Below are 142,550 nucleotides of genomic sequence, written 5' to 3'. Positions count from 1 at the left end.
ATAGAAGAGAACAATAGAATAGGGTGGACCAGAGATCTTTTCAAGAAAATTGGAGAGATGAAAGGAATGTTTCATGCAAAAATGGGCATAATAAAGGACCAAAATGGCAGGGACCTAACAGAGGCAGAAGAGATTAAGAAGAGGTGGCAAAATTACACAGAAGAACTATACAAGAATGAGCTTAACGCCCCTGATAATCACAATGAGGTGGTCACTGACCTCGAGTCAGACATCCTAGAATGTGAAGTGAAGTGGGCCTTAGAAAAGCTGAGCAACAACAAAGCTAGTGGAGGTGACAGTATTCCAGCTGAGCTATTCAAAATCTTAAAAGACGATGCAGTAAAAGTGCTACACTCAATTTGCCAGCAAATTTGGAAAACTCAACAGTGGCCACAGGATTGGAAAAGATCAGTTTACATTCCAATTCCAAACAAAGGCAGTGCCAAAGAATGTTCAAACTATCGCACCATTGCACTCATTTCTCATGCTAGTAAAGTTATGCTTAAAATTCTACAAGCTAGACTCCAGCAGTATGTGGATCGAGAACTACCAGAAGTACAGGCAGGATTTCGAAGAGGCAGAGGAACTAGAGATCAAATTGCTAACATACGCTGGATCATGGAGAAAGCTAGAGAGTTTCAGAAAAACATCTACTTCTGCTTCATTGACTATGCTAAAGCCTTTGATTGTGTGGATCATAACAAACTGTGGCAAGTCCTTAAAGAGATGGGCATACCAGACCATCTTATTTGTCTCTTGAGAAACCGATCTGCGGGCCAAGAAGCAACAGTGAGAACTGGACACGGAACCACTGATTGGTTAAAATTGGGAAAGGAGTCCGGCAAGGCTGTATACTGTCGCCTTGCCTATTTAACTTATATGCAGAGCACATCATGAGAAAGGCAGGGCTAGATGAATCAAAAGTTGGAATTAAGATTGCCGGAAGAAACATCAACAACCTAAGATATGCAGATGATACCACTCTAATGGCAGAAAGTGAAGAGGAACTAAAGAGCCTCTTGTTGCGAGTGAAGAAGGAGAGTGCAAAAGTTGGGTTGAAACTAAACATTAAGAAAACCAAGATCATGGCATCCGGCCCTCTCAATTCCTGGCAAATAGATGGGGAAGAAATGGAGGTAGTGACAGATTTTATTTTCCTGGGCTCCAAGATCACTGTAGATGGGGACTGTAGCCAAGAAATTAAAAGACGCTTGCTCCTCGGGAGGAAAGCCATGGCAAATCTAGACAGCACACTAAAAAGCAGAGACATCACCCTGTCAACAAAAGTGCATATAGTCAAGCCTATGGTCTTCCCAGTTGCAATGTATGGCAGTGAAATCTGGACCATAAGAAAGGCTGAGCACCAAAGAATTGAAGCCTTTGAACTATGGTGCTGGAGAAGACTCCTGCGAGTTCCTTGGACTGCAAGGCAATCAAACCAGTCAGTCCTAGAGGAGATCAACCCTGACTGCTCTTTAGAAGGCCAGATCCTGAAGCTAAAACTCAAATACTTTGGCCACCTAATGAGAAGGAAGGACTCATTGGAGAAGAGCCTAATGCTGAGAAAGATTGAGGGCAAGAGAAGAAGGGGACAACAGAGAATGAGGTGGCTGGATGGAGTCACTGAAGCAGTAGGCGTGAGCTTAAATGGACTCCAGAAGATGGTAGAGGACAGGAAGGCCTGGAGGAACATTGTCCATAGGGTCGCGATGGGTCGGACACGACTTCGCAACTAACAACAACAACCCTCTAATGGAAAGATGTTTATATCTTGTAGCTCTCAGTTTATTTATTTGTTTATTTTTATTTTAATTCCATTTATATCCCACCCTTCTCCGAAGACTCAGGGCGGCTTACAAGCTTAGCATTAGCCTTCATTCTATGTATAAAGGTCAACCTCTCTATAGGCAATAAACACCCCATATCTAATGCCTTCCTGTTCTGATGAACAATTTCCCTCCCTCTCTAACCAACATAGCTAATGACCAGCAGTAACAATGTTGACTAGGAATATGGGAGTTGGTAGCCAATCCAGCTAGAGAACACTGGATAGAAGACCACAAAGCCAAAGAAGATGAAAGGATAATTATATATGCACTCTTCATGCCATAAAATTTTAAGTTACAAAACTCTGGCCATGTTTACCATAAAGAACTGGCTCAAACCATATACAGATTTATGTATACACTCCCTAGTATTCTTAACTGGAGCCAATAAGTAAAAGGTTAGAAGCAGCAGCACATTGCATAAATCAAAGCTCCTTCAGGTCTACCCTGTCTAAGCAAAGATAACTTTATCACAGTTTATTAATGGAAATAGAGGTGTGCTTTTAAATGTGGAAATTTAAGATATGGTATGATGGAAGCATTCTACTACACAAAATAAATACAGTCTTCTAGGATGCCTTATTAATGACTGCATTAAGCAGCATAACCCAATTAGGTTATACCAAGTCACCACCATCCAAGATCCTGTATCTCTGTCCAGTGCTCACCTGACACCCTTAGAGCAAGTGTCGGTGGATTCCTACTGGTTAAGAGCCATGGCTGTTTCTTATCACAGAGTTTCAGGGCCAGGGTTGGTAGGGCCTTGACTCAAAATTAGTGGGTTTGAGGATATCTAGAATTTTAAAACAAAAACGTATCCACATGCATACACAATCGTAAATTGACCATTATCTATTGAAACAATATTAAAATAATTGTTTTAGAGTTAAATGATAGTTTGGCACTGGAAACTACCAGCAACGTGAGGACAAACCAATAAACCAGGGGTCTTCAAACTTGACCCTTTTATGACTTGTGGACTTCAACTCCCAGAATTCCTCAGCCAGTGTGCCTGGCTGAGGAATTCTGGGAGTTGAAGTCCACAAGTCATAAAAGGGTCAAGTTTGAAGACCCCCTGCAATAAGCCACAGGCAATCATCCCAGAATTTCTGCGACTCACAGGATGTCCTGCCTTAAAGAAGCAGTTGTCACTTTTATTACAGTTAGGCTTAAGAGATCAAAAGCATAAGCACAGAATAAGGAAGTATTCATTAGATCTTATTCATTTATTAAATTTATATACTGCCCATCTGGCCAAAGGTGATTCTAGGCACCTAGATCTTCCAGGTCAAAATGCATTAGGAGAAGCTTCTGCTGTGGTGGTGGTTTGTATCCAAGAGAATCCAAAAAAGGAACTAATTTGTCTGAAGTAATAACCCTGTGATTCAAGTAACCTCATTATCAACCACACGAATCATGATCGTGTAACCTGTATTAAAACCTTTAAGAATCATTCAGTATTGAGTAAACGGTGCACATATCACCTTTTAATCTTTTCAGAAAGAGGTGGAATTTCCTGGTATTAGATTGCATCTCTGTGACTCACAGCATATGGGCATTGCTTGGCCTTTATTTATATATAATATTTCTTACAGGAAATACCTGAAATGTACTTAATTTAAAACTGGTCATCCACATTCTGCTTACGTACATGGGGTGGCTGAAATTTCACAATATTTCCCTTTAGGCACCAAAATTCAAGCACGTAATTTATAGACATAAATTTTTGCAGGCTCAGAATCTCTATGAATCTTGTGCTCAACTTTGAACTTGAAATTTTTTTCACTTTCCCTTTTTCAAAGAATGTGGATCCATTTATCTCAGTTCTCTTTATGACTGGTGAAAGCAAAAGAACATTCTCCTGTAATGTAGAAAACCAAAAGTACTATTTTGAAAATAATTTCAACAGTAGTGATAAGCTTCCATTCCCCAGCTACATGTGAAAGTAATAATTTTGTTTAGGAGACATGTGGGACAGGCTTCACAATACACACCAATTTGCTTCTAGTGACCTTGTACTAGTTCCATCTCCAGCATGTTCCATCTGAGTATTTTATCCTTCACTATTACTCTGGTGAGTCAGTATTTTTGGGGTCAGGTCTCACAACTTTAGGAACATATTCATAGAGCATGTATTTACCATGCATGGAAAAAATCCATAATTTCATAAACTCCTGCACAGATGGAGGCTTGGATTGCACGTATTATACAAAGCACTTTCCATTTCCATGAGAATTACTTCAATGTAAATAATCAACACAAGTTCAACTAGTCATTTCATGACAAGAACCATTTTTTTTCTAAGACTTCCTAATACAGGTAAATCCTGATATGTAGATATATACATAATGCTATGTAAATAAGTGTATATTCCAGACAATGGTTAAAGGAGGAGTGGTGGCCTTTAACTATTCTGTAAACTTAGACAGCTTGGCTCCCAAAGCATGGGTGCAATTGGCAACTTTTTCTATTAACAGGTCTTAAGAAAATTCTGCTTGAGAAAGCAATAGCACTTAGACTTGTATACCGCTTCAGATTGCTTTACAGCCCTCTCTAAGCGGTTTACAGAGTCAGTATATTGCCCCCAACAATCTGGGTCCTCATTTTTCTGACCTCGGAAGGATGGAATGGTGGCCTTTCTGACTGCACACAAAATTCACTGATCTGAGGGAGAAAATAAACCATTATAAAGGTAGACTAAGCTTTTAAAGCAGAGATTTGTAAATTTAGTGTTTTATGACTATCAGGAATTAGTGTTTGATATGCTTAACTTCCATACCATTGTAATTTGTACATGCCACATATCCTATTTTTTATTTCCTGTAGAGATTTTGAACAATAACCGTTAATCAAAGTTTGCAGAACTATTGTAGCAGTGTAGACACAAAGTCTGATTATGTTTCCAAACTGGCATGGCTAGCAAGAAATTCAAGTATTGAGCATATTTTGAGCACATACTCACTTGACTCAGAACTATTCAGACTTATAAGGATAATCATAGTTTCAACACATGCAAACATTAAAGTAAGCAATAGTTGATCTAGCTGCCATTTAATTGCATTGGGCCAAGGTAGCATTCCAGGCCCCATCAAACATAATCACAATTAAACTTCTTTTGCATTATCCCTCATTGGTTTTTACTGGAAGATAGAGACTAAAAAGGAAACAATTTTTGGGGTGAACTGCATTGAAAAGAAATATTGCAACTCCAAACAGGACTTCAGGATGGGACTTCTGGTTGCTTAAAAAAGTAAAAGAAGGGAGGCATATTATTGTGTAGCGGTAGTGGGTTCTGACCGCATGGCAATACAATGGACAAAGGTTCAGCATAACAGCTCTTTATTGGTGGAAGCACAGACTGGGCAATAGGGGCTACCTGTACCCCCTTATATACCTGGCTAGGTACACAGGTAGCCAATCCCTTTATGTGATTTTCCCGCCGGGCACTTATCAGCCAATCCTGTCTCAGTACAGCGCCACCTGATGGAATAGTGAGCTGCTGCTTGTATTTATTAATCCCCATACATAACACCCTTTCCCCATAAAAAAATAAACAATTTTTATTTTTTATAACACATGCTTCCTGGTGCTGAAATGACACGTTGCGACCTTCTTACATCCTTACATAGTCCTCCAAATAGGCAGGTGGCCTATGAGCCCTGGATGACCTTCTCAGGGTTTGCTCACTGTTCTGAGCAGCCTCGTCAAGAGCTGAGGCCTGGCTCTGTGCCCCTTCGACCGCATTGTCCTGGTGGGCCAGGGCTTGATGTTCCAGTTGTTGTTCAGTCCTGCCAAAACTTCCTGGTACTAGTTCAGTGTCCATGAGGTCCTCCTCCATCTCAGGACCCGTTGCGAGGGTAGGCCCATCAACCCGAGGCTTTTCAGGAACCCGCTTCCTGATTTGGTCAATGTGTCGCCTGACCTGACAGCCCCCCTCCACCTCTACAATGTAGGACAATGGTCCCGTTCTGTCAATCACCATCTCCTGAATCCACACATGACCTGGCCCATAGTTCCTGACCCAAACCAGGTTGCCTGTGTGTAGCTCTCTGGTGAGGATGGGTTGTTCCATCTCTGAGGCCACTCTGTCAGGGTGGAGTCTGTCCAACTTAGTGATGAGCCATCTGCCCCAACGCAGCTCTGCAGGGCTCTTGCCAGTAGTCGTACATGGTGTAGTATGTTGTGCAAGAAGGAATTGGGCCAACCTTTGGTGCCAGTCTCCACTGATGATGCGTCTCAATGCGTCCTTGGTCGTCCTCACCATCCGTTCTGCTTGCCCGTTGGACGACGGGTGGAAGGGTGCGGAGGTAACGTGTCTAATCAAGTTGGCCCTCGTGAAACCCTGGAAATCAGCAGATGTGAATTGTGGGCCATTATCCGAGACTATCACATCAGGCAGGCCATGCGTAGCGAAAAGTCCCCTGAGCACCTGGACTGTCTTGGCTGTGGTCATGCTAGTAACTGGTACCACCTCAAGCCATTTGGAGTAGCTGTCAACTACTACTAGGAATATTTGACCCTGAAAAGGGCCTGCATAATCAATGTGGACTCTAGACCATGGTTTGTGCATCTCCTCCCACTTGTGTACCAGTGCGTGCAGCTGTTCAGGCCTTGACCTTTGGCACGTGTAACATCCTGCAACTTGTTCCTCTATAGCCTTATCAAGGCCCGGCCACCACGTAACTCCTGGATAACGCCTTTATCCTGACTATGCTGGGGTGTCCCTCATGTAGTGACTGTAAAACCCTATCTCTGAGTTTCTCAGGAATGATGACCCTGCTACCCCACAATAGGCATCCCTTATGAGAAGATAGCTCATGTCTCCTCATGAAGAATGCCTGAAATTCCGGGCCTTGTCTCTTTTCCTGCCACCCTGAGGCTACCCATGCCTGTACCCTGCTCATGACCTTGTCAGCTTTGGTACCAGCAGCAATGTCCTTAGCGTGGAGCGGGCATTCTGGTAGATCCTGGATGGCCATTATCTGCTCAGCAGGTGCCGGATCCGGTTCAGCAGTGGTTAATGGTAACCTGCTTAAATCCATCGACATGGCCCATGTCCTTTCCTGGTTTGTGCACCAGTTTACACGTGTATGCAGATAAGAATATGGACTACCTCAGCATCCTGGGTGATAGGATCTGTGGGGTTTTTCTGTCAGTCGTGAACAACCCTAACAGAGGCTTATGGTCCATGAAAATAGTGAATTCCCTGCCACATAAGTAGTCATGAAATTTTTTGACTCCCGTCACACTATTGCCAGGGCTTCCTTATCTATTTGGGCGTAGTTCCTTTCTGCCCTTGACAGTGTTCAGGAGTAATAAGCAATGGGTCTCTGCTCCCCATTGTCCTCTATGTGACTTAGGACAGTGCCCACCCCATAGGGGGATGCATCACAAGTGATGCAGATGGGTTTGTTTTGTATAAAATGTGTGACAGTTGAGTTACAGGACAATAGGTCTTTTAAATTCCGGAAACTGTGCTCGTGGACCTTGGTCCAACTCCAAGGAATTTTTTTTGTCTAAGAGCCTGTGTAAGGGCTCAGCAATTGCTGCTTTGTGGGGCAAGAAAGCATGATAAAAATTTAGTAACCCCAGGAAAGCTTGCAATTCAGCTTTGTTTTTAGGGGTTGGAGCCATCTTAATTGCTCTTACCTTGGAATCAGTGGGGTGAATTCCTTTGGCATCAATTCTGAACCCCAGGAATTCAGTAGATGCCACTCCAATGCTGCATTTGTCCTTTTTTAGTTTTAATCCTGCAGAGCGGAATCTGCTCAAAACAGCCTGCAGCCTGTCAGCCAAGACCTCTTCAGAATCTCCAGTGATAAGGACATCATCAAAGTAAGGGCATACTCCAGGTATGCCCTTCATAGTCCTCTCCATCACCTCCTGAAAGATTCCAGGAGCTACAGAGACACCGAACTGCAAACAGTTAACTCTGAAAGCCCCTCTGTGTGTAACAATTGTCTGAGCATCAGCCGTCTCCCTGGTAAAAGGAAGCTGGTGATACGCTTGCGCCAAATCAAGCTTAGCAAAGATGGTGCCGCCCTGGAGTGAGGAGAGGACATGTCTTACCGTCAGAACTGGGTAAGCATGCGGATTTAGGGCCCGGTTCACCGTGGCCTTATAATCTGCACAAATTCTCCCCATTCACTTTAAGTGGGGTGACTATTGGAGTCTCCCATTCTCCCCCTTCTACTGGTTCTAACACCCCTTGATTTACTAATTTGTCCAATTCGCTCTCAATCTTGTGCTTGAGAGTGAAGGGGACTCTTCGGGCCTTAATTCTCACAGGCAGGATATTGGGGTTTAACTTAAATTTTATTGGGGGGCCTGTGTATTTGTCGAGCTTGTCGTCGAATACGTCTGCAAATGTTTTGCAGACGGATTCAAAGCTTTTGGACTGGGTGTTATGGATCCCTGAGATCCCTATTCCAAACCAATTCAGCCCCACTAAACTGGTCCTCCGGCCCTTGGCTACCAGAATGTTCAAGGAACCCTGGAAATCCTTGAACCCCACTAACATAGAGGCCTCCCCCTTAACCTTAATAGGGGCATGCTGAAAATCGGCTAACTGAATGCTGGTGGGTTTCAATTGAGCCCACCACTTACTCTGGCTGCAAACCACTTTAAAAGTCTCATAAGAAATTATGGAGACTGCAGAGCCAGAGTCAACTTCCATTTTAATTTTAATTAATTTAATTTATTGAGATTTTTATACCGCCCTTCTCCCAAAGGGACTCAGGGCGGTTCACAGGGCATAAATATAAACACCAATACAAACATTAAAAAATAATTAAATTAATGCCCAAGTTAAAACCAGAATACTAAAACAAACCAATAAAAAACCCAAGTACCCCCATCAGGCCAGACCCGCTAGTTCAAATAAATGGGTCTTCAACCCGCGACGGAAGGATCGGAGGTCTGATGCCATCCGGAGCTCGACCGGCAGTTGATTCCATAACGCCGGAGCACCCACAGAGAAGGCCCTCCCCCTGGGGGCCACCAGTCGACATTCCTTGACAGGAGGCACCCTGAGGAGGCCCTCTCTGTGGGCGCGCACAGGGCGGAGGGGAGTCGACGCCGGCAGCAGGTGGTCCTCGAGGTATCGCGGACCCATGCCATGTAGGGACTTAAAGATCATAACCAAAACCTTGAACCTTACCCGGAAGACAACTGGCAACCAATGCAGCTCACGGAGCAAAGGTGTAACATGGGAGTACCGGGAAACTCCCAAGACAACTCTCGCGGCCGCATTCTGTACCAGTTGGAGCCTCCGAGTAGTCTTCAAGGGAAGTCCCATGTAGAGAGCGTTACAGTAGTCTAGGCGAGAGGTCACGAGCGCATGAGTGACCGTACACAAGGCCTCCCGATCCAGATAGGGCCGCAACTGGCGCACCAGGCGAACCTGGGCAAAAGCCCCCCTAGTCACGGTCACTATGTGATCCTCCAAAGTGAGTCGTGAATCTAGGAGGACTCCCAAGTTGCGAGCCCTATCCACAGGGGGTAAAAGCTCATCCCCCATAGAAAGAGGTGGAACATCCCAGGTGTCTCGGGAAGCCGGAATGTACAGCCACTCAGTCTTGTCCGGGTTGAGTTGAAGTCTGTTCCTCCCCATCCAGACCCGAACCGCCTCCAGGCAACGGGACATCACAGCGAGGGCATCACTGGGGTGGTTTGGGGTTGAAATAAAAAGTTGGGTATCATCAGCATATTGATGATACCCAACTCCAAAACCACGAATGATCTCACCCAGCGGCTTCATATAGATGTTGAACAGGAGAGGTGAGAGGACCGACCCCTGAGGAACTCCACAAGCGAGAGTCCTAGGGGACGACCTCTGCCCCCCTGCCAACACCGACTGCGAGCGTCCCAGGAGATAGGAGGAGAACCACCGAAAAACCGTGCCTCCCACTCCCAATCCCCTGAGACGCTGCAGCAAGATACCATGGTCGATGGTATCAAAAGCCGCCGAGAGGTCTAATAGGACTAGGACAGAGGAACACCCCCTATCCCGAGCCCTCCAGAGATCATTCACCAGAGCGACCAATGCCGTCTCCGTGCTGTGCCCGGGCCTGAAACCCGATTGGTAAGGGTCCAGATAATCCGCTTCATCCAGGACCAGAGGGAGCTGATGCGCCACCACACTCTCAACACCTTGCAAACGGACCTCCAGTTTGATTTTTAGTGTGAGTAACTGGTGGACCTCCATGTGAGACATGGTTCCCCTCTTCTCACAACTTTTGGAACAGGTGGGCTGAGGGGACTCAGTACCTTTAGGCCACGCGTCCATCGATTGGAGCTCATACAGGCTGTCTTGTGTGCGATTCTGGCAGATGGCTGCGATGTGTCCCATCTTGCCACAGGACCGACACTTTGCAGTTCTGAATTTGAAGGTCACTCTCGGGTGATTTCCTCTGCAACCGGCACACTTCTGGCGGTTTCTCGGTTGGTGCAGTTGGCACATTTGGTGCATTTGTTGGCCGTTGTGGGCTTCCGCTGGCTTCCATTGTCGCGCCGCGTTAGATGTCTTCCTGGCTTTTGTTGTAAGGCTTCAATCTCCGCCTCCTCCAACGCGTCCCCGCTCCCACTGTTCGCAGCCTCTCCAAAATGAATAGAACCACCTGGGCTGCTGGGTTGGATTTGATGGGTCGCGTTGACTGCCCCACTGGTGGCTTCACTGGCCAAGATCTCATCCTGAGCATCTTGGATTGTGATAGTAGGCCGGGCATATAGACGCTGCTGCAGCCGTTTGTCCCAGAGCCCACACACCATGCGATCTCACAGTCTTTCTTCTAGGTTGCTAAAATTACACAGTCAAGTGGCTTCTCGCAGAGCTGCGATAAATTCGGAAGCCGACTCACCTGGCCATTGGCACCGCTGGTCGAACTGACCTCACCAAGCCAATTCAGATATTCGCGGCTTAAAATGGTTGTTCAGCTTCTCTACGATGTCCTTGTACGACACGGTCTCGATCGCCGTCAGCACGCACAGGTTAACTGCCAGGTCGTGGATTGCTGGGCCACTCAAACAGGTCAGAGCTGCAGCTTTTTGAACATCGTCGGTGATGTGGTTAGCCCGCAGGAACACTTCTACCTGGCTGAGGTGAAACGCCCATCTCTCAGGGCGGCGGGTGTCGAACGGCAGAACCTGTCCGAATTTCACCATGGTGTGTCCTGTTTCTCCGGGGTTTTTTTTTCTCTGACCGCAAGTGCTCACTTACCGGCCGTAGATGGTTCGGGGAAAGATGCTTCTTTCCTCCGATCCTTAGTGACTTCAGCTCCTCAGGAGAAACAAGATCCCACCTTCATCGCCACTATTGTGTAGTGGGTTCTGACCGCATGCCAATACGATGGACAAAGGTTCAGCATAACAGCTCTTTATTGGTGGAAGCACAGACTGGACAATAGGGGCTACCTGTACCCCCTTATATACCTGGCTAGGTACACAGGTAGCTAATCCCTTTATGTGATTTTCCCTCTGGGCGCTTATCAGCCAATCCTGTCTCAGTACAGCGCCACCTGATGGAACAGCGAGCCGCTGCTTGTATTTATTAATCCCCATACATAACACATAAGTTTTCTGCTTTACGTATACAGTAGCTGAAAAATGTACTTTTGGACAGAACTTTGATTTTCCAGATATTGTTCCATAAAGCAAGAACTATACTGAAATTATTCTTGAAGTTTATATTTAATTGATTAACTTTATTGTCTTGGATGAAAAGTATAAATTAATTTGATTTCAAATACAGAACTGGAACCTTCCTTGTGTAAAGCTTGTACAACTATCCTATTGGTTCCCCAAAGGCCCTCACTCCTGTTGATTCTGTATACTTTCATTTTAATGCCCATGTTATGTCCACTCATTTCATTATATACTATACAAGCTACCCAAAGCAGCATTTCACAATCTCAGGAATTTAGGGTGTATGGACTTTAACCCCCAGAATTCTCCAGCCAGCATGAGTTCTGGGAGTTGAAATGCACCCATTTTAAAGTTGTTGAGGTTAAGAAACACTGGTCTAGACCATATAACATTAACTTGAGATAACCAATATGGGCAGTGTATAAAGCAAGTGGTTAATCCTGTATGGTATATAGGTCCAATTCTATTGTTACTACCATTAAAACAAAAAAGAAAAAACCCAGCTCTTTCAACAGAGACTGAAACAGGTTTGGTTCAAGTCCCTGCATTCTTTATCTTTATTGCTGCTGATAACCAACAATTTAATACACAAGCTTTAAGACTGAGCCAAAATAAGTATTCTTAATGCTTATTTGAAAAGTTCCAACTTTGCTAAGAACTGATTAAAAATTATTTCCATCTATTGGTGGGATTCAGCTGGTTCGCACCACTTCGGCAGAACTGGTAGCTAATTTTTTGTTGCCCAGGCCCAGAATGGACTTTCGGAACCGGTTGTTCACATATTTAAATCCCACCACTGTTTCCATCATACATGTTTTAATGACTAAAAATAGTCCTTGACTTACAACAACAATTGGCACCAGAATTACTGTTGTTAAGCAAGGCAGTTAAGTGAGTCACACCCAATTTGGCAACCATTTTTACCGTGATTGTTAAGAGAATCACTGCAGCTGTTAAGTGAATACAGATTCCCCCACTGACTTTGGTTGTTGGAAGCCGGCTGGGAAGGGGGAAAATAGTGAATGTGTGACCCTGGGACACTGCAACCATCATAAATCAAGCTAGTTGTCAAGTACCCAATTTGAAACGTGTAATTGTGATGATGTTCCAATGGTTATAAGCGTGAGGATAGGTTGTAAATTATTTTTTCCCAGTGCCATTATGACTTTGAACAGCTACTAAATGAATGGTTGTAAATCAAGAACTAATCTATTTGAGATTAGAAGTTGGATAGATGCAGTATCCAGTTCCCCCCAGTGGAGCTACTAATAAAAAAATATATAAGTTTCAAGATCAGGTAATTGAATAGAAATATTTTCTTTCTCAAAATATGCCAAACCAAAGGGAAAAAGAAAAAAGAAATAGATTTTCACATGGGTTACTATTTTTTCATCTGTGACATTATCAAAAACTTCATACTTGATTAAACATACAATTCAGTTTTATGTATGCATGTACCATGTTTTCCTGAAAATAAGACCCACCCCGAAAATAAGCCCTAGCCTGATTTTTTTGCAGTGGGCCTAATATAAGCCCTATCACAAAAATAAGTCCCAGGGGCTGTGTGGCCTGTACAAACAGCAGTGAGCATGCAAGGGCCAAAGGAGTGCGGTAGCAACTGCAGCCCGCCAGCCCCTTGATGCAGAGCAGGTAAGTACACACACGGAGGCAAAGACGGGGGGGGTAGTGTTTGGGTGCCTATGGGGTGCTTGGAAACTGAGTGATTTGCTTGGTTTCTAAGTGCCCCATAGGCGCTCAAACACTTTTCCCCCAAATGGAGATATGATGGAGACTGGAAGCTCCATCTGCTTGCAAATGGGGTGCTTGGAGATGGAGCTAATCACTTTGTTTCAAAGCACCCCATTTGCAAGCAGACGAAGCTTTCAGTGTCCATCAGATCTCCATTCAGGGGAAAAGTGTTTGGGTGCCTATGGGATGCTTGGGGCAGCTCCACCCCCTCCCCACTTGCTTCATCTCATAGCAGCGACGTGGCACAGCAGGCCACGTGGCTTCCTGCCATGAGTGGCCACAAGCAGTTGAAGTGGGCCAGCAACCATGTGGCCTCCTGCTGGATGGGGCTGTCAGTTCTGCCGCCACAAAGCGAGGCATGTGTTGGGGGAAAAATAAGACATCCCCTGAAAATAAGACCTACTGCCTCTTTTGGGGGCAAAAATATATAAGATGGGGTCTTATTTTCAGGGAAACACGGTAAGTATTTATGTATGTATGTATGTATGTATGTATGTATGTATGTATTTACGGTAATCAATTTATTTGCCGTCCATCTTGCCACAAGGTGACTCTGGGAAATTTATAAAATTAAAAGCAATAAACAATGCAAATATATATATAGCAATAAAATTATATATTAAGCTAAAAAGATGGAGAGGAAGTGCAGAGGGTGAAGTGGGAATCTGCTATTAGTTCATCAACCAGCTCCAGCATGGCACTCCCCATTGGGGCCCAAACCTGGTTTTCAGGCCCTTATGGCAGGTCAGGTGGGTGGGTGCAGATCTCACCTTGGGGGATGAAATGTTCCAAAGGACAAGAGTTACAGCAGAGAAAGCTCTTCTCCTGAGCCCTGCCAACAAAATTCCTTGACTGATGGGATCTGCAGCATCTCCTCCTTTGCCAGCATGGATGGGAAGGACCATCACATTGGATTATATGGAAATATATTGCACTGCATTCACTGCATCTTATTTTCAAGTAAAAATTTATAGAATAGTAATCTTTGCAATGCAGAAGTGGTAGCAAGTTTACTCGGAACAATTTGATAATGTTAAAATTGAGTGAAGCCATTACAATATCTTATTTACCACATTTCATTATACAAGCTTGAAATTCCACCAATTCCACCTGGCTCCATAATGGATAAAGATAAATAATGCTCCACATGGAATTTTGCCAGGTTGAAGAAAAGGCAAATTCAAATAAATGTTTCCCTCATCTTGGCTTCCTGGATTAAATAGTAAAAGCAAGATTAGCGACGCCTCAAATTTAATATCACTTAGTCTCCCATTTCCCATATGCTCTCATAAAAGATGTTTATAGCAGTTTGTACATGTGCCAGAAGTTGTGATGGGTGGCAGCTAAGTACAATATACTATCCTTCTATATTGTTATAAGTTTCCCTTTATGAATGATGTATGCAAATAACCACAGCAAACAACTTTCCAACAAGCGTCATTTTGATATATCTAGCTCCAATGTGTACTCTTACTAAACTCAAATATTACTCCCTCCTTTTCCCCCCAAACTAAAGCTAAAGAATCATATGAATGGTGATATTAAAACCTTTACATATGCCTCTGAAAGGTTAAGTGATTCTGTTAACAGTACTAAAACTAGGTAGAATCAGACCCAAATTAGATGCTTTTTCAAAAGACGACTGGGTTGCTTTTTCCTCGAGGGAATAAAAAGCAGTCCACTTGCCTTTTGAAAAAGCACCCTTGAAACAATTATGACCTGGATGACTGACAGTCTCCACAGACATACAGTCCCTAGTTAGCTTGTTCCTTGTTTAGGATTCTGTTCACAAGAATACTAACAGTATTCTGTTAGCAATACAGAGATTTCATCTACATTTTTAATTCTCTGCGTTTTCAGTGAAATTTGATCTTCACAAAAATGACTAAATGGAGGTGGAATAAGTCCCTCCTGCAGTAAGGATAATTTTTAACATGATACTTCTCTAATCAGCTTTTGAAAACAACCAGATAATTTCACGTTTTTTTTTAACTACTTGACTCTCTACAAATGAAATTGGACATAGATACGTCTATTAGGTTATAAATCTGATTAAACTAATTGTTGCATGTACCAAGATGTTTTCTTCACCATAGGAGTAATGAAGAATAGAATGTACCATCAACACTTGGAGTTTATCATCTGAAATCAATTGTTAAAACAGAAGTTCTTATTTTGGATGCATTGCTGAGTACAGGGAAAGGAGTTAAAATTTGCAGAGGTCATCTACTCTATTGCCACAATCACTTTCTCACAAATTAGTACTTGCTGACCCTCTCCATGGAGACGAAGGAGCGTTCAGGATAGTCTGCTGCTGAGGGATTCCTGAATGCCTGGGGAATTGCATTATGGTGTAGTGCAGGGGTAGGCAACCTCGGCTCTTTTATGACTCATGGACTTCAACTCCCAGAATTCCTCAGTCAGCATAGCTGACTGAGGAATTCTGGGAGTTGAAGTCCATGAGTCATAAAAGAGCCGAGGTTGCCTACCCCTGGTGTAGTGAGATAGCAATACAATTATTCCTAGGCATTCTCTTTGGTTTTATGGATCCCAAAACCCTCTCTAGATTTAGCAACTTTTTCAGGCGCCCAACAATCCATTAAAAGACTTGAGGGCAAGTGACATAAGCCTAATGGCAAATCCAAATGTATACATGTGAAAACATTATGTTGTGCCTACTATATGGCACTAAGGCAGATCCAAAAATTCTGTCTTGCTTTCTCTTTACGTCTTCGAGGTGCCGCCTAGCAAAGTTATTTCATATGGGGAAGGGGCTTCTCACCAGTAGTCCTGGTATTACAACAATTTGCCACGAATAATTTGCAAAGCACTTCAAAAGTCAAATGATGTGGGACTTGACACATCACAATCATGCAGAAGTTCTGGAGCACTACACGGTCATGTTTTTAGGAATTTCATTTCAGTTTCTGAAGCCTAAGACTGGAGGCAAGATGCTTACATCTACCTAACCCCACCACGTGTAAGGCTGGCCATTGCCAATCTTTACTATTAAGTTCATAGAGTAGGTGGTTTGTGGGAATGGCCAGAGTTTGGTCTCCCAAGAATTTGGTTTCTCACCCTTCAGCCTTTCCAGACCCCCCTAATGGGCCTCTCTGTTGGTTTCAGTGAGAGCACACTCTCCTGGCTTGCGGGAAGGCTGGCATGTGGGAGGTTTGGGAAACCCTATGATAAAGCCTTCACATACATCTTATGGTACCTTGTTTTTGTGTGATCTCATAGGCACTTGAGTAATCCAATTATTTCTATGCATCCTATGTTGTATGAGATTGATGTAGTTTTTGTAATCCCCTGGAGCAACCACAAGTGCTATATGAGGAGCTGCCCGAGCCAACCTGGAAGGGACCAGCTGAATTGATTACTTGGGGAAGGGGTTATGCATCTATTCTTACTCCTATAGGACCGGTGTGGGTGCCTGCCAGGTGTGTGAAACCAAATTCTTGGGAGACCAAACTCTGGCCGTTCCCACAGTGGTTGATAGGATAGATGCAGGAAATTGTAACCTCCTCTCTTCATCAGGAGGGATCACCCACTTTTGGATAAATCAATAATATGGCCTCTTCTGCAGAAGGCTTAACTGATCCCAGAGTAATTTACCAGTGTGAACTAGCAAACAGCAAACTCTTATTCAGAAGTTCTGTTAAAAAAAAGAATTTAGTTTGAAATGGATTGGGCTTCATAAGCATCCCTCATCTACTCTTTCAGCAACCAGACCCCATGGCCTCTCACTTTATTTCCCTCCACAGTGAGGTTGAAGCTGCATGAGTGTAATTCAGAGAGGGAATCCCTCAAATCACAATCAAAGGGACACACAGCTTCTGTGGCCACAACTTTAAGAGAAAGATTATTGAGAAGGGGAGGGCAAAAGGAGTAGGGAAGTAAGGTACCTTCCTACATGCTGCCCCACTATATCCAGAGCAGTAGTAGTAATGGGGGTCTAAATATTAATCACAACAGGATTTTTTTCTCACAGAAAGAGTGGTTGTCAGCAGACAACAACAATATACTCTAAGAGATTAAAAAAAGAGAATTGTGTTTCTTTTCTCATTCTTATAGCTGTATACATACAGAACAAGTGTCGTTGGGTAAATCATTTAGACATTAATTTTATTCCAGAAAAGTCATAAGTAAAGAATTTATGAATTAATGGGTGGTGGGGGTGAAGGGGCTAGAGGTGGGGGAGATTTACATTCAAAGGCTCTTCTAAGCAGAGCAAGCCTAACCGGCATCCTCAATATCACATAAGCCACCCTGTAAGTAAATAGGCTTCAGGGAGCACACACTCTTTTGTGTAGATCCAAGCTTCAAGTGAGCATATGATCACTGCTATATTTTTTGTGGAAACCAAAATAACAACTTGCAACCTACAGAGAAAAGGTGCACTCTGGGGAAATTATCCTGAGAAATCATTTTGGCCATGCAGTAATCGTAATCTGAAACTGTTTACTGGAATCAAAATTAATTACTCTGGAACAGACATCTAAATCTCATCTAAATGGGACAAAGTAAGAGTTTCCTCTTTTCTTCTATGTTATGCTAATGTTATTTTCTTCTGATAACATGAAGCAGACAGACACGAGGCATCTAACTAAATACATGCGGTGGATTTTCATTCCTGGGTTTATTCTTTTCCACCTCCCATATGACCTGTGTTACACACAGTACAGCCTGCTCCTGTTCACACCACTTCAGGTGTAGACCGTTCTTCTCCAGTTGTTCCCAAATAGCCACACCCAGCCAAGTGAACCCTGCAGTGACAAGTCGGAAGGAAGTAATGTTGTCTTTTCACACAGCAGCCAATATAGTGTGTCATTGTGACAGAGCCTGAGCAATTAAAGCTTTAGTTCCCACAAAAGCTGTCTTAGAGAAATGCAAATTCCAGCCAGCATGCAAATCTATTTTTGTTGAGATTTTTGTGTAGTCACAGAGAATACAATGTTATGTATGCTCAGATGTCATTGCTCCACTTATAGCTTTCCTGTATTTCTGTTTGTTCTTCTCTATTTTAATTTCCAAGGAGAGGAATATTTGTTTTCCTGCAGAAAGGTGGGAGGAAAATGCAATTTGGAGTAACTGCAAAATGTCAGGTCTAGGAATACTGAGAGGAGACAAGACAAAAAGAAAAGGAATGGAGGCTGGGTATAAAATCACAGATGATAAATATTTTCATAGATTCCATTGACCAAAACTTCATACCTAGTTATAGTTATATTAAGATTATCTTGACTTCAGGTATTAAGAACTTTTCTCTTTCTTTCTTTCTTTCTTTCTTTCTTTCTTTCTTTCTTTCTTTCTTTCTTTCTTTCTTTCTTTCTTTCTTTCCTTCCTTCCTTCCTTCCTTCCTTCCTTCCTTCCTTCCTTCCTTCCTTCCTTCCTTCCTTTCTTTCTTTCTTTCTTTCTTTCTTTCTTTTTCTCTCTCCTTCCCTCCCTTTCTCTCTCTCTCGCTTTCTCTCTCTCATCATTGTTGACTCCTGATGACTACCTGGGCGAACTCTGCAGTTTTTTGGCAAGATTTCAGAGGAGTCTTACCACTGACTCCTTCCTAGGGCTCAGAGAGATGTATGGCTTGATCTGACTTTACTTTTTATTTATGAATGCATGCCTGAGAATTGTTTCTGCAATCATTTGCATACAGTAAATAAAAAGCTCCTTTTTTGTCTAGTTGTTAATTGGCATCAGTTGTTCATTAAATTAAAAAAAATCATGTGGAATTATATCTGTATTACAAGCAGAGAAAGAAACATTTGCCAATGGTGTAACGATGTTTTCAAGAAATTGGGGCAGCTTATGGTATTCTAGGAGCACAGTGTTAATGGTTCATTATAATAACCTTCTCAGAAATTATTTTCTATCAGTAATGTTTAGGATCAAACACAGTAGCTTCTTTGATGCTGCTTCTTTTGGATGCAGCTTTTTCACACCCAGGTGGTGATTACGGTAGTTCTAACTGAAAAGTTATCTACTGTATTTGATTCCATCATAATTCTTGATACTGGATCATGCCCTATCTTAGGAAACAGTTCCGCTTTCTCTGTCATTCAATCTAAAGAAGGATATTTCCTTACCTAAACAGAGAGACAAAATGACTGCAGGTGGGGGGGGAAATTAGTAGGAGTAACTCCTGACTTCCTGTTGGCTTCCCCATTGAGATTCCTTGTGAGACGCTGATGATGTCAGAAATCTTCCTTCCTTCCTTCCTTCCTTCCTTCCTTCCTTCCTTCCTTCCTTCCTTCCTTCCTTCCTTTCTTCCTTTCTTCCTTTCTTCCTTTCTTCCTGTAATGTATTGGGCTTTGTCTTGTTAAGGGAACTGCTGGAAGGTTGCTTAAGCAGGGAAGCTGGCTAACAGCTCCCAGCTCCTCAGACAACCCGTCTCCAGCACCACCATTGGCTGCCTCTAGGGCAGCAATAGGTTGCTTTAAACCTATTGGCCGCCGCCTAGAGGCCAGGGTATAAATTGTTGCATTCGCAGCCCTGTTTCTCAGTTCAGGTCCTGCAAGCAATAAACAATGATCTTTGCTGAACTCACTCGCCTCATCTGGTCATTGAAGCGACAAACCCAGTATCTAACACTTCCTTCCTTCCTTCCTTTCCTCCCTCCCTCCCTGTTACTTTCTGCCCTCCTTCTTCCCTCCCTCATTTCTCCCTCTCTGTTCCTCCCTTCCTTAACTCAGGATGTAGGGAAGGCAACATGCATATATAGCTCTGTACTACAATAGCATACTGCTGTCTAGCACCACTCATGTGAGCTATCTGCTTCAGTCTGCCTAACAGTAGAGCCAGGACTAAGGGCTTGGCAAAAGATGTCCATGTCTTACTCAAAGGCAAATACCACAATGTTACCAAGCTTTAAGTGACACCAATGTCAAACAGTGATGCATTCTCCTCCCGCTTCTTCACTTCCTATTGACTTAGGACCCTGCTTGGAGAACTTATTTCTTTGTCCAAGATAGTACATTTAATCCTATGCAGTGTAATTACATGCTACCCCATGTTACAGTGCTCTGAGAAAGAGAAGGGCAGTGATGTAACAAAGAAAAAAATGTATTGTTCTTTTAAACTGATTCTTAAATAAAGGAACATAAGGGTAACATTCAGTGAAGTTTATTTTTTTCACCCTGGCCCTTCATTTTATAGTATATATGGTTCTACCTCAAGTTCCATTTTATCTTTATAATTAATTTGTGAGGCAACTTAGATGATATGTGCTGATCATGTCATTCTACTCCAATAAACCATAATGGTGGATTAACCCATCACGCCCAACCTAAATCAAATAGTGTTATCAGTTAATAAACCCAAATATACCCAAGGTCATTCAGAAAAAAATTCAGCTGGGAGGAGATTGGAACTCTCTGAGATATCTGAGACAAGTCCAGCATCCTTTTTACACATGATTTTTATTGAAAGTTGTTTTTTTTAAAAAGATAAAAACTAAAACAAACTAATATAGAGTAAGGAAGGAAAAAAGAAAGCGAAGAGAAAGTAAGAAGTGGAAAAAAGTTGAGGAAAAATAGAGAAAGAAAAAAGATACAAAGAAGCAGCTTTCAATATTATTCACAGCAGTATAATTATATTATAATCTATGTCTCTAAAGCTACATCGTATTGTTATTAGTATAATCTATTCTGTCCAATCATCAAAGCCATAAATCACAAATTCAATTTTTTTCATTTTTTTTGCAAATATTCCTTAAGAGGTTTCCAATCACCAATAAATACAGTGCCTTTTCTCTAATCAAAACCGATAATCTATGCATCTCAGCAAGATTCACCAACCACCCCTCCATAGCAGGTAATGTCCAATGAAGGCTTTAGTATCCTAACCATTAGCTAGGGGATTTAGGGATTTGGGGTTTGTGGAGTTGTTTTTTTCCCCCTGCGCTTATAAGACAAACACATCTGTAAATCTTATCGCAGGGGAAGATAATTTGCTTACCTGACGTCTTAAATCGGGCTTCCTGAGCATTCTTTGCTTTCTTGTGTACCAAGGAATCCATGAATATCCTATGGCACCTGCAGCATTTATTCTAAGCAGATATATCATTTAATCACAATGCACACTTGTAAATCTAGTACTCAGGTTTTCAAATACACAGAGCAGGTACAATTTACTTTTAAGATGATTCCATTTTCTAACCAACTCTCATGATAATTCCAGTCAAAAACATTGGCTTCATCAGTTTTTGAGTTAATGTTTCAAAGCAAAGGTGCTGTAAGGATTCTAACTTTCTTTCTTAACAGTTCATTGGAGGCCAGTAAAATGTTTGCTCTGTCAATATAAACTTAATCCCAAGTCTACAAACTCTATGAAAATAGAAAGAAGGATGGGAATATGGTGCCCTTTATATGGTTTTCAACTTCTTACAAAGAATTCTCTTTGAACCAGCAACTCCTCCCCACCCCCCATTTTATGCTTTGTTTCAGTATAATGTGGACCTGATGGAATCTGTTGGGTTTCTGCGTTTTCTAGGATTCATTCAAATTTTAGAATATAAAACCTCAAATTTGATATACGGTAATTAAGAATTCTTTTTTTATTCTTTTTAAATTAGTTTTCCAATATTACAATAGTATCTTTAAAAAGCAATGTGGTGTCTGGGTTACAATAATTCCATTTCAGACAAACATATTATTACAAATTTCCAAATTGTTGTAACCAATACTTCCTCTCTCTTGTTTCCTTTAATACAAGTTATCTCTTATCTAAATTAACATACTTCTTATTGCTATCCCATCAGTCATTTAATAGTTTTCTTATATTTGTCAATACTTTAGTATATTTTATATTTTAACATTCCATCTTTAAAACATCAAACACCTTATATATTTTTCCAGCTTTAATTTTACATTGATATTAAAATTAAACGTTTAAAATTTCTCATCTTCATATTGCCAAATAACCTTCTTTCCCTTTACACAATTTTCTCTAATACCTAGTAATGTAAATACACTTCTTATTTATCTCATTTCCATATCAATGTTAGTAGTACAATATTAAAATGTTAGTCATTAGGATACCAATTGCAAGGAGGAGAAAGAGGAGGAGGACAATATAATATTCTTATTTCTTCTTTATAGTTTCCACATATTAAAAATTAACCAAAATTTCTTCCATTTCAACATTTAATACATCCTTTCATGTCACTACATCCTAGTATATTAATTACATTCTATCATTCTTAACATATATACATCTTAATCTATGTCATTTAAAAAGCTCAATATTTCAATGTTAGTATTCATACATCTGTGTTTTATTTATTTTTTAATTAATCAGCATTTTTATCTACTCATCTAAATAATCTCTCGTAATCCAAGTACAATCTTGTCTATTTTGGTATTATCTATTTCAGGCCTCTTAAGAATGTCCATATTTCTTCAATCTTATTCTTGCTTTCTTCCTTTGCCATGTCATTTTTCGCTTCTTTGCCTCAGGATCATCAAAACATTCTGGTGTTGTTATATCATATTGAAGTAGCTCTCCAGTCTCCAAATCTTCTCATTATTTTCACCTCTTGATATAATTGTCCTGGACTGAATATTTTTTTCCATCTGTTTCCCATTATGATCTTCAAAAGTCTGTATTTGTTGAATATTTAATTCTTCTGCCAATGTATTTGATTGTTCAATTTCTTCTGTTAAGTTTTGTCCCAATAAAATATTAGTTGTAGTCACAATTTGAGTTTGTTTCTTCGAGATGCTTTCTAATTATTTTCCAAAAGCTCTTATTTCATTGCCAGCTGTAGAAAGGAACTGATAAGTTTGGTAAGACATTTCCCACATAGCATAGATTTGTTTTTGAAACTCTTCCATGTTGAAGTTTCACATCTGGTGTTCAAGGTTAATCTTATCTTGTTTTTCTTAAATATTTTCATGATTTTTTTAAAGAGAAAGTCAGATTGCAATTTCAGGTTTAGCCACTAGGTGTCCCCCAAGTACTTTGAAAGTTCTTTTCTTTTAGTCTGTTTCTTTTTTCAACGTTTTTTTAAAAAACACCCCTGAGCTTACTCACCGCTTATTTGAAGGGAGGGTTGAATTCTCCCCTCCCTCTCCACAGGGGGGGAAGGTACTTAGCAGCTTATTTAAGTGAAAAGAAGAAGATTAAGGTATAAGAGAGGAATCTTACCCCCGTCTCTTCCACGCTGCTTTAATGTTGCCTGATGGTAAGTTTGACTTCTGCTGTCTGCAGCCTAGTAACTGGCCATACCAGTCTTTCGTCCGCTGGTACAAAGAAAATGCAGGCACCAACGGGGGGGGGGGGGTTTCAGCTCCCTCGCATTTCTACAAAAGCCCCTTCTATCTGGTCGCCCCTCCAAGGCAGCTCTTTGGCCCTTTTAGGACCCCCCAGCAATGCAAAAACTAGACGTGGAAGACGAGAGCCATCCTCCAGGCATCCATGTTGGCTGGCTTGGCAAACCGGAAGTCTTATAATTCTATATGTGTATTAAGTAATAAACCAGAAAGAGCAAGGGATTAAGAAGCTATTTTTGCTAGATTATTTTATCTTGAGAATTGTTAATATGCTTCACTAGGAGTTCAGAAAAATATATGCCTGAGAATTAATGTCAAAACAAACAGAATTCTATTATAATAAAAATGCAGAAATAAAAGTGTAATTTCTTTTTTAAAATTAATTTTGTTGATTATTATATTACATTATACAAATAAAATAATACAATTATATATGTGTATGGGTGATTTTAAAAATATATTTTTAAATTAAAAATATTTTTTTAAAAAATATTTTTCATGAAAGCACAATTCCTGACTCAGTGTTAAACTACAGCAAAGATAGTTTTCATATAAACAATGATTCCTCTACTAGTTTATCATGATTGTAATGTTAGAGAAATCTGTTCCAATATCCCACAAGGGGTAAATAAAATCAAACATTATTTTTTAAATGTAGGAAAAGAGAAAATATGAAAACATTTAAGTTTTTACTAGCTAAAACATTCAGTATTAAAGAAAATAAAAAATATAGCCTTTTCTATTTCTCTAAAAAAATAGGTTTCTTTGAATCTTTCTCTTTTTTATTCAATTTTTACCTAGAAATGCCCTTTTTCCTGGAAATTTCACTTTAATTACAGGCTAAAAAGAATGCTTCTACTCCTCTCTTCCCCATCTCGTCCCTCAGCTTCAGATTCCATTTCCACTAAGTTTATTCTGCTACCTTGGAAAGAAGGAAGCTTTTTTCTCCTAAAGGAGGATGAGTTGGGATAGATCTACCAATTTCTTAGATCCCCAACCTATGCCTGGATGAAAGTTATGTATTAAGACTGTCTAATCCTCTCTGGCATAAAGCCTGGAGTGAGGCTATTTTCACAAAATGAGTTAGCAATAGAGCATATAAAACTAGTTTTCTATCCTTTGAGAGTAAAACTCTCACAAAACCTCTGCTATAATCTTCTTAGTTGGTTTAAGGGTTTTAAGGGGATTACAAAAATATTGCAATCTTTTAAAGATAGGAAGTGTATATATTGTATGACTAAGTAAAGGTAAAGGTTCCCTCGCACATACGTGCTAGTCGTTTCGAACTCTAGGGGCCAGTGCTCATCTCTGTTTCAAAGCCAAAGAGCCAGCGCTTGTCTGAGGACATCTCCGTGGTCATGTGGCCGGCATGAATAGACGCCAAAGGCGCACAGAATGCTGTTACCTTCCCACCATAGTGGTCCCTATTTTTCTACTTGCATTTTTACATGCTTTCAAACTGCTAGGTTGGCAGAAGCTGGGACGCGTAACAGGCGCTCACTCTGTTATGCAGCACTCAGGACTCGACCCGCCAAACTGCCGACCTTCTGATCGACAAGCTCAGCGTCCTAACCCACTGAGCCACCACGTCCCTTTATTGTATGACTATAAAATCGTAAATATGGCTATAGGCCATCTTGTGTTGGATTTCCTTCTATTAATATAGATCTTGGAGTTGAAGAGAAGCTAAGAGAATTACATTCCCCTTTTTAGCCAAACATAGTGCTGAGGCAGCTAACAACAGACAAAGAAAAGCATATAACCCAATCAAGACTACCTAAGCTGACCTATCCATTTAAATACTGAAACTCTTTCTAAATGTTCCCTTCCCATAGAAGGGCATTAGAGCAGCAAGTAACTGACCTTTCATGGTAGAGCTCTCCACCACTGAGGATGGACTGTTCCTCAGTACTTCTGAGAATGGCAAGAATCAGTAAAGGACCTCTCTTAAAGCTCAGATAGTTTCACATGGAAGAATGAGGTCTTTTACAAGTTCACTTCCACTTTATTCATGACTGTATATTATTATTAAAAACTCTTGGAAGTTTGCTCAGAAACAAATAATACCCCATGAAATAGTTACAATAAGGGAGACAGAATTTCATTTCATTAAACATGATCAGAGGTTGGTGACATTATTATGGACTGGAGTCAGCTGCTGTTTCTGAATTCTTTTTGGCAGTGGAGTAAACTTCACTAATCCAAAGAATATGTAACTAAGCTGCATGTCACTGTGGAATGGGACAACTCAGTGTGGCCAACTCACTGTAAGACAATTCAACAAGTACAAAAGTTAAATTAATTTCAACAGACCTATGGCCAACAATAAAATAAAGTCAATTCAGAAATACAAGAGTTATAATAATTTTGATGAAAATGTGATCATCAATAATAAAAGTAACTGAATGAAATGATTAATACAGTGTTTATGTCCCACTGTAAGTTGTCCTGTGGTGAGTTGGCCACGATGAGTTGGCTGCATTGAGTTGTCCTAGACCCAAATCTGACAACAATATGATCCAATTTGGAATGGGAGAACTTATACAATAGCCTTAGCCACAGACAACTACTGAAACATGACATCTAGGTTCAGAAATGAATCCAGGAATATGCCTAAACTATGATTCTCAGCCTTCAAGTAAACATAGCCCCCTCTAAATCCAGGTTGCCTTTCAACCAACAAGAGCATATCTGCATTTAAGGGATTAAATCCTTTGAGATTTATCCCCACAGGGATGGACCACAGATTCATTGATCCTTATCTAAGATCACCACATTTACTACAAATGGTGACCTAACATTGCATCATAGTATGCACTTTTCTGCTCATTCAATCCCTAGAAAAAGTCCTGCAAACAACCATCGTTAGAGCTGATCCAAAATAGGAATGGATTAATAACCAAGAGATAGCTAGAGAAGCAATAAGATAATGGATAGTTAACTCATATGCCGCTTCAGAAAAAGTTGATCACACCAGAAAGGTATGAGGAGGTATAAGAAGAATATATTAATAAGATGAAGGAAGATCAGCAAGAGAGGAAGGGAGAAGAATATACAATGGAAAAAAGGAGAAAAATAAAGAGGAAAAAGTATAAATTCATGCAGAAAGAGCAGGGAATGCATCTGCCCATTGCTAACAAGATTGCAATTTTTATATCAAAGGCCATTTTGAAGAGTATAGAGTAGCTAGAACGGATTGAGGCTGACTGCAGAACTATTTAATTATGAATATGTCTTGCTGTTTTCTCTGACCTGGTTTAATAGTTTTTTGATATGGTCACACAACTAATCAATAAAATTTACTGTTGTATTGTGCTGTTCATGCAGAAAGAAGCTGAGGAAGGCAGCAGGGTTGCAGGAACATAGAAAAGCACATTACCAGTATTATAAGAGAAGGAGAAATTCAGGATTCAAATGCAACAGGGTCAAATTAACCAATATTGACATATCTTGGCTATTGTAAGAAAATATAAATAATTGATTAGAACGTATTTTTAAAGGAAGTTAAAATGACAAACATGTGGAAGTCTTTTGTATGGAGGCCTTCTTCATAAGAATTGCTGAAAAAATATTGCATATTTGTTTCATATTTGAATTGAATTGTAAATTGTGACAAGCAGCTGATTAGCTTTCATTGGAAGTCAGCTTGAACTTAATTATTTTAAGACTGACGTCACAGCACAGCCTGCAGCTGTTGAGATTATTGAGGAAATCATGCCATAATAAACACCATAGGAAATAGTGCTGATTAGATAGCCAGGAAATGTTTTATTGCTGCACTTGAAGAAGCATTACACTTACACATTTTCTGGGCAGGGAAGGAGAAATGTAGTTGTTATAGGCCAAATCTTGCATTTCAGATGCAGCAAGGGGGAGGAAACGTGTTTATTTTTTTAACCCAGGGAATTCCTTGCTATATACAGCAGTACTTAAAAAAAATTGTGAACCTTTTTGAATTTTCAGTATTTCTCCTTAAATAGGACTAAAAATATTATCTGTTCCCCACATGTCCTAAAATTAGATAAAGCAAAAAGAATTAAACGAATGAGTCAAAAACATTAACTTGTTCATTGATTTACTGAGAAAAATGATTCGAAAATGATTCAAAGCTATATATTAGTGTGTGGCAAAAGTATGTGAACCCTCAATTTCAAAATCTCATGTATCTCCTTGGGGAGCAGTAACTTCAACTAAAGATTTCCAGGAACTGTTGAACAGTCCCGCACATCAGTTGGAGGCATTTTAGCCCATCCTTCCTTATTGAATGGCTTCAACTCTGCGATGTTGATGGATCCATTTTTTGGTTGTACTCTTTTTATTTTGTTTGGGCTCATTGTCTTACTATACAGTATAACTGGAGCTTCAGTTCACAGACAGGCATTTTGCGGTAGAATTTGCTGGTGCAATTCAAAATTCATAATCCATCAATGATGCAAGCCATCCTGGTCCAGAGGCAGAAAAGCAGGCCCAAACCATCGTGTTTCACAGATGGGATAAGGGTCTTAGGCTGGAATACGATGATTCCCTTCTGCCAAATATAATGCCATTATATTCTATTTTGGTCTCATCCATCTGCAGTACATTCTTCCAATAGCCTTCTGGCTTATCTTAATAGTCTTTTGCAAACTGGAGATGGGCAGCAGCTTTCTTTTTTGGATAGTCATGACCAGTGCTTTTTTTGTAAAAGAAAAAGGTGCCGGAACTCACACACGTCATAGAACCTGTCTTGCCTACCCTACAAGGGTCCATCCAAAAAAGGTGCCGGAACTCCGTTCTGAGCATTCTATGAGAAAAAAAGCCCTGGTCATGACATTCACCGATTCAAAAGAGGCCTTTGAGAAGCTCAGAGTGCTTCTTTCAGACCTCACATCTTCCTCTTGATGTGATCAGGGCTGGTTGACCACTCCTGGGGAAGGTAATATTTCTCCACTTCAAATCATGCAAACCTCAATTTCCACAGACTTTTGATCAGTTGAGGTAACTGAAGGACTTTGTTTACAATCTTTTCACTAGCTGATGCAAATAAAAAGCAACATGTGCTGCATCAGTTTTATTTTTATTGTAACAGGCAAATTTCATTTGCAGCTTTTAGTACATCCATTGCCCACAATAGATACCCTATGCGAGAAATGGAATTGCTGGCAACTGCTGCAAACTGGAATCAAAGTACAAGCATTTGTTGCTTAACTGGCCAAGCAACAGAAAGCTTGATTTGGCAAGTCAATGTAATGTGGGATTAGTTTCTAAAATGCTATCATCAATTCAGACCTTTATGAGAGATGTATGAGAGGGGGGGGGGAAAAACAACCAAATGATCTAAGTACACCAGGTTCCCAACACATTGTGGAAGATAGCCAGAACTGTCTTGGCAATGTCATGGTGCTAAATTCTATTAATATTGAATTAAAAAATACCAAGGATTAATCCATATATAGTTGCAAGTAGATTTATAGAAATGTTTCAATTGTCTATAACTTTTGGAAGAGAGAGACTATTTATACAAGGGGGTTAATGGAAAAGTAATGAAGTAATGCCTTCAAGCATAAGTCACCAATGCCAGTGCTGATGCATTAAAGCTCTGGTGTGTTCTATAGCCATGGTGGCGAACCTATGGCACACATGCCACAGGTGGCACGCAGAGCCCTGTCTGTGGTCATGCATGCCGTCGCCCCAGTCTTAGGCCTTCAGCTGGGTTTTATAAAACCTTTTCACTTTAGGCCTCCGCCACCATGTGCAAAAAAAAAGGTTCAATCAATCAATCAATTTCAACTTCTTGCGTGGAAAAAAAGATCTTGCAAAGTTGAAATTGATTGATTGAACTCTTTAATTCCAACTCTTTAATTCTAAAATTCCAACTGAGCATGCCCAAGATGGCGGACGTGCTCGGCTGAACTCCGTGCGGAGCTTCGGCAGTTCGGCGACCCTTGGGAGCCTCACAGGAATATTTTATCTCTGTGAAGGATTTGGGACGAGGACGAGGACGAGGTGAGCTTCTGTGGCTGTTTGGAACGCCTGTACTGTTTACTTTTGGCTCCGTGAGCCCTGGACTCCCCGAGGTCTTTCAGCTGAGCCCGGAGGAGTTTTCGGAGGGCTTGGTGGACGCGGAAGAGCTGAGCGGAGCCCCGTGCTGTGTGGCGCCGACCAGCTGATTGTCGGTGCCGCGGGGGCTCGGCGAACTCCAATGGAGGCTGTTGGATGTGGAAGAGCTGAGCAGGGCCCCATGCTGTGCGGCGCCGACCAGTTGTTTGTCGGTGCCGCAGGGGCTCGGCGAACTCCGATGGAGGCTGCTGGAATGCCCAGGAAGACCCGGATGAACTCGGTAGAGCTCTGCTCTATGCGGCGCTGACCAGCTGACCGTCGGTGCCGCGGGAGTGTTGAGAGCTTGGTGAAGCTTGGCGAGGCCCGTTGGAGCTGGGTGGAAAATCTCGGAGGCCTGCGTTCCGCCAACCAGCTGACTGTTGGCGCTGTTATGGTGCTGCGGGGGGCCTGGTGGAGTCTGCAAAGCCTGGCGGCGCCTCCGGAACTTGCGGAGCCCGGGACAACTTTGTGGAGCTTGGCAGCGTTTGGGAGAGCCTTCCAGCTGCTTGGAGGAGCCGCGTGCTGGCTGATTGATGGTCGATACTATGAATCGCGGCTTGGAGCAGCGTCAGCATTGAAGTGCTGGAGTGGTGGAGATGTTCTCTGGTTGACGTCTGAGATGGCTGGCGGCGAGAGGAGTTGGAGTACCGTGCCCTCTCTGGTATGGTGACCTTGGCCTGGTGGTGGAATGCGGACGCTGATGCCTCGGACGTTTGTGAGGCACAACCCAACTTCTGCACCGCCAGAAATTGACTAGACCATGTTTTGTGGTTCTGTTGAAATACTATGGTCTTGGTTTCCCTTCTTGGCTGACTATCATCTGGTCCTTTCCACAATATGAAAACGAACTGTGTAACCGGAGCTCTCCTACCATTTTGTGACTCTACAGGCTTTTCAGCCTTGATTTATCTCACTGACTCTTTTGCCCTAACTCCCCCCCTTCCTCCTCTCCCCTATGGTTTTATAGTTATAGTTATAGTTATAGTTATAGTTATAGTTTATTTGATTTATATACCGCCCTTCTCCTTGGTAGGACTCAGGGCGGTTCACAGGGCATATATAAAAAACAAAAAACACTATACAAAAATTAAAAAAGAATTAAACCCTTGCCCAATAAAACAGTAGTACAGATTAAAAACAATTAAAAGCCCATAATCCCCATCAGGCCAGACCAGCTAATTCGAACAGATGGGTCTTCAGGCCCCGACGGAAAGTTTTGGAAGGCCCGGGTTACAACCACTGTGGGAGAGTGGTTGAGACTTTCCATCTGCTACCTCCTAGAGGTGAAAGCTCCAGGCGGTATTGCCATCCCCGGTTTTTATGTTCCAGGCTGTTCCCCGGTTCTGACCGTCGTGAGAGGACGGGAATCGATCTGTTCTGGGGTTACCCAGCTCTAGTGGCAGTGGAGCTAGGTTTGCACTCTGGACATTCTCCTTCTATCTTGAGATCCTCCCGTTTCGATCTGGGTCTGCCTTTTTTGCCGGATTTGTCTAATAACTACCATGCGTCTTACTTATCCAAGCACAGTTTTGTTCGCCCTCAGGGGGGCCCCCATCCTAGGTGCGACCCGCCTCACTCTTTACGCTTCCTCTTGATGAAGGGCCCGATTGCTGGGACCCTGAGAGATGGTTGGGCAGGGACAGGGGCCTCCGGTATAAATTTAATAAGAGGCCCCTGATTACCTTTTTAATCAAATTTTTTGTGGGGTTAGGGAGGGGGAGGGTCGTGGTTGGTTGGAAATGGGGGGTAATCCACCAACCGTTGTTCAGGCCAGGCCTGAGACAGATCGTGGGGGGGAGGAGCAGGGGTCTGCTGCCTCTGGAGCTCGGGAGCGGGTCGTGGGACTTTCTATTCCCACGATGTTAGGGAATGGCAGCAGGTGTATGAACAGAGGGCCGTATCGATATCCGGGAGGGCATCCCTGCTATCTACAAGCGGTGAGGCACTCTGACCCTCTGCCTTCACCCCAAGGCCCCGGGAGCGAGGATGTGCAGCCACCTGAGCTCCGGCTGGTGTACCTGAACGCCAGGTCCATTGTTAATAAGGCTCCCCTCGTCCAGGATCTGGTCGAGGGTGAGCATGCGGACCTGGCTTGCATCACGGAGACCTGGTTGGGCCCAGAGGGTGGTATCCCCCTGGTGGATCTTTGCCCACCAGGCTTCTGGGTGCTACACCGGCTTCGGACTCAGGGTAGGGGTGGGGGAGTGGCTGTGGTTATGAGGGAGACCTTATGTCCGCAGGAGGCCACCGTTCCTCAGAAAGTCGGGTGTGAATCTCTCTTACTGAGGTGTGGTCCTAGGGCGCAGTTGGGCTTGCTGCTGGTGTACCTTTCGCCTAGTCGCGCAGCAGCAGCCCTGCCTGAGCTTCTCGATATCCTCTCGGGGCTGGTGATTGAGTTCCCCAAACTCATGGTTTTGGGTGACTTCAATCTACCATCCATGGGAGGATCATCTGAGTTAGCTCGGGAGTTCATGGCTTCCATGACGGCCATGGACCTGACACAAGTAATTCATGGACCGACTCATGTGGGAGGTCACACCCTGGATTTGGTTTTTCTATCTGGACAGTGGTTAGATGATCCCCAATTGTTATGTCCCTGTCATGGACCGATCATCATCTCCTGCGGTTGGTCTTCCGTTTTGCCACTCCCCACCGTGGGTGTGTTGAGCCAACTAGATGGTTCTGCCCCAGGCGCTTAATGGACCCTGAGAGGTTCCAGGCAGCGCTGGGGTCCCCACCTGCCTCCTCTGCTCACAGCTCGGCAGAGGCCTTAGTGGAAGCCTGGGAAAGGATGGCCACGGAGACACTTGACCGAGTTGTACCCTTGCGGCCCCTGACCCGGCGCAGATCCCAGTGGGCTCCATGGTTCTCTGCGGAGCTCCGGGATATGAAGCGTCGGAAACGGGGCCTAGAGAGCGGTTGGAGATCCAGCCGATCTGAATCTGACCGATTGCGACTAAGAACCCATATTAGGTCTTATCTCGCTGCGATAAGGGTGGCGAGGTCTAATTACTTTGCTACCCTTATCGCGTCCGCAGATAACCGCCTGGCCGCCCTGTTTAGGGTGACCCGCTCCCTCCTTAATCAGGAGGTGAGTGAGGAACCCTTGCAGGGGCGTGCCGAGGAGTTTAGTCAACATCTGTTGGACAAAATCGCTCAGATTCGGACCGGTTTGGACTCCGACTGGGCAGAGTCTGACGATCAGGACACGGGTGGTCTTGTCAATGTTATCTGGGAGGAGTTTGACCCTGTAACTCCAGAAGAAGTGGACAGGATTATGGGGAGGCTGAGCTCCACCACATGTTTATTGGACCCGTGCCCTTCCTGGCTGGTTTATGCAGCCCGGGAGGGGACACGAGGCTGGTTCCAGGCGGTTATATCTGCCTCTTTGAGTGAGGGTAGATTCCCCGCCGCCTTGAAGGAGGCGGTGGTGAGACCTCTCCTCAAGAAGCCTGTCTTGGACCCAGCTGTGTTAAATAACTTTCGTCCGGTCTCCAACCTTCGCTTTCTTGCGAAGGTTGTTGAGAGTGTGGTGGCGCATCAGCTCCCTCTGGTTCTGGATGAAGCGGATTACCTAGACCCGTACCAATTGGGCTTCAGGCCTGGGTACAGCACGGAGACGGCATTGGTCGCTCTGGTGAATGATCTCTGGAGGGCTCGGGACAGGGGATGTTCCTCTGTCCTAGTCCTATTAGACCTCTCAGCGGCTTTCGATACCATCGACCATGGTATCTTGCTGCGGTGTCTCAGGGGATTGGGAGTGGGAGGCATGGTTCTTCAGTGGTTCTCCTCCTATCTCCTGGGATGTTTGCAGTCGGTGTTGGCAGGGGGGCAGAGGTCGACCTCGAGGCCTCTCGCTTGTGGAGTCCCTCAGGGGTCGGTCCTCTCGCCTCTCCTGTTCAACATCTACATGAAACCGCTGGGTGAGATCATTCGTGGTTTTGGAGTTGGGTATCATCAGTATGCTGATGATACCCAGCTTTTCATTTCGACCCCAAACCACCCCAGTGATGCCCTCGACGTGATGTCCTGCTGCCTGGAGGCGGTTCAGGTCTGGATGGGGAGGAACAGGCTTCGACTCAACCCTGACAAGACTGAGTGGCTGTGCGTATCGGCATCTCGGGATATTCATGATATCCCATCTCTCTCTATGGGGGGTGAGTTATTACCCCCCGTAGATAGGGCTTGCAACTTTGGAGTCCTCCTAGATTCACAGCTTTCTTTAGAAGACCATATAGTAGCTGTGACTAGGGGGGCCTTCGCCCAGGTCCGCCTGGTGCACCAGTTGCGGCCCTATTTAGACCGGGATGCCCCATGTATGGTCACTCACGCGCTCGTGACCTCTCGTTTGGACTACTGCAATGCTCTCTACATGGGGCTGCCCTTGAAGACCACTCGGAGGCTCCAACTGGTACAGAATGCAGCCGCGAGAGTTGTGTTGGGAGTTTCCCGATACTCCCATGTTACACCTCTGCTCCGCGAGATGCATTGGCTTCCAGTTGTCTTCCGGGTGAGATCCAAGGTGTTGGTAATGACCTACAAAGCCCTACATGGCATGGGTCCGGAATACCTTAGGGAGCACCTGCGGCCGGCGTCAACTTCCCTCCGCCCAGTACGCTCCCACAGAGGGCCTCCTCAGGGTGCCACCGGTCAAAGAATGCCGACTGGTGGCCCCCAGGGGGAGGGCATTCTCTATGGGCGCGCCGGATTTATGGAGCCATCTTCCGATCGAGCTCCGGATGACACCCGACCTCCGCTCCTTCCGGCGCGATCTAAAAACTTACCTCTTCGAACAAGCTGGCCTGGCCTGATGGGATGGGGTTGGGTTTTGTTAATGGGTTTTAACCTACTTTTTAATGTGTTTTAAATTATTGTAAGAGTTGTGGGCATTCTGTTTAATTTCTTTTAATTTTTGTATTTTGTCTTTTAACATGTACTGCCCTGTTCACCGCCCTGAGTCCTTCGGGAGAAGGGCGGTATACAAATAAAATTAATAATAATAATAATAATTCCCACCCCGTCTGCTGTTACCACCACAGCCATGCCCACCCAATAGTCCACGCCCACCCAATAGTCCACTCTCACCCAATGGGCCACACCCACCCAATGGGCCATGCCCACTCAGCACCCGACGATACATAAGTGGATTTTGGGTTGCAGTTTGGGCACTTGGTCTCTAAAAGGTTTGCCATCACTGTTCTATAGTGTCTATTCACTTCAGTTGATAAGAAGTTAAGAAAATACATGTTCTTGTGAAAAAAGCTTGTGTTGCTATTATTCATGAAAGGAAGCCTGCAGTGAATATACATTAGGCATTTTAAGCAACTGCCCAAAGTAGTCCCTCCAGATGAAATTCACCACTGAATGCAGGTTGCTTACTGTGACCACTGTCTTGAATTGAGTACTGTGTATCACTGGGTCAAAAATATAAAGGTGGTGATCCAGGAAGAGCTGATTTGTGTGACCAAGAATGAAGTAGAGAGCAACCTGTGAGTTTCACATGAGATGATGAAGTAGTTTGATGGATCACTCAAGGTTGACATTTCAAAGAAATGGGTGGGTCACATTATTGATATTCTACAGTGTCAGAAATTTTTTTCAAAATGGTTCCTCATTTTCATGCTGATGGCAGCAAAGAAAGCTTCAAGAGAAATGAAATTTTCAAGCAGTGTTACTTCATTTGCATTACTGGAAAATTGGTGTTATACAACAGCTAGCCTTAGTTCCTATAATGGTGCAGAATCGTTTGGAAAATGCAACCAATCACTAGCCAAAGGTAGACCAACAAGAAATTGCATTCAGTAGATATCTGCAGTTACTGAAGCACAGTTGGTTCAGGAGAAGAAGTAGCATCCTCTACTCATGTTTTCCTTCAGTTGAACAGCATAGGGAAGATATGGCCAGACAGATCCAGGGACCTCTCTTGCCTTAGAAAAATCTGTTGAATGTTGAAAAGGAATCCACTTTCTTTCATCAGAAATTAAAACAGCCAGATCAGTTACAATTACACCTTCAGAGAAAATATGAATGTAAAATCCTAGCACTGCTAATACTTACTTAGTTTGGTTTTTCCATCCTCACCCCTGGTCAGGCCAGCTATTCACCCTAGTTATAATCACAGAACTTTTACAACAATGTATCTTGTATCAAAATGGTACCTAGCATTAAAGTATCTCACAGATAAACATTAGCTGTAGATAGTTAGGGGAGGAGACATATATTAGCTGAAACCAAAAGGCTGTCCAGAATTATGAAGATGAATAGTGAAAGGCATAATCAGTAATCCTGAACTATATCCAGATGAAGGCATCTATGAATGATCATGGTCATCAAATAAGAGGACCAAGCAGTTGAAGTAATTGCTTATACAGTAAGGGTATTTTCGCATATTAATTGTGCATAGTATTAATTCTGATTGGTAGTTGCTTCCTCAATAATCCCATGAATGATCAAAAGACGAGCGTAATTTTAGGTTGCATCAATTATACTTCAAATATTATAGGGTAATTGTTCCATTTTATTCTATATTGGTCAGATTCCACTTCAGGTTTTATGTTCTGGGACTCATGCTTTACAAATTCTATCAAAGTGAAGCAGGAATCAAGAAGAAAAAGAAGGATGATCACAGGATTAGAAAATGCAGAAACTAATGACTTAGAATTATTGTAGAATATGCATTAAATATGTAATAATGTACATCTTTGGGCAATAGAATACCTGGCCAATTTTCCTGTAATAAAAGAACTGGTGTTTTTTTCAATTCAATATGAAATATGCAGAATTAAGATGATGTCTATTTCTATTTAGATTTTTTAAAAAAATTCTACCACTGTATTTCTTTCCTTGGGGAGATCACCATTCCATAACCATTGCTCTTCAAAATGTATATGTCTCCCTCTAGTGGCTATATTAATATCTGTTTGTAGAGGCATGCCTCCTTTACCTTCCTCAATCTTTTAAAACTGAAATTTTCTCCTTCAGTCACAGTCAACAGTAACTAAAATTACTGTCATGTCTGTGCATTTGAATTACATACAGTGGTGCTTACAAGTTGCTAAACACTTTTGAATTTTCAAACATTTTCCATAAACATGACCAAAAATGTGATATGTTCTCCAAACAAGTCTTAAAACTAGACGAAGAGAACCCAATTAAAGAAACAAATCATAAACATTACACTTGTCCATTGATTTATTGAGGAAAATGATCCAAAGCTATATATTTGTGTGAAAAAAAAGTATATAAACCTTTGCTTTCAGTAGCTGGTGTGCCCCTCTTGGGTAACTACAGTAAATGTTTCCCATAACTGCTGATTGGTCCTCTACATCAGGGCTTTTCAACCTTTTCAACCATTGTACCACTTTTAGGATATGGCAACATTCGAATACCACCAGTCTCCTAGCAAGGTGTCAAAAACTTGATGACCAAAAAAAAAAGGAAAAAAGTGATGAAGTACAGGTAGTCCTCGACTTACAACAGTTTGCTTAGTGACTGAAAAAAGTGACCCCCAAGCCACAGCCGAGCAAGACACCTGCCTTCTGGGCTCAGAAGCGCCAGGATCAGTACCAAGCTCCAGCTGGAGCCTGGCGCTGATCATGGCGCTTCCACTGAGCCCTGACAGCCCTGCAGCTCCAGCCATCTCTCGCTCAGGCTTGTGCGGTGCTGCCACTGGTTCAGCTCATTCCCCTCCCCCACTACCACTTTTCTAGGATGGTCGCGTAACACCTGCCAGGTGCCAATGTACCACAGGTGGTATCCGTACCACTGGTTGAAAAGCCCTGTCTACGTTGGCTAGGAGGCATTTTAACCTGTTCCGCCTTACAATATAGCTTCAACTGAGCGAATGTTAGTGGGCTTTTTGTGTGAACTGTTCACTTCAGTTCTGTAAGATTAAGGTCAGGGACTTTGACTTGGACATCCAAAACTTTACCTTTCTTCTGAATTAACCATTTTCTATTTTTGGTTGTACAACTTCTATATTTTTGATCATTCTCTTTCTGCATGATGCACTCTCTCTTGATCTTCAGTTCATGGACAGATAGTCTGACATTTTGTTGTAAAATTTGCTGGTACAATACAGAATTCATCTATCCATCAGTGATGCAAGCCATCCTAGTCTAGAAGCGGAAACTATGATTCTGCCGCCACCATGCTTCACAGATGGGATAAGGTTCTGCTTCTGGAATGCAGTGTTTGCCTTTTGCCAAACCTGACACTTTTCACTCAAGCTAAAAAGTTATATTTGATTCCCATCTATCCAGAGAACATTCTTTCAATATCTTTCTGGATTATCACAAAATGTAGACAGGCAGAAGTGTTCTTTTTAGAAAGCAGTAACTTTCTCCTTGCAACCCTGCCATGCATGGTCTTATTGTTCAGTTGTTGTTGAGCTGTTCATTATTACAGGCCTTGCTCTTGGTGTGATATTGGTTGTTTGACTACTCCTGGGAAAGGTAAGAGTAGTGTTGAATTGCCTCCATTTGTACACAATCTGCCTGACAGTGAATGGGTGGAATTCAAACTCTTTGGACATAGTTTTGTAACTATTTTTCAGCCTGGTAAACATCAACAGAAATCCTTGTTTGAGGTATGCCACACCTCCACACACTTGTGTTGTGAAGATCAGACTTGATTGTGAATACTCAGAATTCTGTCCTTTGAATAAACAGGACTTCTCACAATCATACATTATTTTCAACCCATTGATTGAAACACCTAAGTCTAATTTCCTGTTGAAATGAACTGATAATCCTAGAGCAGGGATCTCCAACCCCTGCGCCATGGATCGGTACCAGTCCATGGCCTGTTAGGAATTAGGCCTCACAGTGGGAGGTGAGCAGCGGGCAAGTGAGTGAAGCTAAGAAAAAGGAGAAGAAAGTAATACATCTGAATGAAGATAGTCTGTTTATGGGCAGAGGAGCTGATGAATATATACAAGGGAGTGAAGATAAAAAATAACTATGAATTATGAATAAAATGTATATCAGAAAATATGAATTGTGTCATCTAAGTTGTATGTATGAAAGTCAGAATCTGTAGTTCGGTTATACAGTATATTTCAATAAATGGCAATAATGGAAGAACAGAGAAGAATTGTATAATATTCTGAATTAAAATAATCTAGTGTTCATTTGTTACATGTTATAACGGGATGAGTGGAAACAAGATGAGACAGCCCAGAAAGTGCTTGTGCCATTCATACCTAACAATGAATGTGAACAATGATTAGTGATGATGACCAATAACGACAAATAGATAAATATACATTTAAAAGCATTAGGTTGAATGACTAATAACAAGGGAGAGAAAATATTTTGAATGTTGGATAGATCATTTCTTAATAGTGTCAAAAGTGGCTCTTGGAAAAAATGACAGAAGAAATGTAAAAATAAAACAAAAACAAAGGAGTAGGATTACTACTAGATAAAAAGTATTAAAAGCTAGATTAACCTACCGTCAGAATGAATGAAAAGTGTATGTAACGACAGGGAACATGTCAACAGATGGAAACAGAGTTGAATTATGGTTCATGTTGCCACAGAACTATGTGGAGTTTATGTTAATGGAAAATATGAAAAAGGTTCCTTGTTTAAACAGACTGTAATGGTGAGCAAAATCCAGAAGAAAATAAATATTACAAAAAAATGAAAATGAGATAAAGATATAATGACCTATAAAGCACTAAATGGCTTGGGTCCGGGATATCTGAGGGAACACCTGCTGCCGGCATCAAGCTCCCTTTGTCCTGTGCGCTCCCACAGGGAGGGCCTTCTCAGGGTGCCGCCGGCAAAAGATTGCCGGCAGGTAACACCCAGGGGGAGGGCCTTCTCTGTGGGTGCGCCTGCCCTTTGGAACCAGCTGCCCATAGAGCTGAGGACTGCCCCTGACCTTCGTTCATTCCACCGGGACCTGAAGACCTGGCTCTTTGAGCTTTCCGGCCAGGACTGAGAATTTTAATTTTATTTTAATTGGGTTTTAATTGGAGTTTAACAGGGGTTTTATACTTTATTCAAGGACTAAATTTAATTATTTTAATTGTTCTTAACTTTTGTAATTTGTATTGTTATTTTAAATACCTTGTGAACCGCCCTGAGTCCTACGAGAGAAGGGCGGTATATAAGTCCAATAAACATCTCTATTTGCAGCTACTCGCCAGCACTAGTATCATCCCCTCAGCTCCACTTCTGATGATCAGGCATTAAATTCTCATAGGAGTGTGACCCCTACTGAGCATGCAAGGAATCTAAGTTGCACGCTCCTCCTCCTGCCCTTCCCATCCATGGAAAAATTGTCTTCTACAAAACTGGCCCCTGGTGCCAAAAAGGTTGGGGACTGCTTTCCTAAAGATTCATATACAGTTCTCCACAAAATCTATGTAGCTTTGGATCATTTTCCTTAATAAATCAATGAACAAGTATAATGTTTTTGGTTTATTTGCTTAATTGGTGTCTTTATCTACTTTTAGGCTGCAGAACAGATCACCTTTTAGGTCATATGCAGAAATATTTAAAATGCTAAAGGATTCACAAACATTTAAGCACCAATATGCATGTATGCAAGTACACAATATATCTGATAGCCAAGATGTTTTTTTAAGTAGTAGACATGGCACCTTCATAGTCATTTTTTATATCTATAGTGTTTAACAATGAACAGTCATAGATCAGAAAGGTAGACTTTAATAGAGCCATAAAGTTTGGTTTTTAATTGGGGTCAGTTTTTGACAAAAATATTAACAATGGAAATTATACCATTGTAGGAGTAACAAAGAGGAGAATAAGGCTAGATAATGACTCCTTATTGGGATTCAACAAACAGATCAGACATTCAGTCATCTACATATGAATTATATATGCATGCTATCCTTATACTGGATCTCCTAAGCAACCCTCTACGGCTTACCTCTTTTCACCATCATTTTCTCTTCCACAATATACAAAAATATACTTTTTACTAGATTTTTTAAATCAGATTTACAATTGTTACAGATGCATGCAAGACCAGGCTTCTGTCTCATTTGGTGTCTACCAGCTGTGCTTATGAAAGCATGCATCATGATAATTCTGTTGCATAGAAAAGCCTGTTTTTCCTACAAACCTCATATTATGCTAACTTTCATAAAGCAGGCTGGCAACTGGAGGTTTGACAGGATTTCTGTATAACAGCCATAGGTGGGCTTGAGAAGCAATGTAATGTTTGCTTAGAATGATCCAACAAACAAAAGCTAACAATAAAAATGAAAGTGCACCGAAGATAAAGATCTTTGAGAACAAAGCGATTCACATTTGCAAAAAGAGGCAGTTCAGAAGAAATGGTTAATCTGAGATTTTTGAAGAAGTAAGTTTTTTATGACAAAAACCAAAACCCTTATAGGCAAGCTCACTCCAGTGGGAGTTTGGTTATTTCTGGTCCTGGGTGTGAACTGAAAATGCTGTTGGACTCACCTTCACATTCCTATATTGCAGCAGGAGTGTGCCCTAGGAACCATTTGTATGTGATATATTTTTACAATATTGCATATGTTTCTTTCTCAGTCCATCGCTAAATGCAATAGTTAACATTTTTAGTCTTAAGGGAGCATTTTCTTTATCCTCTCAACATTATTTTTGCTCTAAACAAAATCTAGCATGATTCACTGACGATACGGTTGAAGACATGAAATTGGTCTCTATTTAAGGCTGTGGTCAATCTATATATAAAAATGGGTCTGCCATTCTTTGGAAAGAGGGTTACACTCATATTCAAAAGTAGCCCAGTTGATTCATCATAAGCATGGAAGAAGGTCATTTCATTCCATACTTCCACACCTGTAACTTGTTAGTTGGTCAACTTAACAGGTAGCTAAACTTTCCTTTAAGATTATCTGCCTACAGTTCTTTCCTTCACTTGTCCCATATTAAAACTGCAAGGACAGAATCACCTGCTACAATAGGCTGTTAGAGCACCAAGATAACATATACAGTGTGACATATATTTCTGCTGATTTAAGGACTAAGAGGACAATTGGCTGTACTCCTAGTGTTCATAAATAAACAAAAACAGCACTATGTTATACATTTGTTGCTATAGTATTTATCAAATGGAAGAATGGCCTGATACATAAATTAAGCAAGGCTAGAATCCAAAGAACTATTTAATATAATGGGGAAGATTTTGCTGGTCTAGGTCAGTTATGATCTATAAAGTATATAAACTTTTAGAATTATGATATTTTGAATAGTTTTAATGGATGAGGCAATGGTGTTTTTTTTCTCCTGGTACTCTGTTTCTTTTCTTGGAATGATGCCTTTTAATATAAACTAATTATATAGAAACTCTTAACATTATGAATATGCATACTTTTGGATTTCATGACCAACTTAACTTAATGGTTTAGTTCTGACTTTTGCTTATTGTGCTTGGATCAATTATGGAAAAAATAAAGCCTACACAATATAAGATATAATAATCATTATTACGATGTTTTGGAAGACTATTAGTACAATTTATTAGTACAATGCATAAAGCTAGCAAGCGTAACATTTTCCATACAGAAGAATGCTATCAGATTGGAGGCAATTTGAATTCTTACTTGGACATAATGTTAAGTAAACAGACAAGACACTTTATTTCAGACTAGCTTATTTAATAGATCAGAAATGGCACATATCAAATAGTATAATGTCAAGATTTGCCTTAATCAAAAAACAAGTCAGGATCAAGAGAAGAAAAAAGTGATCCTGACTTGCTCATAGATTGTTCTTTTCATTGCTGCCAATGCCTAGAATGAATGGAACATAAACCAGCACTAAAATAAGACTCTGCATTCAGATATAGCCATAACTGAATGAATTGAATGAATTTTCAAATGAACAAATTATGGTTTCAAACTACTGGTAGTCCTTGATGCACGATCACAACTGAGCTCAACATTTACATTGCTAAGCAAGACAGTCATTGAGTTTTGCCCCACTTTACGTTCTGTCTTGCCACAGTTGTTAAATGAATCACTGCAGGTGTCAAGTTAGTAACACAGTTATTAAGCGAATCTGCCTTCCTCATTGACTTTGCTTGGCAGAAGGTCACGGAAGGTGATCCCGTGTCCCTAAGACACTGTAAGCGACACAAATACCTGCCAGTGGCCAAATGTTTGATCACGTGACCATGGGGATGCTGCAATGGTTGTTAACTGTGGAAAATGGTCTTTTTCAGTGCCGTTGTAAATGAATGGTTGCAAGCCAAGGACTACCTGTATAGTTCTTGTCCCAAATGACCATACATTTTTTCTGACTTAGAAAAAAAAGATTTAATATCACTCTTCAGCCAAAAATAAACCACTTGTGAATTACCTTGGATTTAGTACATGCACCGTGCCACTGCAAATCATTTTGTACATCACCCTGGCATATTTGTGTGTTGTAACCCAAAAGTAAGGATTGAAAAGCCATAGAGTATTTGAATGCTGTGGTTATATGTAGTTTTTGCATTAAAGCATTTCAGGACACATCTGAAATCATTAAATTGCTCTACTCAGGAATGTTTCTGATTGCTGTTCATTTATCCTTTGTCACAGGAGCCTAGAAATCCTAGATCCTAGATCTAATCCTAAATCCTAGAAAATATCCCAATTGCGTGTGGTAAAGCAGGCATGAAGGCTTTGGGAAAAATATTTAAATGCTGTGATATATCTATGCCTACAAAGATCAGAATAGCACAAGCAATGGTATCCTATATGATACTCTATGCGATGGAAGCAAAAGACACAGGATAGGAAGAATATTGACACCTTTGAACTATGACGTTGGAGAAGACTCCTGGGAATATTGTGGACAACCAAGAAAACAAACCAATGAATCACTGAATAAATCAACCCAGAGTTCACTTGAGGTACAAATGACCAGGCTGAAATCCTACTTTGGACATATTATATGGAAAATGCTCTAATGCCCAAAAAGATAGAAGGAAAGATTATTCCCAATATATGTTCATGATCTGAATGCTCTTATATGAATAATACAAATACAAACAATACAAAGTTTTCCCCCAAATGTAAGGATTTTCTATGTACATATTTCATATAGCTGAAAATGATGTGGAACATCTAATATGCATCATCTTCACCTATCTATATATCCTGAAATAACACAACAATACACCTTATATTTTCAGAAAATCTAGGGTTGTCTTCTGGAACAAAGTCATTCAGAAGAATGGGGTTTTTTTAATGATTCAAGTTTCCTTTTATCTGGCTTACAGAACAGGGGCTCTAGGCATTAGCAATTGGGAAAGACCCTGATATATAGTTCTCCGAGCAGAAAAAGTTGCCATTTGAGTGGAAACAGGAATTTAGTTTCTTGTTTCTCCTGCAAACAATATGCACTGCACTTTTTAATAAAACTTATGACAAACTAGCTTTTGTAAAGTAATAAACATTTATTATAGGAGTTGGAGAAGGATGGTGTTATTAGTAACTTCATGATCTGGGCTCTTGCACACCAGGAAAAAAATGTAACTAAACTATAAGAAAGATTTTCCTCTCTGTGGGTGGCATTAATCATTACATTGCCTACAGTGGAAAACTAAATGATTTTTTTCATATTTAAATTCAGTTCTTTGCACTGTTCTACTTGGTAGTTATTTGTTTTAGCTTTTTCCTGCTGCACCACACCCATGATACAAACTATGTAAAAGTCATGGCCATTGCTTCATTTAAAACAAGAGGAATCATAATGATAGCACAATTTATTTGCCTGATCGAAAGACTGTATGATAATGAAGGTGTGCTTTGATTGCCTGGCTTTGACCTCCTGACAGGTTGCAACCCTAAATGCAAACAATTTTGAAAGCAAACAAATGTGAAGAAGAGAAAAGGAAAATGTCACATAATCCATTCACCACACATTTTAAAGCACAGCTAGGAATTTTGTGTTCTCTAAAGCTATACTTGTTCTGATAAAATACAAAAGCAAGTATTTCCAATAAGATATCCATGAACTATGAGTTCTCTTTTGTCAACCTTTTAATTTTTAAACAGGAGTTTTCATTCGATTTATAGAGAAATATGCAAACCATATAAAATTCTCACCTATCTGAGTTTTTAGGCACAGTTATTTTCTTTATGAAACAATTCATCTTGTACTTGCCTGCCATGTAGTTGTTAGAGATGAAACACCTGTTAGGGAAATGAAGTGGAAATTTAATGAACAACAAATAAGGTTGAATGTACAGACCCAGATTACTTAGGGATTGAAATTCTGATCCCAATTCCCTGTACATGGATCTGGGTCTGTATATTCAAGACAGTCATAAATACAAGACAGTTGCCAAATGGCCAAACTGCAATCATATGACTGAGGGGGTAGAGTGACGATTGTAACTTAGAGCATGGGTTGTAAGTAACTTTTTCTACAGCCATTGCAACTCTGAATCATTGTTAAATGCATAGTTGTTAAGTCGAGGACTACTTGTATTAAGAAACATTTAAACATCCTATGCAGGATAAACCCATGAGTTGGCATTACCCTACTTTTAATTTTTTTTAAAAAAATGTCAACTTCTTGTAGTATTTTAAAACAAATTCGTGCCCTCTTCTAATTCCTGGACCTACCCAAGACTCAAGATCAGTCCATTGTGTTTCATTATATCCAATATACACTACAGAATCTATCTGCCTTTGTGCAAAATTTGAAATTGAATTAAGAGTAGACAATGAAAAAAAATGAGACGAATCTTTTCCTTCACCACAAATTCATCTTGTTCTGATCAGAGTTCACATTTGTAGGTAGTCTCGATCATCAACATTCATATTCATACTTTAAAACTGTTGATTTTAAATATATGCTGAGCAGGACAACTATTCTAAAAAATTATGCTAATACAAGAGGGATGTGTTTGGCTTGTGTACCATCAATGTTAAAATCTGTAAAGCACTCTATAAGCAGGAAAACATATAGTAATATAACTGAAGGCTGATTTTTTAAAGAAAAGGGTTAACAAGAAAATTGATCACTCTTCTGGAAATTCAACCTTTAATTTTGATGTGAGAGGTGAATCTTTTATTTACAATATGAAAATGGAAGCTAATCAACAGAGACCAGAGATGGAAGGTTTGGGGCCTTAAGCTTTCAGAAGCCCTACACACTGGCCCTACTCCTGTTTTGCAGGAGTAGCTTAGTAGTTCATATTGATGCTACCTATCTTCCAGGTAGCACCTCACCTAGTATATTTTCCATCATCCCAGTAGGAGAGAAAGAGTTGTCACGAAAATTGTGCTGCAATTAAGGTAAGAAAATGCAAAATAATAAAACTTCTTGATCATGTATTGCAGAGATGTATGACTAATTATAATAATAATAATATAGTTGAAAGGAACCTTGGAGGTCTTCTAGTCCAATTTTAGTCAATTTTTAGTCAATCCTTTTTACCCCTTTTGAAACACAGACCAATCTCGTAATTACAAAGAAAACATGTACTGTAAAACCCCTTTTTAATTTTAAACAGTAAAAAGCAAATAGTACTGGCAAAGATAAATTATAAGGCTAACAAATTGAAAGGAAATTTTCAAAAGAAAATACAGTGCTCTAGGCAGGCCATAAAGTAGTGCTGGTCTTGCTACAAATGGCATTCTTGTCAAACGGGAAAAGTTGTAATTTAATGCCAGTCTACAGTATTATTATATTGTAGTGTCTCCATTCTTAAGAAATGAGTAAATGCTGAAATCACACACAATCCTCTAGCTTATGCATAAAAAATAAAGTAGCACTACATAGAGAAACAGAAATTAAATCTAGCACAATTCACAACTGTTTTTACCTATTAAGACAGGACTTTTGAAATAGTTGTTTTTCTTGCTTCAGTTACCTACATTATTCCAGCTTCCTGGAATTCCCAAATTTTAATCTGGAATTGTGGGAACCAATCTTAAACCTCATTCTTTTACAGCTTCAGTCCAGCAAACTCTTATTTTTTTTCCAGTCAAGAGAGAGGCTGGAACATTGGACTTTCTGTATATGTACAAAGAACATCTTTTACTTGTCTCTCCCATATGAGGATGTGCATTATGTGTATGGAGGAAGTTTGCAGTACTGCAAATATCTGGAGAGCAAGCATATTCACAAGTCAGGAAAAAAAACCCAAAAGGTAAATTGGAAAATGGCATGAGCCATCTCTGGAGAAATGAAACATAAATCAGCTTAGCTGCTCTGTGGAAGTTAAGCAATATATCTATCATATAGCAGGAAATAGGAATGTTTTAAAGATACTGGGGTCTTTTCTCTAAACGTTTAAAGGATGATTTTGTAAGAGTACATGCAATGTTTACTTACAAATGTGTAACATATGGAATGCAGCAAATGGGCTTTCAAATATTGTCACACAGGCATGTATGTACAGTTGGTACTGACTCTACTGAATTGTGCAAGTGGCAATAAATACATATTATTTAATAACTTTCATACTCAACAGTACAAAGATTGATTTCTGCCCTGCAGCTGGTTAGACCTTAGGTGTGCTGCTCTTGCTAATTGCCATTAGTTAGTCAATCCTGAAGATACTATTCAAGACATAAGAAAGAATAGTTGAACCAATGAGAAATCATAATAAACAGAATACAGAAATGTAGGACAAGAAATTGTACCAATGAGAAAAGAAAAGTGATAGTTTACCTTGCTTTGTATAGTTTATCTTGCTTTGTATCTCTTCCAGAATAAATTATCATCTCTGGTTTGTGGCAAATAAAGTTCAATATGATAAATAAGTAGACCAATTACTTAATGCAATTACTGAGCTCATAGAGCTTACAGTATTAAAACCTGGTCATTGATTGTAGGTCAGCGTACTAGATTCTGAATCTCTATCAGGAGCCAGAAAAATCCAGAAACTATACATTTATTGTGTTGTACAAGTTATTAGAAATATTGGAAATATCCAGTATATAATCGTGTAGTTTATGCATTCTTGCCAAGAATAAGCAAACTCGGTGGTTTTACTGGTATATTGTCCCATTTCACTGGTTTAAATAGTGTAACATCCATTATTTTTATTATAAAAAATAATAATCTACTACTCCACTCTCCTTTCCCACATTTCTCCCCCTTTTGTCCAGGCAGGTGAATATATTTCCAATAAAACACAGTGATGTGATTACATACTAGTTTTATTTTCTAACATCTCTGGGGCGAAAGACATTCATAAAAATAAGGCTATGCTAAAATAATGGGTTTCGCTTTGTAGCATGCTAGTTATCATTTTATTATTTACAATTTGATTTTAAAAAAAGGCTAGTGGGTGCAAAGCGAATATCCTGAAGCATATTGATACAAATCTGCACTACAATTTTCCATAAGAACAATGAATTTTCAAGTTAGTTCTGGTTTGTCTGTAACTCAAGAAATGAAAAGAAGAACGAAAAGTAATCACTTAAATAATGAACAGATGCTACAGCAGCAACTTCACCACCAATAAAAACTCAACAACTATACAATTGTTTTGTGTTAATTTAATCATACAAATATTCATTTATACATTAAGGAAAAAGCATTTTTTGTTTTTCCCACAATGTGCTATTACAGGATTCTTCCCAGACTCAATAAAGCAACACACCATCCTGCTCTACACATGCACTCCCCCCAGAGAGAATAAAGACAGGCTGCAGTATCAATCATTCACACAAGAGAAAAAAAATGGAAACCTGGACATGGGACAGCGTGCATTTCTTATCCCAGTGAACGTCAGCTATTTTTGCCCCTAGAAAGTTTCAAGACGGGGTTCATTTGCAACAGGGAAGGATAAGTAGTACACACTTCCAAATCTCTGGATCCACCTTACTTTGCACTTATTATTTTCTCCATATAATGGCAATAACCTAGGCCAGTCTGCTGGTACTTGCTTGATACCCACCCCAGAGGACACAGCTTATTTTCAATCAGAGGGTTTGAAACGTGTCCAATTTTCCAGTGAAGAGTCTGGGTATTTTCCATTCCAGGCTGGAGTCATATTTCCAGGTACAAAAGTTGGTTATCAACATATTCAAATTCAATAGTTTGGGCTATAGTTAAGCTTGCATTTTAAAAAAAAGTTTAAATGTTGAAAACAACTTACTATATTATAATTACTGGCATTTATTCTTTGCAGGAATCCATCATAATTTCTTCTAATCACACAAGAGAAATGAAGTGCAAGTGAACACAGACACGGATCAAGCAGGTTCAAGCTTCCTTCATGACCAAATACTATTATCACTTCAGTAGAACGGCATTAACAACTATTTCATGAACATTCTCCTACAGATGCTATAAGAAATAAGGAGATGTGTGTACACTGTAACATTTGAAGATGATGGGAGTGTTTGCTTTGCTTTAGTTAACAACATTCTGAGAGTCATTACAACTTTCAAATGTATACGGATTGCATTCTAAACACTCATGCCAATTTCAAATTTGACAGTGTGCAGAGATAAACGGAAAACTGTACAGGAGCGGTGTCTGGAGTGAGGTCGACATGAAGTGAGGTCGACATGAAAAACTTCAATCCTAACACTATCACATTTTTCTGATAAAAGATCTCTGCCTTTATTGCATATCATGCAGCAATTCTAGAAGAACAGCTTTCTTATGTTACTGAATTATAATGCTTTGTCAAGCTGAACCTTTTTAGTTCCTGTTGACATGCAACTGTTAAAAGCTACAGCCCTTTCATTCACTGAGAATGGAAAAATGTAACACACAGCATAAATTTCCTTGTTGGTTCAGGGATATAAATATTACACGGTTCTGAAAATAAGCCTTGATGTCAAGATAGATATATGTCCTTAACAGTTTAAACATGAAAGTCTGCCTCTAACCTAATCAACATGATTTTGTCATAAGCCCAATATCATCATAAGGGGCTTTATAACTCAGGAAGTATACGCTGAGCCCTAAGATCTTACTATTTGATAAATCAGACAGGGAAATCTAAGGAAGAATAGTAAACAATTTAAACATCTTCCCATTGCCATCCCTGAAAGGGCCGTCCCCTTATACAAAATACTCACAGATTTAATTTCATAGCTGAAGGGAGTTCATGCCTGAAAAGAATTTTGGAAACTCAAAAGTAGTGTATACTGTAGCTCAACACTATTGCTGTCTTTTGCCTTTTTTATATTAGAGATTTGTTCAATTCATATGTCACTAGCACTTGAGAAAAGAGAAAATATTTGAAATTACCAAAGAGAAAGGGCAGCCAACAAGTAAGCTGTTGGCTGATCATTATCAATTTTCCTTCTGCACAGTGTTAAAAACGGCACACAATCTTTACAATAAAAGCTGGATGTTTATGTGGGTGAAATATGTGGGTACCTGTTTTAAACAAAAAGCTAAAAATGTTTGGATTTGATTAGCTACTACTTAAAGATTTCCCTCATTGCTGCCAAAGAACACACACAATCACACTCATTAACATACACACAAATATATTCCATCTGGTCACTCAGTCCTTTGCTGGCCTATCTAGAAAGGTGCTTGCCTACAACAAGGGAGAAATTAAAACAAAACAGGAGTAATGCTGTACATAATCAGTTTATCCTTTTTTGAATTTGGAAAATATATTGCTTGAAGTGATTAAGATAAATATTTAGAGATCCATGTTAGAAAAATGGCTGAGGATTAATGGAAAACCCATACTCCATCCTTTACCTTTTCAAGGTAAGGGCTTTTGTGTTTTTGCACTGATATCTCCCGGTGTTTATGGCTGATAAATAAAATTAGGTGACAAGAAAAAATATATACATATCCCTCAAAAGAGCAGTCTTTGATGGCTGACCAGTCCTAGGAAACTGCATCTCTCAATACCTGCTTCTTCAGATCTCAGTCAGTTAGACTCTGCAGGAGCTATCTATATGTTCTGGCAGGAAACAAGATTGTAGTCAAGAGTATCATACATTTAAACGGCTCTTTACACCAACTTATGAAAAAAAGTTAATTTAGAATACTTTGGGTCCAGCAATAGTCTCCCATTACATCCTCATCAGAATATGTTTTTACATCATTCCCTCAAACACAAAATAGGCAGTTTGGTCTTTTGAGTGAAATCAAAGAAAGGGGTATTGCATATTTTTCTCTCTTTGGCAGATGGCTGCTGGGTTCAAGTTTCTGAATTACACAGATTCCCCACCCACTTTTTAAAGTCTTGCAAACCTCAAGAATTTCAAGAGACCATGCTCTTGTTAACTGGACAGCTTGGTCTCAGTTATATATGGCTATCATTCTCCATGGGTTGCACATAGGTAGACTTTAAACAACACTAGCTTTTCATATACAAACTAGAAAACCAGGTTTTAAAGTAGAAATTTGATAAAATAAATTACTCGAATGGCAGCTGCTGATTCCTTCTCCTACATATTCTAAGTTACTAAGTCGCTCTCAAGAAAGGAAAAAAATCAATTATCAGTCTATAGAAGAGAAGATGTGATACTCCTATATCTAAACATGCCAGGAAACAGTAATAATATGTGCTCTAACATTGTAGAAATCAAAATTCTTCTTGGCACAAAATGGACAGACATATAGATGTTTCAACAACAGTCACGGCATATTTAAGAAAATGGGAATATGGCAACTTTCTAACCTATTTAGGAAAAACTTTTAAAATCTAGTATAAGCATGTACATACTCAAATCTCCACTGTTATTATAATCCTTTCTACTTTCTCATCTATCTGTGAATGGTGAAACCGGACTTGCACAACTTTATTAAATGGAAAAGAACAAGCAGATGACTATTGCATAGTGCCAACAGCAAATTAAAAAGCAACTAAAAAAACATTACAATTCATGGACCTGGTTATGAATCCAGCTAGAAATTAATATCACCTGACATACAAATAGCAGCTGCACCAACCAAGAAAAAGCTAAGCAAAACATCTATTTCATAGCAAGCACATCTCTATAAAAATGCACGCTGTCCCTTTTAAAAGTTGTGAAAAAAATAACATTTGCTCAGTCTACAACTGCTCTGTAGGCAAAATAACTTCTTTTAAAAAGAGATGGCTTCTCCATTTTAATCTTTTTAAAAAAATTCTTTTAGACTACCTAATTAACTGTGACAGTAACTTCTAAACAAAACATTGGTGTATTTTTCTCTCTCATAGCACTGAACAGCACTCCTGAACTTCAGCATTCACACATGCATACTTTAGGGTGTTTTTTTTTCTGGAAACAACTAGTCTTAAGTTATTGTTTGTTTTCTTCTTATCCCAGGATATGGAGAGCAAGAAGGAAGTTCATGATGTATCTTCTATGAGCCACAAGAATTTCCCCTCCCTCCAAAGTTTGTTCTTTGTCAAATTCTCTTCTTGAAGATACCCGTTTTTGTTTTTAAGACTGTCCAAAGGGATAAGGACCATGAAAACCCTGAAAAAGAACAAGAAAAAAATTAATTTTAGTTTGGGGAATATATTAGGCAGTCTACTTTATTATGTTTGAAAAATTAAATCTTAAAATTTAAAAGTCTTTCACTACTTTTCAAATTTGTATGCAATTGTTTAATCCAGATTTCTGCAACTAGATGTGCTAGGACCAAAATTCCCAAAACTCCCAGCATGTATGTCCCTTGCTTAGTTATTTTATTCATATTTCAGTAACAAATCCTAAGACTGCCAAAATATTTGATTGCTATCATTTCCTTTCTAATTATAATAATCTGGTAAGTGGTCCACGGATATAGCCAAAAAAATCTGTTGCATCACACTTCATATTTGGAATGTTTACTATTTACATGCTTCTGAAAATCAAGCTTGTGTTCATAATGTCAAAAAGTCTAAATTTTTAATCATTTACACTTTTCAAAGCTGCTCGCCTAAATATTATTTATGTTTTATGGCACTAAAATATTGGTAATATTAGCATAAAAAACTTGATTTTATTCCAAAAGCAGCATACAATGCCCATTAGTTTTATTTGCAATGAGCCAATTTCCTTTAATATAAGTCAAAAGAAAAATATTTGCTGGATGATAAATCCTGCAAAATGTCGTTAGGCTGACCAGTAGCTACAAACGCCATGAGTAAAATTGCAGATTAGTCTCAGTATGCCACAATTTTCTACCCAGGATCTTTTCATCATCAGCCATTAATAGTCTGATAGATCATGATGCTAAAATTGTTTACTAACTTTCTGTAATAGAATAATATATATTTAGGGATTAGCTCACTCTGGCTGAAAACTAAATTAATAAATTCTTTTTAATTATTGGTTCCACAATCCATTTTTATTTATGTGCCAACAAATCAGTGTTGGCTCTTAGCAACCACACTGATAAGATTTTCTCCTTAACAATCTATCCTTAACCTGATCTTCCAGGTCTTAGGATCAATTTACGGGGGCATATAATACTGAATATTTCAAATCCTCAAAGCTTTCAAATGATCAAATGCTGAGAATGTATCTCTCTCCTGACAGTATTCTAATAGTACTGAATCTTTTTTTAAAAAGGGCTTTTCTTTAGCTATAATTCAATTCTTTGAAGAAATGTGTTTTAATTGCTTAAATGTTCAAATAATATCTAACATATATTAGAACAATGCAATAAAATATAACATATATATAACAGTTATAACAAAAATAGTGGCAGTCTGCTGTCCATATTGTTGAGAGCCACACATCTGTTTTAATGGCAACACCTGTGTATCTACAGGTTGCTGAACAAAGTAGGATACCTGTTCACAAGCAATAAGATGAGCAAGAAAGCATCTCTTGTTTGTTAAAGGCAAAAGGAGATTTACTCAACTCTTGTTCTACCTGCCTTCAAGTATATTTTTAAGACATAGGTCTTCTTTTAAGCAGGCCCGCTTTAGGTTGGGGGTTGTATGGCAGCTTTTAAAAATGTTCTTTCTGGGCAATTGTAGCTTCCCCCCCTGCTTTTAATTTGCAAAGCTAGCAAGAGCTATTTTGGGAGTTGGGCAGCCTAGAAATTGGAAGGGTGGTGGGTGGATGGATAGACAGACAGCTAGACAGAAACAACTTCACCATTTTTTCTCCTGACCACTTCTTTTGGAAACGACCACATCTTTCATGATAAGTAACCTGTGAATTGCTCCCTTCAGCAGCAATGTCCTCCCAAAATTCTAAATGTGCCCATTGTTTGACTTTCTCTATATTTTACAATATAATTAACACATTTTAATACACCGTAAAAGAACATAAAGAGCAGAATAAACAAGACAGTGGTTGCCAAAACATAATAATAAGCAAATTCATTCATTATAGAAAATGAAGATTCAGTGAGTCTATTTACACTGAATCAGCAGACCTTCAGCATGATGCATCTGCAGCCCACCTGATTATGGAGGGTGGAAGTGATCCAGAGCACTGTGGTGATTAAAGTGTTAGAATAAGATTGGGAAGACTCCTGTTCAATTCTACTTGCAACTACAGGGACTGGTACTCTCTTTCATCCCAATCCGTTGTAAGATAAAGATAAAATGAAGCAAAATATTTATTCACTGAATTTCTTGAGCAAGGATAGAATATATTCTGAGTAGTAAATAAATGCTCTAGTACAGACATGTCAAAGTCGTGCTGTCATGTGACGTCGCGCAACATATCAGAGCTTTTTCCCCATTGCCGGCAATGGGGTGGGTGTGGTTTCGTTGTGATGCATCCGGCCCACAGGCCAGCAGTTTGACACCCCTGGTCTAATGGTTAAGGCACCAGGCTAGAAACCAGGTGATTGTGAATTCTAGAACTGCCTTAGATTTGAAAGCTGGCTAGGTGACCTGGAGCAGTTATTCTCTATCTCAGGTCATGATGTCAGGTTTGGGCAACAAGGTGGTTGGTCAGTTTCTGCTACAACTAATGGATAAGATCAATTTCATTTTTTTTGGAGGGGATGCTTCAAATTTTTTATTACCGTAGTTTATCAAAATATAAAATATAGAAATACAAAGAAAAAAGAAAATAATGGGAAAATAGGGGAGGGGAAGGAAAAAAGGAAAATCAATTTTCAGATGATCTGGGGGGAAAAACCATTTACAGAAAAACACTAGGAGGAAAAAAAACTTCAAAGCTTTCTTGAAGAGGATCCAACTGCACTGATAACAAATGACGTAAATACTATTTTAAAAAAACATTATTTCCCGATTTTTGTGTGGCATACAACTCATAATGCAAAAGCAGTTTCATATTTAAAATCTGATTTATAATTATCCCAGTAGTTTTCTTACTGACTCAGTGATTAGTTGTATAATCCTGTACAGATATTTTGTTATGTTGGCTGAGAAATCAGGACTGCTGTCCAAACCAATTCAGCAATGCCTTTTTGTCAGCCAACTTAACATGCTAAATTTGTACACTACATTTTATTTAATAGTCATTAATTTTGATATTATTATTATTATTCAAATAAAACAAACCTAATTTTTCCCTTTAACGATGAGCACAAGAATAAAAGGATTCTGAAGTAATCTCCATTTCACGTAAGATTTACAAAACATAAAGGGTGTCCTATGTTGTTCTCCAAGTTCATTCAAGGAAATAGTTAATATTTCTTTTTCAAAATCTTCAATAGAAACTAGTTCTTAGCTCACATCAATCACTGGTAATACTATTAACTGGGAAATAACATTTTAGATTCTCTTATCCCATCTAGCCTCCTTTTAAATGTAGTTACCACACTAAGACTTAGAAAACATTGGAGAACTATATTGACTCTGTTTCGCTTTTGTTTGTCATACAGTTTGAATAAATAAAAGAATAGTTTTTTTTAATGCTTGGCTGCAAAATAAAACAAAAATATCCTAACTTACAGTGATGCTAACCTCAGATAATACCACTCAATCACCTTCTTTTTGTCATCCTTTCCTGGGCTGTTCCTGGTCATTGCTTCTCTAAACTACCTTGGCCTTTCTTCTGAATCACTTATGTAAACTGAACACAAATAGAGCATTTTGTACTGTATTTTGTTCAACACACACTATGCAAATATAATGCAATAACACAAATCTCTTCCCTATAATTCATCGGTTCATTTTGCTTGAACTCTTCTCTATATGTTTCTTTTAAAAAAAGATACCACACTCCTAGCTTGTACTTCTTCAGAACACAGAAAGAAGAGGAAAACCTCTTCTGCATGTGTTACTACCATAGAAGTATTTATCTTTGTAATAAATATAAATAATCTACTAGTTGCCTTCAGAAGAACTTCCTTAGGATTAACATTTTCTATTAATATTCAGTTTCCATGCAAACGATATTGAAATGACATGAAACACATTTCTTGTTGTAGGGCATGGGTGTCAAAACTTGCCACGTCATGTGACATGTCGCGAGGTAGTGTGACTTTTTTTTTGCATTGCCGGAGGTGGGATGGGCGCAACCTTCACATGACAGCCCTGTTGTACAGAATAGGTTACATTTTAAAAAATATTACACTAGCTTTGCTAAACAAGCTTTTCTTAAACCACAAACTTAACAACCCAAAATTCTTGATGAAAAATTGGGGGTTGGACAAGCAAAACAACTAATTATATAATACTAAGCCATTTCGGCTGAAATGTCTCCCTGGAAAAATACGGCAATATTCTTAGTGCATAAAATAACTTTGGGGAAATGTTAAATAATAATATATACATATAATTATTTGAATTATGAATATATATGCTACTTGTACAGGAATAAAATCAATTATGTTTATTGTAGTTGTCTTCATTTGCTTGACATGATACTTTAAAAATATATTTATAGACAGAAATATAATTTATTTATTCCATAAAAGAAGAGATAGCTTATTTGGAAAGAACTTGAAATCTGATAATCTAATCTAAATCTAACAATTTTTGTTTTTATTTTTGGGATGTGTGCATTCAGAAATTTAACATTAGCTAAATCTATTAAAATACAGGTAGTCCTCGAGTTATGAACATAGGACCCTGTCCATTACAGTTTCAAGTGGTGATGGCTGTTAAGTGAGACAGTCTCACCTAATGACCCTCACATTCTCTGCTCACCCTGATGCTGTTGTAAAAGAAATGTGTGGGTTGTTAAGTGGAGCATAAGGTGCCTTGGAGTGGAGGAGGCTCTGGGAGGTCTCCCCCACTCCCCTGAGACACCCTGTGGTCCTCTTCCCATCCCTCAAGATCCCCACAGTTGTTGGGCCTACTTTCCCCCTCCACACTGCAGGTCCCTTCATATTGGGTCCCTGCAGGCCTAACCCCACCTCATGGGTCCCCACAGGGCTTGGATATCCTATTTTTTGAAGATCTCCAGAGCTCTGGAGCTTTTTGCCACACTATGCAGACCACGTTATAGAAGCAAGACATGTTATTCGTCACTGGGCCATGTGGGAGCCTCCCAGAAGCAGATGCCATTTCAGTGCAACCAAAAGGAATTGTGGTCATGCTGAAAATGACAGCCACACAGCCTAGGAGGCATGCCCTCCTTCCCCAGCATGAGGTCTGGAGATTATCAAAAGTCTGCAATGGGTGATGGGGGAAGGGAGCAAGCCCAAGGCCTGTGGGGATCTGGCAAGGTGGACTGGAGGGAGAAAGATGGGGGCACCGCAGCAACACTGTACTGGTCCTGAACGCAAATGACTCGAGGGCACTCAGTGGCCATTAATTTGAAATAGGGGTCGTAAGTAGCTCCTGAGGGGTGGCATCTTTGAATGGCCACTAAGTGACCAATTTTTAAGCAAGGACTATCTGTAACAGGCTCCTTTAAAAAAAGAAAAGAAAATGACTGGGAAAACCAGATCCTACAAATATGGGGGAGGCCTAGTGTTTTGTGTGTATGGTTTTTTTTAAGGAAACTTGCTAGTGCCTCTACTCTTGCATAAGTAGACTCATTCTTTAGCCCAATTGTTTCACATAGATGTTATTATTTTTACTATATAATAAGTATGTATGTGTACACACACACACACACACACACACACACACACACACGTCTTAAGATCTTCCATTCATATAGGAAAACATTTAATTTGATGATCAAAAGTAATGCAATGTGAATTTAATGTTCTTTGAATAAACACAACTTTTAGTAATGACGTTATCTAAGAATTTAATTAACTGAAAGCACTGTAACTGACACAATTGGCTTAATTATACAACTGAGTGAATTTATAATTTATGAGCAAACTAGTACTTTTAAACTAGTACTGATATTATTGCTGAGAAATAATTTGTAAACTAATAAAGCATCTGTCTTTAATTTTTAAATAAACTATTCCTATTATCACATGTTAATATTAAAAGACTCATTTCCCCCCCCCCCCCAAACACTTGAATACAGGGTAGACGAATGCCCCATATGATTCAGTGAATTAGAACTGAGCTGTCCATCCATCATAGATACATGAGAAACATTTTGGTTTTGTGCTTAAGACACCTAGCTGGAAACTGGGAGATCATGAGATTTTAAGGCATAAAGCCAGCTGGATAACTTTGGGCAATTCACTCTCTTTCAGCCTAGGAAGAAGGCAACCACGAACTGCTTCTAAAAATCTTGCAAAGAAAACTGCAGGGACTAGTCCAGGCAGTCTCCAGGAGTCAAGGGTGATTTGAAGGCTCACATGCACGCAAGAACAAAAGTGTAAATTTGCTCACAGCAGGTAGCAGCACCTAACTGACCTTGTCCAACTATGAAAGATGTAAACAGGGTTGCCCTTGGCTAGTATTTGGTAGACCACAAGAAAATCCCAGGGCTATAGACAAGACCAGAAAGTTGAAAAACATTCCAGAAGAAAATGCCAAGCTACTTCTATACTATGGTCAAGAAAACAGTATGGATATGTCTGAAGAGTCACCAGAAATTGAGTTTGATTCAAGGGACACTTTATACATTATACATGCAAACTATTTTTGCTCCTATCACCTATACTTTGTTTTCAATTAGTTGCAAAGAAAGTTACCTATTCTTTATCAAGATATAAATATATTATTATAAATGCTTTATTTTAAAAACATTAGTATTAACATTTATAAAAATTTTATCTTGGTTTTTTATTGTCAAAATTATAGTTAGCATAATATCCACTAACCCAGGGGTGTCAAACTCAATTTCATTGAGGGCCGCATCAGCATTGCGGTTGCCCTCAGGGGACCAGGTGGGTATGGGCAGGGTGGGTGTGGCCTACTGGGTAGGCATGGCTAGAGTGTGTGTGGCCTACTGGGTGGGCGTGGCCAGCTCTACATCGTTCACATCAAGGGTGCCTATGGGGGCCTGGGCAGGAGTGGGACAGATCTGAGGGTCTCTGGCAGGAGGAGGGTCTCTGGCCAAGGCAGTGGGGGCCATTCCCTCAGTTTCCAGGATGGCTTTGCGGGCCACATGAAACCACTTTGCGGGCCGCATCCGGCCCCTGGGCCTTGTGTTTGACATGTCTGCACTAACCTAATAGGTATGCTCATGACAGTCTATCTTCCAGCAATTTGTATGATTAAAAGAAATCAAAACCTGTATTTGCCACATCTTTGTCAAAATGCTAATTGATTGTAGGATTTACTTTTAAAAATACTTTCTCTCAATGAAATTTGTATTTTTTACATATTCTATGTTTTTCAGTCTAAATCAATCACAGAGAAGATCCCATCATGTGGAATTTGCTCCAGTGTTCAGTTTGCGTATTGATGGACTTTTTCTTCCAGTACTAAGACAATTGATTAGAACAATTATTAATTATTTAGTATTTAAATTATTCATTTATTTATTGCTTGACTTCCATTATATACCACACAATGCTTTCAGCAACCAATTTTCAACTATATACACTCATGCTATGCATTCCATAATTCAACCCATTCATTTTAGAAGTATTTTCACTAAAATAATGAAAAATAAACTGTCTTTCTCACATTTGTATATTTCTCAGTGACATGATATAAACAGCAAGAATCTCGCCTGTGCAGTCCCTGGCTGATATAAGGCTATATACCTCCTACATTTTGTTTACTGAAAATGTATAGAATATTACAATCACAATTCTGCCAAACATTTTTGAGGCACACTCAGCAAATAATTTCCCTATAGCTTTGGCACACTTTCCTTCGACAGGGGGTAACATTATCAGGATTTTCCAATAATTAAGCTCCAATGCTATCTTCACGCACACATTAAATAAATCAGTCATTTCATAATCAATCTACACCACTACTGAATATTTCTCCTATACCTGCAACCTTATCATTTTGAACCTCGCCTATTTGATTTCATTTTCATCATTTTTTTTTCTAGAGCATTGTTTATTGCATTCATTTCATGTTGCCTCTTTATTCTCAGATAGTTCTCTAAAATACTTTCTTCAGCATTCTCTCGTACCTGTTTCATCTCAAATTATTTTATCACTTTCATTTTTTATTCCATTCAGTCTGCTAAAGGATTTGTTTAGCCCTCTTCCGAAACATTTACTTGCATCAAAATTATTCTGCATTATTCTCACTCTCAATCATTTTTGTCATCAATCCTTTTTGTCTTGACATATTATATCTTTATCTCATCTTCATTTTTTGTAATATTTATTTTCTTCTGGATTTTGCTCACCATTACAGTCTGTTTAAACAAGGAACCTTTTTCATATTTTCCATTAACATAAACTCCACATAGTTCTGTGGCAACATGAACCATAATTCAACTCTGTTTCCATCTGTTGACATGTTCCCTCTCATTACATACACTTTTCATTCATTCTGACGGTAGGTTAATCTAGCTTTTAATACTTTTTAATCTAGTAGTAATCCTACTTCCACTTTGTTTTTGTTTTATTTTTACATTTCTCTTGTCATTTTTTCCAAGAGCCACTCTTGACACTATTAAGAAATGATCTATCCAACATTCAAAATATTTTCTCTCCCTTGTTATTAGTCATTCAACCTAATGCTTTTAAATGTATATTTATCTATTTGTCGTTATTGGTCATAATCACTAATCATTGTTCACATTCATTGTTAGGTATGAATGGCACAAGCACTTTCTGGGCTGTCTCATCTTGTTTCCACTCATTCCGTTATAACATGTAACAAATGAACACTAGATTATTTTAATTCAGAATATTATACAATTCTTCTGTTCTTCCATTACTGCCATTTATTGAAATATACTGTATAACCGAACTACAGATTCTGACTTTCATACATACAACTTAGATGACACAATTCATATTTTCTGATATACATTTTATTCATAATTCATAGTTATTTTTTTATCTCCACTCCCTTGTATATATTCATCAGCTCCTCTGCCCATAAACAGACTATCTTCATTCAGATGTATTACTTTCTTCTCCTTTTTCTTAGTTTCACAGCCTTCCTTTATTAATTCATGTTCTTTTAAAATTCATGCTGGCCTTTTATTCCTCTTACAAATTGTAGTCTTCTATATGATGCAATATTACCTCTTGGTCCCAAGATATTTCTGTTGCTCATCATAACTTAGTCAATCAAGGCCTTCGCATAATACTTTACAGTTAATATAGGGAATATACAAACTAGGATACCAGCTTTAGTTGTATCAGTATCTCCTGCAAATAGGAAGGATAATATCAGGAAATTCCGGAAAATTTGGGGCAAATCTAGTATAATCACATGCATGATCCTGCTATGTTCTATGCAAATTAGGATCTCTAATCAAAACAATATTCTTGCACACTAGCTTACTGTTGACATTACTCCAAAACTAGGACATATGTGAAATATACTGACACGTGCTCAGGATACAGTAACAGAACTCAATGGGCCTTGAAGTATTTTAACTCACATTTATCTTATTTAATTTGAAGTACAGGTAGTCCTTGACTTATAATAGTTCATTTAGTGACGGTTCGAAATTACAATGGCACTGAAAAGCTGAATTATGACCAATGTCCAAGGAAATTCTCAGTCATCCAGGTCATAAGCCATCCCAAAGGTGTTTTTTCACGAGGCAACTGGACTTTGTTTTCTTTGAAGTTGTTTCGCTTCTCATCCAAGAAGCTTCTTCAACTCCTACTGGATGGTGGGGAATGGAACGATTTGTACTTCTTGCCAGCTGTCTGCAAGGAGTATAAATCCTTCCATTCTCCACCATACAGAGCTGAAGAAGCTTCTTGGATGAGAAGTGAAACGTCTTCAAAGGAAAACAAGAAAGTCCAGTTACCTCATGAAAAAACATCTTTGGGATGACTTATGACCATTTTTCACACTTACAACTGTTGCAGCATCCTCGTGATCATGTGATCAAAATTCAGATGTTTGGCAACTGGATGGTTGTAGCGTCAGAGTCGTGTGATCATCTTTTGAGACCTTCTGACAAGTAAAGTCAATGGGAAAACCACATTCACTTAACAACCCTATTACTAACTTAACACCTGCAGTGATTCAAATAACTGTGGCAAGGAAGGTCGTAAAATGGGGCAAAACTCACTTAACATATGTCTTGACTTACAACAGAAATTTTGGACTCAATTGTGGGCATAAGACGAGAACTACCTGTATTTTTAGCTTTAAGAATCCGAAATATACAACGATAGTTGCGTCTGCACTCTAAAATATACAATCTACATCCTTGAACTCAATATTCACTTATTTATCTATATATTTAACTGAATTATTTTCATCTTGAACCAAATATAATCTAGGATCATCTCCAAATGTTCTCAATCCACTCTGTTTACACATCCTAGTAAATTAATTCAACCACCCAGAGCTGCATCTTAAATAAGACCCAAAGGCAAAATTTAGAAAATTAAGAAGGTAGATAGCCAGAACTTAGTGTTTGAAAATCCATAAGTCATTTGAGAAAAAAAGGAAATTAAAATAAATCACAAATAATAGCATGACATTTTATTTAACCCTGAATTAAGCCGCTTCCTCTTTAAAAGTAAATTGAACTGTTCTAAAGTTTCTTAGGAAATTTATATTTTCCTCACTCCAAACCTCTCTGACACTATAAGGCCTAAAATGAATTTTTTGCCTTTCCTCTTGTTAATTATTTGATAAACGGATTCAATGCACAATGATGTTGTTCTTGTCATAATTCCAAGGTACACTTTCCCCATCACATGACTACTGCAATATATCTTTAAATTCCTTTCCTCTTTCTTAAGCAAGCCAACCATTTTTGCTCATCCTATTTTCAAACTTAATCCAACAGACATTTATCCCCCTGCCAAGAATAACATAAAAGGCATATTGAATAGGCTTAGACTCAAGCCCATTTCTGCCAGAGATGAGTCACACTGGGGAGAGGAGGGGTGGGGAGGTGTCAAGGGTTTCATTCCTCTAGGGATCAGATGTTAATTGGTGAGGTAGGCAGAGCTGAAGCAAAAAAAACCCACCCCAAACCCTACACATCCCCCCTCCTTTCATCACTATGTCATCAAGAACTTTTCTGACAGTTTCTTCTTTTAATATTGCAAGCTATCAATCAGCATGAAATTTAAAAAACTACTGTATGTAGCACTAAGACTGTAAATTATCCAAGTTTTGATTCTTTTTAAACATAAGCAGTATACAACAGACTAGACTATGACAGATTCAGTACATGCAAGTTGACTATATTACACTGGGCTGAACAATTAGTTCTATAACTTTCTATATGACAATATAGTTAGGTGTGTGTGTGTGTGTGTGTGTTACGGTTGGCAAAAACAAATAAAATAACAAATTAAGTTCAATAAAAATCAAAGATAATCATGTTGTTCTTGTCATAAAAGCATTAAGCATCCGCTTATCACTTATTTTTCAAATTTAATTGCAAAACTTTGTTTTAATTATTTGACAGATCTCTAATTTTAAGCGTAGTCTTAAAAATTAGTTTTCTTGTTTTTGCACTGATAAATCCAGCATGCACACATCCATATTTCAAAGTTTAAAGCATTTTAGCAAAATCGTGTTTAAATCTGTCTTTTAATTCAGATCTTGCAATATGAACAGTAGGTTTCAGTACAATGGTATACAACTGGATGTAACAAGGAGCAGCTACTGTCTGAAGGAAGGGCTGACATAATACAGGGCATTGACTCATTGCCTTCCCATCTCTTGTATCCCCAGGGCACCTACCTTACTGTATGTCACTACTGATAAGTTGTTTGAGTGACTGCTGGGGGAGAGATTTACAGAGTTTTGTGACAGTTCAGTCTGATCTTGTTCAATTTGGTCAGGAGCAGGCCCCCACGTGTTTTTGCTGATTGTGTCTAGCTCGGAACCCCCAGGGTCTTTTAAGTTGTTTTCATCTGGTTGCCTGTTCTTCTGTGGAGAGGCGAACGGGTTAAAGTTTCCTTCTACCTTACGATGTGGTTGCGTGTTGAACTCTGTTTCAAAAGATGATAGCTGCTGCGTTACTCCTAAAAGTCCTCCAACTTCCACACTAAGGATCACCCAGATGATGTCTAAGAAAAAAGATCTTGGATAAGTACATGTTATAGCTTATGTATCGCTTTATCTCATTGTTTTTCAAGTTAGCATGTTGCTTATGACTAAGCATATGTAATAAAAAGAACAAGCATAGTCTCTCTGAAGAAAACCAATCAGGACTCAATTCCCCACACACTGAAGCCATTACAAAAGACACATATTTTTTTTAACATTCCGAGACTTGAGTTATAGACTGACACCTACTGGTAAGTGTAATATTTACCCAAGCGCAGTCCTAATATACACACATTGTAACATCTATTAATATAATGTTGTTCTCCTATTTCATTTGGAACAGCAAAATCTGGGAACAAATATTATTAATTTTATATCAATAAGCAATACAAATAAAATGAGAGGTCAGTTTTACGAATTGAGCTTGCAAAAAAACACAACAGTGTGAAGTGCTCTTAACTCAGTAGTTTTCAAAATATCTTCATTTCCTTCTACATGAGTTTTCCATATTTTTCCTTCAAAGGTCAGCCTGCGCTATGTGTATTAGTAACCTCCCAAAGAAAAGCCAATTTAGTAAAAATGCTAATTTTTAATAACAGTAAACAAAAATTGCATGCTGTCATATTATTAATCTAAATATATATTTTGCAGGAAAAAAACATTCTTTATTACACTGACAGCCAGTTTGATGGAGTAAGGCAGGGGTGCCAAACTCGCAACATCATGTGACGTGTCGTGACGTATCACGACTTTTCCCCCATTGCCGGAGCTGGGCTGGGCGCAGTTTCAGCATGACGCATCCGGCCCACGGGCCAGCAGTTTGACACCTCTGGATTAAGGCATCAGAGTAAAAACAGGGAGACACTGAGTTCTTAGGCATGAAGCCAGTTGTGTGATCTTGGGCTAGTCACTTTCTCTCAGCCTTAGGAAAGTCAGGCAATGGCAAGCCAAAGTTTCTGAAAGAAACTTGTCAAAAAACTGCAGACATGTCTAGGCAGTCTCCAAGAATTAGAAACAATTCAACACACACAAAAATAATAATCTAAAAGGTGAAATATTAAGAGAGATGCCATATGGATCCAATCCCTGTTACTGAGACATTCAACATCCACAAATAATTAATTAAGACTCCAAAGCAGATCTGAATATAGTCAAGAAACTACATGTACATTTTATTTCTTTCCTTACAATTTTCAGAAACTCTGTTAGGAGTATTCATATTGCTACAGGATGAACTATTATCACAAAGTTATCTAGGACTCAACAAATAGTTGTTTTTGTTCTGCAAATTTTATGTACATAAAGGGAGGTAATATATTGTAATGGTTAAGATGTACTGCAACTTTTAGCAAACAAAGTGGTAGATTTGGGTCAAGCATACACTCTCAAGCCATCCTATTTCACAAGCTGGTATGGGAGTAGATAATGGCAAAAAAATAGGAAGATAAGGGGCATGTCCCCTTCATGGATTACTGCCTTGTCATGGCGAAGGGGTTTGCGTAATTCAATGAAGCTATGAGCTATGCCGTGCAGGGCCACCCAAGACGGACAGGTCATAGCAGAGTTCTGACAAAACGTGATCCGCTGGAGAAGGAAATGGCAACCCACTCCAGTATCTTTGCCATGAAAACCCTATGGACAGTACCAAAAGGCAAAACGATATGACTTTGGAAGATGAGCCCCTCAGATCAGAAGGTGTCCAATATGCTACTGGGGAAGAGCAGAGGGCTAGTACTAGTAGCGCTAGAAAGAATGAAGCGACTGGGCCAAAGCCGAAAGAACGCTCAGCTGTGGATGTGTCTGGTGGTGAAAGGAAAGTCCGATGCTGTAAAGATTTTTTTCTCCACAGGAACCTGGAATGTAAGATCCATGAATCAAGGAAAGCTGGACGTGGTCAAACAAGAGATGACAAGACTGAACATTGACATCTTAGGAATCAGCGAAGTAAAATGAACAGGAATGGGTGAATTTAATTCAGATGACCATCAGGTATACTACTGCGGGCAAGAATCCCTCAGAAGAAATGGAGTAACCTTCATAGTCAATAAAAGAGTAGGAAAAGCAATACTGGGATACAATTCTCAAAATGACAGAATGATCTCAGTTCAAATCCAAGGCAAACCATTCAATATCACAGTAGTCCAGGTCTATGCCCCAACCACCAATGCTGAAGAGGATGAAATTGACCAGTTCTATGAAGCCCTATAGCACCTTATAGAACTAACACTAAAAATGATGTCCTTATCATCATGGGGGATTGGAATGCTAAAGTAGGAAGCCAAAAGATAACTGGAGTAACAGGCAAGTTTGGCCTTGGAGTACAAAATGAAGCAGAGCACAGGCTGATAGAATTTTGTCAAGAGAATATGATGGTCATAGCAAACACTCTTCCAACAACCCAAGAGACGGCTCTACACATGGACATCACCAGAAGGTCAACACAGAAATCAGATTGACTATGTGCTTTGAAGCCAAAAACGGAGAAGCTCTATACAGTCAGTAAAAACAAGACCAGGAGCCGACTGTGGCTCAGACCATGAGCTTCTCGTTGCAAAGTTTAGGCTTAAACTGAAGAAAGTAGGGAAAAGCACTAGGCCACTCAGGTATGAATTAAATCATATCCCTGTTGAATATACAGTAGAGGTGACAAATAGATTTAAGGAATTAGATCTGATAGACAGAGTGCCTGAAGAACTATGGACAGAGGTTCACAACATTGTACAAGAGGTAGCAACTAAAACCATCCCAAAGAAAAAGAAATGCAAGAAAGCAAAATGGCTGTCTGAGGAAGCTTTGCAAATAGCTGAGGAAAAGAGGGAAGCAAAAGGCAAGGGAGAAAAAGAAAGATACGCCCAACTGAATGCAGAATTCCAGAGAATAGCTAGAAGAGATAAGAATGCCTTCTTAAATGAACAATGCAAAGAGAAGAAAACAATAGAATAGGGAGGACCAGAGATCTTTTCAAGAAAATTGGAGAGATGAAGGGAACATTTCATGCAAAAATGGGCATGATAAAGGACCAAAATGGCAGGGACCTAACAGAGGCAGAAGAGATTAAGAAGAGGTGGCAAAATTACACAGAAGAACAATAGAAGAACGAACTTAACATCCCTGATAACCACAATGAGGTGGTCACTGACCTTGAGCCAGACATCCTAGAATGAGAAGTGAAATGGGCCTTAGAAAAGCTGAGTAACAACAAAGCTAGTGGAGGTGACAGTATTCCAGCTGAGCTATTCAAAATCTTAAAAGACGATGCAGTAAAAGTGCTACACTCAATTTGCCAGCAAATTTGGAAAACTCAACAGTGGCCACAGGATTGGAAAAGATCAGTTTATATTCCAATTCCAAAGAAAGGCAGTGCCAAAGAATGTTGAAAACTATCGCACCATTGCACTCATTTCACATGCTAGTAAAGTTATGCTTAAAATCCTACAAGCTAGACTCTAGCAGTATGTGGATCGAGAACTACCAGAAGTACAGGCAGGATTTCGAAGAGGCAGAGGAACTAGAGATCAAATTGCCAAATACACTGGATCATGGAGAAAGCTAGAGTTCCAGAACAATATCTACTTCTGCTTCATTGACTATGCTAAAGCCTTTGATTGTGTGGATCACAACAAACTGTGGCAAGTTCTTAAAGAGATGGGAGTACCAGACCATCTTATTTGTTTCTTGAGAAATCTATATCCAGGTCAAGAAGCAACAGTGAAAATTGGACACGGAACCACTGATAGGTTCAAAATTGGGAAAGGAGTCCAGCAAGGCTGTATACTGTCGCCCTGTCTATTTAACTTATATGCAGAGCACATCATGAGAAAGGCAGGGCTAGATGAATCAAAAGTTGGAATTAAGATTGCTGGGAGAAATATCAACAACCTAAAATATGCAGATGATATCACTCTAATGGCAGAAATTGAAGAAGAACTAAAAAGCCTCTTGTTGCGGGTGAAGGAGAGTGCAAAAGTTGGCTTGAAACCTAACATTAAGAAAACCAAGATCATGGCATCTGGCCCTCTCAATTCCTGGCAAATAGATGGGGAAGAAATGGAGGTAGTAACAGATTTTATTTTCCTGGGCTCCAAGATCACTGCAGATGGGGACTGTAGCCAAGAAATTAAAAGACGCTTGCTCCTGGGGAGGAAAGCCATGGCAAATCTAGACAGCACACTAAAAAGCAGAGACATCACCCTGTCAACAAAAGTGCGTCTAGTCAAGGCTATGGTCTTCCCAGTTGCAGTGTATGGCAGTGATAGTTGGACCATAAGAAAGGCTGAACACCAAAGAATTGAGGCCTTTGAGCTATGGTGCTGGAGAAGACTCCTGCGTCCCTTGGACTGCAAGGCGATCAAACCAGTCAGTCCTAGAGGAGATCAACCCTGACTGCTCTTTAGAAGGCCAGATCCTGAAGTTGAAACTTAAATACTTTGGCCACCTAATGAGAAGGAAGGACTTACTGGAGAAGAGCCTAATGCTGGGAAAGATTGAGGGCAATAGAAGAAAGGGACAACAGAGAATGAGGTGGCTGGATGGAGTCACTGAAGCAGTAGGCATGAGCTTAAATGGACTCCAGAAGATGGTAGAGGACAGGAAGGCCTGGAGGAACGTTATTCAATAGATATTTAAAAGAAACAATGAATAAGAAATAAAGTTTTCTCCAAAACAACAGCATTTCCATGGAGGGGGGGAATACTTTTATTGTAAAGATCATATATTTTCCCTATTGTTGGAAAAGCAGTTGCCAAAAGAGAATCTGTGGATTATCTTTGAAGTAGGTATCACAATCTCTTAAAGAAAACAATATTGTGCGCAGAATACTTTTTGGTGTCGTTTTTGCCAAAAAACAAAACAGTTCGTGTAGAATGTAATTCTGTGAACAGTTCCTCTTAAATTGTTGGCCTTCAAACTGCTTTCTTCATTCATTTTAATAGGTTCTATTTATCAAATTTATATGGCCACCCATCTTATACAAGGTGACACTAGACTGCGTACAACAAACAATTAAAACATATTATAAAACCATCTGAGCTCTGTTCCTGTTACCTTCTGCACATGAAGGGGAACTGCCTGCCCTCCTTCAGGAGGAAATTCTTTTGCTCCATTCACTTAATATCCCAGCCAGTTACTTGATGACCACAACTGGGAGATGTGGGATTGCAGTTGTTGAGCGAAGTGAGTATGTGGGTGTTTTGCTTAATGATTGCTTCAATTGTAGTTGCTGCTTGTATTTTCATAGTAAAAGTAGACCATTTTAGTAGGACACAATATGTTAAAAAAGGATGCTAACTTTGACATGTCAATCTCTTACTAAGCATGACTGTAGCAAATAAGAAAGATTAGTTTGACATAAACCAGAACAGTCTTAGCAGCACTAATATTTCTTCAAACTCTGCTTATAAAAATCATAAATGAGAAAGTAGTACTTACCTCCATAATAAAGTCCTGTAGCAGTGCACATCCGCCACTGTCCTTGATACATTCCTGCAGTACTGGGACTGCACATCTGAACGCTGACATCTGTAATCTCCTGGGGTTCCAACGACTGGACCATCACCATGTTCACATGGCCGAACTGATCTCCCCCAACATACTTGAGACAAACTCCTGGTGGCCATGCTTCTGGCCCTAAGTTTAACAAATGTAGCATTAAAGCATTTGTTATTTGTTACAATCATGAAAAATATTATAAGCATCTGATTATACATTTCCCATTACGTGCATTGTTTTATTATATAATCAAGGAAAGATTAGTAACTGCCAGATAAAAGACAGATTATTTTGCACAGTTCCATTGCACCTGTCTGAAACAAAATTGATCCCCATTCTTACTATAAACTGAATAAAAACATACCATTATATTGAAAAGAATACTGCTGATACAAGAAACAAGGCTTCTTTGACATGAAAAGTGCACAACTAAAATTAATTTAATCAGTTAATTAACTAAAAGTAGCATACTGTACTTAATGTAATGGCCAGGTTTGCAAAACTTTGGGTCAACATTCTTGTTATTCAATATCCTTTTTAAGGGACGAGTTCACAAATAAAGAATACACCAATAGCATCCACTGAACTTACAATGATATCTATCTGACCCCATTCATCACCTTAAAAATATTTCTTAAACTGAAATTAAGAATAGTTTTGATAAAGCTGTAAAAATATCCATAATATATATAAACATCGGTTACAATAACATATGGTCTTCAATTTATTGATAATACAAAATAAATAGGGTAGATTTAAAAATACAGAAAAGATAGATATAGGAATCCTATATCAAGATACTAACTTTCTTAGGTTAGTAGAAAAATACATCTTCAAATAACTTATTTTGGCAATATAATTTAGGTACAAAAATAAGGCTAATTCTGAGTTATAGAAATTTCTGAGATGGAAAACAATGTGAACTTTCAGCTATGTATATTAAGTAAAATCCTACAAAATGAGCATGAAGTGTATGTACTTCGATCTATGCATGAAGCATTCAATACTGCCTGAATAATCTACACATCTACAAGGGTTTTGTTTGGGCCATTCAACCCATCTTTTGCTCAGCGCAGGAATTCAGTTTAAAGAATCAAATGAATGAACCTTTATCAAAGTACAACTTGTTTACAGTGAGATTGGCCGAGCCTCCCTTCGTGCCCACCCTACAACTCACAGTGACAACAAACCCACCATCTTGTTACACCATGTGAGCTAACTGTACAACACACCAGCCTGTTGTGATTCAGGGTCAGCCTGTGGGTTCGGCAGTTGGGTCGGACGATTCAGAGGAGGAGGGGGGTGTTGGAGAGGTTGCTGAGGGTGTTGTAGAGCTTGCTGATGAAAGCCCTCAGCCAGGCACCTCCCACCTGGTTACTACGCAGACCCAGCTGTGTGAGCCTGACAGCGTGGATGAAGATGACCCACAGCTGGCCCTGTTCAAGGACGCCCGACGCAGGAGTCAGTCAATCAGGAGTAAACAGAGGAAGGCAATGGGGCACCTCGGAAGGAGGCAGAGAGAAGCCACACCCTGAACTGTTTAAAAGGGGAATGCGTGGGAGGGCTGGTTTGCTGAAGGCAACCGTTTGAATAGCTCCTGTTTCATGGTTCGTGTCTTGTTTTTGCTCTGTTTGCTTGTGTGTCCATAAATTTGGCAGGCTTAGTTCCAGCCTCTTGCCTTCTTGTAAAGGGGTTGTCCCTGCCTTGTCTGCAGGGCCGGTAGTAGGCTGGTATAGAACACAGCCTTCCAAGTCAATCATACGTAGAGTTATTTCCCGTTCAGGAGCCTGACAGCCCATGGATAGAAGCTGTTCTTCAGCCTGAAGAATGACTCAGGGTGTGTGTCGTCCCTGAGAATTTTCCTCACTCTTCCAAGGCCACAAGCCCTGGCAATGTCATCCAGTGGTGTCAGGGGACAGCCCATAATGTCTTGTGCTGTGCTCACCACCCTCTGTAATATCTTCCTATCCGCAGCTGTTAGGCCAGCATACCAAACCACAATACAATGCAAGAGGATGCTCTCTATAGTAGACCGGTAAAAGAAGGTCATTAGTCGTTGTTCTACCCTGTTCTTCTGCAAGACCCTGAGGAAGTGGAGTCTCTGTTGGGCCTTTCTGGCCACCTGGGTTGTATTAACTTTCCAGGTAAGATCTTCACAGAGGTAGACTCCCAAGAATTTAAAGGAGAAGACTCTCCCCACACAGCCCCCCCCCAATGTAAAGTGGGACAGGTTCCTCTCTTTTCCTTCTAAAGTCTAGCACCATCTCCTTTGTCTTGCCAATGTTCAGGTGCAAGTTGTTCTCTAAACACCATAAGGATAGTTTTTGTACCTCCCTGCTGTACGCTGTTTCATATCCACCTGTAATAAGACCCACTACGGTGGTATCACCTGCGAACTTAATGATCACGGTGGATGGGTCGGATGATACACAATCGTATGTGTACAGTGAGTACAGGTAGGGGCTAAGCACGCAGCCCTGTGGCGAGCCTGTGCAAAGCTTCAGGGGGGTGGATGAAACAGACCCGACCCTCAGTGTTTGTAGCCGGTCCCTCAGAAAGTCTTTAATCCAATCGCAGATGGAGGGGGAAAATTCAAGTCAGTCAGCTTTTCAATAAGGATGCTCGGCAGAATAGTGTTGACTGTCAGATGGCAGTCCAACCTTCTCTTACAACATATTTAATGAAGAGAAACATAGTACCTCCCTAGTTTCCCAGAACCTGCTTTCCTATAAGCCTTTTTTATTTATTAAGTTTACACATAAATATCAAAAGAACAAAACTTACATAGTTTGGAGAAAATACATAGTCCTTGACTGATGACCAGTCATTTACAGTAACAACAATTTGGAGTTATGATTGCCTCAGAAAGTTAAGCACTTCTGGTTGTTGTAAAATGTCACACCATCTCCCTCCCCCCCCCCCCAATCCCATGACTGAATTTTGGACATTTGGCAACCAGTCACATTTACAACTGATTGCAGCATCCCATGGTCACGTGACCCCAATTTGCAATGATCTTTGTAAATTTCCAGCACTTTTTGCTCAAAAAGAAAACCACCCATTTAGAAGAATGGATTGGCATTTATCACCATGTGATTCATTTAACGATCATGATAAAAAATGGTTATAAAATCAGGTCCAGTCATGAGGGTTTCTCACTTTAGAAACTATAAAGTTAATGTTTTATATGAATAACATATTTTATTTAAAATTGTATATATTTTGTAATATAATTGTCTTCCACAATGTATATAATAAGCTCATAGATTCAGCAGTTCAAGTTATATCCTGTCACTGCAATATCTGTCAGCAAAGTTATTTCTCTTGCATCAGATCTAATTTTTCTCAGATAATCATATCCCTAAAGACTAGTACATCTCATCTCATTTAATCTCTTCCCAAAGTTTCATCATAGTGTTAACTCCAGGGATATTTTTTTATGTTGTGTAAGCTATTACAGCTTAATGTTTTAAAGCCGTTTGTGACTATTTTCAGAGTTTTCTCCATTATAAAGTAACAAAAAAGCAGGAAAATAAAATCCAAAACTATTAACTATATTTATTTATACTTAATTTAAGACGGGAAAAATTCTGAACCAAATATTTTTGTAATTGAAAAAAATTATAAATATCAAGGGAATGAAAGGATCAAAATAGATATTAATAGACATTAGAATGTGTGAATATTGAATCATTAGCAATCCAAGCCACATGTACAACATAACGGTATATGTTTGGGCTGATTCTCTATAGTTTCCTACTGCATTACCAAATCATGACTACTTTCAATACAGATAACAAAGAGAAACTAAGCTTCAGGAAGTCAAAATAACAGTGAGAATCAATAGTTACCATGTTAAAAGGGTTCCTCAGATTGGTAATAGTGAGTCTAAGCCAGGACTTTTCAACCAGTGGTACGGGTAGCATCTGTGGTACATTGGCACCTGACAGGTGGTACGTGACCATCCTAGAAAAGTGGTAGCAGGGGAGGGGAATGAGCTGAACCAGTGGCAGCACCGCACAAGCCTGAGCGAGAGATGGCTGGAGCTGCAGGGCTGTCAGGGCTGAGTGGAAGCGCCAGGATCAGTGCCAGGCTCCAACTGGAGCTCGGCGCTGATCCTGGCGCTTCTGAGCCCAGAATGTTGCAGCATCTCTAGGGTCTCGTGATTTACATTCAGATGCTTGGCAACTGATTCATATTTATGATGGTCCCAGGGTGAAGTGACCAAAACCTGCTGCAACCACCCAGCAGATGGGGGGAATAAAAACCAAACACCCCCCACCCCACCCCCACTGCCAATTCTCAACAGAAATGCTTACAACAATGAAAACCTCGGACAGGAGGAACAGCGCTACTGGGCAGGCAGGCAAGTGTCTTGCTCGGCTGTGGCTTGGGGGGGCACTTTTTTCAGTGCTGTTGTAACTTCAAACAGTCACTAAGCCAACTGTTGTAAGTCGAGGACTACCTATACTTCATCACTTTTTTTCCTTTTTTTTTGGTCATGAAGTTTTTGACACCTTGCTAGGCAACTGGTGGTACTCGGATGTTGCCATATCCTAAAAGTGGTACAATGGGTGAAAAGGTTGAAAAGCCCTGGTGTAAGCAATCTGAGGAAAGTGAAATGAATTCTCCACTCAATACCAGATTTACCCTAATGGAAGATCATCCTAAATTTAAGACTATTAGGAATAATGGTAAGAAAAAAACATATAATTTTCTACATCGATCTTCCACACATATAAACTCAAGGATGCAAACAATGCTAAAGATCTGCTACATAGGCGTTATTAGAATCCACACAGATGTCTTATTTCATGACATCACTATGCCAATGATGCAAGTTACATAATATAATAATGTGATGTCCCTTACTCCTCCACAGAAACCCATTTCATAAACATGGTGAATGTTAAATTTATGTATAAATTTAAGCGTGCATTTTCAAGCGTATTTTGAAGCTTGTGTGCCTTTTGAATTGTCAATATTCCTGCAGAAACATGACTTAAAATGTTATCTGTGCTACACAAAACTTCCCAACGAAGATAAAGAGCCAATAAATCAAAGCATGTTCTCCCTTTCAACAATATGAGGTCTGTTTATATCTGCCTATCTGCAAATACTGAGAGCCAATTTAGTGTAGTGCTAAGATCTCAAGCTAAAAACTGGGAGAATATGAGTTCTGGTACCATCTTAGGCAAAAAAACCAATTGGTTGACTTTGAGCTGGTCAGGAAGCAATGCCAAAATACTTTGGAAATCTTGCCAAGAAAACCACAGGAATGTAACATAGTACAGTGCAGCACAGCATAAGACAACACAACATAACATAACAATATAAATAAATCTGCAAGTATAAGATGAAACCTTCATCTTATTAGAATCCACACAGAATTATTTAGCCAATCCCTTCCCCCATCCTTTCTTTTGAGAAAAGATGGCACTAACTTAGCCATAAATACAAGTGCCCAGAAGTAGCAAGCAAAACATTATATAAAACCAACGGCCTAAAAACGTGGTGGTGAACCTATGGCAGGCGTGCCATAGGTGGCACGCAGAGCCTTCTCTGTGGGCATGCGCGCCGTCACCCCAGTCCTAGACCTTCAGCTGGGTTTTATAAAAGCTTTTCACTTTAGGCCTCCATGGCCATGTACAAAAAAAAAGTTCAATCAATCAATCAATTTCAACTTCTCGTAGGAAAAAAAAAGATCTCGCAAAGTTGGATTTGATTGAACTTTTTAGTCCCACCACAGCCACACCCACCCAATGGGCCATGCCCACCCAATGGGCCATGCCCACCCAATGGGCCACGCCCACCCAATGGGCCACGCCCACCCAGCAATACATAAGCGGGTTTTGGGTTGTAGTTTGGGCACTCGGTCTCTAAAAGGTTCGTCATCACTGGCCTAAAATATTGTATTTCTAGAAAAAAATATATAAGAAAGCTAGATCAACACAAACATAGAGAAGAGGCTTTCAGAAACCACCTGAGTTTTGTATCCTCCATGTTTTTGTAAACTGGGTATCTGGAGGGATGGATTCTCCTTCTCCTATAGTCACATCTTCTACAAAGGACATGGAGGGCACATTGATATTTGGACTTTCAAAATCATAGTATGCTCCAATGGCTGCCTGTAGATTCCTATAAAAACAAAAGAAGATTTTCAGTCACAGAATGGTAAAGAGATAAGCCCTCAACACAATACCTAAATACCCAATTTAAATTGTAGAATTGCTACTTATTTAATTATGTATGAAATTAATACCTATTTGCAAGTTGTTTTCCATGACCAAATGTATATCCTATCCTTTTTGCTCTTCTGCGTCTGCTATATAACATATCTACAATTTTGCAGATACTGAGGCTAAATAGCATGAATATCAAATGCAAGCTAACCGGCATCATGCTGTTCTAGGTTTTACATATGTACTCATATGTTTTCACAAAATGTAAAAAAAAGTCAGTTATTCTCCTAGAGCACAGTAAAATTGTGCTGGGTACAAAATTGACTGATAAAACATTTTATAAACTAAATCTAGATTTTAAATCAAAGTTAACGGGATTAGTTGTGTCTTTTTGTTTAGATTCAAAGATTATTATAAACAAATTACAGATTGCAAAACATACAAAGGCAACTGTTGTGATTTGTGAGTTTATGAATAGTTCAGAAAAACATTGAAAACAAATCATTCTAGATAAAGACTTGATTTGAATGTTTGAAGAAAACATACCTCAGTTCCTATACTTGCCACCAATCAAGGAACATTCAATGAGAGTGTACTCTTGATTAAGATATAGGCTGAATAGAGTGGCAATCTGGTATTCTGAGTAATTTTGTTAAGACTTCCTCTACATGCAGTTTGTATTTTCTAAATTTTATACTTCTTAAACAAACTGCTTTTGAAGTAAAAGCAGGTAAAATTCCATATTTAGCACTACTCTTCAAACGCCTGAGCCTGCTTTATTATTAATAATGCTTATATACATCATGCTGAATACTATTTACAATTGTAACATGCTTTATCAAAATATATGACTAAATTACATTTCTGCATTTTAGGAACCTGAAGCATAAGTTCTAACATAAATGAAATTCTTCTGTTGATTCTCTGCAACTAAAGTCACTAGAAGCAAAGTGTCTGGTAGTTAAATAGGAATAACATTATTATTAATACATACAGTTGCAAGAAAAAGTATGTGAACCCTTTGGGATTACGTGGAGTTTTGCATGAATTGGCCATAAAATGCGCTCTAAACGTCATGTAAGTCACAACAATAGAAAAACACAGTCTGCTTAAAATAATACTACACAAACATTAGCTGTTGTCATGTTTTAATTGAACATAAGATGGAAACATTCACAGTGCAGGGTGGAAAAAGTATGTGAACCCCTAGCCTAATGACTTCTCCAAGAGCTAATTGGAGCCAGGAGTGAGCCAACCTTGACTCCAATGGAGTGTGATGATATTGGATGTGTTGCTGACAGCTGTCCTGTCCTTTAAAAACACACACCTGTTTTGGGTTTACTGGTCTCAAAAACCACTGTCTGATGTGAACCATGCCTCCCAGAAAAGAGCTTTCAGAAGACCTACGATCAAGAATTGTTGACTTGCATGAAGCTGGAAAGGGTTACAAAAGTATCTCCAAAAGCCTTGATGTTCATGTGTCCATGGTAAGACAGACTGTCTACAAAAAAAAGTTTAGCACTGTTGCTACTCTCCCTAGGCGTGGTCGTCCTGTAAAAATGACTGCAAGAGCAAGGCGCATAATGCTTAATGAGGTAAAGAAAAATCCTAGTGTCAGCTAAAGACCTACAGAAATCTCTGGCACATGCTAACATTTTTGTTGACACATCTACAATAAGGAAAACATTAAACAAGAATGGAGTACATGGGAGGACACCACGGAGGAAGCCATTGCTGTCCAAAAAAAATATTGCAGCATGTTTGAAGTTTGCAAAAGAGCACCTGGATGTTCCACAGCACTACTGGCAAAATATACTGTGGACAGATGAAACCAAAATTGAGTTGTTTGGGAAAAACACACAACACTATGTGTGGAGAAAAAAAGGCACAGCACACCAACATCAAAACCTCATCCCCACTGTAAAACATGGCGGAAGGAGCATCGTGGTTTGGGGCTGCTTTGCTGCCTCAGGGCCTGGATGGATTGTTGTCATTGATGGGAAAATGAATTCCAGAGTTTATCAGGACATTTTGCAGGAAAACGTACGACCATCTGTCCGCCAACTGAAGCTCCGCAGAGGATGGGTGATGCAACAGGACAATGACCCAAAGCATACAAGTAATTCAACAAAACAATGGCTTCAACAGAACAGAATACGCCTTCTGGAGTGGCCCAGTCAGAGTCCTGACCTCAACCCGATTGAAATGCTGTGGCATGACCTTAAGAGAGCGATTCACACCAGACACCCCAAGAATATTGCTACACTGAAACAGTTTTGTGAAGAGGAGTGGTCCAAAATTACTCCAGATCGTTGTGCAGGTCTGATCTGCAATTACAGGAAACGTTTGGTTGAGGTTATTGCTGCCAAAGGAGGGTCAACCAGTTATTAAGTCCAAAGGTTCACATACTTTTTCCACCCTGCACTGTGAATGTTTCCATCTTATGTTCAATTAAACATGACAACAGCTAATGTTTGTGTAGTATTATTTTAAGCAGACTGTTTTTTTAAATTGTTGTGACTTACATGATGTTTAGAGCGCATTTTATGGCCAATTCATGCAAAACTCCACATAATCCCAATGGGTTCAGATACTTTTTCTTGCAACTGTAGACTTCAAAAATATTTTCATAAATAAATAACCATAATTATCCTTTATTTTTCCTGTTATGCCATCTATATATGTAGCCATATGATTTTTAATATTCACAAAAGTTATTTTTTTAAACCACTACTTTAGCAATAAGGGAACTGAATACTTATTAAATGTTTTAAATGTTGTACAACAGACATATAGATAATATTTATATGAAGAATAACAAGTTCCAAAAGCATGAAATGGCTGAAATCGTAGTGATATGGAATGCCACAGTCTGGAGGAATTAACTTAATATTCTTTAGAACATTCTTTCCTGGGGATAAAATTTCTAATGTGCAATATGTGCAATGTATTTATTAAGTTCATTATAAGATCAAAGGAATAAATGGTAATGTTCTTTAGCAGGACCTCATTTGGCTGACAACATAATAATCAAGCTGGTTATTCTAAAATTCACATATATAATTGTCAATGTCACAGTCATTAACAGACCTGTCCACCATGAATTTATCCATTTGTCTTTTAAAGCCATCTAATTGTAGTAATCATGTCTTGCAGTAATGAATTCTATGAATTACATGATGAATGAAGAAATGCTTTCTTTTTCTGTTCTCCTTCCAATCAAATTCCACTTATACTCCCTTGTCCTAATGTTTTGCGGGGGGGGGGGGGGAGAAATGTCTTTCTATTCACTTTCTCCATGCCATACACAATTTTATACACTTATGTATCTATTCCTTTGCCTTTTTCCAAAACAGAATCCTAAATATTCTAACTTTCTCTCATAAGGAATATATTTGAATTCCTTGGTTGTTGTAACTGCAGTCTTCTGCACTTTTTCCAGTTCCATTATGTTCCTCTTGGGGGGGGTCTTAGACGGGGAAGAATAGGATGTAGGTCAACCTCACCAAGACTGAATGGTTATGGATTGTGTGCACTAGATCAAGGAGTTGGAGGATTTCCATTTTTGGTACTGAATCAGATGGCACTACCCTGTTCAGACTTGGAGTGAAATCTGGGGGTTCTCTTGACTCATAGGTCCTGCTCAAAGAGGGGGTAGCATTTGAGGTCAGGGAGGCCTTTGCATAACTAGACACTGGGCACCTGACATGTCTGTTCCTGGACTGGAGGCCCTGCTCACTGTCATCATACCTTGGACAGTTCCCAATTGAACTACTGCAATGTACTCTCCACAGGATTACCCTTGAACACTATCTGGAAGCTCCAGTGGATCTAATATGCAGTAGTGCCGATAGTTATGAGTGATGATGCCGCTATTTCATGAGCTGTGCTGGCTCCCAGTAGGCTTCTGTGTGTGATTAAAGTATTGGTCATCACTTTTATAATGCTACACAGCAAAGGACTGGGTTACTTGAGATACTGCGTTGTCCCAAAAACATCTACCCATTCCAAGAGGGTATACTCCAGATTCCTTCTTTTAAATCATGTCATCTTATAGGACCTAAGAAGCGTGCTTTTTCTGTGGTTGCCCTATTCTCAGGAACTACCCTACCCAGGCCTCAACTCTAATCCCTTTAGAAAAGCTGTTAAGACTTGGCTGTTTCCCCAGGTATTAGTGGGGAGTTGACTGGGGTCTCCTTTTGATTGTTTTATTATAGTGCTTGGTTGCCATTTTTATATTTTGTATTATAGACTATAGATCTATAGAATACAGATTATTTATGTTTTAATGTTATTTATTTATTTATTTACCATATTTATTTATGGGATTTATATCCTGCCCTATCTCCCGAAGGACTCAGGGCGGCTAACAACAAAACATATAATAAGTACAGAAATTAAGATAAAAATAAAATTAAAATCATCTGTGCAATAAATTAAAATTAAAAATAAATTAAAAATTGTAAATATAATTAAAATGCCTGTCAGTCCAGGTCAGCCAGGTGGAAAAGGAGTGTTTTGAGGCCGCGGCGAAAGGACTGGAGATTTTGGGCCATCCGAAGCTCAGGGGGGAGCTGATTCCATAGGACTGGCGCTCCCACAGAGAAGGCCCTCCCCCTGGTCGCCAGCCGACATTGCCTAGCTGACGGTACCCTGAGGAGGCCTTCTCTGTGTGAGCGTACTGGGCGATGGGAATTCGTTCCCGGCAGCAGATGGTCCTGCAAGTATCCCGGGCCTAAGCCATGTAGGGCTTTAAAGGTAAGTACCAGCACCTTAAATCTCACCCGGAGGGCAACCGGTAGCCAATGCAGCTCACGCAGGAGGGGTGTAATATGGGAGTATCGGGGTGCTCCCATCACTACCCGTGCAGCTGCACTCTGCACCAGCTGAAGCCTCCGGGTGGTCTTCAAGGGCAGCCCCATGTAGACAGCATTACAGTAGTCTATACGGGAGGTAACGAGTGCGTGGGTGACTGTACGTAGGGCATCTCCGTCCAGAAAGGGGCGCAATTGGTATATTAGGCGAATCTGGGCAAATGCCCCCCTAGCCACGACTCCAATATGATCTTCAAAACTGAGTTGTGAATCTAGGAGGACGCCCAGATTGCGTGCTCTATCAATGGGAGGTAACATCTCTCCTCCTATAGTCAAAGATGGAACCTCTTGGACTAAACGAGATGACGTTATGTAGAGCCACTCAGTCTTGGCCGGGTTGAGTCGAAGCCTGTTCTTTCCCATCCAAATCTGTACCGCTTCCAGGCAACGGGACATCACATCGAGGGCATCACTGGGTTGGTTCGGGGTGGAGATGAATATTGATGATATTTCACCCCGAAGCCACGGATGATCTCTCCCAGCGGCTTCATATAGATGTTGAACAGGAGGGGCGAGAGCACCGATCCCTGAGGCACTCCACAACTAAGGGGCCTAGGGCTTGACCTCTGCCCCCCTGCTAACACCGTCTGCGAACGGTCCGAGAGGTAGGAGGAGAACCACCGCAGAACGGTTATGTGGCTGGTGGACTCTGGGAGGGGTTATTGTTTTATTTTGATATTATTTTATTTTATTTTACACTGCCCAGAGTTGCATTGTTTGAGATGGGAAGCCCTATAAATCTAGTTAGTAAATAAACGAGATAGAGTATTCCAGAGGTGGATAAATCATAAATTTGCATAAAGGCATTGCAATGCTGGCAGTTTTATAATTGCTTTTTTCATAGTTGTCACACAATGAGTTGACATCCTTGCTAAATTCTCACTGTGACCCCAAAATCTATTCCCTGTATACTTATAGGCAACTCAGAATCCATCACTGGAGATATGATGTGTCTCTGTCACAGTGTGGCTCACTTTACATCTCTCAATCTGTATGTTTGCTATTTGCGTCAAATTTCATCTAATTTTAGCACCCATATAATTTACTACTATCTGTAAATTTGGGCAGCTCATTGTTTACTAAACCAGATCAACTCTGATTTGCTACAAGTTATGAAGTAACCAGAACCAATTTGATGTAGCAGTTAAGGTATCAAACTAAAAACCAGAAGACTGTGAGTTCTAATCCTGCCTCAGGCACAAAACTAGCTGGGTGGCCTTGGGCCAGTCACTTTTTTTCAGCCGAGTAAAGAGGCAATGACAAACCACTTCTGAAAAGCCTTGCCAAAAAAACTGCAGGCATTTGCCTAGGCAGTCTCCACAATTGAACATAATTAAATGGAAGAAAAATAATGAAGTAACCAAGCAGAATATCAAACTCAACATACTTTTGAAATTAGATAACAAATGAATTTGCCTGAAATAGAAAATAAATTATATTATCTGCATAAAAAAGGTAAAGGTAAAGGTTCCCCTGCACATGCGTGCTAGTCGTTCCCAACTCTAGGGGCCAGTGCTCATCTCTGTTTCAAAGCCGAAGAGCCAGCGCTTGTCCGAGGACGTCTCCGTGGTCATGTGGCCGGCATGACTAGACGCCAAAGGCGCACGGAACGCTGTTACCTTTCCACCGTAGTGGTCCCTATTTTTCTACTTGCATTTTTTACGTGTTTTCTAACTGCTAGGTTGGCAGTTGCACTCATTTCTCATGCTAGTAAAGTTATGCTTAAAATTCTACAAGCTAGACTACAGCAGTATGTGGATCGAGAACTACCAGAAGTACAGGCAGGATTTCGAAGAGGCAGAGGAACTAGAGATCAAATTGCCAACATACGCTGGATCATGGAGAAAGCTAGAGAGTTCCAGAAAAACATCTACTTCTGCTTCATTGACTATGCTAAAGCCTTTGATTGTGTAGATCATAACAAACTGTGGCAAGTCCTCAAAGAGATGGGCATACCAGACCATCTTATTTGTCTCTTGAGAAACCTATACGTGGGCCAAGAAGAAACAGTGAGAACTGGACACGGAACCACTGATTGGTTCAAAATTGGGAAAGGAGTCCGGCAAGGCTGTATACTGTCGCCTTGCCTATTTAACTTATATGCAGAGCACATCATGAGAAAGGCAGGGCTAGATGAATCAAAAGTTGGAATTAAGATTGCCGGAAGAAACATCAACAACCTAAGGTATGCAGATGATACCACTCTAATGGCAGAAAGTGAAGAGGAACTAAAGAGCCTCTTGTTGCGAGTGAAGAAGGAGAGTGCAAAACTTGGGTTGAAACTAAACATTAAGAAAACCAAGATCATGGCATCTGGCCCTCTCAATTCCTGGCAAATAGATGGGGAAGAAATGGAGGTAGTGACAGATTTTATTTTCCTGGGCTCCAAGATCACTGCAGATGGGGACTGTAGCCAAGAAATTAAAAGACGCTTGCTCCTGGGGAGGAAAGCCATGGCAAATCTAGACAGCACACTAAAAAGCAGAGACATCACTCTGTCAACAAAAGTGCGTATAGTCAAGGCTATGGTCTTCCCAGTTGCAATGTATGGCAGTGAAAGCTGGACCATAAGAAAGGCTGGAGAATGAAATAAAGGAAAAAGAAAAGGCTTTGATTTTGAATTCAGAGGATGTAAAGACTAAGGAGGCTATTAAACTGTTAAGAGGACAATTTGATAAATTAATGGCTGACCAAGTGGCAACCAATTTGCGGTTTGCCAGACATAATACCTTTTGCAACGCTAATAAACCAGGTAGATGGTTAGCTTATAGACTGAGGAAAAAGCAAAGGGCTTCTAATATAGACAAAATTGAGCATAAAGGAAGGGTTGTGTTTCAACAGGACCTTATTAAGGATGCTTTTGTGGATTTTTATTCTAAATTATATGCTAAGGAGAAGATTAATGAAAAAGACATTGATATATATTTGGAGAATGCTAGCATTCCGGTTCTTACGCAAGTACAAAAAGAGGGGATTAATCAATTGATTACAGAAGAAGAAATTTTTACAGCAATTAAGGAATTGAAGGTGGATAAAGCACCAGGTACGGATGGTTTGACTGTGGCTTACTACAAAAATTTACAATTAGAGATGATAAAACCGTTAAAGGAACTGTTTCAGACAATCCAGAGGGGGGGAAAGGTGCCACCATCTTGGAGAACAGCTTTTATTTCCTTGATTCCGAAGGAAGACCAAGATGCTACTCAAGTTAAAAATTATAGACCGATATCGCTTTTAAATACAGATTACAAGATATTTGCTAAGGTGTTGGCTAATAGACTGATGAGGGTTCTGCAACAGGTGATTCATGGGGACCAAACGGGGTTTATTAGTGGTAGGCAAATGAAAAATAATGTGAGGCATATAGTTGATGTGTTAGAGTTTTTGGAAAGGAACAACCAGATCCCTGCGGCGCTAATCTTTTTAGATGCTGAAAAAGCTTTTGATCAATTGAATTGGCAATTTTTGATGAAAGTTTTAGACAAAATAGATTTTGGGGAAACATTTTTACAACCGATTAGGGCATTATATCAAAAACAAACTGCCCGAATTATAGTTAGCCTGACAGAAGCCTGTAATATTGAGAAGGGCACAAGGCAAGGGTGTCCGTTATCGCCCTTGTTATTTGTGTTAACATTAGAGATATTATTGGTTAAAATACGGAATTCGGAAAAAATTAAGGGTATACAAATTAGAGATCAGGATTATAGATTGAGAGCATTCGCAGATGATCTGGTTGTTACAGTGACCAGCCAGAGAACTCTGTTGTGGACCTGATGGAGATAATAACACAATACGGGAAGGTTTCTGGATTTAAAGTTAATATACAGAAAACCAAAATTTTGGCCAAAAATATGACAGTTTCGCAAAAGGCTCTCTTAGAAGGATTAACTGGATTTGAAATTGTTAAAAGGGTTAAATATTTGGGGGTGCTTTTGTCGCCCTCTAATACAAAGTTATATAAAAATAATTATGAAAAACTATGGGGGAAAATTCAAAAAGAATTGGAGAGTTGGGAAAAATTGCAATTGTCTTTGTTGGGACGGATCGCAGCAGTGAAAATGAATGTCCTGCCTAAATTTTTATTTTTATTTCAAATGATACCGATTCTTAAGAAAGATTCTAATTTGGAGGAATGGCAGCGAGGTATCAATAAATTTGTTTGGGCAGGGAAAAGGCCACGAGTTAAACTTAAGATAATGCAGGATACTCGTGAGAGAGGTGGTCTTAAAATGCCCAATCTTAAACTATATTATGAAGCTGCTGCATTAGTAGGAATAAGTGATTGGATTAATTTGACACAAGAGAGATTATTAAATCTTGAGGGCCACGATTTGTTGTTTGGCTGGCATGCATATTTGTTGTATGACAAGAAGGTAGACAATGTGTTTAGAGTGCATATTATAACACAGGCATTGTTGAGAGTTTGGAAGAAGTATAGACATAAGTTAGATTGCAAGATACCACTGTGGGCAATTCCAAAACATGCAATAGAAAATATACATGCTGGTTTCAAATATGATGTGACTACGTACAAGGAGATTCTGAGCCTGGAAAGAAATGTCTGGTGTTTGAAATCATATAGCCTCTTGCGAGATGAGAAGATTGCTCAAACTTGGTTTCAATATATTCAGCTACGGGCCAGGTGGAAAGAAGACCAGAAAATTGGTTTTACAATGACTGATGAAAATCTGATAAAGCAAATTAGAAATCAGGGTCCAGCACATATCAAACGGATATATCTTGCATTGATAGAAATTGACTCAGAAACAGAGTTTGTTAAAGATTGTATGATTAAATGGGCCCAAAATATCCAAGAAGTTATTACAATGGACATGTGGGAAAGGATTTGGGTGAGGAACGTAAAATTTACACAAGCTCAAAATTTAAGAGAGAACTTTTATAAAATGTTTTATAGATGGCATCTAGATCCTAAAAAGCTTGCAAGTATGTATCCGAATTATCAGCCTAAATGTTGGAGGTGCGGTGACGAAGACGCAACATATTTTCACATATGGTGGACTTGTAAAAAGGTTAAGGCTTTTTGGATAAAAGTCTGGTGGAACATGCAGAAGATTTTTAAACAGAGGATAAAGTTTTGTCCGCAACTTTTTTTGTTGGGAATAATCACAGATGCTACAGTTGTGGACACTAAGTTGATGTTGAATTTAATTACGGCAGCAAGACTCTTAATAGGTCAGTATTGGAAGAAGGAGGAACTGCCGAAGAATGAAGAAGAATGGACTTTAAAGGTTTCTGACCTGGCAGAGATGGCAAAGATATCGGCCTATTTGAAAGATCATTCGCAAGAACGCTATATTATGGAGTGGAGAAAGTGGATTGAGTATATCCAGAACAAATACGGGACTAAGAAGTTTCATGTAGCATTTGAATAAGTCTTCCTTTCTTTTTCCCTTTTTTTAATATATATTTTTATATATTTTATATTAATAGTGTTTGTAGTTATCCTATATGAGCTAGAGAGTGATAGATTTTAGAGTTTATGGTTGTTAGCATATGGTTGTTTATGATTCTTTTTTTTTTGTTTTTTATACCTTGTACTTAGCTCTGGGAAGTCGGGGGGGGGGAGGGGGGGAGGGGTAAGGAGGGAGGGATAGGGGAGGGGTAGGGGGGTTTGTTAAAGGTAAAATGTATGATAAAACTTTTCAATAAAAAAAAAGAAAGGCTGAGCGCCAAAGAATTGAAGCCTTTGAACTCTGGTGCTGGAGAAGACTCCTGCGAGTTCCTTGGACGGCAAGGCGATCAAACCGGTCTGTCCTAGAGGAGATCAACCCTGACTGCTCTTTAGAAGGCCAGATCCTGAAGCTAAAACTCAAATACTTTGGCCACCTAATGAGAAGGAAGGACTCACTGGAGAAGAGCCTAATGCTGGGAAAGATTGAGGGCAATAGAAGAACGGGACGACAGAGAATGAGGTGGCTGGATGGAGTCACTGAAGCAGTAGGCATGAGCTTAAATGGACTCCAGAAGATGGTAGAGGACAGGAAAGCCTGGAGGAAAGTTGTCCATAGGGTCGCGATGGGTCGGACACGACTTCGCAACTAACAACAACAACAACAAGGTTGGCAGAAGCTGGGATGAGTAACAGGCACTCACTCTGTTACACGGCACTTGGGATTCGACCCGCCAAACTGCTGACCTTCTGATCAACAAGCTCAGCGTCCTAACCCACTGAGCCACCGCGTCCCATTATCTGCATAGAGCAGATTATATTGAACTTCTCTTGTTAATGTTTTCAGAATTTCTCATGACACAAGCAGAAAGTTCAAAAGGCAGATTAGAAAGTAAAGGAGAAAGACAACAGCATTTACTTACACCATGGCAAAAAATTAAGATAATAACACATGCTTTATGTGTTTAAATAAAATTTATCAATCCATATTGCAAAATTTGGGGGAAATGTGTATGTTGCAATGCGATCCAGCATTCATAAAAATGAATAGCTGCTTCCAAGACACAAAACATATATCCTGCACAGTATGTTGCACATTCCAGGCTTACAAAGAGAGTATGGCTTAATAAGAAGCTGACAGAACATACAAAGATCCAGGTCTATACAGCCTGCGTCCTGAGGACACTCTTGTACTGCAGTGAGTCTTGGACCCTTTAAGCACGGCAGGAGAGAAAGTTAAACACCTTTCATATGCGCTGTCTCTGAGGTATTCTCGGCATCACCTGGCATGACAAAGTCCCAAATAGCGCAGTCCTGGAATGTGCTGGAATTTCTAGCATGTATACACTACTGAAACAGTGACGTCTACGCTGGCTTGGGCATGTCGTGAGAATGGCTGATGGTCGGATCCCGAAAGATTTCCTGTATGGAGAACTAGTGCAGGGAAAGCGCCCCAAAGGGAGACCAGAGCTGCGATATAAGGATATCTGCAAGAGGGGTCTAAAGGCCTTGGGAATGGGAATGGACATTAACATCTGGGAAACCTTGACCTCTGATCGCTCAGCTTGGAGGCTAAAGACGCAGCATGGCCTTCTCCAATTCGAAGAGACACTTGTGCGGCAGGCTGAGGCAAAGAGGCAGTCCCAGAACCAGCGAAATCTGGGGGCTGGACAGGGGACAGACTGTATCTGCCCTCAGTGTGGAAGGGACTGCCACTCTCGAATTGGCCGTTTTAGCCACACCAGATGCTGCTTTAGGACCTCTTTCCTGAGCACGATACCATAGTCTCTCGAGACTGAAGGATGCCAATGATGTTGCACAGAATATAATGTCTCACAGTTCTCCAGAGAAAAAAAATTTACTTAAATACATAGCCAAATACGTTCGTTTTTTGGAACTATCAGGAATCTTTCCTGCTTTCATAATTTCTTGGGGGGGAAAAGGTCAAATAAAATTAGTAGCACGGTTCTACCATAACTGTACTAATTCTCCTTTCTGCGAAATAAATTTTGTTTGTTGATTAGAAATTGGAATGATATGAAGCGTCTAGTGTGAATTATGGTGAACTAGATGACGTTGTGGTGAAGAACAGGGGCTAAAGGGTGAGCCCTGGCCACCCTGCTGATGTTTCTCCAGACAGACTGTGAAATTACCAAGTTGCATTCCAGACAGCTGCTCCTCATGAGTAAACTGCAGAAGTTTTCTATACCCCGCACCCCTTGAACGCTTTTGATATATGCTTGCACCCTTTACAAAAGTTCAAAATAACGGCAACAAATTATGCACATACATTATAATTTTGAAAACCCAGGTTTTCGTACCCCCTGGAATATCATCTCGTGCCCCAGGAGGTGTGAGCCTCCTGGTTGGGAACCCCTGCCCTAGCTCAAGCAACAGTGTAAATTATATGAACAAAAAGTTCAGTCATAACTCATTTCTCATTCACTTTTGGATATAACTAATTTACAACCAAAAAAGCTGGCAGGGTAACTTTGGGCTAGTTACTGTCTCTTAGTCCAATAGACTTCAAAGGATTGTTGTTGTAGGGAAAAAAGGAGGAGAAAGAAGTATGATATATGTTCGCTGCCTTGAATTATTTTTCAAGTAATAAAGGCAGGATAAAAATCTAATAAATAAAGAGAAAGAGATTTTCAGAGTAGCAGGATAAGAGTCTACTTGGTGAGTTATATTTTTTTCTGGATTACAAAGCAATAAAGATAAAAGATTTTAAGGATTTAAGAACTTTTAGCAAAAAGCTTAACATGGAGCTGATGTTAAGAAAGTTTAAAATGGATATGGGGACAGTTATTTTTTAGTGAAAGTGTTTTTGAATAAATTGGAATTAAATTAATCAAATGAAACAAATCTTCCAGACTTTCATAGGGATTTTTTTCTTTATTATCAAACTGTACAGGCAATTGGTGGATTTTAGAAAACACGCATGTGGCTCTTTCAGCATTCTACTGCGGCTCCCAGTCCTCCTCCACCATTTGCAGAGAGAGAGACGTAGACAGAGAGAGGCACTTGCACTTCCCTTCTCTCTCTCTCTCTCCCTCTCCAATTTTCTGCTCACCTGGCCAGCTGGCCTCACGCTGTTCTCCGACAAGCTGACAAGCTTATTGGGCGGGCTCCCTGCCCTTGCTGCGTCTTCACAGGAAGCAGCAGAAAGCAAAAAGCAGCAACTCTCTCTCTTTTTCTTTCTCTCTCACAGACACACACAAACACTCACAAACTTTTACTTACTTAGTGGGGGAAGAGGACTGGCAGACCACAGGCAGGAGAGAGCCAGCCCAAAAAGAATGGTTGTCAGCTTGTTGGAGAACAGTGTGAGGCCAGCTGGCCAGGTGAGCAGAAGATCGGAGAGAGGGGGAGAGAAAAAGGGAGAGGAAAGAGAAAGAGAAAGGGAGGGAGGGAGAGAAAAAGAGAGGGAGAGGAGAGAGGGAGGGAGAGAAAAAGAGAGAGGGAGAGGAAAGAGAGAGAGACAGAGGTAGAAAGAAAAACAAAGAGGAGAAAGAGAGAGAGAGAGAGAGAGAGAGAGAGAGAGAGAGAGAGAGAGAGAGAGAGAGAGAGAGCGCATATATGTTGTCCTTACTGGACCTTTAGTAAAGAACATTTAATGAAATATTTTGAATTTTTTTAAAATTAAGAGATGAGGTATGGGGATAATTATGCTGCATTTAAAGATGGTAGATAAACTACTAAAATTGTTTTCACCTGTTGGGATGAAGGAGAAAGGTTCCCCCCCTTTCTCTGGCATAAAATTTGTTTTCTTTGTAGCAGTTCATTGATTTCATAAATGCAACACACTATAGTTTTTTTATACATAGCATAAAGGTAAAAAGGATATATGCAGTGTTCATTTTAGATGACAAAAGGGTTTTGTGGCTCCCAATGTTTTCTTTTTTGTGAGAAACGGGTTCAAGTGGCTCTTTGGGTGTTTAAGGCTGCCGACCCGATATATACTGTGAGCCAAACTATGATGTTGACTGTAACTATGGAGATGTGAATTGTGATTCTGACTGTAATTTCAGAGTGCCATTACAAATTAAAGTATTAAAGGGACAGGAAAATAAAACAGGGAAATGATGGAAAGATTCAGTACTACTCACAATGGAAGAATGGTTAATGAAAAATATGGAACTTGTTGAGATGGCCAAATTGACTCCTTTGATCAGAGAAAATATCTACCTTTATTGATGACTGGAAACCTCTTTAGACTTGAACATATAATTTGTGGTTGTAATGATTAGAAACAATAGATTATAGGGATAAAAGATTTCTGTATAACCATAAAGCAAAAGGTAAGTTTATAACTGCATTTATAACTTCTGTAAAGATTAGAAACTATGTATCTATTTTCTTTCTTTGCTTTTGGACTTTTAACTCTTTGATTTCTTTTTTTCTTACTTTCTATTCATTTTTATTTTCTTTCTTACAGTATATTTTTTAATAAAAAGGGACTGGAAGGACACCATTCAAAATAAGACTCAGTACACTGATTTGATTTTTCCCCATGTCTGTCACAAATTGAAGATTCAATGCTGCACTTTATAAACAAATTGTACACTTTGCCCCCCTACCCAATATCAAACCTCGTACAATGTCATTAACATTCTGTTTTGGCAACAACTTGTCCAATTCCCATTTAGCAGAAATCAAAGATCTTTGTTACTCAGGAGAAAGGTGAGTACAGGTAATCCTTGAGGTACGACAGGCCATTTAACGGTCAAAATCATGAGAGCTACTTATGACCCCATTTCAAAATTACAACGGTTACAGCAGGCCCGTGGTCATTCACCACAGGGTTGCTGCTGTGCCCTCCTGCTTCTCTCCCCTATCCATCCCCCCAGAATACTGTACCAGCGATAAAATGTCACTAGATAACATTGGGTCAGTCATTCTTTATCACCCCAACCTATCTCACTGTTGTTGCTATGAATAAAAATACCAGGTACTATATATGTTGTCTTGAAGTCATCTACAGAAGATAATCTATAAATCTAATAAATGAAAGAATATACAAAGAAACATATCTTGAGGAACAGAAGACTTGAAAGCACTTAAAATGGAAGATTTTCAAGGAATGCTGTAAGAAAATGAATGAACACCTTATGAGAACACAACAGCTATCTTCCTCAGTACTGTTGCTCAAGAACTTGCATGGACATGTCCATGAAGTCATCATGTGTATACCTCAACTCAAGGGCTTTCTTTTATGGTGTAGAATATAGTCAGACTATATTGGCAATTTCTAATCTCTGATGTTATAAAACTTTGAATAGCAATCAAGGAATAATTTAAATAACCTCGATGGATAAAGCAATAGTCAATGGGCTATTACCTAGCAGAGAACATTGATTTAATGCCCCTCTTCCACTTTAGAACTTTGTTTTTAACCAAATATAGGTATCATTTCCGCCCCCACCCCCGGCTTAAGCTATCTCATTGCTGTGCAAGGGAGGATGGGAGAGAAAAAAGAGAAAAATCCAACCCGTCTCCTAAGCTTGAACCCTAACTCCCATTTACAGAAAAATAATCAGGGACACAACGGGGAACACACACTGAAAGGAAGGTGGTAGCATCAGCAGCCCTAGGCATGCTGGGAGCTGCAACTGCACTATGCAAATAGTCCAATGTATTCTCCATTGTGTGCCTGCATACTCTCTTGTACATCTCTTTGCCTCCAATCTCCCTGCTCTGCAAGGGAGGGGAAAAAGGAAAAATAATAGGTTATGCACAAGACAACAAGTACTGGTGGCAATCACAGGATAAAGGGACATGGTGAAAAGTCAGAAATGTGAGCCTTGGTTGTAAAATCAGCACCATAGTAAGTTCAAACCATCACTGAACAAGGTAGTCAGTAAGTGAAGTCTACCTATACAGGGAGTGCAGAATTATTAGGCAAATGAGTATTTTAACCACATCATCCTCTTTATGCATGTTGTCTTACTCCAAGCTGTATAGGCTCGAAAGCCTACTACCAATTAAGCATATTAGGTGATGTGCATCTCTGTAATGAGAAGGGGTGTGGTCTAATGACATCAACACCCTGTATCAGGTGTGCATAATTATTAGGCAACTTCCTTTCCTTTGGCAAAATGGGTCAAAAGAAGGACTTGACAGGCTCAGAAAAGTCAAAAATAGTGAGATATCTTGCAGAGGGATGCAGCACTCTTAAAATTGCAAAGCTTCTGAAGCGTGATCATCGAACAATCAAGCGTTTCATTCAAAATAGTCAACAGGGTCGCAAGAAGCGTGTGGAGAAACCAAGGCGCAAAATAACTGCCCATGAACTGAGAAAAGTCAAGCGTGCAGCTGCCAAGATGCCACTTGCCACCAGTTTGGCCATATTTCAGAGCTGCAACATCACTGGAGTGCCCAAAAGCACAAGGTGTGCAATACTCAGAGACATGGCCAAGGTAAGAAAGGCTGAAAGACGACCACCACTGAACAAGACACACAAGCTGAAACGTCAAGACTGGGCCAAGAAATATCTCAAGACTGATTTTTCTAAGGTTTTATGGACTGATGAAATGAGAGTGAGTCTTGATGGGCCAGATGGATGGGCCCGTGGCTGGATTGGTAAAGGGCAGAGAGCTCCAGTCCGACTCAGACGCCAGCAAGGTGGAGGTGGAGTACTGGTTTGGGCTGGTATCATCAAAGATGAGCTTGTGGGGCCTTTTCGGGTTGAGGATGGAGTCAAGCTCAACTCCCAGTCCTACTGCCAGTTTCTGGAAGACACCTTCTTCAAGCAGTGGTACAGGAAGAAGTCTGCATCCTTCAAGAAAAACATGATTTTCATGCAGGACAATGCTCCATCACACGCGTCCAAGTACTCCACAGCGTGGCTGGCAAGAAAGGGTATAAAAGAAGGAAATCTAATGACATGGCCTCCTTGTTCACCTGATCTGAACCCCATTGAGAACCTGTGGTCCATCATCAAATGTGAGATTTACAAGGAGGGAAAACAGTACACCTCTCTGAACAGTGTCTGGGAGGCTGTGGTTGCTGCTGCACGCAATGTTGATGGTGAACAGATCAAAACACTGACAGAATCCATGGATGGCAGGCTTTTGAGTGTCCTTGCAAAGAAAGGTGGCTATATTGGTCACTGATTTGTTTTTGTTATGTTTTTGAATGTCAGAAATGTATATTTGTGAATGTTGAGATGTTATATTGGTTTCACTGGTAAAAATAAATAATTGAAATGGGTATATATTTGTTTTTTGTTAAGTTGCCTAATAATTATGCACAGTAATAGTCACCTGCACACACAGATATCCCCCTAAAATAGCTATAACTAAAAACAAACTAAAAACTACTTCCAAAAATATTCAGCTTTGATATTAATGAGTTTTTTGGGTTCATTGAGAACATGGTTGTTGTTCAATAATAAAATTAATCCTCAAAAATACAACTTGCCTAATAATTCTGCACTCCCTGTAGTTCTACTCTTTCACCACAAAATTCTGGAGATTATCTCCCATCCCCCCTCCATTATATTATGATGATTGCTTCCACATCCCTGCTTCTCACTAAGGCACTACAATCTTCACCTTGAGTTGTTAAGGGGATGGCTCTTTCTACAGCTCGTAAAAGTGATGACTGGCTAGTTCTGCTTTTATTCTGTTTTTACATCTTTACAAGCAAAACCTGTACTGAATGCAAACAGTGAATAAATATAACCAGACCTTTAGAATTATACTTGTCATTAATCTCTTTTAAAACATGTGAAAAATATTATTTTAGGTTGCAAAATGATATAATTAGATGCCATATCAGTCAATCATCAAGGCAGTAAACTGCAGTAAACTTCTATAAAGCATCAAGAATTTTTTGAGAAAGAGAGGATTATATTCTAAACTGCTGGCTCGGTCAAATGCTATGGGATAGATCCGTGTTGACAAAAGCTACTAAGTGAGAATAAATATTTTACAGTACCAGTTGCTTGTTGCTTCTCTTTACTATATGGTTTAAGGGGATAATAGATAAATCAATATATAACGTAAGATTTATACTAACTTACAATCAGATGAATGAAGCAATACCTGTTAAAATCAGTCAGTTAATCTGCTTCATTTAAATATATTACTCCAATTCTGACAAAAGGCAAAATTGATAAGTGAAAACAATGAAGGCCACAGGATTATGGTTCAGAATACTTCTATGAGATCTTGCTCTGGTATCTTTCTTCAAAATCCAGAAGTATTATAAAATTCATGCAAATTGCATGAATACCGTAAGAAAGTTGCATATTTATAGAGAAATCACAGCTCACAATATACATTAGAAAAGTATTTTAATTGCTCCTTCAAATTAAAGAAAAAAACACAGTTTGCTATGCCATTATTTTCAATCTTGTAAATATACTTCAAAGGGGAAAGGGCTATTTATGCATCAAGGCTGATTGCCAATTCTCTTCCCTTCCATGTGTCATATTTCATCACCCAGCATTGCCACTTGGAATGGTTTCAGTATTTGTTCCAGCTAATATGTAACTGAGGCTGAAACAAATTGAAAAGCAGACTATCTTTACTTCTAAGCGTTTTCCTAAACCAAACTGCAGTGAAAACATTTTTTAAAAAAAATTATACAATTTGTTCAGTAAAAAGTTGATGTCAACCTGGCGAGATCACAGATTACAACAAGGAGGATGAAAAAAACATGAGCAGAGTCACGATGACAAAGCAAATATTTAACTGAAGTTCAACTGAACAAGTGCTCTTTGCCACAAAGCTGCACAAAACACCAACCACAGCTACAGCAAAACACAGATGTTTTAAGTTATGAGATAATTAAAGAACCAGTAACAAATCAGAAGTCGAAATTGCAGTCTATTTCACCAAGTCTTCCAGGTATATATTTAAATCATAGCATGTTGAATTCTGGGAAATAATAACCTAAGAAGAAATGCTTCTCCTCCCTGAATTATACTTACCATCAAATATAAATGGCAAATGTTGCTAAAAAAAACCTGGAAAAAGATTTATTGATGTATGCTTAAGATGGTATGTCTTTATGAACATATTTATAATCTCATAAATACGCGCAAAGCAGTTTGTTTGTAAGACATTTTCACAACTTCTAGAGAAAAATAAGGAGCTGATAATTATAAAATGAGGTTTATGAAATTAATGAACTATGAACTGTGAAAGAGGAAACTGAGATTTTTCCTTCTATTTCAAGGGACTTAATACATAGAAGTATTCCTTGACTTGTGACCACAATTGGACTTGAAATTTTGGACATTGCGGTCATTATGCAAGGCACCCACATGACCACCTTGCTCAATAACCACAGTCCCAGCCCTCCCAGGTGCAGTTGCTAAATGACTGCATGGGTCACTAAGTTGACAACACAAAAGAGCTACCTGCCAAAAGAGGGGAGTCATCTCCCGTTCATGCACAAAAAGGGTCATGTGAAGTGAAGCTTGGAACTCAACAAGTCCTTTTTCCAGCCAACTGCAGGCTGTCCCCTCTGTGTGTAGAAGGAATCAGCATTGCTGGGCCAGAGAAAGGCAGTTGTGATCCCAAGCATCTGAGCGTCCTTTCTCCATCCCAGCATAATGGTTCTCATCTACTCTGTGGCCGTTCTAGCCTTTAGAAATACTGTATTCACTAGCTTTCTGGCTAGAAAATTAATGTGCTATTCTTCCAAAGGGTCGAAAGGGTTTTTCCCACTAGCACCTTTGAGAATGACAAAGTTGCTTGGGAGAAGGACTCTGCCCTGCATCAGGCAAAATCAAGCTGACAGGCAATGCTTCTACTGTCAAAGGCACTGGCTGAAAAAGTCCATGACGAAAGTTAAACGGGATTTTACGATGGGGCGCTTGGAGCCAGCTTAGCTCCAAACACTCCATGCTAGCAAACACCCTGTGCTAAAATCCTCCTTAGCTTTTCTCATAGACTTTTCACCCAGCATTTTTGAGAGCGGAAGGGCTGCTTGGTGGAGGGACTCCACCCTTTATGAGGCAAAATCAATCTAGCAGAGAGTCCTTGCACTCTCTCAAAGTGACTGGCTGAAAAAGATTCATTCCAAAATGGGTCCCATTTTCAGCCATCCCCCAGGAACCAGGAGGAGTCTTGCAACAACAGCTTGCGACCTTCTTTGCCTGCTTCCTTGTTGACTTTCTGAGGAAACTGACAGGGAAGATTGCAAATGATGATCACATAACCGTGGGTACCTTGGCATCCTATCGTAAACACAAAAGGGTTGCCAACAGCCCACACTGCTATACATGACTGTGGGGTGCTGCAACATTCATAATTTTGGGCATTGGTTTAACTCCCTTTATTCAGCACCATTGTAATTTTGGTTACTGAACACAATTCAATAATGTGGTTATTAAGTGAGGATTACCTGTATAACATGAGCTTTTTCATAATACTAAGTTCAAATGTTTCTATACAAGTGTCTAAAGTAGAATAAGTCTTTCTATATAAATTACTTATAAAATATGCCAGAGTGAAATAGCTTCCAGAATAATAATGTCAACAGCATAAAATAGTAACTGAATATGTACAAGTAATCCTTTATTGTAATAAAGCTTGCCTACCACGGTCGTAACTCATGACAGTCATAATACAAGTTGATCACAAGGTTTTATGACCTTTTTGCAAAAATCATTTAAGTGAATTTTGCTTAATATTTTTGTTGGTCATCCAATTTTATGACCTTTTTGTGAAAGTCATTAAGCAAATCATCACAGTCATTAAGTAAATCTAGGGTCATTAAGCAAACATTGCAACCATTAAGCGAACCAACAGCTTGCTATGGGCAAGGTTTTGCCAAAAATCAGACGTAAATGTCAGTTTTTGGCAAAACTGTTCTAAAATATGGTCACATGACCGCAGGACACTCCAGATGGCCATAAATGCAGTCTTTTTGCTGAGCACTCAAAGTGCAGTCATGTGACCATGAGAGGAGGGAAAATACAGCTTTCAAGTATTTGTTACTGTAGCTTCTGTCAATATAGTTCCAATCCAAACTTTGGGAATCTGTTTCTTGACCTGGACTTCCTCAAAGGACTGACACAAATCTAGTGGTCACCTTCTCTCTTACTGCAAAGTACTAGCATGAAGATTTATCTACCTTGTCTATCATATCTGGAATTGAATATATTATATATTAGAATGTTTTATTTCTCCCTTATCAAAAAAAGTTGCTATAAATTTTAATGACATTTAATAATAATAATAATAATAATAATAATAATAATAATAATAATAAAGTTGGAAGGGACCTTGGAGGTCATCTAGTCCAACCCCACCCACTCAGGCAGGAAACCCTATACCAGGGGTAGGCAACCTCAGCTTTTTTATGACTCATGGACGTCAACTCCCAGAATTCCTGAGTCAGCTATGCTGGGAGTTGACGTCCATGAGTCATAAAAGAGCCGAGGTTGCCTACCCCTGCCCTATACCATTTCAGACAAATGGCTGTCCAGTCTCTTCTTAAAAACTTCCAGTGTTAGAGCACTCACTGCTTCTGGAGACAGGTTGTTCCACTGGTTAATTGTTTTAACTGTCAGGAAGCTTCTCCTTAGTTCTAGGTTGCTTCTCTCCTTGATTAGTTTCCATCTGTTGCTTCTTGTCCTGACTTCAGGTGCTTTGGAGAATAGCATGACTCCCTCTTCTTTGTGGCAGCCCCTGAGATATTGGATATTTGGGACCAGCAGCTCTCTCAATCAGCGAAACAGTCCCTAAACGGGTAATCATGACTGGAACTGTGCTTTCCTTTTCCCCACTCCCTCAATCTTTTCTTTGCTTCCCCTACTACTGGGATAATTAACAAGAAGGGACATTAATGTTTGTATTTACATTCACTGGAGAAGAAGGGATTACAAGAGAGTAAACAGACACATAACGGGGAATACATTGGGCCATTTGCTTTGCATGCTTGTGGGTCCTTCTCGTCCAGAACCATCACACTATGTGCCTGCTTACTCTTTTGTGATTTCACTTCTCCCCATACCACCACATTCCCTTCAGTATGCATTCTCTATTGTGTGCCTGCTTACTTTTTTGTAATCCCTTCCTCTCCAAACTCTCCACTCATAAAACAGTTTGGAAAGTTATTTATGATCTGTCCTTGAAGTTAGAACAAGTGCACCACCCCCATGATCATGTGATTGCAATTCAATTGCTTGGCAACTACCTTGCATTTATGACTGCCATATCCTCTGGTCATATGATTGCAAACTACAACTGTCCCAGCAGGTTTCCAACAAGCAATGTTAATTGGGGAAGCATGATTAGCTTAACAACCATGTGATTTGTTTAGTTTGTGTAAACCACCTGGAATGACAGTGAGTTAATAAATAACTACCATATAAGTCACTAAATGATCACTGTGATTCACTTAAGGACCATGGTAAAAACTGTCATAAAATTGGGTCCAATCATACGATGACTCACTTAATGACCACACCATTTCACAACCAAAATTCTGGTCTAACTGTAGTCATAACCTGAAGACTACCTGTAATCAGCATCTGGATTCAGAGGTTAGTAACTTTCTTCTTACAAGAAAGCCCATCTACTCCAAGAAGAATCTGACTACAACGACATTGCACCGTAGTAACTATTTGTGAACCTTAAAATGCTGAAGAAAATTGCTATAAAACTTTGGTGCACATGTGATTCTTGCCTAAAAAACGTGTTCACTGCCTTTCATGTAATCTATGTAAGGAAAAGACAAGAAGGAGTATAGCTCTGCTAATTTTTCTTGATCATTCAGTGGCTTTCAAAACTAGTGACCACTATATTATTCTGGACAGGTCCTCAGAACAGATGGTTTGAATTACAAAGAGCTGAACTATTAGCTAACTCTTCATTCCACTGTGGTCATTGGCTACCATTTCAACATTTTTCCCCTGATAGTCTCCTATTTATGAAGAATTAAGATCACCATTTGGAAGGGGGTCATTGATCCAGATCTGTGACATAGAATAATTTTACCTACTACTTATAAGACTACTTATCATATTTTAGCTGCAACTACACCTGAACAAAGAAGTCTGGCTAATATTATCCAGTTCTGGAAACTTGCATGGTAAAAATCTTATTAATCCCTAGGCCACTATTGAGCTCTTTAAAACTGGCTTATATATTCAAATACAATTCAAAATGTAAACCTAAAATGGCTTGGAACCTAGATGCTGTGTCTCATTGTAAATCTCCATGTATCATTGCCAGCTCAGAGATGACAAGGAAACCAATAGCAAGCAATCGGTTCCAGAGTTACTGGGCAAACTGCTGTCTGAGCAGCTGCAGGCAGAGGCAGTGCTGTCCAATAACCCTGACTGTCTTCTGCCAGTCTTAGAAGTTAAGGAGACTAAGCTGTTTTCCCCTCCTAGTGCAAGGGCTTGCTATACAGACAGCAGGGTACAATAAAGGTACTCTGCAAGTCTCCTCACAAGAAAGGAATATCACCCTTCCAAATAGCAGTTACAGAGTTGCTTCTATTTAAGAAGAGTAGCAGGCTCAAGCCCCTCTATTACAGTTGCAAGAAAAAGTATGTGAACCCTTTGGGATTACGTGGAATTTTGCATGAATTGGCCATAAAATGCGCTCTAAACGCCATGTAAGTCACAACAATAGAAAAACACAGTCTGCTTAAAATAATACTACACAAACATTACCTGTTGTCATGTTTTAATTGAACATAAGATGGAAACGTTCACAGTGCAGGGTGGGAAAAGTATGTGAACCCCTAGTCCACAGGTCTGCAACCCGCGGCTCCAGAGCCGCATGCGGCTCTTTCAGCTGTCTCCTGCGGCTCCCAGTCCTCTGCCATGTGCAGTCCAAAAAAAAAAGTGGGACTAAAAAAGTTCAACCAATCAATTCAAATATGCAGGGTAGGTGCATATCTCGCCTTGCCTCCACTCGCAAACCTTGTTCTGCGCATGCGCGCATGTATGCACATGGGCACACATTTTTTGCGGCTCCCAGTTTTTCCTTTTGTGAGGGAACCGGTTCTGAGTGGCTCTTTCACTGTTTCAGGTTGCTGACCCCTGCCCTAGTCTAATGACTTCTCCAAGAGCTAATTGGAGCCAGGAGTGAGCCAACCCTGACTCCAATCAGTGTGATGATATTGGATGTGCTGCTGACAGCTGTCCTGTCCTTTAAAAACACACACCTGTTTTGGGTTTACTGGTCTCAAGAAGCACTGTCTGATGTGAACCATGCCTCCCAGAAAAGAGCTCTCAGAAGACCTACGATCAAGAATTGTTGACTTGCATGAAGCTGGAAAGGGTTACAAAAGTATCTCCAAAAGCCTTGATGTTCATGTGTCCACGGTAAGACAGACTGTCTACAAATGGAGAAAGTTTAGCACTGTTGCTACTCTCCCTAGGCGTGGTCGTCCTGTAAAAATGACTGCAAGAGCACAGCGCATAATCCTTAATGAGGTAAAGAAGAATCCTAGAGTGTCAGCTAAAGACCTACAGAAATCTCTGGCACATGCTAACATTTTTGTTGACACATCTACAATAAGGAAAACGTTAAACAAGAATGGAGTACATGGGAGGACACCACGGAGGAAGCCATTGCTGTCCAAAAAAAATATTGCAGCACGTTTGAAGTTTGCAAAAGAGCACCTGGATGTTCCACAGCACTACTGGCAAAATATACTGTGGACAGATGAAACCAAAATTGAGTTGTTTGGGAAAAACACACAACACTATGTGTGGAGAAAAACAGGCACAGCACACCAACATCAAAACCTCATCCCCACTGTAAAACATGGCGGAGGGAGCATTGTGGTTTGGGGCTGCTTTGCTGCCTCAGGGCCTGGACAGATTGTTGTCACTGATGGGAAAATGAATTCCAGAGTTTATCAGGACATTTTGCAGGAAAACGTACGACCATCTGTCCGCCAACTGAAGCTCCGCAGAGGATGGGTGATGCAACAGGACAATGACCCAAAGCATACAAGTAATTCAACAAAACAATGGCTTCAACAGAACAGAATACGCCTCCCGGAGTGGCCCAGTCAGAGTCCTGACCTCAACCCGATTGAAATGCTGTGGCATGACCTTAAGAGAGCGATTCACACCAGACATCCCAAGAATATTGCTACACTGAAACAGTTTTGTTTAAGAGGAGTGGTCCAAAATTACTCCAGATCGTTGTGCAGGTCTGATCTGCAACTACAGGAAACGTTTGGTTGAGGTTATTGCTGCCAAAGGAGGGTCAACCAGTTATTAAGTCCAAGGGTTCACATACTTTTTCCACCCTGCACTGTGAATGTTTCCATCTTATGTTCAATTAAAACATGACAACAGCTAAAGTTTGTGCAGTATTATTTTAAGCAGACTGTGTTTTTCTATTGTTGTGACTTACATGACGTTTAGGGCGCATTTTATGGCCAATTCATGCAAAATTCCACGTAATCCCAAAGGGTTCACATACTTTTTCTTGCAACTGTATATGCGTGAGCATTCTTTAATACGGCTAGCTTAAGTATACTTTCGTAATGCAGAACATTTTAAGTTGTCCCATCAAATCTTATATTTAATTATTGTCACATTTTTGCCCTTACTAAGACTGGACAGATGCTCCAGGTGGCTATTATACTAATAACTGTTATACAACTGTACAGGGAGAAATTTTTTATATATTTACACTCTTATGCATTTCAAATCTAAATTTTATCATGGAAAAATGTATACAAATGAAGATATAACCGTTTAAAATAAGAATGTTAGTGTTCTTAGTTGAATTAAAAATGGATTTTATGACAGCATATCAATCAGTTTTACCTAAATTAAGGTGGTTGTCTTTCTGCTTATCTCTGGACAAAATCCCCTGAACACAAAGTTTATGTTGATAAGTGAAACAATTTAGGAAGATTTTAAGAACAAAATAAAAATGTTCTGTCTCTTCCCAGCCTTTTATGGCCTCTTAAGTTTCTTCTGAAATTTCTGACGAGTTCTGGAATCTAATTAGCAGAAAAACTATCAAAACTATATTATGAATGGAAGCATCTCTTCTACAATTAATTCACTCATCACAATTCCAGGCTATACTTATTCAAGACTGAGGAAAGAGTACAGAAATTCTGTGAGCACTCCTGGATATTGTAAAATATATTTTTCAATATACTTTACTTGAAATTGAAAGGTTGCTAAACAGGACAGTTGTTAACATGCCTGATCATGGACTTAAACATATGTTACAATATTAGAGCTAAGCTTTGACATCTCTATTTTATCAACTAATTATACCTTCAACTAAAGGAACTCCTGGAACAGATGATAATAAACATAGTGAGAAGGTAAGTATGCCACTTGTAAAATGCAGAAGTCAACACGGAAGCCATGTTCATTCACTCTTGTATACTAGGATAATTTATTTAAAAGGTCCACAGGAGCCTTATATGGCATAATGCACCATTCCTTCTCTAAGAACAGACATTTTTTGGACATATTCAAACATCTGTTAAATGTGTTCAAAATTTGGTAAGAGAAATATCAACATTGGATGCTTCTCTTCACTGATTAAATATTTTAATATCTCACCAAACACTGGGGGGGGGGGGAAATGATAAAAATGGAAGAATGCAGCCATGGGAATGAAATGTACATGAGAATATTATGCCATATTGTTTAAATAAATAAAAAGCCCACAGACTTTGATATCTCCTCTGTGGGTGCATTACTTTCCCTAGCTGCATTATTAATGCATACAAAGGGATCTGATTCATTAAAACTATAGACTTTTCTTCACAGATCATTCTGTCACCAGAATTTTTGCAATATATCATTAGTCACATATTACCAGAATCCAGTAATTACCAGAATACCAGTATAGAATCCATACTTAAATACTGAAACAGAGTTTAAAGGACAGCATGCATTATGCTGCAACAAATCTCTATTTACCACATATTGGTACAATAGATCTATGGAATCACCAATGTTATGACATTTGTTTATTGGATTATGAATTTTGAACTATCGGTATGTGGGCCAACAAGTCCTTGTGAAATCTAGATTCAACACTCTGTTTGGCTCAAAAGTGCATTGGATAATCTTGCACAAGGCTATCACACAGATGACATGGTGTCCTTCTTTCTGGAATGTACTATTAAGAGTGCAAGTTGGGGAGATGTCACATGACAATGTAGCTTAAATATTAAGATTAAACATTTCTAGTATAATTTCTTCCTTCATATGTAGAAATCCACTTTTAAAAAAAAAGACCAGGCAGACATGTGAGTTCTAGTCTGTAGTTTAAAATGGTACAGTCCAGTTATGCTTACATTTCTGCCATATATCAGAAATAACAGAAATAAACTCAAATTTCAGTTTAACCATACCAAATATATTTATTATCAGCACCAAACCAACTATATAATAAAATTCGCTAAGGAACTGCTATTAATCGGATTCAAAACCATTTTTACAGCCTAGTTATAATAATGTTGCTTTACAAATAAGTCTCCTTAATTTCAAATTGAACTATTCCTAAGGAAGCTTGAACTGAGTCCAAACAATTTTATCTACTTATTTCATTATGCTGCTTGAGTGCTAGGTCTTTTATGAAATAAAGGGAAGACTTGCTTGACATGTACTCAACTGCCAGAGGTTACATCATTAAATGCAAATAGTTTTTCCAATAAGAATATGGAACTTGTTTATTGTTTCAAATGGTATTATTTGTTCCAATTTCCCATTCTAGTAAAGAACCCTAGGATCTCCTGGCAGACTCCCATTACAATACTAAGGTTTTAACATCCAAGTCTGGAAGCTCTTTGAGATGAATCAAGATCACTACTTGACACCAAATATTGTGCTCAATATGCCAGTACATTTTTTTTCAATGTAACACTTGAAAGACTAGGTTGGGGACAGATTGTTCTGGAAACTATCTACAGTATGTGATTTCTAAGTCAATAAAACCTGATGGAACAAAATCAATCACTGACTGTAAGTTTGTAGATATGTGATTTGTATAAAAGTCAAAAAACGTATGAGACACAATAGAAATTTGATCAAAAAGTGAAAGCTCATATGCCGAAAACATGCCTTAACTTTGTACCACGTCTTATTCACTCACAGACAGCGTGCATAGCTTAAAATTTCTGTTTACAAATCTGTGGACTAGAACTTCTGCAATAAACAGACAGTGATTAAAACTGCATAAAAGTTTTGAGAATGCGGCTTGTGCAGATATAATCAGCCAAAATTGTAGACAATTGTGTTTATCAGAAATAGCAACAGGACAAGTTCACTAACAACAACAAAAAAAAAAGGTTTGAATCAGGGTGCAAGCTTCACTTCTTCAATGACTCACCATACTGCTGGGGGCAATAAAGGGAAAGCAAAAACAAAACTCTCGTAAGCAGAAGAAATCAAAATACGACTAACTTCAAATTTAAAGGAAAAAGAAGTAGGCCACATTAGAGGAAGGGGCACACAGAACAGCTTGCTACTATTATTGTTATCACATTCGGCTTTTTTTATACCATCAAAATGCCTTTAAAGCCTGAACAGATTTTTTTTTAAAAAATAAAAATAAAATAAAATAAAATTCAAAACGCCGAAGAATGTGTCTTTGGGTTAAATAACAAGAGACCACGGAGAAAAAAAAAACAACAAACCCGCAATGTGATGGCACCGGTTACAAAGGAGAGACAGGTAAAGGAAAAACCGGGATTTGAACACTATAGGACAGGGGGTCTTCAAACTTGGCCCTTTTACGACTTGTGGACTTCAACTCCCAGAATTCCTCAGCCAGCAAAGCTGGCTGAGGAATTCTGGGAGTTGAAGTCCACAAGTCGTAAAAGGGCCAAGTTTGAAGACCCCCTGCTATAGGAAGCCTGACCGTATAGGAAGAAAGGCCTCACACGACGCCTGCCTTGTACAGGTAAGGTGACTGCACCTGTACGACTTGTCCTGCAAGTGAAGAAGCGTCACATCAGGGTTGTTTACATCTGACGGAGCTGATCCACCTGACCTGACTCCTCGCCCTACAGGGGTAAGTCAGTCCGTGGACAAATTCTCCACCGCGCTCCACTTAGCGGGCTAACTTCCCTAGTTCGGACTGAGGGGGTTCCGAAGCACAAGCTGGGCCTGGCCAAGTGAGTTCCCCACCTCTCCCGCTCAGCCCTCCCGAGAAAAGCACAACGGGGCAATCGCCCTCCCCACTTCTCCAACGACCCCGTCGCTGGTCCCGTCCCGTCCCGTTCCTCCCGGCGGTTGTACCAGTTCGTCATTTCCAGGAAGAAGGCGCAGCCAGCCGGGCTGAGCTGAAAGCCAAGGAGCCGCTGAAATTCGCCAATCAGCACGTCCTTGTCGGTGGTTCCCAGACAGCTGAACTTCTGCATCAACTCGGCGTCCAGATCCACGTCCATCCCTTCCATGGCGGCGCGACCCCTTCTTCCCGCGCCAGCCCGGCCCCTTCCACTAGGCCCCGGGCTGCCCCTGAGCCGCCACTGCCGCTTGCTCAAAGCTGCATGGGGGAGGGGGGGGAGGGAGGGAGAACGAGCGGGCGAGCGAGTGAGCGAACAGCACGCAAAGCACGCCGCGGCCGTGGCGTAACGTCCGCACGTACCCTGATTTCACAAACGTGATGACGTCACACTCGGGAGGCTCAAAACGCAAACCCTCTGAACGTAAACATTGTAAAGTTTGTAAACCAGGGGTCTTCATCAAACTTGGCCCTTTTATGACTTGTGGACTTCAACTCCCAGAATTCCTCAGCCAGGAATTCTGGGAGTTGAAGTCCACAAGTCATAAAAGGGCCAAGTTTGAAGACCCCTGTTGTAAACGCTAAACGAGCTGATTTTAGAGCGATTTTTTTCTTCTTCTTCACGCCGGGTCTCAGCTGGTGACAATCCCTGGCTGAAGCTGAATGGGCTCGGGTTATAGGCAGGGCCGGAGACTCGGCGGAAAAAGTTCAAACGATTCCTTGAGGAAAGGGACAACGGTAAACTCCCTTTCACTGCCTCAGAAGACCAGAGAATCAAGTTCGCAAAGAAGCCGAGTTCTGCTCAAAAAAAAAAACACTTTATTTACAAAACATTTGAGTTCCAGTAGTAATCTTAGATCGCACCGAGCCTGCACTGGGGGATTTTCTCGGAATCTTAACTTCCGTGCGTTATGAAGGTCATTAAAGCATTTGTTGCTCTATTGCAGGGGTCTTCAAACTTGGCCCTTTTATGACTTGTGGACTTCAACTCCCAGAATTCTTTAGCCAGACATGCTGGCTGAGGAATTCTGGGAGTTGAAGTCCACGAATCATAAAAGGGCCAAGTTTGAAGACCCCTGCTCTATTGTTTTTTGCGTTGTGCCTTATTTTTTTTCTGTTTGGACAAGGACTTTTAACTCACTGAATCAGTCCCGTGCAAATAAGAGGGCAATTAGTTCATTACCAATCGCATTTCCTAAATTATATTTTATATTCTACAAATCTGGTTTTCCATAAATAAGGGATTCAAACCCATAACTCTTGGACCATTACCATAGTTCTTATTTGCAGTGTACATTATAAGTTGCCACGGACCATCTTTCAAATAACCCGTTTCTGTTTTGCCTGAAATCTGGAAGGGACTACGTTAACATTTGTTTCTGGACTTTGGACACAGAAATGGAAGGCTAACAAACAACAAAATTCATTTAATTGTGATGGCCTCTTCCTCCCTCCCTTGTTCTTCTAACTGACTCACTGGATTTTTATTTTTATTTTTCTCAATATTAAAAAAGAATGGGATGCCATTACCACAAAGATGGCTGAGAAACTGGTTTAGATGACTGCACCTTATGAAAATAATAATAATAATAATAATAATAATAATAATAATAATAATAATAATAATAATAATATACTGTTGGAAGGGACCTTGGAAGTCATCTAGTCCAACCCCCTGCTCAGGCAGGAAACCCTATACCAGGGGTGTCAAACTGCCAGCCCGCAGGTCGGAGCGTCACGGAGAAACCGCGCTCATCCCATTGCCGGCAATGGGAAAAAGTTCCGATACGTCGCGCAACGTCACGTGACATTGCGAGTTTGACATGTCTGCCCTATACCATTTCAGACAAATGGCTGTCCAGTTTTCTTAAAAACTTCCAGTGTTGGAGCATTCACCGCTTCTGGAGGCAGGACGTTTCACTAGTTAATTGTTTTAACTGTCAGGAAGTTTTTCCTTAGTTCTAGGTTGCTTCTCTCCTTGATTAGTTTCCATCAGTTGCTTCTTGTTTTGCCTTCAGGCGTTTTGGAAAATAGCTTGACTCCCTCTTCATTGTGGCAGCCCCTGAGATATTGGAACACTGCTATCATGTCACCCCTACTCCTTTTCTTCATTAAACTAGACATACCCAATTCCAGCAACCATTTTATATGTTTTAGCCTCCAGTCCCCTAATCATCTTTGTTGCTCTTCTCTGTACTCTTTCTAGAGTCTCAACATCTTTTTTACATCATGGTTACGCCTTGTGTTTCATGGAAGATATAAAAACTGAATGAAAAACTCATTATAGAGAAATGAATGCTCACATTTTGCAGATGAGAAACATGAGACCATAATAAATAATTGGTAATGGTTAGGTTTTCATTTTATTTTCTATAAAGTATGAAACTAATATTCACTAAGCCATCTATAAAATCTACATCTGTTTACTGCCCACTTAAATTTTATTATTAAGGCTGTTTATTTTTATCATAGTGAAATTCTTAATTCTCTGAGATACAAAAAGAAAATACCCATTTGGAACATAGTAAATTGATGAAGTTGAAACTGAAATAACTTCCATTAAATTCAGTGAGGCTTCTTAATCCTAAATGAACTTGCATAAATGTTTAACAAGAATCTGGTAGTTAATTATAATCTAGGTTTGCCAAAAAAGGAAAAAACAAGGATTGGCTGTGCAGTTCACAATACTCATCTAATAATCTATAAATAAATAAATGCAAAGTAAAAAACCAAAGTATAAATATATAAGTGATTAATACATTATTTAAATAAATAATTGTGATGAGCAATTGTGGAAGTTCATATTTTAAGTATGAAGAAGCTCTCACTCAATTTTAATGATCAAATGTAATTTGCTGTTATTTATGACTTATGTATGACTAATATCTATAAACCACCTAGAGTCCATTGGAATTGAAGCAATTGATAAATTGTATAAAGAAACATATGCCATGTTAAGTATTCCAAAGTAATTCATCTATTTGATTAAGCAGCTATACTGCCAACATTAAATAGTAGTTACATGATTAGTAATAAAAAGTAGTTCATTCCGAGTAAACTATTTTGTACAAGGCAGGTACATTATTTACGGTACATATATATTTGTATTCTATATATTATATTCCACTATATTTCATTGAACCTACACCAACAGACTCTGAGTGGTTTACAAAACCTAATGCAAAGTTAAAATCAGAAACAGTCTAAAACTGATACCGTACTATAAAGCACAAGGCAACCCTCCCTCCCCCAACACATTTACTTTACACTAAGGAACAAAATCAAGTTTAAATGCTTTTCAGAACCCCAGAACAATGGGCACCATCAGAATTTCTGGAGAGATGCTGTTCCAGAGGGTGGAATAGCACACTTCCTAAGTCCTAAGATAATAACTTTTAATAGGAGGGACCTGATGCACACCTATTTTGCCCACATATAGAAGAGCTATAAAGATTACCTACCACCTTAAAGCCAACTGATAGCCAATGGAACTTGAATAGTAGCAGTGACACATGGGCACAAGTAGTGCCTATTACTACTAGCACTGCCACATTCTGAACCAGCTGTAACTTCTGGTCTTCAAAAGCAGCCCCATGTATAGCACATTGCAAATATAAATACTATAAAAATTACAACTAAGTTAACTAATGCCAAGTCAACCAACTGAGGTGGGGGGTTGGGGGGGGGGAAATTGCCCATTGTCTGGTCTAAATAGTAAAATATGATTGTGAGGGAGTACAGTCATTTTTTACTCATAAATGGGAGGAAAGCATAAGAAAGAGACCTAAGATTGGCTGGCTGAAAAGTCGGTATTTTGCCAATTATTTCAAAAATCGTAACATGGGTAATAAAGGTTAGGGTATCTCCTAGTATTGTGCAACTGTTAAATTTAATTCATTTGGCTGCTGCAAAGTTTTCTGAAATATGAAATATTGGTTAGAATTGTTCTTGGAAGTTTTTGGATCTTAATCCATTCTATTTCTATATTTTGGTGAATCCAGCTGCTTTTATTCACATGGAAACTGATGTGGCTTGTTATTCTGTTCTGAATAGCTTCCAGGTGTTAATATTAAAGTATATTACTCAAAGAGATATATCTTGGTTGATTCATCTTTTGTTCCTTTTATCTGCCAGTTTTGCACACCAGTGATTGCATCTGCTTATTTCAGCAGTTTCACACTTTTACCCACCATATGGATTGCAGTTAAGATCATCATCCAGCAGTTTACAGTTGCATATGCAAATTTATGTTCCCACACTGTAATCACAACCAGGATATTGCACCAATCTATCATAAGCAAAAACTTTTTAAACAATAGTGGTTGGCAAAAAAGAAAAGAGCAAGAGCTGTTGGTTCAATAATTAGGAAAATATTTACATGACCAAGTGACAGGGTCAAATTTGATTTGATCTCTGAACAGCCGATCTGATACAACTTCTCAATATCAAAACCCCCTAGTTCTTTCCTCGATAATCCCTCCCCGCCTCATTCCTTTATACTTAAGTGTGAACTATAACCAGCTGTGCTCCAAAATGATTTGAGCTATAAATTCTCACACGATCCCCAATTACTGACTGGGAACGAAGAAAATTGAACTTCCAAACATTTATGAAAGGAAGAATGAAAAAGGAGTACGAAGCAGAAACCTCCGCAATCTATCAAACGTCACATATATCATTTAGGTACAACGATAGTTACAATCGCTGTTTTTTTGCCACAGAGGAAACTCTCGTACAAGCCAACAGAGTCTTACCGATACCGGAAGTGCGGTTTATGTATGTTAAGCCAAGTCGCACAACAAAAACGTCATTTCCTATAAGCGTTTGCGGGAATCGGAACCGCATCGCCTGGAGTCAACATGCCGAAGTGAGTGAACTGGGTAGATTAGGGCAGCGTTTCCCAACCTTTAGGAACTTGAAGATGCGTGGACTTCAACTCCCAGAATTCCCCAGCCAGCTATGCTGGCTGGGGAATTCTGGGAGTTGAAGTCCACGCATCTTCAAGTTCCTAAGGTTGGGAAACGCTGGATTAGGGATGAAAATGCAGGACGGGTGGTCGGGAAAATGTGTATTCTGAAAAAAGGAGCGAGAAGAAGATTCTGTAATACGAGCAGTGTCTTTTATTACTTGCCGAAAATTCATTTCTATTTGAACATCGCTTTAGTTTTTCCTCCAGTATTTGCACTTGAAGTTTCTCCCTGCCTCTTTCTCGCTTTTTGGACACACATTTCCAGGGAAAATAAATTTCCTTGACTGCCAAGTGCGTTAGATACTAACAGCCGCCTCTTTCCATTTTGGCTATTTGATGAAGTCACTTGTGTATGATTGATGTTTCCAGAATCAGGAGTTGGGTCTAAGATTGCTAGATCCTGGCTGTTAAAACTGCTGATCCTATCTGATACATTTTATGGTGTGGTCATTTATACAGGTAGTTCTCAACTTACAGCAATTCATTTAATGACCTTTCAAAGTTACAATGGCACTTATGACAGTGTAAAGGGACTTATGACAGTTTTTCACAGTTATGACCTTTGCAGCATCCCCATGTGATCAAAATTCAGATGCTTGGTAACTGGTTCATATTTATGACTGATGCTGTGTTCTCTGGTCATGTGATCCCCCTTTTGCTACCTTCTGACAAGCAAAATCAATGGGGAAGTCAGATTTGCTTAACAACAAGGTTACTAACTCAGCTGCAGTAACTTACTTAACAATTGAAAGGAAAAAGGTCATAAAAAGGCAAAACTCAAGAAATGCCTCACTTAACAACAAAAATTTGGCTCAGTTGTCATAAGTCGAGGACTATGTACAAACGTGAAGCATATTTTTTTCTCCTAATTTTATCACTAGGACAGTGAAACTTACAGAGAGTTGTTGGAACTGCTTTATACATATAGATATAGCTATGCTAACACATTTGAAGTAAATACAACTGAACATTTAAGATTTTTGAAGAAAATTTGCTTTTACTATAAAAGCAAAGAAATAAATTAGTTGGCTTACTAAAATATATTAAAGATTTCCTAACACGTGTTAAAGAAGCTAGTAGCAATTATTTTTACTTCCTATGAATATTTGTTTTGCCTTTCAGGTTTTATTGTGATTACTGTGACACTTATCTCACCCATGACTCTGTAAGTAGAAATTTTCATTGTGTTATGATCAGAAATTTAAAATATTTTTCCATTTAATTTTTAGTTCTGATTATGTTTCTTAGTTAAGAATTGGAGTTTAAAACTGATTATTTAATATTTCTGTAGGCAAGTGTGAAGAAGTACAAAGAACTGATGAAAAGGAATGTGTTTAGATACTCCTGCACCCATTTAATTATGTGTTTAATTGCAGTTATAATGAAAGCAATGAGAGAGAAATGAACTAGTGTAACATAAATGCAAATTTTAAAGGCTATGAGAATTTTTTGGGAAGCAATTTTTGTGACCAGAAATATGCATTGGAGATAAATCTTGAGTTTGTATAATGAGTACCAGGAAAGTAATAGGATGTTCTTTTCTTCCAGCCGTCTGTGAGGAAAACCCATTGCAGTGGCAGGAAACATAAGGAGAATGTGAAAGATTACTATCAAAAATGGATGGAAGAACAAGCACAGAGCCTGATAGATAAAACAAGTACGTTTTATTCAAGTATCGTTTTGTATTTATCAGCCCCAAAATTCTGCCACGAAGTACAGACACTGTTTTGTTCTATTCTCATAAAATGTTGAAATGAAATTATGTAAAGCTGTTTAGGATTGTGTTTGACAGCAGAATAACCATCCATAAACTGGTGGACAATGCATGGCAGACATAAATTTGGTCTATAAAGAATAGGACCAAATGAAGTGCTGGGGAGAACTGGAAAAAAGAAATCTAAGCTTCAAAAATAGGCTGGATCTAGCTGAGGACTGCTGAGAAATAAATGTATTTATTTAACCTTTATTAGCCACCCAACTCCAATGGACTGTCATTGCATTCCCATGGTAAAAGGATTCTTGCCACCTCCTGCATTAGATCCTCTCCTTACTGGTCACATAATCCAGAACATTCAGGGCTTGGAAAGGATTTCAGCCGCCATGTTCTACATGCTTTCTTTACCTTGTGATTAGAGTCTCCAGAAAATCCATGTCTTCCTCAGCATCCTGTATTAGAAACAGGGGTTCTAAAAGCTTATAGGCCGTGCTATGTAGAAATAACTGCTCTATTTTAGTGGAAAGATACTGAATGCATATTCTAAATTCCTAAAAGCAAACCCTTGATATAGTCAGTATTTCATAAGAAATATTCAATATTCTTTGTACTGAACTGATACGATTATTTGGTTTTGTTTATTTTAAAATATTTAGAAAATTATTCTCTTTAATTTAAAATTTTCTGAACACGGTATATTGATTTAGGTTTTCAAAAGCAACTCTATTATTCACTCACTGCTTTCAGTTTCTTCATGAATATTTTTAATGGAAGTTGATTCTAATGTGTTCACTGCAACTTGCCAGTAAATATATTTAGGATTTCAGATTTAGCTGGGAATAATTCCCATAGAATTTGTATCAACATGCAAATTGTGGAAAAAGTCTAAGCATGGAAAAAGTGTTTGTGCGTGATGTGATAATCTCTTATTTTTTTTAGTTTGAAAATATCCCTTAAAATGGATGAAATTGATAGAATTTGCTTTTGCAATTAAATATTTTCACTTGTCTGGAAATAAATTCAGACAATTATATACCTTAATAGGGTGGATTATTTGAAATTTTACAGAATTGCACTATATATGTTGTACTATAATTGGAAAAATATTTTTCCAGAAGTCTGTTAATTCATATTTATATCTTCTCCCTTTTCCCCATTAATACAGCGGCAGCATTTCAGCAAGGCAAAATCCCACCTACCCCATTCTCTGCTCCACCTCCTGGGGGAGCAATGATACCGCCACCACCTAATATCCGTATGTATAAATGTTGTTACTCTATTTCTGATAAATCTATTATATGAAAATCTTATGAGAGTATACTATGCTATTTTATGTAATATTAGTTATTCATTTTTAAAAAAAATATTGCTACTGTTCCTAATAAGTTATGATCCAATAGACACTTGCTATTTGTACATAAACTTTAACACAACTAAAATGTTTTCTACAATTTCTGAGACACTGAATTGATGTACATACAAGACTGATTGACATATGTGTTTTTTTGCTGTACTTTAGCTGGTCCTCCACGGCCTGGTATGATGCCAGCACCCCATATGGGCGGGCCACCAATGATGCCAATGATGGGACCACCTCCTCCAGGAATGATGCCAGTTGGACCTGGTAGGTCATGGGTTGAATAAATGCTTACTTCTTTCCAGTCTTAAGACAAAGGAGCAGTTGCTGTACATTGCAGCCTTTTTCTGGAACAGAAAATCTGCATATTAAAATATGACTAGTGACATCTATCAAGGATCAAGATTTGGACTGTGCCATAGCAAGGAAAAATCTTTAGAAGTGGAATATTGTGAGTTGCCACAAGAAATTTCCATGAAAAAAGCGGAGGACTGTGCCAGTACCATTGCAGAAGGATGACCTAGAAAGTTTAGGAATAAAGATTAGCTCTTATCATTACTGCACAGGGAAACTCCCAATATTTCTTTTCTAGAATAGTTATTTTCAGACCTCTTTACTTTGGAGTTACTTTGCTAGCTTCTCTCACTGATCAAATTGTGATATAATTTATGTAGGTTTACAGAAGGAAGGAAATATAGTCCCTCCCTCCCTTCCTTCCTTCCTTCCTTCCTTCCTTCCTTCCTTCCTTCCTTCCTTCCTTCCTTCCTTCCTTCCTTCCTTCCTTCCTTCCTTCCTTCCTTCTCCCTAACCTTGCTTTGCTATATTTCAATGATTGGGTGGGACTCTAAAAAGGACAAGACACATTTTTGTAATATATTTTTTTCTTCTGAAGAGTTTGGAATTTTTCTTCTTGTTCTTTCATATTCTGGTTTAGGTTATTGACAGGCCTTCCAAGCAAATATGCAATAAAAGTTTTAGAAGAATTTGCTTTATTTCAGAACAGTTAGGGTAGATTACTAATATCAAAATAGAGAATATAGAAAAACCACTTGAGGCAGTTGTAGTGGAGTAACTGGGTACTGTGTGCATGTAATTTTTATTAAGAATTTTGTTTATAAAAGTACAATGTAAAGTAAACTTAAAGAGAATAAAATAGAAAAGTAAAAAGTACAAGAAAAAGAGATGAAAGAAGTAAGAAGATAATAAAGAAAAAGAAAAGAAATATATAAAGAAGCAACTTGTGACCTTTATCACAACAAGTAAACCAATTAGAGTCTAGGTTCTCCTTGTAAGGTTACAGATTTTATCTTTCCATCCTGTATCTTTTTCTTCCTATAAACAAATCCATAAAACATCATTTTTTTCAGTCTTTGTGTCAGGAAAGTTTATAAGGGGTTGCTAGAACAAGATAACTTGTTTTATTTTTTCCCCCAAATAAAACTTATTTGTATTCCTTTATTTCTAATAGTTTTAATCTTTAGTTCATTCAGATATGGTGTACTATGGATTTGATTTCTCTATTTCTTTGTCCCATAGATCAGAATTCTTCAAGGCTTTAACAAACCTCTTGTAAATCCAATAGGAAAAATTATCCTGGCCACTCTATTAGTTTGTAGTTTGTATTTCCCTTTTAAATTTTAAAATCTCAGCTAGTAGATCCAATGAAACATCCTCTTCTAACTTATTTTCTTGGTCTGTCAGTTATAAATCTGTTTTTGCTACCCTTTCAATGCCAGATAACATTTGTTCTGTCATTGCTCCAATAACATCTTTTGAGCATAGTCTATCCATAGAAACAGACATCGCTATTGACGTTGTTGATATTGTGGCTACTATTTCCTGATACCATTTTTCAAAAATCTTCAGTATTTTTGTTATAATGCTTTATATCATAGGATTGTAATTTTTTCTTCTAGTGTCCAGTTTTTGAAATTGTCTATCATTACATTTTGTAAAAATCAAAACAGAATCTTATTTCCCATGAAAAGTTATTTATTCTTTATACTGTAATTAATTCCAATATCTTTTGTAATAGTTTCAATACTCCAATTTTATCTGGACCCTTAGTCCATTTATAAGGTCAAAATAATTAGGTTTTTGCTGTTTATTTCAGATTCTTTAAATTCTTAGGCTTATGATGAAAATTTTCTTTCATTCAAGATTAAAGGCAGACTTACCCAGCATTTTCCAACTTGTTCCGAAGGTCTATAATAATTTAAAAGTAGTTAATGAACAATTTATGAAAGTGATTAGAAACGTGAGCTTTGTGGTTAGTGCCATTTAAAAGTCCGTCATGGTTGTGAGCAAGATGACTGATCCCATCATCTCCAAACCTGTAGAAAACCACTGTCCTGTGGTCTTGCGTTGAGCAGCCATCTGAAGCACATGTGGATGATCTTTTATCCTCCTCTCATCCAGAGAAATTCTAAAGAACCAGTTTACACACTGATTCCTGGGTCTTTGCCACAGTCATCAGCTATATTTTCACGGAGCCATTTTCAGTTTGCAATGCCTCCCCTCGAAGAGAGTAGTGGAGTACTTGCTCTATCTTTGACTTTAAGGATCATAATACTTTAATAATTGCAGTGCACTAGTCAAGCCATAATTTGGGCATTACAATTGTAGTCAGATATATGTACTCCATTACCTCCCCTTTTGCTTTTGCTTTTTTAAATAAGTAAGTTAGAGTTCATCGTGAACTCTGAAATCTCTTGGTGGAATTTGGTGAAGCCTTAACGATAATTAATAAAATACAAAGTGTCTTATTTTTAATGTTGTAAAAAGAAAATTAGCAATTTGAAATTTATAAGGTTTTCTGCCACAACACGACTGATGGTACTTTTACAGCAGATTTTAAGCAGAACAATTGCTTTGCATTATATTGCGGGGGGGGGGGGGGAAGCAGAACAATTTACAGTAGTTTGTCCAAACTTCCCAAAGTCTCTTCTTCCCTCTTTCACTTTATTCTTTTCCAGAGCTACTATTTGCTATCAGTTCAGTTACTTACCTATTAACTCGCTCCTTTTTTCCCTCCCTTTTCAGGGAGAGTGATAAGGGAATTGAAAGATTAAATTTCTGAGCTTAAAACCTTTCTCAATGCTTCCACAGCCTTCTCTATGTTTATATTGAAAGATGTACCTCCCTGTGGGCCTTTGGCCCATCTTTTCCGGGTCTCAGGCTTCCCAGGAATCTCCTTATAGTCAGCTAGGATGACCTTGATGAACAAAGGGAAGTCCCGCTATCAGGCAAACAATCAGATAAGCGTGGTTTGAGACCATATCAAGAAAAAAGATTTGCGAAACCTTTAGAGAGTCTCCCCCCTGCCCCCAATTCATCTGAAGATAAAAGACGAAGGAGGAGCACGTTCAGACTTGCAAGACTCTCTTACTGGGTATGGGGTGAGGCACATCTTTCGTTTTAGTTCTTTGCTTCTCCCAGGGGGAGCTTCCAGCTGATGTCTTCACCCTTCTCCTCCCTCTGAAGCTAGAACATGGCAGCTGCTCACTGCAACAGCGCAGCACACTCACAGCATTGTCTCTCTCCAGACACCAATTTCCTGCACAATTACCCCAAAAGAAATCCCTGCCCCGATAACATTGGAATGATATAGGCTCAGATGTGGCAATGTCCTCTCAAACTAGCAGCATTTTCCCCAAGTAACCAAGGAGATGAACTTCCCTCCTGGGCTTTAGAACACCAACAGTTGTATATTAGATTTAGCCAGTGAGAATTCTGCCTCCGTCTGACCCACAACAGTCCTGGCTAGCAGCCAGGGCAGCTTTTCTGCTTTCATGGCAACACAGCTGCTTCTCCCCATTTATTTTTTTCTGCTAAATCACACCAGTGCAGCAGCACCCAACCTGGCCATAAAAGCCATATGCCACATTTACGGATACATATAGTAGTACTGTAGAGCTATCCTTTTTCTATCTCTCATTCCATTGCCGATACAGAAGGGAGGAGAAAAATTCAGGCATCTGTGATAACTTGCTTTACTGTAGCCTTGTAGCCTATTGTATTGTAGCCCCCTACAGTATATGGTGGTTGCACAACACGGGTGTGGCAAACTGCAATTCTGGCAGTTGAGAGCATTATCAGGATTATGGAAGACATCCAATCTAGAGCCTGCTTTTTGTAAAGAATATTAAAAGGTAAAGGTTCCCCTGCACATGCATGCTAGTCGTTTCCGACTCTAGGAGCCGGTGCTTATCTCCGTTTCAAAGCCGAAGAGCCAGCGCTTGACCGAGGACGTCTCTGTGGTCATGTGGCCGGCATGACTAGACGCCAAAGGCGCACAGAACGCTGTTACCTTCCCACTGTAGTGGTCCCTGTTTTTCTACTTGCATTTTTACGTGCTTTCGAACTGCTAGGTGGGCAGAAGCTGGGATGAGTAACAGGCGGTCACTCTGCTACGCAGCACTCGGGATTTGACCCGCCAAACTGCCGACCTTCTGATCGACAAGCTCAGCGTCCTAACCCACTGAGCCACCGCGTCCCTCTGTAAAGAATATTACCATGAGTTAAATAAATGTGTAATATATTTTGGGCCCATATATCTTCTCGGTCAAAAAGACTTGCATTCGTAGAACATTGCTTTCTTACTGCCTTCTTCCCTGTGAAGTTCTTTATATTTGCACTGAAAAAAATCTCTTAAATGCCTTAAGAATAGTGCAAAATACAATACAAGCGGCCACAGACCGAGGGGAATAACATTCTTCCTTATGCAAGAATATGAAACAATGTGTTGCTTCTGCAAAGATTTATAAGATCTCGGAAACGACTCACAAAATTTTCTTGAAATTTGTTTTTGTGTTGGAAAATTTAAAGAAAACATAGAAAATGACATATTGGTCTATAAATTAGTGGCACGTTCCTTTATGTTGTTATTTTCTTCGCTTTTATAGCTCCAGGAATGAGGCCGCCTATGGGAGGACATATGCCAATGATGCCAGGACCACCAATGATGAGACCTCCATCCAGGCCCATGATGGTACCAGCCAGACCAGGAATGGCTCGCCCAGACAGATAAAGTGGAATTGGACATTTTGCTCCCTTTTTTAAGATGTATGCCTTTCTGATAAGCTGTGGAAGTTGCATTGCCCAAATTGTCAACAATTTTTTAAATTTGCAATCTAAAATTGGGGGAAGAAGAAAAAGCCTGGGAGAAAAAACCATAAATATTGGACAAAGGCTTTGTAGCATTTCCCAAATAATTTTTCATGTTTGTTGTCAAATAAAATATTGATAATTGGTTTCTCATGTGTTGTGGGCTGAAACTATGATGATTCCATTAAAATAGTAATAATTTATGGTTGTATGTTTCTTCTCAAAAGTGACATTGCTCATTGTGGTGGTCCCTTCCACCACCTTTCAAATCCTCACGTGAATTCGATTATTAACAATTCCGAACTTGCTCTCAACCTTAGCGTGCTTTTATCACTCTAAACTGATGAGGTCTAGGGCATTCTCTTCACCCTAGACCTAACCATTCTGATCACTGTTCTACAACAATCTCTTTTGAAAGCTTCCTTCCATGCAATGTTTGGAATACTTCTGTGATACTATCCCTAGTTGTGGGTGGGATAGAAAAAAATGGAGACTAAATTAAACTTTCTAATCTTTAGTCATCATGCCAGAGAATAGTTTGCACAATTTGAGATGCAAGTGATTTTGCATATTGTTGCATCTTGATAGTTGTTACACTAGGTCAGGGGTAGGCAACCTCGGCTCTTTTATGACTCATGGACTTCAACTCCCAGCATTCAGTAGTTGGCTCAGAAATTCTGGGAGTTGAAGTCCATGAGTCATAAAAGAGCCGAGGTTGCCTACCCCTGCACTAGGTGGAATGACAGTTGATAATCAGTATTCTATATGGGTTCTTGGTAGTAAAAATTTCGGTAACTTATGCTTTCCTTTTCCAGTTTCACAGAAAATTTTTGTACTTCGAGATAAAAATATACACTGATGCACTGTTAAAATTAAACAACTTGAAAACATACAGAGTGTGCTTTAAATTGTATATCAGTGGAGTATATCATTGTATTGTATATCAGCATGAGCAACCACATAATTTAGAGGAAGCCCTTCATAAACTTCCTCCTTTGGGACTTTGGAGCAGTGGGGAGTGATGGGATTGTCGTTGCTAAGCAAGATGGTCATGTGATGATGTGCTTTACAACCACATTGCTTATTGACAGAAATTTTGGTCTCAATTACTATCATTTGTTGTTGTTAGCTGCAAAGTCGTGTCCGATCCATCGCGACCCTATGGACAACATTCCTCCAGCCCTTCCTGTCCTCTACCATCTTCTGGAGTCCATTTAAGCTCACACCTACTGCTTCAGTGACTCCATCCAGCCACCTCATGTCGTCCCCTTCTTCTATTGCTTGCCCTCAATCTTTCCCAGCATTAGGCTCTTCTCCAGTGAGTCCTTCCTTCTCACTAGGTGGCCAAAGTATTTGAGTTTTAGCTTCAGGATCTGGCCTTCTAAACAGCAGTCAGGGTTGATCTCTAGGACTGACCGGTTTGATCGCCTTGCAGTCCAAGGGACTGGCAGGAGTCTTCTCCAGCACCATATTCTTATTTTACAAGAACAAATGTATTTGAAACTTGAAATGTATAAATTAATGGAAATGTGAAATTGGTGATGGGGAGGCATGATAAACTGAAGATAGTTCATATACAATGAATAATGAGAGATTGGCAATACAGATCTCTGATAATTGATTATGTAAATCCTGTCAAATATGTAATAGGTATGCTAGAACATAAAATTATTCTTCTGAAAAAACTTTACAATGAATAAGAAACTATTGTAAAACCAGAATTGGAAGGAACATGGTGGTGGAGAATAGGAAAGGGAATAACAAGGATGCATACCCATTTAATACAGTGAATATTTTATAAGAATAGCAGAATTGAAAAAGATAATAGCTGGAATTAAAACAGGAGTCAACATTCTAATAATCTGAAATATAGAGATAAACCAGTCTTGTTAGGTAATAATAATTATTAAAAGGTTGGTTATTAATGTAAAAATAGAATGTGAAAAATATGAAATGTTGAAATTAAAACCAAAAAATTAATAACCAGTATTAACAGAATAACAGGGTTGGAAGGGACCTTAGAGATCTTCTAGTCCAACTCCCTGCTCAGGCAGACAAATGGTTGTCCAACCTCTTCTTAAAAAATTCCAGTGTTGGAGCAGTCACATCTTCTGGAGACAAGTTGTTCTACTGATTAATTCCTCTAACAGTCAGGAAATTTCTCCTTAGTTCTAGATTGTTTCTCTCCTTGATTAGTTTCCATCCATTGCTTCTTGTCCTGCCTTCAGATCCTTTGGAGTAATTATAACCACATGAATTGATTAATGGATGGATGGATGGATGAAGTGCAAAGAAGGTTTTGTTTTGTTTGGTTCAAGATTAAAGAAAGAACCTATGGTGTGCAAGAGAAATAAAAAAGGGCATTAATCCTGGGAAGGAAGGTAAAGCCAAATTTACACAAAATTATGGCATATATAAAGATATATCTATGAAAGTAATATATTTATATATTTCGTGTAATTATTAAAGACCAGAATAGTTGTGAACGTTGGACACTAGACAAAGAGCAAGACAATAGCTGTTTTCTAAATATTAATCCAGGAGGGGTTAATAAGAAACAAAAACTAATAAACTGCATTGAATACCCTAAAGCAGTGGTGGCGATCCTTTTAGAGACCAAGTGCCCAAACTGCAACCCCAAACCCACTTATGTATCATTGGGTGCCAGGTGGGTGCTGGGTGGGCGTGGCCCATTGGGTGGGCATGGCTGCAGTGGTAACGGCAGATTGGGTGGCAGTAAAAAATTCAATCAATCAATTCCAACTTTACGAGATCTTTTTTTTTCCGCGCGAGAAGTTGAAATTGATTGAGTGATTGAACCTTTTTTTTGCACACAAACCTTTTTTTTTGCCTAAAGTAAAAAGATTTTAAGAAACCCAGCTGAAGGCGTAGGACTGGGGTGACAGCGCGGGTGCCCACAGAGAGTGCTCTGTGTGCCATCTGTGGCACGTGTGCCATAGGTTCACCACCACAGCCCTAAAGAATAACTGCTCTTTTGAAGTAAAGATGAGCACAACAAACTCACATACTTGAACACGTGGTGCAAGTGGGTAATGGATTTTTAAGAAGGATAATTCTAGTTGACAAGATTGGAGGAAGTAATTCTGGCTTAGGAGACTTCCATAAGGCTCTCCCACTGCTTAATAACTCTCACAGGGAATTCCTCTGAGGTTTGGAGTTCTCTCTATAAAGCTTCCACTCATTTCTTTTCTTATCCTTAAATGCTCTGGAGACTAAATCTATATTCTCCAGTCGGATATCCCTTCATGTATTGGAGGAATGTTATCATGTCTCCCTATAGCCTTCTCTTCCATAAGCTGAACATGCCAAGTTCCTTTAACTATTGTTTGTAGGATTTAGCCTCCAAGTCTTTTATTGTAGTCATTGCTCTTCTCTCCACTCTTCAGTCCCTTAGTGTCCTTTTTGTATTGTGGCAATCAGAACTGGACACAATATTCCAGGTACTGTACAGTTGGACCAGTGCAGCATATATCTCTGTTGCTATAGTCCCAAACTGTATTTTGGCAATTGCAGCACAATTATGCTTAATCTGTGGTTTACCAAAACTTCCAGTTCCTTCTTCTAAGTATTACTGCGAAGCCTGACGTGTACCTGTGTATCTGTTTTTTTCCTGCCAAAGAACAGAACATTACTTTTCTCAACACTGAACATTTGGTTGGATAGGTCCCAATATTCATGCCTGTAAAGTCCTTCTTCAATTATCAGGTTCTTTTCTGGGGTGTTATTTTTTATTTTATTTTATTTTAATTCCATTTATATCCCGCCCTTCTCCGAAGACTCAGGGCGGCTTACAAGCTTAGCAGTAGCCTTCATTCTATGTATATGCCTGCTTATTAGGACTTTCACACAAACCCCAAGCGGCATTATTACAGTCAGCTTATTGCCCCCAACAATCTGGGTCCTCATTTTACCTACCTCGGAAGGATGGAAGGCTGAGTCAACCTTGAGCCTGGTGGGATGCGAACCTGCACTAATTTCAGGCAGCTGGTGTTACTTAAGGAGGCATTAGCCCACTGCTCCACCAAGGCTAGCAATCAGCCCTAGCTTTATGGACATTCACAAAGTTTATGAACACCCCTTCTATTCCCTCATCTAACTTATGAAGATGTTGAGGAGCGTTAGGCCCAAGCAGAACCCCGACACACTCACTGCATGCTCCCCTCCATGTGGACATAGACCCATTAAGGACAGGGGTCTTCAAACTTGGCCCTTTTATGACTTGTGGACTTCAACTCCCAGAATTCTGGGAGTTGAAGTCCACAAGTCATAAAAGGGCCAAGTTTGAAGACCCCTGCATTAAGGACAACACGTGGGATATAGTTGTCAACAAATCTATCTAGCAGTGGGATCATCCATCCTACATTTTTCCAGCTTACCTAGAAGGAGACTGAATATGTCACATAAATAGGATTTGCTTGTCTGTGGTTCTGCCAATGTGACTTGTGAACTCTTGTTTTAACGGTTAGAAACTTAGGCGAACTCAGACGACGACTTACTCAGCTTTCCATAACGAGATAAATCATGGCTTGGCATTTGTATGAATGAACGCACACCAAATCTCCTTTACAATGTAGGACGCAGTTCTTTCTTTCGAGCTGTTCAAAATTCCCGGAGCTGAAGAGCTACCGTATTTCTTAAAAAGCAGCCCGATGAGAACAAGCGACTGCTCATCCATACGAATCAGGAAGAGCCCCGGGAACTTTTGCGCCTGAGCCGCTACGCTGGCAACCAAAGAAACAAGAGAGGTTGCTGAGGCTGCTACTAGCCCTGTGAGCCAATAGAGGGCGCTGCCACACCGCCCGGTTCATCCCGTCTCTCTTTCTCTCTCTCTCTCTCTCTCTCTCTCTCTCTCTCTCTCTCTCTCTCTCTCTCTCCAGAGGGCGGGGGCCCGAGTAGCTTTGCCGGGCTTCGCCGCGGTGGTGGCCGGGATTCTGGCGGAGCCTACTGGAGGGGGCGGTGGGGAGGAGGGGGACGGAGGATGGCCGGAGCTGCCGGCGTCCGCGGCGGGAGCTGCAAGAACCGCGGTCATCTACGAAGGGAATGACGGGGCACTCGGGGCGATAGAGAACCCGCCTTCTGTCTCTGGCCCAGCATGGCTGGTCTCATCAAGAAGCAGATTCTGAAGCACCTGTCCAGGTAAAGATGGCCCGGAGGGGGGGGGTTCCCCCTCTAGGGTGATGCTCGAGGGGCGCCGAGGGCAGAAGCCAGGCGGGCGCCGGGCTGGAAGGTCGGGCCGGCTGCGCAGCGGAGGGAGAGCCGGCCCCCGTTGGAAGCGGCTCTGCGGCAACTGAAGTCGTAAAAGCGGAGGGCAGGTTCGCGAAGCCCCCTTCCCCGTGACCCTCCGAAGGGATTTCCTTAGTCACTCCCCCCCCAAGACACCCCTTTCCGGCGCTTGTTTATTTTTCTCTGGTTTAATATTTGATCACCTTCTCTGCGATCAGTTTGTCCCTTCTCCTTTGACGTCTCTTCTGCCCTTTTCCCTATCCAGCTGTTTGGATATTATTATTATTATTATTATTATTATTATTATTATTATTATTATTATTATTATTATTATTATTATTATTAATAATAATAATAATAATATAAAGTTGGAAGGGACCTTGGAGGTCATCTAGTCCAACCCCCCGCTCAGGCAGGAAACCTTATACCATTTCAGACAAATGGCTGTCCAGTCTCTTCTTAAAAACCTCCAGTGTTGGAGCATTCACCACCTCTGGAGGCAGGTTGTTCCACTGGTTAATTGTTCTAACTGTCAGGAAGTTTCTCCTTAGTTCTAGGTTGCTTCTCTCCTTGACTAGTTTCCATCCGTTGCTTCTTGTTCTGCTTTCAGGTGCTTTGGAGAATAGCTTGACTCCCTCTTCTTTGTGGTAGCCCCTGAGATATTGGAACACTGCTATCATGTCACCCCTCACCCTTCTCTTCCTTAAACTACACATACCCAATTCCAGCAACCGTTCCCTATATGTTTTAGCCTCCAGTCCCCCAATCATCTTTGTTACTCTTCTCTGTACCCTTTCTAGAGTCTCGACATCTTTTTTACAACGTGGTGACCAAAACTGGATTGACTCCTTTAGTTATTCGTCTTGAGCGATAATATTTTCTCACTGTATTATATTGTACATGAATGAAGGTGGATTAAAATATTCCTTTGTGTGCCTCTTGTGTGATATTTACACACAGCCGATGAAGGTTGAGTATCTTCTGATTTCTTTCACTCCCAGGGAAGAGTCTGAGATGTTGCTGATTTTTGTTTTGTAAAGACTGTATCTTCCTGGGTAGTTTCTTTAATCTTCTCACAACTAGAGTACTAGACTCTTCAAGGATTTCAAGTGAATGTTTCCTTTATGAAATACAGGAAACATTACAATATTTTTTTAAAAAAACCCCATCAGTTTAATTACTTTATAGGGAGGATAAAATTGGAAAAATGCTCTGTGCAATCCAAAAGCCATGGGGAAAGTTTATATATAAAAAAACAAGAATAAGGAATCCCTTTGTATCTTTTGAGGGGAAAAACTGTAACCTCTTATTGAACATAGACACACACTCTGGGAATCTGGGTTCAGATTTATCTGGCTTCAGGTAGATTTGCCAGCCCCATTAGTTAACCTAGAATTTGTGTAACATTTGCTTTTATTTTCACTTGCTAATGTTACTGATATGAAAACTCTTGGGTTAAATATGGATTGAAAGGAAAAAAATGCAAATTACTCATTTAATCTGAGAAACTTTAAAAGTCCCCAGATGGTTTTGCTTATGATACTGAATAGGAAAGCAAAATCAGAGACAGAGAAGGAAAATAGATTACCGTAACTTCCTCAAATCCTCAATAGCTTGATGCCCAGTCAGCATATTATGGAAAATAAATAGCTTTACCACAAAGTCATTCTGTTTCCCCCTATTTTCTTTTCTTGCATATGACAATATAGAATGAGATTCTGATGCAGGAGAGTATACCGTATATACTTTGGTTACAGTGGCTTAGTTCTCCTCACTGACTTTGAAAACAAAATAGCAACAGAGAATGTGCACAGAAAGGCAGACTTTACTGATTTGCATCATTTTCCTCCTTTTTAATTTATATGTTCCTTACTTTTTTCTTCAGAGACATCTATCCTTATTGATTATTTGATTAGATTTGATCTGAATGATTTTTAGTAGTTTACAACTAAACATTCAGCTATAGTAAGGTAGATTAAGTGGAAAGAAAATGACTGAATGATTTTCATGGATGTATGGTGTTTTAAACCTGTGTCTCTCTAATAGTAGTCTAACATTAATCATACTCATTATAATTATGCTGGCTTGCATAATGACTGTAATTCTGTAAAAGGTGATTATCCTTAAGTACCAAAGCACTTTAATATTAAATACAGTAATGCACAGATTCTATGAAGAGAGAACCTTGCTTGCATAAATAGTTACTAAAGATGTAAAATGTCAGTAAATTTCAATGCTGCCTTTAAATCCTTAACAGAACACTAAAGATAAAAAGTAAAAGAGCCAAGAAAGAATTATAGGAAAGACCAACAATATTCTTTATAATAAATACATTTATTATCAGGATACTAGCTGGCAAAATAGCTGATTTTCAGAATAATAGTGTAGGTCAAGTGTTATGTAAATACTGTATAATGTTCTTTTAATGGAAGGGCCTGGTTTCCTCAAGGAAAAGAAGAATTTAATAGTATGGAAACATTACAGGAAGTCCTCAACTTATAATCACAATTGAGCTCAAAATTTTGGTTGCTAAGCAAGGCGGCTGTTAAGTCAGTTTTGTCTCATTTTACGCTCTTTATTGCCAGAGTTGTTAAGTGAATCATTGCAGTTGTTAATAACACAGTTGTTAGGTGAATCTGGCTTCCTCATTGACTTTGCTTGTCAGAAGTTTGCAGAACGTGATCACATGACCCTGGGACTCTTCAACTGACATAAGTACATGCCAGTTACCAAGCGTTTGAATTTTGATTGCATGCCCATGGGCACAGGTCGGCAACCTGCGGCCCCGGAGCCACATGCGGCTCTTTGAGCCGTCTCTTGCGGCTCCCAGCCGCCCGGTGCGCGCGCACCTCTTCCAACGGGCAGTGGTGCGCGCGCACCTCTCCAAATGGAGAGTGGCACCGCCCGCTTTCGGCAGCTTCCTCAAAGAGCGGCGCCGCTGCCCCTTCGCACGGAGGTACGCGCGCACCTCCCCAAAGGTTTGGGGAGGTGTGCGCGCAACTCCGGTCATTCGGAGAGGTGCGCGCGCACCTCTCGGAATGGGCAGGGGCACCGCTCTTTGCGGAAGCTGCCGCGGCCCGTCTGCTAAGCTGCCGCTTTCGGCAGCTTCACAGACGGGCCGCGGCGGGCTTCCTGAAAGAGTGGCACCGCTGCCCATTCGCGCAGAGGTACGCGCGCACCTCCGGTCGTTCGGAGAGGTGCGCACGCACCTCTCGGAATGGGCAGGGGCGCCGCTCTTTGCGGAAGCTGCCGCGGCCCGTCTGCTAAGCTGCCGCTTTCGGCAGCTTCACAGACGGGCCGCGGCGGGCTTCCTGAAAGAGTGGCACCGCTGCCCATTCGCGCGGAGGTACGCGCGCACCTCCGGTCGTTCGGAGAGGTGCGCGCGCACCTCTCGGAATGGGCAGGGGCGCCGCTCTTTGAGGAAGCTGCCACGGCCCGTCTGCAAAGCTGCCGAAAGCGGCAGCTTTGCAGACGGGCCGTCGCCATCGGGCAACCGGGAACCGGTTCCATCTCATTTTTAAAAAAATGGCAGCCGCGTGCGTCCGCGCATGCGCAAAAAACCTTTTTGCGCATGCGCGTGCATGGACACACGCACGCGGCTCCCTCTTTTTTTAATTTGTGATGGAACCGGTTCCCAGTGGCTCTTTTTCTTTTTTAGGTTGCCGACCCCTGCCCATGGGGATAATACGTCAGTCGTAAGTGTGAAAAACAATCATTAGTCACTTTTTTCAGTGCTGTTGTAACTTTGGTCACTAAAGCAGTGTTTTTCAACCTTTTTTGGGCAAAGGCACACTTGTTTCATGAAAAAAATCACGAGGCACTCCACCATTAGAAAATGTTAAAAAATTTAACTCTGTGCCTATATTGACTATATATAAAGTAATTCTCTTGAATAGGAATCAAATAAACGCAAAGAAAGTATTTTATAATTACTTTTCAATTTTTCCCGCGGCACACCAGGCAACATCTCGCGGCACACTAGTGTGCCGCGGAACAGTGGTTGAAAAACACTGCACTAAAGGAATGGTTGTAAGTTGAGGTCTAATTGTATAGATACATTTGTTATTGGACAGTTTGTTTCTGGATGAGCCATTGGCAAATATTAGTAAACAATATCTTTTGGGGGTAAGGGAGTAGGTTGAAAGTAGAAGGACTATACAAGAATATTAGTGAAAAAAAATTCTGCCCACGCTATTCCATGATTCACAATTTGCTTGTAATGTTTCTGTTCCATAAACTGAATAAATACAAAGGGGGCGTAATTCTATTAATTTAAATGCTCTTGTTTCTCCAACTGCTCTTGTTTTGGTGGAGAGTTAAGGAAAATCAGTCATATTAAAATAATAGACTTGCAAAATGCATAAGACTTTGGAGAGACAAAGGAAAGAGAATTGTTTTGAGTTGTAATGCAATCTGTACAGTTTCCTTAACATTTTTGTGACTGCAGTGTGATAGGTTATGCCCTTAAATCTACTTGGGATAATGGAATAATGAAAACAATAAGAGAGTGGATTAGCTGATTACAGATGAGAAGTGGGGAGAGGAGAGGGGAGAGGAGAGAAGAGAAGACTTCATTTGGTCAAGTGTGATTAGACCTACAAGGAATTGGTCTCCTGTGCAGAAGCTGTTGGTGTACATGCAAAGTAACAGAATCATCATCGTTAATCATCATCATCCCAAAAAGAGGGGTTAGTAAAGAATATAAGAGGGATAATAATACTACATGGTTAAATATACATAGACATGAGACAGTACTGTGAGAATTAGGTGTTCAGTAGTGTGATGGCATGAGGGAGAAAACTCTCCCTGTGTCTAGTACAGGGGTAGGCAACCTCGGCTCTTTTATGACTCATGGACTTCAACTCCCAGAATTCCTGAGCCAGTCCAATTCCTGAGTTGAAGTCCATGAGTCATAAAAGAGCCGAGGTTGCCTACCCCTGGTCTAGTAGTTTTGGCATAGTTGTTATTACATAGTTATTACATATTTGCTCTCAGTAGAAATGTTATCTAAATGAGTTTTACTAATAATATACTGTAATGCATCAGGAAATAAAAACAACTTAATTTAAGATTTTTTAATTAAGGTTTAAGGGACGTGGTGGCTCAGTGGGTTAGGTCGGATGCTGAGCTTGTCGATCAGAAGGTCGGCAGTTTGGCGGGTCGAATCCCGAGTGCCGCGTAACAGAGTGAGCGCCTGTTACTCGTCCCAGCTTCTGCCAACCTAGCAGTTCGAAAGCACATAAAAATGCAAGTAGAAAAATAGGGACCACTACGGTGGGAAGGTAACAGCGTTCTGTGTGCCTTTGGCGTCTAGTCATGCCGGCCACATGACCACGGAGACGTCCTCGGACAAGCGCTGGCTCTTCGGCTTTGAAACGGAGATGAGCACCGGCCCTTAGAGTCGGAAACGACTAGCACGCATGTGCGGGAGAACCTTTACCTTTACCTTTTAATTAAGTTTTATAGAAGAAAGTTAAGACAATATTTAAGAGAGGTAATCCTTTTCACTCTCTTCCACTACCTTTTAACCATGACTTGCTCTACAATGCTTTCTAAAGAGCCAGAAAGTCTAATGACTAAAAAAATCAAGATAGATAGTAGACAATAATCTTCTAGGTAAAATGAAGAACATAATTTTAAGAGGAGAGATCAGTTTCATGAAGGCAAACTGATCAGCTAGGGACTGTAATTACAGGTATTCTTTGGCACAGAACCATTGTAGATCCTTGCCCGTTACAGTCATATGTTGTGAGGATTTTATGACCTTTTTTCTTCCAGCAGTTAAGCGAATGCATTGGTCGAAAGCAAATGGCACAGTCATTAAGCAAACGTTTGTTTCGTTTGGTTCGCTATAAGCAGGATTTTGCTGAAAACTGGAAATGCTGTTTTTTGGCAAAACTATTGTTAAAACACTTGACCATGGAACACTGCAAATGCCGTAAATGCAGTGGTTCCCACGGTACTAGGCTGCAGCATGCCAGCAACTGTTCTGCACAAACAAGGAAAGGCCTATCCACATGATACAGGCAGCATACAAAACCATGTCCCCTCCGGTCCCTGGTGCCCAAAAGGTAGGGGACCTTTGCATAAATGCACAATATCATATTTAGTAACTTGGAGGTCAACATGATACTGATTTCTGAATTTTTATTTTACTTCTTTACTTCTTCCAGCATCTATATCTTGAACAAAATTATACATGATGTGGAAAAAGTGAGCAGAAGAGAAATCTTTCTCTTTGAGATGCTAGCTCCAGGTTGTCTAATAGATTAAAACAATTGAAAGTAACTCGTGAAAGCATCAAGGGCATTAAGAATTAAGAAAAGAGTATTACTTAAAAACTACCAGTGTGTGGTTCTTACTTAATGACCATGGCACTGAACAAATGTTATTTAATGACAAGATCTTAATCAAGGACTACCCATATGTACTCATATGAAATTCCAGTCCCAGTTAGTGTTGTTGAGAACTCCCTGTTGTGATAAATATATAGGTGAGAGCAGAAAGAGGTTTGGGTAGTAAGAAACTTGTTTTGTTTCCAAACCTTTGGTAGAAATTGACAGTGCTGGCACAAATCACATACTACAATAGCAAACTTTTTTTTTCCATTAGAAGCAAATTGTTAGATAAAAATAGTAAATTGAATGATCCTATATTTGCATAAAGCAAGGAATACCTGTATGGTCATGTTGAATAATAATATATAATATTGCCACATGTATCATGTAATAATTGTAAATATTAATAGTTCATGTATGTTTACATGCTCACTTTTAATATGTGGCCATTACTATTATGTGATTTTGGGGGCACGGGGAAAAGAATACTCTATTATGGATAATAATAAGTAAGCACTGACTGTAGAAATTGCAACATTTTTAGGAGCCAGCATCTAATCTTTAGTATACAATCTATATTCTTAGGCACCACTATTGAGTGTTAAGGAATTTGCTGTGCAGAGGTCTCCTTGTGCTACCAAAGAGTTGCACAGACAAGGAAGGGTACTGAGAGCAGTAAGAGTCACACACACGAGTACACTGAGTTGTAAAAGCAAAAAGTAGTTTACTTTTAAGGTGGTCTAAGAACGAAAATGCACAGTCAAAAATAAACAGTCCAAGTCATTCACAATGGCAACAGTCCAAGGAGTAATCCAAACTACAAAGTCTTCTTACCGGTCCAGAGGTCAATATACAGTTCAGGTTTACAACAGTAGTAAACCAACAGCAGAGCAAAAACAGTAATAGTAGAGATCAGTGAATTCAGAGAGAGAAAGAAGCTAGGTTCCTAGCTTCCTCTTATAGCCTTGAGAACACTTACACGCCCATTGGCTAATTAACATCTTAAAGACACAGCATTATGGTTAATATATTTTCAACCCAACATTGTAGGCTAACACCATATGCCTAACATTGAGTGATCAAGATTTTTCTAGCTTCAGTATTGTCACACTGATTCCCCCCCCCCCTTGCTTGCTTTAAAGTTGAGTTAAGCCCAGTCTTTACTTATATGGACAAATGCTTATGACATCTGTCTATCCCCAGTTATCTTGATTCTTTCAAGATATGCCAGTGTTCTTTTTGATTTTTTTCCATCTGCCTTTATCAGTAGATATCAAGCTTGCTAGTTTTCAAGACCATTATTGGTTTGCATGATGTACCCAGGTTTCAGGGTTACTTCATGTTGATTATTACCTTAAGGAAGCAGATAGTCTTCAGGTTGGATTGATTGGTTCTTCATGCCATTCATAAAATCATTCCCCAGCATCTATCTACTTTTTCTTGCTCTTTCTCAATGTCCACTTTCACAATCATATATTGCCACTGGAAAAACATTGCCTTAATTGTTCTAATCTTTATTATAGTAGAAATATCTTTTTCTTTGATGATCTTGTGTAAGTTTGTCATTATCTTTCCTGGAATGATTATTTCTCCACTATGGTCTCCCTCTTTTGTTTTTGAGAATACAGACAATTGTTTTATTTCTTTAGACAAACACTGAGTTCATAAAGCATATTGGTTGATACTTCATCCATCCTTTTAATATTTACCAAGATTTTACACATTTCATTTTTATTTTCTTAATAAACATTTCTAGGTTGTCTTTGCTTTTATCTGGTATCATCAATATATGTACAAAACTGTTACTGTTTCAGACTCTTATTTTGATTTCAGTTGTCCTATCATCCAGTTTTTCCATTTTTATAGTATCATTTTTATGATTACAATGAATACAGATTAAACACAGGTATGTATCCTTATTTCATCCCCCTTTTTAGTCTAAAACATTCTGTTTCTCCAAACTCAGTTTATATTCTTCAGAAGAATAATCAAGGATTCTGGCACAACTTTCACAGTCAAAGATCTTCCCTATAGTCAGTAAACAAATATAGAACTTCTACCTACGTTCTCTTGGTCTCCTCATTACTTATGTTGCATGTATATGACCTCTGCCTTTTCTGAAATCTGCCTATTCCAGGGGTAGGCAACCTCGGCTCTTTTATGACTCATGGACTTCAACTCCCAGAATTCCTGAGTCAGCTCAGGAATTCTGGGAGTTGAAGTCCATGAGTCATAAAAGAGCCGAGGTTGCCTGCCCCTGGCCTATTCAATTGGCATGTGGAGTTTCATTTTTCAGTACCTCGCTGCTGTCTGCCAACAACTATCTCTTCTCTCAGAGCTACCTGAGTTACCAAAAAGGTCAAGATGGCAGGCAGAAGGTTTGGCTTTGATAGTAGAGTCATACCTGCCATTTTAACATTTTTATCCCTCTGCTGATTTCCCTGTCCTCTACATTTTTGCTCACTGTGAAGCCAAAGAAACAACTTATGAAACTTCAAACTGTCTCTAATACTTTACCAAATTGATGTTTGTAGTAATTTGAAGTTGTTTGTGAGTAACCTTTAGCAGTTTGAGACACGGCTTTGATTTTGGCCTGTTGTGGAACGTGCTGTTAAAAATTCTGGGTACAAGATGTAGAGGTAATTTCTAATGTGTGTGTAAATGTAGATATCACTTTTATTTTTGTGAATTTTACTTATGGGTCTGCCCAAAAATCTCTCATTGTTATTCTCCTGAAAAGCACATCTTGAATCGATCCTTACTTGTATAGTAGTTAGAAGCTTTTGTTTACATGAGAATTCATATCTTAAAGAAATATTTTTAAGTTCTCAGAAGGTGAAATGGGTTATCTGAAAATGAAATGTTTGTTCTGCTGCTGTGAAATGGAATGGACAATTAATTACTAATTAGAGGTAATGAAGAATTTTTTAAAATTTTCTCTATATTGTAGTTTTCAATCTAATTCACACAAGCAATGGGTGGACATCTTTTTTAACCAGTAATCATCGATTCTTGTAAAACAAAATATTTTTATGCATGTATATATGCTATTACAGTATCTAGTAGCCATTCCTCCTTAGCACTTTCAGAAACAGTACTTTACCAGATCTTAATTTACTTTGAATAGAGAGATCTCAGGTGTAATATATACCACAGGTCTCCAACCTTTCCGGGCTCAAGGACCAAAGGGAAGGAGAGCAGCTTCAAAATTGGTGTGCGTGCACGTGCGTGCATAGGGCCATGCACACTGGCATGGCACTAGCAGCCCCGTTCATGCATGTGGCTAACAGCCGTGCACCCCCACAGCAGCTAGCGGCCCATTCGTTCATGCGCAAACAGGCCGTGAAAACTGCCTGGGCTAGTGGCGCATGCGCAAATGGGCTGCAGACACACACTCTGAGCTAGCATTCCTGTTTGCGCAAATAGGGCCGCAGGAGCTAGCGCGAGTGTGTGGGGAAAATGCACGTCCACGCGTGTGCGCACCAGCCAGCTGTTTCCATGGCACGCTGGCCAAGAGCCCACGGCCCGGTCTCAGGCCGCGACCCAGAGGTTGGGGACCCCTGATATATATTGTTTGATAAGATTTGGATCTTATTTACAAATTTACACATAGCTGCTGGTTAGTAGAGCATTTCTTTTAGTTCATGGGTCCCCAACCCCCATCCATGGACCGGCATCCAGCTTGCATGAGTGCAGGCAGCTCATGAAACCATCCCCCTCCAGTCTGCGGGAAAAACGCTTTGCATGGAACCAGTCCGCAGGGCCCAAAACCTTGAGGGCCGCTGTTTTAGTTACAAGTTCACTGAACTGTATCAGATCCCCAGAGAGGAATCTCAGCATTATCTTAAGATTCCTTTAGATTTCTAGAGCAAATAACAATTTCCCTGCCTCTCAGTCTCTTTCAAACTCCAAGGCTCACTCTTTCAACTCCAAACCCAATTCTTTTGTTCTTTTCTTGGCTAGATTTAGATTACATCATCCTTATCTAGATTGGTAGATGCTAACCAGAAAATCATTTGAATCAGTATATACAAGAAAGGATTTAACTATCTTGAGCAATTAGCTAGCAGCCTTTGTTTTGTTTAAGGATTATACCTCTTGAAATGTCAAAACAACATTATTATTTAAGTGCTACTAATATGGAATAAAATGAAGATTTATACTTGAGGTATCTTTCAGATAAGATAAAAGAACAATGTTCTTTTGCTTCTCATTTCTAGTTTTTCCTCTTTTGAATTAGCTGGGGAATTTGCATTACCACATTAAGCTATAGATTGCAGTTGCCTAAAATAACTGTAGTGAGTGAAAGTAACCACTGAGGTGACAGAATACTCTCAGTTCAAAATAAGTTATGGTGACCTTTTGTGGGATGTAATTTCTTCATTCTGTAACCCTCAAAGAGGTTGTACATTTGAAAGTAAGCCCTGATGCCCAAAAGGCAGGATAAAAATTTAATAACAATAACATTTTAAAAAAAGACAGTTTCCTACAATTAAGGAACCAACCTCAGAGACAAAGAAGAATCAAAACTGAACATTTGTTTTACTTCCTCAGCAAGAATGGCAGATGTTTAAAGTTATGGCATATTCTGGTGAGAGATAAAAGTGGATGGCATTTCAGATGTTTCCAGATCTACAAGATTGTTTTTCTGTCTGATGGAGATTGTTTCTATTCTTTAAAACTTAAGAATCTGGACTTGGCCTAGATGTCATGGATATTCTCTGTAGTTGTAATATATAATACATAGATCTATACATCAGTTTCTTTCATCTACTTTAGTGTTCCCAAGATGGCAATGAATGGTGCCCATGGAAATACTTCGGATTCTTGAATTATAGGAAGTATTTTCATAATGGGAGATTCCTGGCAAGGAATGAGAAACATTTTACTTTTGAGGAGGGATATATGTAATGGTGTTATAGTTTTACATTTTTATGCAACCTTCACAATCTGAGAATTTATGTGAAGTCAGTGATGTAAAATTCTTAAATAAAGAAATCATATTCAAGATAATTTTGTTATTATGAATCTGCTTCTACTACTATGTGTATTTCATTTGATATTTGAGCCAAGTGACAATCTTACTATGCGATAAATTTTAAGAGTGTGTTTTATAAATTCATGGTATAAGTTATAGCTTCAAGACTTACAGTACACACAACCAGATATTTATTTTTGTTTCATTAATCACATATTCATTTCTAAAGGAGAATTATAGCTATTTAATGTATGCTCTTCATATATTATTGATTTTTTTTCAAATGTTAGCATTTTTACTAATCACATTTTGGCCTTTCCTTGCTCTGAGAAGCTCAAGGTAGCCTGGGCGTTTCTTAGTTTGCCCACAAATTTAACCCTATGACATAATATTTTGGTCTGAGGAAATGTAAAAATGCATCTTCTGCGCATCTGATCTTAAGAGTCAAAACTACAGGTAGTCCTCATGCCATTTTGTTTAGCAACTGTTCAAGATTACGATGCAATCTAAAAAAAAAGTACTCGCAATTATGAGTGTTGCAGCATACTTGCTGTCACATGATCAAAATTTGGGCACTTGGCAATCAGCATGTATTTACAATGAACCCAGCATCTTGGGGGTCAAATGATCACTATTTGTGGCTTTTGCCGCCAGGTTCTAACAAACGAAGTCAAAGGGAGACACTGGGTTTTCTTAATGATCACATGATTCACTTAACAGCCAGAGCAAAAGAGATAAAATTGGGTGCAACTCACATAATGACCACCTCATTTAGCAACAGAGATTCTGATCCCCATTGTGGTCATATGTTGAGGACCACCTGTAACTGGTTGGCTCTTGATAATGTGGAATATAATTACAAAACAAATGCAACTTCAAGTAAAACAAAACAGCTTATGCCTAATTAGGTAAGTTGAACAGCAATAGAAAATGTCAGATAGGATTTACTGTATTACAATCATTTAAAGTGTTGCAGTAAGTGAAGCAGAGCCATTCTCTTATAGCTTTGTTTAACTTGACTCAGCCCAAATTTCTTCCTAAGCAATCAAGAGAGATCAGTGTGGTTCTGTCAGATTCATGTCTTTTTCTAATTATGATAGGAATCAGTCCAGTAAATAAACAGTGAAAAGTAATTGTCTTTTGAGAGATTTCTCTTTTCCCCCACGCTTTATAAGAGTTAGCACTACTATAGCATTAAGAAGGGAGGCATGAAACTCATTATGCACTTCATATATGCTGACCTGTAACTGTGCAACATTGTATTGTTCCTTAATGTTATAATAAATTGGTTATTTAGCTAGGGAAAATGTCAATAAAAATATGAAATATAAATTTCAAAACAGACAGGAAATTGCTTAAAATATAAAATAGTACTAAAACAAATAAAGAATTTTAAGCTTTCCTTAATACATATATTAATATTATATATGGTCAAGTACTTAGATAGGAACCAGTCTATTAGTCCTATATGTAATACAACATTTGATCACTTGGGATTAATTCCTAAAGTGGTTTGTTGCAGGTAAAGACCCATTTTCAATTAAGTAACGGTCTATAAGCAAAGATGGACTATCACTAAAACATGTAAGAGCAAAGGGTTAATGTGCAGGATGATTGATAGATCATTATCAGATAACGTTTAGATGATTTTACCTGGAATTGTTGGTTGATTGGGTGGAAAAGAATGAGATGAAAAATATCTGATTCAAATGTTTAAATATTATGCATCTGCCAGTAATTCTGAACATATATAATAGCATTCTAGGATTTGGCTGTGAACCAGGAACTCTGAACTAAAATAATCACAGGTGCTGTCATTAACCTGAGGATCTCAATAATGAAGGCTTTTCATACTCTTGATCAGGGGTCTTCAAACTTGGCCCTTTTATGGCTTGTGGACCTCAACTCCCAGAATTCCTCAGCCAGGCACGCTGGCTGAGGAATTCTGGAAATTGAAGTCCACAAGTCATAAAAGGGCCAAGTTTGAAGACCCCTGCTCTTGATAGAAAACTAAAAATAGTGACAGAGAAGAATCTGGAAGAGCAACTTTAGAGTAAATGTATTCAATTTATTGGGAGAAATGGCCTAGTGACCCAAAGGTACATTTTCAAGAGGCAACTAGATCTTTCACTTCTCATCCAAGAAGCTTCTTCAGAGCTGAAGAAGCTTCTTGGATGAGAAGCAAAATGTCTTCAAAGAAAAAGTCCAATTGCTTCTTGAAAAAACACCTTTGGGACAACCATGACCTGGAAGGACTGAGAATCGCCATAGACAAATGGCCTACTGCCAATGTTCGGGAGTCTATGAACAGAGAGGTACACATGCTGTTTGAGAAATTATTTCTTGCTTTGAAAAAACTCAAATCCTTATTGGTTTATTTGCCCGGTCAATGAAACTAATATAACTAATACAGCATACCATAAATGCTGAAATAATTCACATTAATTAGGAAATGGAAAATCAGTTCTGTGGGATCAGTTAGGTTTCTCAACAAGCTTTATAGTTCAGATTTTCAAAATCCAGTTACGCTACAAAATTATTTAGTTGATAATTAGATTGTGATCCTCAAGACAGCTATAAATTTATATTATGCTTGAATGTTAGTTTTTCAGATGTTGAAATTAAATTTCTGTCATCACTGCAAATTACTTAAACTCTACACACAATTTCTTATGATCTTAACTGCATATGTGGGACTGATTGGGGTAGATTGTAAGGGCGACTCCGAAATATAATGTTACCATATTTTATCTATATCTTAAATTTGTATTTTATTACTATTTTAACTTAAATTGTATTTTAATTCCATTTTAAATTGTATTTTATCAAATTCCATTTCGGATTGTTTTTATCTAGTTTCGGTGACGGTTTGTTGCTGGAACTTTGTACTTTGATATGGCCCAAGGGCTAATCAATAAAGTTGTTGTCGATTATGCTTGAATGTTAGTTTTTCAGATGTTGAAATTAAATTTCTGTCATCACTGCAAATTACTTAAACTCTACACACAATTTCTTATGTGATTTTGATTATAGTATAATCTCTTTCAATCAATTTTGAAAACTGTGGACTGCCTGATGGGCTTGAGAGCTAAACATAACATTTTTCTGTGAATAAGCGAAAGAAAAGACAGACTGTTTAAAAGATTGTTGTTTCTTATTTTGTTGGTTCTTGCTGAACCAACATACTGCTTTTAAAAAATGGCACCAGGATCTGCTGTGCAGGACTTTGGGAGTTTGTACAACATTATGGAAGGTTAAGAGACCGGGTGTTGGGTTGTGAACCTTCATTTTGCTGGGAATGGGAAACTAGAATTTTAACAGCTGAAAGTATTGAGCTGCAGTAAAACACAACACTTTGGAGGTGGTCTCCAAGGGGATCAGAGCACCCTGGTGGCCTGAAAGACTAGCAGAGTAGTGGGCTTCTTTTTGCAGTTAGTTGGCCACTCTGAGAACAGACTGCTGCTGGACTAGATAGGCCAGGGGTCCAATCTGGCAGCGCAGCGCTTATATTTTGAATAGGATTGCCCTCCTTCAGACAGAGATAGTGTGCAGTTTGGGAATCTTTACCGAATCATGTCTCTTGCTCAAAGTACAGGTGGCAGCCATGCTTAAAAGAGCCTTTGCGCAGGTTTAGCTTGTGTGCCAGTTATACCCATTTGTGAATTGAGAGGAAGTACTCAGAGTAGCTCATGCCCTATTCATCCCTGCTTGGATTATTGTAATATGCTTGACAAGGGGGCTGCCTGTGAAGAGTGTTTAAAAACTGCAACTGGTCCAGAATTCAGGGGCATGGGACTTTTTAGACATTCTTCAATAAAGTCATGTAACATCTTTGTTTTGTAAGATCTAGTGGTTTCCAGAACAGTTTCAAGTTCTATTCAAGATGCTGCTTATGGGGTATAACCATGGACGATGCCAGGTTATTTGCAGTATACCTATTAAGTCAACCTTTTTATGTGTTAACACTTGATTTGTTGATTAAAAATGGATTGACCTGAGAAATATGTCATCTAATTGTATGAGGTGGTGTTATTTTTGCAAATTGTATTGTCCTTAGTTTTAATCCCTTGTTCACCAACTAGAGTTATTACTGTCAAGGGGGCAGCTACTGTATTTAAATTGCTTTCAAAGATTTATAGAATAAAGGACAACATAGCAAGCAGCCTCTTTAGTGTGAAAAATGCAGCAGATGTTAATTTGTTCCTTTCCAATTAAGCTGTAAATCTGGTTTGTCATGTCATTAATAAAAGCTTTGTCAGCATAATCAAATTTATTTTTCCATGAATGTCTACAAGAAGCAGTGGCAGATCTGGACGAAGTATGTCTATTTTTTCTATTCTATTACCCTGGTGACATGAGATAATTCAATAAGTATGCATGGGAAATTGTCGAGATTCTGATAGAAAGAGTACAAGAAGTAACAGTAAAATTTGAGAAATGCTGTTCAGTTTTATGCCAGAGTATTTACAGCTCAGCTTCCTAAGAAATTAAAAGTATAAAGAACAAAAGGCTATGATAGTGGAAGCAAGGATTGTTTGCAAGGAAGAAAGTTACCGTATTGGTGTGAAAATATATAGCTATAAATTTTAAGTTTAAATTTCCTTTTCTCTGTATTTAATTTCTTTGACCTTCTAATACACATTCTCTATGTTATTTACTTTGAAACAGAATAGCATAATGAATAGGTATGCAGGAATAGGTATGTGCTTAAGAATGGAACAGAGCACAAAGGAGGATATGGTCCTTTTACAGACCACATTTAGTAACATCCTTATTACATCACCCCATTGTGATGCTGACTCATGTTTTATAAATAGAACATTTTCTTGAAAAGTTACCATGTTAGTTGCAGATTACCTATTGATGAATCTAACTAAAATTTAAATAATTCTCCAGTAATCCTAGTTACATCTTTATTGCACATGTGGGAAAATTCTGAAGTGATGTTACTTTACAGAAGACAGCTAACTCAGTTGTAAACTGTTTAACATGTACATGAGGCTGCTGGGTAAGGTCATCTGACAGTACCGTATTTTCTGGCATATAAGATGACTTTTTAACCCCTGAAAATCTTCTCAAAAGTTGGGGGGTCGTCTTATACGCCGGGTCGTCTTATACGCCGGAAAAAAAACAAATCAGTCGAGCGTCCCCGTTCTTGCAAAGCCGGGCCGCCCCGCGCAACTGAGCTAACTCCGGCGCGGCTCCGGGACACGGCTGGGCGGGAGCGTCGGGCGGCTCTCCCCATGCAAAGGCGGCGCTGCCCATTGGCTCTTGGCCCGAGGGGAGGGCCTCGCGCCCGCTGGACTCACCTGTCATGAGCACCGCTCTCTCCCCCCACGGGGGAGAAGTACTTTTGAGATCTGCTATAGCAGCAGTCCCCAACCTTTCCGGCTTGGCGGCCCAGTGTGGGGTGTGTGAGAGGGGATGGTTTTGTGTGAGTGGTAGGCACGTGCACAGTTCTATTTGCAGTGCTGTCGGAGACGAGCCAGCCTGGTGGCCGGAATCGGAGCTGCGCGCCGGACTAAGAGGCCATTTCGTGAGGCGAGAGGGCGGCGGGAGGGGGGAAGGAGGAGGAGGAGGAGGAGTCCCCAGAAGAGGCAGGCAGGCGCGGCGTCCCAGGCGGGGCGTGGGCGTGGCAGTCGCTCTCCCGGTTTGGCAAGTTTCCCGGCGGGTGACAGAAGAGCAGCCTGCAACTAGGAGTGCGAGCCGCCGAGGACGGGAGAAGCAGCCGCTCGGGCGCATCAGCGCAACTGAGACGAGCCAGCAGGCAGCCGGGATCAGAGCTGCGCGCCGGACTAAGAGGCCGTTTCGTGAGGCGAGAGGGCGGCAGGAGGGGGGAAGGAGGAGGAGGAGTCCCCAGACGTGGCAGCTCTTCCCGCCGCCCGTGGAGCGAGGTCGGTGTCCTCATCAGCCGCCTTTGCCTTGGCCAGAGGGATGCAGGGTGGGCACTTTAAGAGGCAGGCAGTCGCGGCGTCGGCCGTGGCGGGGTGGCGGCTGCCCTCCGGCGCTGCCTGCCGCCCGGGAAACACTGCGCCTCAGGGGCTGGCAGAAGCACGGGAGGGCTGGCGGGGCCAGTCGGGCCTTCGCCTCCTCTGCGACGGGCAGGGCATGTAAGTATTTTCCAGCGTATAAGACAAAACCTTGAAAAACTTCTTAAAAGTAGGGGGTCGTCTTATACGCCGGGTCGTCTTATACGCCGGAAAATACGGTATATGGGGAGATATCACTAGTATGCTGATGATACTCAGCTTTACCTCTCCCCTCCAGGCCACCTGAATTATGCCACTGATGTCCTATCCCAGTGCCTGAAGGCTGTGGGGTCTAGATGGGGTGCAACAAGATTGGGTTCAATCAAAGCAAGACCGAGTGGTGTCTGGTGTTTGGAACTTCTGGCATTGGGGGGTTTCCATCTTTGGCTTTGGATGGAGTTGGCGCTGCCTCAGACAGAACTAGTGTGCAATCTGGGGTTCTTCCTAGATTCATGGATCCTATCCAAAGATCGGAACAACCATGGCTAGGAGGGCCTTTGCACACTTTGGGTTTGCACACCCAGTTATGCCCTTTCTGGACCAGGAGGCCTTCCTCGCTGTCACTCATGCTCTTGTGATCTCACATCTGGATTAATGAAATGCTTTGCACTTGGGAGTGCCCTTGAAGAGCTTTCAGAAACTTCAGCTGATGCAGAAAGTTGCAGCATGGTGTCAATGAGCTGATGAAAATCAGTGGGGCCAGTTATTTGGTACATGTAAACCAGTATTTTGTGAGCTGCATTGGTTGTCTGGTGTTTCTGTGTACAATTCAAGGTAATGGGTGCACTTTTAAAGCCTTTCATGGCTTGACACTGGGTTACCTGAGGGACTCTCTCTCCCTTCAGTCTGTCCAATCAAGCAGGGCGGGTATGCTTCAGGTCCAATTGGCTAAGGAATTGCAAGTTGGTGGTGTCCAGGAAGTGTAGGCACCTGCCCTGTGGAACATTCTCCCTTCAGAGATTAGGATGGGCTTGACTCTGCTAACCTTTGGGAAGGCACTAAAGCCTGGTTCTATGCACAGACCTGGACCCTGACTAGGTGAAAGGGCCTATTTTCCAGCTGTATTAGTGGCTATTGATTTCGATACCTTCCTCAGTTGCTATGTACTTTAATTTTTGCATTCAGAGTTTTGATAGCTAGCATGGAAATGCCAGATTCAGTCTTCAAACAAATAGGAAAAGAGGTTTGCTGCTCAACTTTTCCACATTTATTTAAGTCAGATCATAGAAATACAATCTCAAAATCAGGGTTGAATTTAAAATAGAATATTCCATGCCCACTTTTAAATGGAGCCATTTTTAAAAATTATTGCTAGTTACTTGATGTTTTTCCCCATTCCATTACACTGTAGTACATAGTAACATATCTTCAAAATTTCTGTACAGTATTTTTTCTCCCGAATTAATACTATGAATCATGGTCCCTAATTAGCCACCCAAAATTGAACTCTAATATACTTATGCTTGTAAAAACATATTTTTAGTATTCAGACAAATGTCTTGTTTTAATTCTCTTGCTAGAGTAAACTTAAGCAGTTAGATTGTTTGTATATTAAAACAATGATATGTTTTCTTATTATTTTCCTACTATAAATGTTTGTGATATGAAACAGTGGCTGAACCTAACATAATGGCATCCCACCTGTTTCTTGGATGGGATTTAAAACTGTATCATCCAAATCTTAACTCAGTATTCTGATCAATGGAAGCGTTTAATTTTCTCTCCAATTTTATTAACTACAGGTTTACAAAGAATCTCTCCCCTGATAAGATCAACTTGAGCACCCTCAAAGGGCAGGGGCAGTTGACTA

At 39.7% G+C, this 142,550-nt stretch overlaps 3 protein-coding genes across 7 annotated transcripts in view; 2 read left to right on the top strand and 1 right to left on the bottom strand.

The window, feature by feature from the left end:
* Positions 1–47,725: 47,725 nt before the first annotated feature.
* On the bottom strand, positions 47,726–105,459 carry ILRUN (inflammation and lipid regulator with UBA-like and NBR1-like domains). Of its 3 annotated transcripts, none has more exons than XM_083357783.1 (5): positions 105,020–105,459; positions 75,324–75,478; positions 69,281–69,478; positions 63,545–63,873; positions 47,726–51,929 (listed from the first exon to the last, which is right to left on the bottom strand). In XM_083357783.1, the coding sequence occupies exons 1-5, from the start codon at positions 105,175–105,177 to the stop codon at positions 51,894–51,896; spliced, it is 876 nt and encodes a 291-aa protein (XP_083213909.1). In that variant the 5' UTR covers positions 105,178–105,459; the 3' UTR covers positions 47,726–51,893. The 3 variants fall into 3 exon arrangements, with proteins under 3 accessions (XP_083213909.1, XP_083213910.1, XP_083213908.1); XM_083357784.1 differs by lacking the exon at positions 47,726–51,929 and adding an exon at positions 59,181–61,026; XM_083357782.1 differs by lacking the exon at positions 47,726–51,929 and having other exon boundaries at positions 63,379–63,873.
* Positions 105,460–109,495: 4,036 nt separating this feature from the next.
* Positions 109,496–118,299, top strand: SNRPC (small nuclear ribonucleoprotein polypeptide C). The gene is made up of 6 exons (XM_083357785.1): positions 109,496–109,872; positions 111,097–111,139; positions 111,523–111,631; positions 112,854–112,943; positions 113,208–113,312; positions 117,950–118,299. Exons 1-6 carry the CDS (start codon positions 109,865–109,867, stop codon positions 118,072–118,074), a joined length of 480 nt encoding a protein of 159 aa, XP_083213911.1. The 5' UTR covers positions 109,496–109,864; the 3' UTR covers positions 118,075–118,299.
* Positions 118,300–123,095: 4,796 nt separating this feature from the next.
* BLTP3A (bridge-like lipid transfer protein family member 3A) overlaps positions 123,096–142,550 on the top strand; it is a 59,384-nt gene continuing 39,929 nt past the window's right edge. For all 3 annotated transcript variants that reach the window (XR_014491966.1, XM_083358285.1, XM_083358284.1), the window contains exons 1-2: positions 123,096–123,308; positions 142,483–142,550. The exon at positions 142,483–142,550 is cut by the window's right edge and continues 95 nt beyond it. Coding sequence is in view for 2 of the 3 variants with exons in the window: in XM_083358285.1 (XP_083214411.1) it covers positions 123,265–123,308; positions 142,483–142,550 (112 nt within the window). In the remaining variant the exon portion in view is untranslated. The remainder of the gene's footprint in view (positions 123,309–142,482) is intronic.

The sequence above is a fragment of the Vipera ursinii genome (assembly GCF_947247035.1).
Source record: "Vipera ursinii genome assembly, chromosome: 3".
Classification (NCBI taxonomy): Eukaryota; Metazoa; Chordata; class Lepidosauria; order Squamata; family Viperidae; genus Vipera; species Vipera ursinii.
This window is presented reverse-complemented; position numbering and strand designations above follow the sequence as displayed.

Coding starts and splice junctions, on each gene's coding strand:
- ILRUN (XM_083357782.1), bottom strand. CDS start 105,177: ATGGAAGGGATGGACGTGGATCTGGACGCCGAGTTGATGCAGAAGTTC. Junction 75,479..105,019: donor TTCCTGGAAATGACGAACTG/GTACAACCGCCG, acceptor TTGTTTTTATAG/GAATCTACAGGCAGCCATTG. Junction 69,479..75,323: donor ATGGAGGATACAAAACTCAG/GTGGTTTCTGAA, acceptor TGTTAAACTTAG/GGCCAGAAGCATGGCCACCA.
- SNRPC (XM_083357785.1), top strand. Junction 111,140..111,522: donor CTTATCTCACCCATGACTCT/GTAAGTAGAAAT, acceptor CTTTTCTTCCAG/CCGTCTGTGAGGAAAACCCA. Junction 113,313..117,949: donor AATGATGCCAGTTGGACCTG/GTAGGTCATGGG, acceptor TCGCTTTTATAG/CTCCAGGAATGAGGCCGCCT.